The sequence below is a fragment of the Acanthochromis polyacanthus genome, chromosome 18, assembly GCF_021347895.1.
Source record: "Acanthochromis polyacanthus isolate Apoly-LR-REF ecotype Palm Island chromosome 18, KAUST_Apoly_ChrSc, whole genome shotgun sequence".
In the NCBI taxonomy this organism is placed as follows: Eukaryota; Metazoa; Chordata; class Actinopteri; family Pomacentridae; genus Acanthochromis; species Acanthochromis polyacanthus.
In genome coordinates, this window is record NC_067130.1 from 11,519,735 (window position 1) to 11,641,630 (window position 121,896).

At 40.4% G+C, this 121,896-nt stretch overlaps 7 protein-coding genes across 8 annotated transcripts in view; 2 read left to right on the forward strand and 5 right to left on the reverse strand.

Moving 5' to 3' along the window:
• Positions 1-14,241, reverse strand: part of smad7 (SMAD family member 7) — a 17,917-nt gene extending 3,676 nt beyond the window's left edge. Inside the window, exons 1-3 of the mRNA XM_022203618.2 lie at positions 12,742-14,241; positions 11,807-11,860; positions 8,239-8,310 (exon numbers count right to left, since the gene is read on the reverse strand). Coding sequence (XP_022059310.1) covers positions 8,239-8,310; positions 11,807-11,860; positions 12,742-13,207 — 592 coding nt within the window. The 5' untranslated portion in view covers positions 13,208-14,241. The remainder of the gene's footprint in view (positions 1-8,238; positions 8,311-11,806; positions 11,861-12,741) is intronic.
• Positions 14,242-25,654: 11,413 nt separating this feature from the next.
• dym (dymeclin) lies at positions 25,655-86,595 on the reverse strand. Its single transcript, XM_022203607.2, has 17 exons — positions 86,373-86,595; positions 85,262-85,459; positions 80,331-80,383; positions 80,036-80,129; positions 77,627-77,763; positions 76,748-76,820; positions 73,850-73,975; positions 71,544-71,680; positions 63,262-63,447; positions 62,953-63,131; positions 61,667-61,792; positions 61,409-61,522; positions 61,171-61,265; positions 56,887-56,986; positions 40,721-40,903; positions 38,338-38,451; positions 25,655-27,207 (listed from the first exon to the last, which is right to left on the reverse strand). Exons 2-17 carry the CDS (start codon positions 85,399-85,401, stop codon positions 27,058-27,060), a joined length of 2,007 nt encoding a protein of 668 aa, XP_022059299.1. The 5' UTR covers positions 85,402-85,459; positions 86,373-86,595; the 3' UTR covers positions 25,655-27,057.
• A 2,418-nt stretch (positions 86,596-89,013) lies between these two features.
• Positions 89,014-92,315, reverse strand: LOC110957539 (UPF0729 protein C18orf32 homolog). The gene is made up of 3 exons (XM_022203596.2): positions 92,186-92,315; positions 89,798-90,013; positions 89,014-89,372 (listed from the first exon to the last, which is right to left on the reverse strand). The coding sequence occupies exons 2-3, from the start codon at positions 89,975-89,977 to the stop codon at positions 89,307-89,309; spliced, it is 246 nt and encodes an 81-aa protein (XP_022059288.1). The 5' UTR covers positions 89,978-90,013; positions 92,186-92,315; the 3' UTR covers positions 89,014-89,306.
• rad1 (RAD1 homolog (S. pombe)) lies at positions 92,294-97,607 on the forward strand. Its single transcript, XM_022203585.2, has 7 exons — positions 92,294-92,385; positions 93,793-93,994; positions 94,134-94,239; positions 94,341-94,498; positions 94,774-94,874; positions 95,495-95,593; positions 96,740-97,607. Exons 2-7 carry the CDS (start codon positions 93,800-93,802, stop codon positions 96,915-96,917), a joined length of 837 nt encoding a protein of 278 aa, XP_022059277.2. The 5' UTR covers positions 92,294-92,385; positions 93,793-93,799; the 3' UTR covers positions 96,918-97,607.
• bxdc2 (brix domain containing 2) lies at positions 97,533-100,401 on the reverse strand. Its single transcript, XM_022203578.2, has 10 exons — positions 100,245-100,401; positions 99,772-99,883; positions 99,641-99,684; positions 99,480-99,550; positions 99,319-99,368; positions 99,156-99,229; positions 98,856-98,906; positions 98,528-98,629; positions 98,298-98,426; positions 97,533-98,182 (listed from the first exon to the last, which is right to left on the reverse strand). Exons 1-10 carry the CDS (start codon positions 100,392-100,394, stop codon positions 97,934-97,936), a joined length of 1,032 nt encoding a protein of 343 aa, XP_022059270.2. The 5' UTR covers positions 100,395-100,401; the 3' UTR covers positions 97,533-97,933.
• Positions 100,402-102,677: 2,276 nt separating this feature from the next.
• dnajc21 (DnaJ heat shock protein family (Hsp40) member C21) lies at positions 102,678-113,047 on the forward strand. 2 transcript variants are annotated; one of them, XM_051938595.1, is made up of 12 exons: positions 102,678-103,095; positions 104,328-104,421; positions 104,531-104,654; positions 106,451-106,582; positions 108,130-108,434; positions 108,521-108,684; positions 109,256-109,346; positions 110,204-110,389; positions 110,519-110,567; positions 110,660-110,793; positions 111,508-111,592; positions 112,502-113,047. In XM_051938595.1, the coding sequence occupies exons 1-12, from the start codon at positions 102,999-103,001 to the stop codon at positions 112,661-112,663; spliced, it is 1,623 nt and encodes a 540-aa protein (XP_051794555.1). In that variant the 5' UTR covers positions 102,678-102,998; the 3' UTR covers positions 112,664-113,047. The 2 variants fall into 2 exon arrangements, with proteins under 2 accessions (XP_051794555.1, XP_051794554.1); XM_051938594.1 differs by having other exon boundaries at positions 102,679-103,095; positions 111,505-111,592.
• Positions 113,048-113,782: 735 nt separating this feature from the next.
• On the reverse strand, positions 113,783-121,350 carry LOC110957501 (alanine--glyoxylate aminotransferase 2, mitochondrial-like). Its single transcript, XM_051938600.1, has 12 exons — positions 121,163-121,350; positions 120,941-121,064; positions 120,767-120,861; positions 120,452-120,545; positions 119,500-119,593; positions 118,942-119,042; positions 118,415-118,507; positions 117,208-117,340; positions 116,649-116,737; positions 116,183-116,332; positions 115,663-115,761; positions 113,783-114,215 (listed from the first exon to the last, which is right to left on the reverse strand). The coding sequence occupies exons 1-12, from the start codon at positions 121,348-121,350 to the stop codon at positions 114,114-114,116; spliced, it is 1,362 nt and encodes a 453-aa protein (XP_051794560.1). The 3' UTR covers positions 113,783-114,113.
• Between the last annotated feature and the right edge of the window lie 546 nt (positions 121,351-121,896).

Here is a 121,896-nt window from a genome sequence, read left to right on the forward strand (position 1 = left end):
ATCGAAGCATTAGCTATCTGTCTGCCTCCCCACCTGCTCGTCTGCACGGCGGCCTTTCAGCCCCCATGTCTCGGGCTTCTCCTCGCTGGAGATAAGCTGGCTAGCTGGCAGCCCGAGGCCATCTGTCACCCTGGCCCTTTTCTGTGCTGCTCCTGTCAGTCGTCTAGCTGCTGCTCTGTCCCATTCTGGTTTGTCCCATGGGGAGGGGGTCCACATGTGACCCCCATCCTTTCCCTCGTGTCCCTGCGGGTTCAACTACAAAGCAAAGCACTAAAATTTATGACAGATTTAAGATCTGCCGCTGAAAGCACAGTGCATGTGACAGTGGGGAATAACACAAATAAACAGGCCTCATTAATTTAAAAAAAAAAAGCAAGCAGTTTCTGCAACGTTAGAAATAAAGAATATTAACCATTAGTGGCCTCGTGAAAACAACAACAGGATCCTGTGTTTTCTTGGTATTAAACGGATGATCAGCTTATGTTTTGTATGGACAGTGAGGAAGGGGAAGGAGGGGGCTGTACTGCACCATAACCAGGAAATTGTAATTATCCGTTATTAAATAAAACCTCCAGAGCAATGCCTGAAAACCTTAACGCCGAGGACGGCAAATTTGGCAAATGGACAGGGTGTTAGCTCCCCTGTGGTTTTTAATGGGCCCCGGGCTCAGAGAGTGGACGCCACGCTAGCTGAGACAATTGGACTCGGTTTGAAGGGGAGGAGGGGTGAGGGTGAGGGAGGGGGTGGGACAGACTGGGTGCTTCTCTTAGGGCCAGAAACACAGTCTGGAAAGGTTAATCATTACCTCTGTCTGACTCCACACACACACACACCAGGTTGCTGCTATTCTTAGAAGTCAGCACAGTCACCGAGTAACACGCTTACACCGTCACGCACACGCAATCTTCAACCTTCAGTTCTGAACGCAACACTTTCAACATCGGTAAATAGTGAGGAGGCTCCTGAGAACCGTCTGGCATTGATCCCTGAGAGCTCTCTATATATGTATGTATGTATATGTGTGTGTGTGTGTGTGTGTGTGTGTGTGTGTGTGTGTGTGTGTGTGTGTGTGTGTGTGTGTGTGTGTGTCTCTGCTCAGACGTGTAATGGCCCTGTCGTCATCAGACACACACGGCGGCTGAAAGGAGGAATGAGGAAGACATGTAGAAAACAGCTCGAGGGGGGGGAGGGAGGGGGGGCTTTTCACGGTGCCTTATTTTCTAAGTCAACACCCTCTCTCGAGCCGGGGAAAGTCTATTCCAAAGGTCAAGGGTCACCCTGGAGGCATTCCTTTTGTTCTCTCTGCCATGCCGTATATGTATAGCCCTGTGTGTGTGCTTCTAGCTGGAAGCGCGGCGTTCCTCTCTTGTTGTACACAAATGAATTGTTTTTTCTCAGTTTTTAAGTTAAGAGTCCTCAGCAGTAATCCTCAAGGACTGTTTTCTGCCCTGGAGAAATTCAATGACAGGCAACCGATCGAGAGAAAAAAAAAGCATCAGCTGGTCTGTTGCAGTAAAGAATCGTCCTCGCCTCGCGTCAATACAACACCGCAGTCTTGTAAGCTTAAGCCATAAGCTGTACACAGTCTGGTTTGGGGTTTTTTGTGGCGCTGAAAGGTGTCTGCTCATGACTGTGACTGGTTCTCTTTGCAGAAGAATACGCAACGAGCAAAAAAATGCCAATAAATTTATCAATTGGGTTGCATTGTTTGTCTTACTGCTCAGAACCCCAAGCAGTCTCTAGGCATTTTGTTGCTTCTATTACTATGGATACAGCACAACCAAGGGCTCAAAAAAACTCTTCTGAATGCTAAAAACCTGGATTCAGTGTGCACACAGGGGTTACTAATACGGTGGAAGAACTGATAGCTCCCACACCATGGATATAATGCCCCTTACATTTTCATTTTTTGTTTGCCTCCTCTCAGCTGTGTGTAAACAAGCCTGCAGTTCAGCCAAGTTCATCTAAAAAAACTCCAGAATTTGTGTCGCATGACTGTTGGTTGCAGAGGGTACTGTCATGGCTTCACACTCGCTCCAAGCAGAGCAGAATTTTATAGCTTTTGAGACAATTATGCAAGTAGTTAACTTTTGAAGATTATTAAAAAATAATAATAAGACATGTAGATTAAAGCGATCCTGATGAAAGGTCACAGTTTTAAATTTAGATTTGTTTAAATTTCCAGATATGTTCAAGGACTGTCTGAAAACTGAAAATCTCTCAGCTTCAGCCTCTGATGAACAGTTTAATTTAGCTGAGTTTCTACTTATAACGTATCTTTCAAACCTACCGCCCGGTTTTGGGGTTCAGAGGGTTGAAGAGCACTGTGCATTGCAATCCTGTGACATTGTTTGACACATAAAAAACACACTACATTAATGCTCGAGAATCAGAGATCGCAACCTTTTCGGTCTCTGCATCATTCTTCTATTTACGTCACCTAAACGCAACTTGAGATAAGTCGGAGATTCAGGTAAGCAACAGAAGTCTGGTAAGCTCATGTTTTTTTTTCAAATTCCTCACCCAATTTTTTAGTTTTTCATTCATTGTTAAACCTGTAGTCTGCAGCCTGAACCTATTGTGGTGAAATCAGCCATTTATCAAGCTTTGTGCAGCTCCCTCTGGAACCACCAAAGGCTTTACTCAACCCTTTTCACATATGCAGGTGTACTCCACTAGACTTCGCCTTGAACCAGCAAATGTAGGCAGTTTTCATTGTTTATCAAGCATTAAAATGACGTAAAACGCGCACTTAGGAGGGATAATTTGCCATTGAAGCGCATCATTTGCGCAGCGGCAGCTCTAAAGCAGAAAACGCATATTTTTTAGCACTAATAGGCAGATTCAAAGACAGACGGATGGATGTTTAGACAGAAAGGAAGAGACGCTTTAGGGTGGCAGATTATGTAAGATGCAAGTCCTTCCTCTCCCCCCACCAACCCCCATTTCAGGAAACCTAAATAAGCCCTGATGGCAGGAAAACCACACAGGGGAGTGGCACGGTTTTGCTATCTACAGATCTGACTCCTTGCAGAAACACAGATAGAGAGAATGAGTTGCAGACACGCCATCTCTAACATGAACCATCCGGCCTCGGCGGTGGAGAAGATAAGGAGAAGAAATGGCGCATGTTTTCCTAATGCCTCCATCTACAGTATAATTTTCTCCGAGTGGATGTTTCTGCCATAATTACATGATCCACATGTCCTGATGTCACTCCGGCATGGTGTTTTCCTCAGCTTGAGATAAAACACAGGAATGTTTTTAGAATTAATCAGGCAGCATCTTCCATCTGGTTCCATATTACGACAAAAAAAAAATTGCAGCCGAGCACTTCAGCGCCGAGGGAGATTTTGTCCCCTGTAACACCTCCTTCCTACTCCTGCTGAGTTATTATTCCAACACTTCATCAGTCTGACCCTCACACACACATACACACACACACATATACACAACCACTCCCTGCAGCCCAGATTTCCCAGGGTGACAGGACAAATAAACACCAGCCAGTTGGATACAGGGTGCCAGGCAGGCTGTAATGATGTCATCAGCTCACTTTTGCAAACACACAAGTTAAAAGATTACCCGCAGGATCTGTATCTCTGAGCCCTTTATACACACATACACACACACACACGGTGCCACAGACGGATGGACAGACAAGCCGAACAATCGCCCACATTGTTGTGGCGCTAAAAACACCGTGGGAACTAAATAATACAGACACCGCAAACACCGAGGCAGACAACCAGCAGAGCCAGTTGTATGCGAGCTTTCTGTCGCGTCGTTACTCTGTTATTAATGATGATGTGTGATAGAGAGGTGGCTAGAGACGGGGTTGTCACCGAGATAAAAAATAAAAAAGGACATATTCCTCTCTGAAAAGACAAACTGCATGAATGAGCAGGCGGAGGGGTGGAGACGGCAGCACTGTGTGTCACACTAGAAACCCGACACACACTCACAAAGGTTTACAGGCATGTGTCTCCACTTATTTCCATTTCCGTTTTTATCGCGCTAAAAGCGGGGGATCTATCCCTCCCTTCCTCTCTTTTCCACTTCACACGTTCTCTTTCTGTCCTTCATATCTTCATACATTGAGGTAATGTCAAAATCCACTTCCACAGAGTGACTGCAAACCAAAACAATGTTCATGTCTGTAACATGTTCTGGGCTTCCCTCCAGCTCTGGCTCCTGGCCAAATCTACATAGCCCTCCTTTCAATCAGCAGGCTACGCTAAGGTAGGTGTCATTCTGTCTTGATGGTACAAGACAACAAAATGCATCTGAAGCCTGGGGGGGGGGAGAAAAACATATGCAAGCTAGGCACACTTTCCTCTATCTTTTTTCTTCTTCTCTCTCTCCATCCTCTGCTGTCTCTGTGTGCTGTTTTTTCGATTTGTGCAGCATAATGACACAGGGTGGGGAACAGAGGACGGCCAAAACCAAAATTAAGTCCCTTGCCAAGAGGCGGCTTGGCTGCCGTGCAAGGAGAGGAAGTGGGGAGTAATGAGAGATCCTGGCCCGGCACGGAGCGGCCCGGCTCTGCTCTGCTCAACTCGCTGGCTAACACACAGCCTCCAAATTACAGAGAACAGAGCAGAGCTGCCGGCCATCTCTCCCTCCACCCAAAGCCGCCATCTTCTCTCCCTACTTCATTCCTTCCTCTTGCTGTTCAAGCAAGAGGGGGAAAAAAATAACAAAAGGGAAAATCAAGATACCACCAAAACAGAGACTGTGTTATGGTGACCAAAGTGTTTTCGCTTTCTCTTTGAAGGGTCTCTGTGGAAAGTCGGCCATCCAAAACAGGCGACACACACGTTTCTTACTTTTGTAGACGCATGTTCAATTTCTTTCTCTCTTTTGCTTGTTTTACAGCCTCCCTTCTTGCTGGTTGGTGCGCTCCAGTGTTTTTTTCCGTCAAGATGAGGCCTCGGCTGCCTCCCTGTCCGCTCGCCTTTTCCTCAAAGACATGAGGTCATATCCTGCGCAGCCCTTTCCTCTCCCTGCTAACCCAAACAAGGCAGGAATGCCGATGGAGAGGAGGGAGACTGAGGGTGCTCTGTTTCGGAGTTGAGCCCTTAATTGCTGGAAGTTATTTTTTGAGGGAAAAAAAAAAAATCAAAGATAGTGTCTAAGGTATTACACTAAGTACTGCTGGATATGTATGCGCTTCTTGAAAATACGGCACGGCAAACAGGACGAAAACAGCACACGGGGCCTTTTCTCTCCCTGGGTTTGCACCAAAAATGGGCCGTTTCTTTGGGGCCGTCCATATGACAGCAGAACTAGTTTGATTTAATGAGCCGAAGTGCCAAGACTAAATTTAATCTCTGTCAGAGCCCCTGATGAAGGTTATACTTCCAGCCGATTCACCGGATGACTAATTGACTGACTGAAGGGCTGGCCGACTGTCTGTCGAGTGAGGTGACTGGCTGGTGGTATAAGAATACAACTCGGCCTAAATTTAACCTGCAGTGGGAGGAAGCGCCTGTGTGACAGTCGGCCGTGCGCCAGGGCTCGCACCAGGTCATTCTATCTGCCTGCCTGTGTGTATGTGTCAAAACGTGTGTGTGTGTGTGTGCGTACATGTCACCACAGCCCGACTGGATCCTCTTACACTCAGGCACTCCGGGTCAGTCCCCAATGGCACCAACAGGCATGCCACCGACACACACACACACATCAGGGCCGCACATCCCAGAGTTTGGCACAAACAGGAGTCTGAACTGGACTTTAAAGAAGGCCTATTGATCCACAATAGATCACCATCAGAAAAAAAAGTACAGAAAGTTACCACTAAATGCCTGGTTGGGTTTGTAATCCTGATTATTTGGACTAAGTTCTTCAGTGGCTGCTTGTGTTTAACATTTGGACTCTTTAATTACGAGGGAAAAGGCACTAAATTTGTCAATGTTTTGTTTTTTATCAGTACCAAAGCTCAGGTATCATAGCAGCAGAAGCGTGACAAAACTTCAAGACACCCACACACAGCCCAGACCTCTGTTTTTGTCAAACTCACAGCCCAGCCAGCAGCTATCTAAGGGTTTAAAAACTCTCAGAAAAACTTGTTCCAGGCCTCTTTAAGCTTGACAAAATGGATGACTGGCAACGAGCAGCTCATAAACTCCACCAAAGGCAAGATACAGTCTCCAACAACTGACTTAACGCGCCACAGACTCATAACCAGCAGTCCGCCGGCCTCTTAACCCCGACCTGATCTCCATTTCAAAATCTCCCTTTTGATCTCTCTCCTCAGTTCCTGGGTGAACCTAAACCCCTGAGCTAAGTCCTCACCCCAGCTCAAACCAAGATCAACACCCCAACACCCAGCTCCAGGCCTCCAGCCATCCACTCCCCCCCCCCCCCCCTCCTCCCTTTCTCTCCCTGCCTCCAATCCACTCCTCTTCCCTCCTCTCTGCTCTGTTCCAAGCTGATGACGTGAGCCAGCGAGAGGAGCTTTGGAGCTGGTAGCCTGGCAGGCAGCCTAGTTTGCATTTGCGCTTGTCGCTGTCGCAGCTCACTTAACTCCTTCCAGCCTGGATGGTCTGAGCCTTTTCCGAGATGGATAATCAGGGAAGAACCTCATCTCATCGGTTCTGTTTGAACCGTGTTTCTGGATGAATAGGGATTCCTTTTGGGCGATGCGCTCGCCTGTTCCCTACTAGTAGAGCTGCTAGCTTTTCTATCAAGCAAATTATTCTTCTACAGTGTATTTAAAAAAAGTAGCAGCACAAGTCTTGCTGACTTCAAGTCTTTGCAACTCTCCTTCCCTCAGAGCCACCCTCCTCTTTCTTCCTCCTTCCTCTCTGTAAATATGTCTGGAGAAGAACATAAAAAGGGCAGAGTGAGTGAATTAGAAGGTCAGCAGCGGGCCTCTGGGAGAGCCATGTTTCTTTTGTCAGGGCCCCAGAGGGAGGGAGCAAAAGGAGGGAAGCAGGGAGTGAGGGAGGGAGGCAGCGAGAGGAGGAATGGATTAGCCTTTTTTTTTCTTGCTTTGCCAGGGAAATCGTGAGGGCAGAATGCTTCGGCCATCCCGCCCCGGCCTCTCCACCTCTGCCGCTCCTTACTGAGGAGGCCCATTCACTGGAGCGCTGGCTGCCGCTGCCATGTCATCCTCGCCAGGAAGGAAAACAGGGGAGGAGGTGGAAGAGAAGGAGGAGGAGGAGGAGGAGGGGTGTAGGCCTTACCGAGGGAGGGAAAAAGTAAGGGAGGGAGCATTGGGGCGCCTGTTAAGACTCCACTTCTTGGGTTTCACAGTTTGAACCGGGTCTAAAATGTGTCTTTAGTTAATGCACATAGGGAGGACTTTAGTGTCCATCTGATGCTCTGGAGGAGGAGGAGAGGCTGATTCTGTCCGTGTAGCTCCGATCTCTTCCCCCATCTATGCACACACACACACACTAACTCCTCCACCCCCCTACCACCAAACAAAGGAGGGGGGAAATGGGCAGCGAACACCAACTGACATAAAACAGGCTTTAAAGGCCCAGTAATGAGAACCATCTGAGGCAAAGGAAAAGCAGAGAACAGCGCCGAGCAATCTCAAACTCTTTCTCTCGCGAACGGCATCTTATTCTGTAGCCTGCAGACAGGGCGCTGTGTAAGGAAGGCAACGCTGCCAAGGGGGATTATGGGAGAAAAGCTGAGGAAGCCCGAAACACGTCCTGCATGAGAGTTGGAAGAAAAGAAAGGCGCCTGTGTCTCACTCTTATCCACACAGAGCCCAGAGGAGAGTTAAGCGTCTACAAAGACATCCCCTGTACGCACAAACACACCCAAACAAACACTCAAATGTCAGTCGGAGCCTCTCTTTTTTTGTCAATTTTTTTCCTCTCCCCTCTATACCACACGCACAGAACATATTCTTCTCCAAACAACGGTTCGGCGTGTTTGTCTTCCATTACAACATGACACGGGAAAGGGATGAGAAGGAGCCGGAGAGAGGAGCAGAAGAGAGGAACGTTGTTCAAAGAGCCAGGAGGGAGGAATTTATGTGGAAGTGGGAGAAATACACCACCCTCCTTCACTGGCTGTTTTATTACAGAGGGGAAGCAGGGGCCCCCACAATCACTGCCTCATCATCACAAGTATGGAGGGGAGATGAATGTGTGTGTGTGTTGGGAGGAATGCATAGGAGAAGGAAATGAAAACAGAGGAGGAAAATAATACAGAGGAAAAGACAAGAAAATGAGGAATATGAGGAGGGAATCTGCTTGCAGGAATATATATATTTACCTGAAGGCCCCACAGGGGCCGAGTATGTCATTCCCCCAGTATCACTGGATGAAGGTCCAGAGTCTGGAGAATCTAACAGAGAGAGAGAGAGAGAGACTTCACATTAGTACTGTGTTCCTGGATGCGTGTGTTTGCATGTGTGTGAGGGGAGACGGCAAAGCAGCAGCTGTGAGGCCGTCAATCACCCCGGTGAAATCAATGCCTAATGAAGACGCTGACGACGGAGCTCACACTCTCTCACACACACACAGAAGACTTACAGCAGAGAGTTTCTTACACCCCCGATAATCCCCCATAATCCACTGCTTCAGGAGGAACGTTAGCCCTGCTTCCCTGCATAGAGGAGCTGCTGATCTGGAGAGAGCTGTATTCTTCCTGCTAATTACCGAGGCGAGGATTCGGGGCCGGACACTTTGATCCCCGCTCAATAACCAAATGCAGATCAAAAATTAGAAGACTGTTTCGGATCCTAATTGTCTGATAATTGTCCTCCTGATCCGCTCTAAAGACACACACTTTTTTTCAAAGTAATTTCACAGCCATTGTCAAGATGGGAAGGTCTAAACTTGATGCTAAACCTGAAATGTCAGGTTTAGCATCATGTACAAACCTCAAAATACATGTGGCTGCCTTGGAATTTAAACTTTCAGCAGGGTACAGTCCATCTCAGTAGAAACAATGAGACAGACAGAGCTGAGACAGGCCTTCAAAGCTGTTTACTGTAAATCTTCTTTATGGCGAACCAGCGGGCAGATGAGAGACAAAAACTAGCCAATCTCTCTCCTTCTCCCTCGTCGTTTTTACATTTGAATGCTAAACTCCCTCCAAGACTTGTAATGTCTACTAGTTTCAACAAGACACCTGAATGGAGCTTGAACAGAACTGCTGTGTGTGCTGAGCGGAGCAGCACACCGCTGGGAGCAGGCGAGCTCTGCTGCCGGGCTGCTGCTGGTAGTTTGGTATTCACTAATGATACATTCCTTTTGCTGCACGTCAACGCTGCGCTACACCTACTAGCCGTTGAACCACAGAATGCTGCGCCGGTCGCTTCCATTCTGAATGAGTTATGATGTTAATGTTGGGTTTTTCTGACAGTTCTACTGACTTCTTGATCACACAGAAGTCCCTAAAAAAGTGACTATTCATCTGATGGTTGAGGTGATTTAATCCACATATGATGCTGTGTCTGCTGAATGCTTCCATACTACTAGATTGGCCTCCTGTTTGGCCCCGATCAGAGCTTGCACCAGAGTGGTTTCGCTGCTCCCTTCCACCCTGCCCCGTGCCTGCTGTGGTCTCAGTAACGAGATGCACGGGCATAACCCAGCCTGCGTCGCTTTCATTGGCTGCCAGCAGCCTTGCCCTGGTCTCCCGGGCAACAGTTCACAGCTGACCACAGGACTGAGGGGGCATCAGAGAGAAAGAGCTAAACAGTGTGTGACTTATATTCCCCAGAGCAGAAACAAGGTAGCGTTTTATGTCTGGGCTGCTTTCATATTGACCGCTACTACTGGAGCGGACAGGCACTCTGACACATATAACCCCACTTCCTGCTCGCTGGAATCATAAAACCATCATCATAAAATCCATCACTCTTCAGCTTAATGCACATATTTACAGCGTCTGATTGCCTACTAAAAGTTAACTATGCAGATTTCACAAACGCAGTGATGATTTAATGCAATCTAATACAAAGCAAATACAGAGAGCAGCATAGAAGGTTGTAATAGCGTCCTGTATCAGGGATGAGTTGATGAGCTCCTTGAGGGAGTGGTAAAAACCCCCTACCCCTTTCTGCACGCTAAGCTCATCTGCCCTGTGTGTTTGCACCCTCCAGCTCGCTCCATTGTTCCAGTAACACGTCTTTCACCCTGCTCTGCCAATATCCAGATGCACAGACAGAAAATCCTTTGATTAACCACGACTGCAGCTGCATCGACTGAATGTGACCAAAAGAGGAAACGATGTAACAGGTGAGCTGCAGACTGCTGCATTTTTCACTTCATCACTGAGGAAGTACAACCTTCAAGAAAGGCAGGTTGAAACTTTTTTAAAAGCGTAAAAACTTTGCTTGTTAGACTCAATATTTTATGTGACTGTTTCGCATTTGTTTGCAACATTTAATTCCCACGCAAGTTTTTTCTCTTTGCTCTGAGATGGGAAACAGGGTGGTAACAGGAGTTGTATAATCACTTCCTTTGCCTGCATCCAGCTTGCATTTCCTATTTACCTTCTCGTTTCCTTTCATCACTGGATAGTCTCCAACTGAACTCATACTGAGACACTACAGTGACTCTACAATGACACAGACGTCACATCAGAGTGGAAAGTAAAGAGGATGTTACTGTCTGTTGCTTACTTTCCAACATTGTAGATCAGTTTTGTTTGTATTTAGCATTTTGCAAATGCTTCTCAAGTGCAACAATATTGCTGGAGCACGGTATATAAAGATGACAAAGATGACAGAGGGAAGAGAGGGCTTTGAAGAACCGCAGCTGCAGCTGCAATGACTTCCTATTGTTTCCACTCACTGAAAGCCACTTTCTCCTTCTCCTGACTAACTGGCGGCTGGTTGGCTGACTGGTCATTGTTTAACCCTGAGCTTTTTCTGCACTGACAGACAGCGAGACGGGTAAATGAACAAAACAGCAATATAGAGATGGAAAAAAATGAATAATCCAACACAGGCACCTATATCATTGTCACCTTCTCTGTGACATGTATAGAAATGACTGTATATTTCCTTCAGTCTCACACTTTTCTGGTTATAGCGTGAAATTTAACAGTTCAAAACTGATATAACAGGCGATGACATAACCTGATGCCATTTCCCTGCACTGAGGAATAAGATGACAACCACGGCAGCGTGTGGAGTTTGGCGCAGGTGGAGGGAGCAGGACCAAAACATGTAGGGCAGGAAAAACTGTCGCCATGTGTGGACAAAACATACATCCAGAAATGCAAAGACAAACACATCCAAACAGAGATGTGGGGCAGTGACACACCTCCTGCCACAGAAACCCTCAATCTGCTGATGAATTGAGCTGATATAAAGGCAGGCTGGCTCCAGAGACGCCGCCGTCGGTCTGTTTCTCTGTCTGCGCTGCGATTCACAATAGATAGACGGACACACAAACAAACCCTCCCTCCCCCATGCAGACACAGACACTGCCCCCAGTGATGTGCCAGTCAGTCTATAGCTGGTATCTCAACTTTGTACTGCCTTGCCCTGGCTGCCAGCCATGCTAGAACTGGCCAGCCAGCCAGGCGTGCCCCTCCACTGCTATCATAAATCACAACATAACATGGAGCCATTTCCTACACTCTCTCTCTCTCTCACACACACACACACACACACACACACACACACACACACACACACACACACACACACACACACACACACACACACACACACACACACACACACACACACACACACAAATCCACACTGCAGAGGGAGTGTGCAAGACTGTATGCAAACAGCATGTTGTTTAGATGTGAACACAATGTGGCCTGGACAGTAAAATACACATGCACTTGTGAGGATGCAAAAACCAAAGCTCACCTGGTGGTTTAAGATAGTCCATGGGGTAGCGCGAATATGGAGGAGGAGGCGACTCTGTGTGGAGAGAGGAAAGGGGAAAAAATAAGAGGCAGTGCATGAGGAAAAAAGGGAGAAAAACACAAGGCAGAGATCTAAACTTTATGATAAGAGTTGTCATTCTTCAGGGAGAAAGATTTGTGTCTGTCAGCTCCGCCTGGAGAGGCAGGCAGGGAGGCTGGCCGGGCGGCTATTGCCTTTCATTGGCAGGCAGATAAACAGGGGGCCGCCTGGCGCCAGAAGGGCCACTATCAGCGTCTAGGACAAACTGAGATACGGGCCTCTTTTGGCTGGGGACGCCAAGCAAGAGCGCGCGCGCGCGCGCGCGCGCACACACACACACACACACACACACACACACACACACACACACACACACACACACACAAAGATCCTGGAAACTTCACCGTGGAAAGACTGTAAAGCCCTGGCTGAGTCCCTGTGCACTTTTGGAAATGCCAATTACGAAATGTTGAAATAGCAGATAGGCTGTTTTTGTTTGAAAAAGTTGGAATAAACAGCTTTTACGCATTTAAAGTGCCAAAATAGCCACGTTCTTAAATCAGGGGTGCAGTCTAACTAACGGATTTAAAAGCATAAATAAAAGTGTTTCAATACCAACATGCCAAAATGAAATCTACTGACGCCAAGTCACGGGGAAAGAGGACCACTTGGCACGCTCGGGTCAAGTTTGACCTTATGGAAACTCAACACAAGTGTGCCAAGAGAGGTGATGTCACTTGAATTAGGCTAATTAGCCCTTTAGGAGTCTAGTAATTCTTTGACATAATGTCACGGTATCTGATTTTAAAAATGAGGCCCCGCCACCAGAGAATTCAAACGCAATTTCAGAACTTTTTGGGGTTGTAAAAAAAATTAAGAGAATAATTCCAGCTCACCGAGTTCACAAAGCCTGCTCATGTGGTGCGGGTTGCAGCAAACGAGCTCTGGGTTGATTTTCCCGTAGGATTCACAGCAAGACAGCCTCTTCAGCTCCGAGGAATGCCTGAGGTCCGGCCACCTGAACACTTTGTAGAGCAGCATGGGGAGAGAGTAAGACTGTTGACCCACTTTGGCGTCCACTTTGCTGGGCAGGAGCAAGCAGGGGCTGCGGGCACCCCCCTTGGACTCCACCGCCTGCAAAAGCACCTCTAATTGTTTCTCTTTGATCTTTTTCAGTATCGAGTGGGTCAACGCCTTCAATTCAGCCTCGGACCCTGCGTTGGACTTGGCCACCTTTGTCGCTTTGCCCATGCAGCAGCCCCCGGAGCCATGCGTCCCTCTATCCGCCTCCCCGTCGCCCTCCACGGGCGCACGGCTCCTCCAGAGTCGCCGGACGAGCCCCGATCGTTTGGTCCTAAACATGCGGGACGAAAAGAGGGTTTCCCGGCTAAAAAACGAGCATGGTGTCCGCAAATCATGAAGATTCCGGGATCCGAGTCCAGGCAATGACAAGCAGCCTGAGAAAATACGGTGGAAAAACTGGGAGCTGGATAAGCAGAGGAAATCTGTAGCATACGCCAGTCTCTGTTGCCTTCTCCTGCAGACTAGATCGCCGAAATAAGCAGTCCGGGTTCACGGGACAGTTAGATTCTCCTCCAGGGATACACAACCATAACATTCGGGGCTTTTAAAACTACAATACGCCTCTATATGGTCAGGGAAATCTGCTCCAGCCCGGCTGCATGTAGCCAGAATGTGTTGGTGATGTGCAACCTACAGCGCTGTGAACTGACCCCTTTAAAAAGCTGCTCCGTGGCGATTTTTACAGCAAATAAACACTGTCAAAAACCCGTCTCTCTGCGCAGTGGCTTTAGTGTAAATGAGAGGAAAACTGGGGCCTAATTAAGCCTAAACGCTATCGCAATTATCCCATGGAAAGCGAGACTCGTCGCTGTGTCTTCAAGAGCATTAATCCACAAAATCCTTGATCCGCCTGCACAGAGTAGGGCTCTCCACCGGGCTTGCGGAGGCTTTTTTATCCGTTATCGTCCACCAGTCGTCTGCAGATGGATGTGGTCTCCTGGAGGCAGGGAGCAAAAACCCAGGACTGGATCTCTAACCCGAGTTGAGTTGCGTTAGTGAAAAAAAGCCGGAGGAAAAAGCAAGAGACTCGTTTTTTTTTTTCCTTCTTGCGTCCACGCACCGAGCCTTGTAACCTATTTTAGCAGCCGAATCCCTTCAAAGATCAAATAATCCAAGCTCGTATCTCACACGAAGTTTCCGTGGCTGAGTGTGGAAGGAAGCGAGCCGACGAGTGATGTCGAGGGGGGTAAAAGGCTCTCTGTCTGTAAATGAGGCGGATGGTTTGGGTGCCCTTGCTCCGTCTCCAGTCTCCAGTGCGCATTGACGCGCCCGGTCACGTGTGTGTCTAGACACCCTGTCGCTTAAAAGAAATGTGATTGTGTTGCGCAAACAGATCAAGTAGAGCCCACAGCGCACACACACACGCTCTCACGCACACACACTGTGACACGCGCGCGCGCGCACGCAAGCAAGCAAACGTTTAAAAGAGGAAAGTTTTTACCCCCAAAAAAGTTGACAAAGTGTGAAGTTGAGAAAAGCAGGTTGGGAAACATTTTTGGCCACACTCACAGTTGAAGGTTTTTTATATTGTTAAAATAAAAACAATAATCATAAAGGATTTTAGTCCTTCTGTACCTTTTTAAAGCTGATTTCTGCCTTTTCCAGCAAATGTTTATGGCATGAAATGCGTCAAAAACCTACAAAATTACAGCTTCAAATAATTTAAAGTTACTCGTGCGCAAAACTTAAGGGGTTTAAGTGTTTAAACGGCAATCCTTTTTTATATCAAAGCAGGTCTTTACGCAGACAAGTGTGCGCAGCACTCCAAATTAGGCTTTTGATCACTGAAGGGAGTTTTGCTTGGTTTTATTTGGGGGATTTTACGCACACATTACGCACCACTTCCGAATATCTGCTGGGTTGTAGGTGGAGCTGCTTCACATTAAGGTATTGGGACTCTAGTTGGGGTCTTCCTACAAGCAGCATGAAAAAACATATATATGCCTGTGAGACTGGGCTCAGGGAGGAAAAGCCCAATTCTTTTTTTTCAACATGTCCGAAACGCAGATGGGAGCGCGCTGCTGCCGCCCTCTGGACGATTTTGTTCCCTCTCAGGTGGGACAAACACAATCGCATATGCGTCCTTTTCGAGTTTATCCGTCTTAATTACCCACACAACAGCTTTATTCATCCACCATAACGCTCTATCAGCCCGGGATCAATTTCCTCTCTGGCCTGACAGCAGATCTGTAACAGGATCTGCCCATTTTATTACTGTCTTTACAAGCGGAATCCATATTTATTATGACAGGCGCGGTGGCCTGATTTGATCAATTTGCTGTATTATGTGGGGTTTAAGAAACAAACAGACGCATTTAAGTGAGGCATTTTGTTCATATTTATACATAATCACGCATCCTGGCAGTGCAGCTCTTATATTCGACTTAAAAGAAAAAACTGGGGCTCAAATAAACCTAGCAAAATCTGCAGAGAGAATCTAATATTAAACAGCAACTGGAAGGAGACGCGCAACATCTGTGTCTGCAGCCCCGTCGGAGTCTCCCGGTCACATTGTAATGTATGAGCATGGATGCGGGATAAACACACTTCTTTTTCTCCAATATGCATGCGCGCACGCGTGTGCGTGTTTGTGTGTGTCCTCCAGAAGCCCAGCAGAGTTCCCTCGACAGACAGTAGTCCAGGGGGAGGAGGTGCAGGCAGCAGTATGTTAATGTGACAGTGAGCCAGTGTGGCTGCAGGGCAGGAGTAAGGGGAAGAGGATGGCTGATAATGATGATGATGGCAGAGACGTGCGGGGTTGAGAGAAGGGGAGGGGAGGGAGAAGCAGAGGTGTGTATTTATGTGTGTGTGGATGGGAGTAGTCAATAGTTCATCCCCGCATTGTCCCAAGATCCCCCACTGGCGCCGGGGCAGGAGCGCGACGCAACAGCCCCAAACTGTGGAGGGGACTGCGCCGTTTTTTTAAGGCAGTCTGGAACCAATCAGTCAGGGGAAAAGGTCTGTCAGAGGGATTGTGGAAGTGGCTGCAGACGCACATTGTCCCCTCCCCTTCAGCTCTCTCTCTCTCGCTTTCTCTCTCTCTCTCTCTACATCACCCTGCCCTTCCTTTTGTGTGTGTGACTATTCTCCAGACTCCAGGAAGTAGCCAATTTTATCTAACCGTTTTCCATTTCAGTCTGCTCCAAGAGTCTGTCTGCTTTCTAGCCGCATAAAGGTGCAGGACGGGGTTTTATTGCATAGTTTTTGCGCCACCACGTCTCATCCAGGGCACATTTACATCAAACCAAATCTCTGATCAATGAAAACCAACAATGAACGGTGTGTAGTGCACCTTCTGTGGGTAAATCCTAATACAAGAAACCTACATGTGTATTAGGGAGTGTTTGCAATTTACTAAGCTGGTGAGAGGAGCAGAATTTTACAGGTTTTTCATCTTGAAGCCTCCTCTTAACTATGAATAAAACTGCACCATTCCCCTCACAAATATTTCAAATGATGCTATATCTAGTGTAGTCAGTGTTTCCGAGTTCCAGTCAAATTATGTTCAACCAACTAACTATATTAACCCTCGTGTCGTCCTGCAGGTCAAATTGACCCGTTTTAAAGTTTTGAAATGTGTGTGTGTGTGTGTGTGTGTGTGTGTGTGTGTGGGGGGGGGGGGGGGGGGGGGAATCTATTTTCACAGTGAAACTTCTGATGTTCACATTTTCAACATTATTGGGGAATCTTTGAACATTTTTTTGGTGGAAAAAGGAAATGTTAAAAATTCCTTTAAGGACATTCACAAAAAATCAAACAAAATCCAGTGAATTTTGCTGGATTTTGGTTGATTTTTTTCTAATATTTCTCTTCAAGAAAATTGAAGTTTTACTGATATATATGTAATCACTGTAGATATTTTTAGGATTTTTGGACGATTTTTACTCATTTTTTGAAAATATTTGCAAGAATTTTCCTGCCAGATTAGCAGGTGGTTGTTATTCAATTCGGACAGTTGTTTAGTTGACATTTTAGTGATATCCAGTCATTTTTTGTTAAAAAAGTGATTGTTTCCATGCTAAACAATTATGGAATTTGTAAAGATATGATCATAATGAATATTAAAAAAACATTAGTTGTTCTTACTCTGAATAAAAATAGATGCAAGATATATCCCATGGACTTCAAAAGTCCCTTAAATATACATTAACCCATAAACTGGAGTCGTCTTGAAGTGTTCATCTAATTCTCAGTCAGTGGTGGAAAGTAGCTAAGTATATTTACTTGAGTACTGTATTTAAGCACACTTTTGATTTCCATTTTATGCTGCTTTATACATTTCAGAGGAAAATATACTTTCTAGTCCCCTACATTTATCTGACTGTCATGTTAGTTGCTTTTAATATAAACATTTTACACACTGGATAATATATCAACCGACACACACACGCACATTATTAGAGATTAAACCAGTAGTTTCTAATTTTGTGAGACCTACATTTCAGATGTCTATGAGTTAAGAGCTCAACCTAATTGTGACTTTTCCCCTTGAAAGTTTTGATTTCAATTTAATAAATGTTCAAATTATGCTGCTGACACACTGACATTTTTTTCATATATCATAATATATCAGTTAGAGGGATCAAATTTGTGCTTTTCCTTAATGATTTTAACTACACTGTGCTGCTAATACTCATGCACTGAAGTAGGATTATGCACGCAGGCTTTCCAGTTGTAATAGATCATCCTTACATCGTCGTATTGGCACTTTTATTTGAGTTAAGAATCTGAATACTTCTTCCACCTCTGCTCTCAGCCAGAAAGAGCATAAGTGCATTTGCAAAAAAAAAAAAAAAAAAAAAGCTCAACTATTGCTTTAAGAATCTTTTAAAGGTTTATTGGTTGACCCCTGGAGCTAATTCAAGAGAGGGCATGCAAGGGGGTAAAACAGCATTGCACAGGAAGAAGGATGATTAATATTCTAGATAGCAGTCCTGGCCTTTACTATAATTTATTGACATGGTGACTGCTTCCAGACAAGGGGTCATGCATATGCAATTACAGAAGCGTATTCTGTGTGAATCAGAGAGCTGAGAGCCGGGTGAAAACGGAACGCGTGGAGCTGGTCATTGCTGAGATAAGACTGATAAAAATAAGACAGCTTTAATTAAAAAGATGGAGCAGACTTTTTCTCACCACTTGCACATCAGATATCTTGTCAAGAGAGAGCAAAAGACGCCCACATTGGTAAATGTCACTGCATAATTAAAAATAATTCTAAAATCCTGCGGTTAACAGCAAGAAGCTGCATGTGCTTCTGTTCTCATCTTTTTTGTGCTGGGAAAAAAAAAAAAAACACCATTTGTCAGCCTCTCCAGTGGGGCTTCCACCATAATGAAGGAGGGACGAAGCTCCGGTGTGATGTCCTCAAACATGCTGCGTGACCCACATTTTATCCCAGAAGCCAAATGTTAGCTGTAGATCTACTTGTCCTCTTTTTACCCGGCTGAGTTGGAGGTCAAGTTAATTTATGGAATTATCTTTCTACGAAACATCATGAACAACCTGAAATGTATTAAGAGAAATAAGTTCAATTTCAAAAACTTTGTGCCTCAGTTTGTCATTTTCAGATTACAACTTCCAGATCGCAGTGTGCCTACAAAGGAACACAGCATTTAGCCACTAGTCTTCTAGAAGTGAACAACTATTTCACTTTATGACCAAAACAACAAAAATCAGACAAAAAAAAGACAAAACAACAACAAAAACGAGACAAAACATTACAAAAATGAGACACAAAGCGACAAAAATGGACAAACGAGACAAAAAAACAAAGAATAAAGCAAAACACAAAGCAACAAAAATAAGGCAAAAAACATGAGCGAGACAAAAAGGAAACACAAAACGACAAAAATATGAGACAAACAATAAAAGTCAGACAGAAAGGAAACACAAAATTACGAAAATGAGGCACAAAACGACAGAACAACAATGAGTAATTCAGTATCTTACTTTATGATGAAAACAATTTGTCAAGGTCTAGAAGTTATTTTAAATTTACAGTTTTACAAAATTATAATTTGCAGTGAATGTCTTCTCTGCAATTTCTACACTTTACAAAGTTGCCCCATGGGCCGGATTGGACCCTCTGCTGGGCCGCTTTTGGCCCACGGGCCGCATGTTTGACACGCCTGGTCTAAAAGCTCACCTCATGCATTCACGTTTAAAAATTAATAAATCAGTATATATCAGTGTTACGGGAAATAAGTCAAGCTTATTTGTAGTATTACTGTATTTCAGTGACAAAAGAGAATCACAAATTCTATGCACAACTGCTAAATAATGTAAGTGCTAGCTAAATGTATTCAAGTTACCGTATACGAATCGTCCCTTATGACAAAGAACATTAGGCAAATTTGTGTCATACTGTCGTATAAAAAGAAAACATGGCTGTGTGAATGTTTGTGTCCTAAGGCGGTGGTTCCCAGCAGGGGGTCATGATCCCCAGAGGGGGTCATATGATAAATACGAGGTGAGATATGGAATAATGTAAGATAAACAATTTGTTATGCAAATGATGCATTTCTGACTTCTCTTCACTTCAGTGAAACATTTCAAATGAAAAAACCCTGAGAGAGAAACATCAGCCTTGAGTTAATAAGCTCACGTCTCACAGACTAGTGGAACCTGTGCCAAGGACTCACAAGAAAGCAGGTTTTGAAAGAAGGCGTTACACATTTATTCTCCAACAAATAAAAAGTCGAATTCGCAGGTAGGTTTTTAGTGCAGCAGGAGATTTGCTGCTGTTTCCAGCTTTACCTGCTCTGGTATGATAGGTAGCTCAGTATAGTCAATATTAGAAAGATACTGTCATGGAACTGACATTACTGTATGACATTTATGACGTTAAGACTCATTTTTATTTTTTTCAAGTCACACAAAAAGATCTCTGTGGTTTTATAACACATACACTCACATAAAACAAGACGTAAACACAGCCTGTCTTACTAACAGATATGTTTGTTGATTATTTTTTTGAGAAAGGTGTTTCACGCATGAGAGGTGAGTTAGTTTAATCCAGCAGTAGATGTTTCTTACACTTTCAAGAGGGCACCATCTTTCCAAAGATTACTTCTGAGTCAGTATATGTGATACTTTCTAAATGTACAACAGCTGTACAGATGTTTAAAGTCGCGACAAAGAAAAGGTAATTGAATTTAAACAAGCTAATCCAAGTTAAAATAATAGTCCTGCACTAAATTCTGTCCTCATGAAGGTTGTAGTGCTGTTTTTTGTTGTTTGTTTACCACTGGTGTCCTACCCTACCCTCACCCCAGCTGGTTGAGGCAGATGGCTGCCCTCCCTAAGCCTGGTTCTGTCAGAGTTTTTCTTCCCACTGTTGCTAAAGTGCTTCTTCAAAGGGAGTTGTTTGGATTTGTGGAGGTTTTCTCTATAATATTATATCAAATTTTGGCTTGCTATTGACAAGTGTCCTGGGATGACTTGGAGTTGGCGCAGTAAAAATAAAAACTAAGTGTAAATTGAACTGAAGCTGGTGCAGAGAAGTATTGATTCAAACCGTCACCATCATTTTGGATGATGTCGACTGTTGGATTAGCCTGCTGTGGTTTAACTCTGGTGTAGCTAATAAACTGCCAGCTGAGCATGAGTTCAAAACTTTATCTTCAGTCAGCAGCAGCTCAGCATGAAGCTCACAGCCCACGGACAGTAGTCAGTCGATAAAAAGAAACACCTTAATACAATATTAATCACTTTTAATCGATCCAGACTTTTCGGATGGATCAAAGTCAGACTGATGGATCGTGATGCATCAGTATTTTTCTTACACCCTTACATATCCCCATATAGACATTTGTTAAAAATTAATATGTAGCCAACCATCGCGAGCAATTATAAAGGGCAGTGAAGCAGGAAGAGATGTGAAAACACTGAAACCTTATATCAGAATCGTCACTGAGGTCATTTGGTGGTTTCCTCATGTCTTGAAAGTATTTTCCATGTAAGAAGCATTTTATTCTCAATTGGAACATTTCTTTTCAGGTCTTGTCTGTGATATATGTTCTCATTCAAGGGGTTTTATTAAAACATGTTTTCAGTGTGGAATTCATGTCTACAAGCTGGTGTTTGATAAAAGTTCCACAGAGAGCATTGTACTTTTACATTTCCTTTAGTCTGGCTTCGTTCAGGGATTCATTTTGTGGCGTACTGTCAGAGTAGCTGGAGGCCTCAGTGACCCAGTTCTCTTTAAAGACCATTAGCGTGAAACAGTTTTGAAGATCTGCATAATTGTTCTACATGCAGGAGGCCAAGCAGTGACTCCGACGTCGGTCAGTGTGTTGGTCTATCCAAGATAAATGGAGCCTAACAGTGTGTCTGCTGTGAAATGATAGGAGTGATTTTAATGACATCCTGAACTTCTTCTGAACCATCGAGGAACTCCTAAATGAGCTGGAGTGTAACACGTCACTGTTGAAACTTTGCAAAATAAATGAACAAATTACAAATGTCAGCATGTTTTGTGCTTGGTTTTGAAAATACTTCAGCGGCTGTGGTACTATATTTTCACCACATTACATTTTGGGTCATTAAAACACTATAGTGCGCAGAAGAATGAGATGGTCCATTTACCATGTTCATCATTTCAGATTCGCAGATTAGCATGCAAACATTTGTACAAAACATGATATGAAAGTACTGTAAACAGTCTAAGGCCAGTATTACCTTTTCTACATGCGCTTTCTCCAATTCCACAAAAGTCCGTGTGGACCCCTTTGAGGACGCCATCGTGCAGCCCACAATTTGTGTCTGCAGTGTTCATGCACAGATTATATAGAGGACCTCCTATGAATGTCCAAATGGACTCGCGTGAACTAGAAAAAACAGAAGAAAGATACATAAATGTAAGAAAATGAAAACAACAATGCATCCATACTGTTCTTGTGTGTCCACGAGTGAGTACAATCAATGCCTTATGCAACTTTACAGGGGATCACACTTGCATCTTCCTCAGATCAGAGTTTTTTGAACAACTTACCATGGAAACCAACATGCTGACAAGCTCTGTGGTATCAGGAGAGTAAATAGTTTTACAAATATTACACAAATGAAAAATTAAACCTGATCAAGACACGAGATAAAACATCAAGAGATTGACAATGCTATTTCAAATTGATTCTGAGGGGAATTTGAGATGGGAGAGAAAAAGTCTGACGATCTCCAAAATTACTAGACTATATCATCTTCCATTCAATCTAGTGAGTACATGTTGAGGTATTTCACAAGTAAAGTGAAAACCTGCTGATGCTACTACATGTAAAGACAGCAGATCACCCAAGTCATTAGGATTCATCCTCTGGGGACCATGAATGCGCAAAAGTTTACAGCAAACTGCTCAATGGTCACTGAGATGTTTTCTTGACCAAAGAAGGTGGACCGACCGCCTAACTGACATTGCCAGATTAATAACGATCTCTTACCTGTTTGCTTCGCTCCGTTTCTTTTTATCTTGTCTTGAAAAGTTCCTATTTTGGAAAATGTTACATGGTTCTGCGTTCATACGTCAGTGACTGGTGATGTGTGGAAATTGTTTCAGTGGAAAGTATAAACATGAGAAAGCTGGAGTGGAAACATCTTTTGACTTAAATGTCAGTTTTGCACTAAAAATGATCACAGTTTAAGCTTTGCAAAATAATTTTGGCATGTTTCGTGTTCAGTTTCAAGAAATACTCCAGTGGCTACTGTGCCACATTTTCATCAGGGTACTTTCCACGTTTTAAAAAGTAAATGTCAACATGTTGAAATGCTCAGATGAAGAAACACTCGTTGAGGTGGTATAAGTTCACCATGTTTACCATCTCCGGTCACCCACACACTAAAGTCTTGATTATATCACCTTCCAGACGTCACGAACACACAATTTTCCACTTTCTTTGTCCACAAGTTCAAGTTGGCTCTGCTGGCTCTACCACCCCAGTCAATGGGGTTCATCCTCGGGCCACCATGAATGTCTGTACAAGATTTCACAACAAACCGCGTCACAGTTGTTGAGATATTTCCATCTGGTGTCCGCCTCTGTTTTGTAACAGAAAATTCCATGACTCCATGTAAATAGGTCAGTGGCCAGTGATTTGAGGAAATAGTTTCAGTGTAAAGTACAAACATGAGAAAAGCAGCTGTACGGGTGTTTCTTAAGGTGAGCTGACCAGGTTGTTCACGCCCTGTGATGCTCACTTCAGATAGGTTACCAAGTATTGTCCAGACATCAAGATCGTGATAGTCTGTCTGTCACATTGTTCTATCTCTTTGTGAAATTTCTTCTTCCATTGACGGTCCAACCCACTGAAACTCTGTTTTCATTCCAACCGAGATATGTGGGACTGAAGCGCAGTAGGTGGTTTGGTGTCTGTTTATTTTTATTTTTATATTCAGTGCCGTTCTCGTGCTGCGAGCGAGATCGTCTCTCGCTGTGACCTCATCCTAAAACCGCCGAGCCTAACGACCTCCTGCCGTTACCGTGGTAATCTGTGATATTAATGAGTTCAGCGTCACAAGGGGCAAACCGGTACTTCAGCGAGCTGGTCTCCAGCGTCCTACTTTCTGCATCACTCAGTACACACTGATTTGGGTGTGACCTCTGCCTCGGGAGTCACACCGCAATGGTAGTCAACGCAATCTCACCAAGACCTTGAGGAAAACGTACCGACATCCAGGAATAAAAAAACAAAAAACAGCCCATCCCAGAATCCCCTGCTCCATCCATCTTCTTGCTGTCACCTGAAATGGGAGCCGATGGTAAGGTGACCCTGGCACCATAAAGGAACAAGGAGAGCCATGTCACTTTGTGAAAACCTCCGCTCAACCATCTGGCACCACGATAATAGAGCTGGAAGCAGGTGAGAGTCAGCGCTTCAGTCTCCTCGAGCGTGCAATCCGACTGTAACCTACCAACGACCCCACGCTGAAAATGAGCCATTCTTTACATCCAATTGCATCTATTATACCGTCCTTGAGAAAAAGAGAATTTCAGGCATGAAAATTAATACAATAGAGACGAAAAGCATGAAATTCTCTCGGGAAGTGGGAGCTCCAGCAGTACAGTGGGTGCCATTGTGCTGTAAACTTTTCCCCCCAAAGTGGTTTTCCGCCTCTGTTTCTGCTGCCTCTGCAGTTATGACAAAAGCAGGCGACAATAAGACATGGGAGACGGATTCGGCGCTAAAATGTATTAACACTCTGTGATGTATAAACAGCCTGTGACAGTTGGGTTTTTATGCTGCTTTTTCATTTGTGTTTCGCAAGGCAACAGTGTGGTAGTGTGGCTAGAACGAGCCAAGAAAGCAGCGATGAAGTCCAAAAGGACATTTTTTTTATTTTTTTTCAAAAATCAGAGCTGTCGTCTTGGCCTGTAGATGTCAACCTCGAAATAAATAAAACGAACAAAAAGAAACCAGTTGCTACGGATCAGGCTACATCTGAGAAGTCTTGAGGTGATGACTTCATTTCTAATCCTCCTGTCTTCATTTTTGGAAAATTTCTAAAACCCATTCAAATCAAACAATCTGTGATGAAAGCATCAATCTGACTAAAATTCTCAGAATGTCTGTCGGTTGTACCAAGAACAGATTGCATCACATTAACAGAGTAGTTGTAAATAAATATATCTGTGTGGAGACAGATCAGATGATCTACCACATATCTGTCCAGTAAACATGAGGCTACAACCAGCAGCTACTTAGCTTAGCACAAAGACTAAGAGGAAACAGTCAGGATCCTACAAGCACCCTTAAAGCTCGATCATTCAATTTTTATATTTGTTTAAATTGTAGTTAATTAGTGTAAAAACCACTGTGTAGTTTAATAGTGACTGATTCTTGGCCAGTCACAGCTACTTCTTGGAGTCTTCACTGTTCATAGTCCAACATACAAACTCCTGCAAAACCACAGTGTTTTTTTTTACACTTAAGTGTTGAATAAAAACAAATGAGATACACACAGGTGATAAATTAAAGGAGAAACCTGAACCTCTTGGCCTCCTACAGTGAGGGGATCCGGTAGTTTTGTTACCGGCGTTTTGGTGGCATTATCAATAAAAAGTCATTGAGCGTGACTACTTTTATCCTAGAATGAAGCACTTCTATGTTGATTGTTAACATGTGACAGTTCCTCTCTCCACAGGGCACTGAATGGTTTGATAAGTATGAAAATGATGTGAGTTATGAAGCTATAGCCTTTGCCATCTCAACCTGAATGAACAAATATTGGAGATTTTGCTCTACACCACCATCATCAAAACACCAAATGTGAATGAGTATCTTTTGGAAAAATGGTGTTCATCCTTCCAGTACAGTTCCATACAGGCATCTAAGCAATACCGAAGCACACTGAAGCTGTTCTGGAGGCCCAACACCTTAAGACACGTTATGTTAGTTTTTCCTTTAATCTGTCACCCATTTGTATGCAAATTTGACTTTTAGAGTTGCTTGGTGAACTTTGCCAGGCTGTCTCCTGGCTAAAGCTTCATATTTAGGACACAAGATACAAAAATAGTATCGATCTTCTCATCAAACTCTCACCAAGGGAGCCAAAGCCATCGTATAACTATTCTTTTGTGAGGATCGTGTGCTACCTACATAAAGCCTCCTACTGCTGGACAGTGCAGGAGAGAAGGCGGCCTCAGTTTTGTAACAGCAGAGAACCTGCAAGAAACAATACAAAACACACACTTGGGAAAAAAAAAGAATGGCGACTGAGCTTCTGGCTGCCTGATATGGTTCTAAATAAGTGTTTTATTGCAATAAGTTATATAATCTTACAAGACACAAATCTCTGTTTCGAGTCTGCAATATTTCACTTTGCTTAATAACCATGCAACACTGCTGCTTTGATTTCATATTTTTATTTAAACTCCTATTTCCAAAGTAATCTTTGCCATAAAATGATAGCTGTTGTCATATTATATGTCTTAATATAAAGCCAGTTTCCCACCTGGGAAAAATCAAAGAACAGTACCGTCTTTTTTTTTTTTCATCTTTTCTTTCACTAGCAGTAGTCATTTCAGTGCTACCGCCGTTTTTATTTTTGGGAGCTGAATATATATATAAAAAACAATATACATGAAAATAAATAACTTAAGTCTCTAGTTAAACATGCAAATAAAGTAACAAATTAAAGAGACAACTGTAATTATGCACAATAGGACAGGAGGTTTAATGACTGTCCTAGTTTAAGTATTTGCCGTGGGTTATCATCAGGAAAAGAAATGCTCATGACACAGACGGGATAAAGTCAAATAAATGAGCTGGAAGCAACAATGAAATCGCGTGAATCAGAGTGATGCAGGAGGTTAATATTATCCAGGGACTGAAATTAAGCTTTAATTAAACTGTGCTCGAATGTTGTGCATTAAACAACCAGCAAAACTGTCTGTAGCTTCCGCATATCACAACAAAACAGAGGACTCTGTTCGTGATAAATTCCCTTTCTCCGGCTCTTTTCATTTCACAAACCGCTTAAACAAACCTGTCGTATTTAGAGAACAATGTGTGGCGAAAATAAAAACCTAATTTACGAGATAATCGCCCTTAAAACTCAGTATAATGAAGGATTTTTAATTAAATGTGTGTCTCTCAAGGCAAGTGGCCTGTCTTGAATATCAAGCTGGAGCTATTGTTAAGCATTCAGTGCAGTGAATGTTCACCAGAGCAGTGCAACACTTGAGTGCATATGTTTTAATTGACCTTTCCTTTGTAAGCAAGAGAGGAAAAATGCAGGATTATCCATCGCCAGTGTCCTGAGCTCCTCACAATAACAGCAGTCGGCATGTGCTGTGGAACCAGGTGAAGCTGCTCAAATGTTTAACAAGTATTCACTGGAGAACTGACTGTACATGAGTGGGAGCTACAGTCCGGATGAAGCTTCACAGTGTCGAAGCAGAGGAATTATTATGATATGAGGGGGGAAAAAGGTTGTGCTGCATAAAAAGAAACACCATCCTGTACAAGGTCGAGGCACTTTCAAAGCAGCGTGCACGTACTATAAAGGGTAATGCACACACACACTCACCCAAAACACACACACGGCATCAGTCCTTGTCTTTTTTTCTCCTCTTTTTTTTGTTTTGTTTACTGAATGGAGATGGAGACACAAAAATCTGCAGCGACAAGTTTAGTTCAGCCAGAGTCCATGCTGAACAGCTCGATGCCGTGAGGGCTCCAGTGGAGGCCGACTCCAGAGTTGAAGACCAGGGACCAGACGTAGGGGATGAAGAAGTCTTCCGGCTGGTCCTCCTCCACGTACTTAAACTTGAGCTCTGGAAACTTCTGTTAACACAGAAACACAAGAAAGTGAGAAAATCATTACAATGCACAAGGGATAAAAAAAAAAACTAAAATGACAGCAGATTTGGGTTTGAAACAACATAAAGCAAGACACCAAGAAAAACAGCAGTTATTGGATTTAACTCCAGTTCTATGAGCACGTAGGAAAAAGGACAAAGGACCTTTGTTGCGTTCACCAATATGACTAACTTTATCTGGTTGATGGTAGAGATCGACTGATTATCGTGGTTGATGTTTTATATTTTTCAGATTTCCAGTATCTGTACTATTATTGACTGATTATTAATAAATTAAATGTGATACTTTAGGTTTGATGCAGCCTCCTCCTTCTGTCTGTCAGAGTACATACAAACCTTTAATGTTAATGTTACTAACCAGCCTTTTTGTTATTTTATGTTGTTGTACATAAGCTGTTGAACATTTGAATTTCCATTGGTATCCATCTACCTACCTACCTATCATCTCAAGCAGAGACAAGCTGTTCCCACAAACCAGGAAATTAGCTACTCTCACAGTGGCTAAGGCTACGCTAACAGCTCGCGCAAGCAGCTAAATCAAAGACGGTCACAGATTAATCTGAAACAGAGCCTAAAAACACAAACAGTTAGTGACAGAACAGTGAAAGATTAAAAAATAATGAACAGCAGATGTTACTGCAGGATACAAACTGATCAATCTCAGCTTATCCAACATAAAGCGAGGAAACACCAGTTACAGTCACCCTTATTAGTGAAGTTCAGCTATAAATAACAGGTTCCTGCTATCACATGCTGGTAAAACATGAAATTTAATGTATATATTGTAGCACTAGCAAGTTTGGTGAGCTGACTTGTACAGTTTCTTTGTCAGTGGTAAGTTTGCTTTGGACATGGGAGTAGTCTTGCAGCTAGCATTAGCACTTAAAGGGTTATAGAGAGTTTATAAGTATGGTTTCTTTGTCATTTTTTAGCAGTTGGCACCAGGTATTCAGCATCTTGCACTAGCCAACTGGTAGCATCGGCACTGGTCACTACCTGGAGCATCTCCTAAACGGGCCTGGGTCTGTTGAACGTTTCAGTGCTGTTTGGATTGTGTAGGAGCAGTGTGAACTGGCACTAGGAGGGTGAATCTAGGAGTTCACCACCTAGCCTCTTGGAGGTGTAGTGGAACTAAATAGGTGAAACATCGTTGAAGGGAGGTTTCCACCTGATGACCCCCAGAGATGTGTTAGGAATCACTGCTCACTGGTGTGAACGGTGATGGGTCAGGGATCCTACATCCTTCATTGAGTGTGCATCCTTTTTGTTTGGAGCACAAGTGTCTTGTGTTTAAACTAACTGCTCCAATTATTGGTTATCGGCTTTTCTTCATTACCAATAATTGACACTGGCCCTAAAAGAAACCACACTGGTCGATCCCTAGTTGATGGCAATGTTGTAGAGCAGAAAACTCCAAGTTCCTGCAGTGGAAAACTGGTTAATGTTAATGCTACCCAGTATGTTGATATCTGTCAAAGCAGATACTTCAACTTGTCACATCAGCTGTTACTAAACATCAACAATGGCTCTGTTTTATTCATGTGATTGACAGCAAGCTGACATTCACAACACCACAACCCTGAAACTGAAGCTGCTAAATGGAATCAGCCACCATAAACTGTATTGTTTACACCTGAGCTGCATAGCCGACCTATATAATGACTTATTTTGTGTTGCACGGATGTGCACAGCCACCATGAAATAAGCTGGGATGCTGTTTTGGAAATTTAACTTACAGTTCTATCAACGTAACGCTTTTACTTGTGGTTAGCCACAAATGCCTACGTGACATAAGGTTCTGCTAAGACTATGAAATGGGAGGAAGGCCAGTTTGAAACACGTATGTGTTCGACAGCTTATCAGATGACTAAACACTTCACAGCAGTTTGTAAAACAATAGAGTTGTGAAGTGGGAAGACAAGCTATTTCGAGCGCTTCTTGTTCCAGGAGGAAAATTCCTGTTCATTTTTTCCCATAGAATGTGGTACGTGACTCACATCTGGAGCACCTCTACAGCCTGCATTGAGATCAAATACTCCTAATTAAATAATTCGCACAAAAGATTCAAATTGTGAGAAAATTGGAAAAGTAAATTGTCAAAGGCGTGAGTCTGTGCGGCTCCAGTTAACACATGCTGTTTATTCAATTTGTAGGATGCCTTTTCTAACATCTTGGACAACAGATGTTAAACACTGAGGGGTTTATATGTGAAATTAACCAAAATAAGTGAAACGATAAAGATGGATTTGAGATAAATGTAAATTCTAGAAGTACAATGCATTAGTTTTAGGGGTTAAGACTAACCCTCTTCCAAAGCTAAACAGATACAGATGAATAAATTCTGACATTTAATTCAGAGCCTTTATGCTAACTGGAGCAAGCCCGAAGTCATTTTCTTTGTCTGTTAATCTTGGTTGATCAGTTCTTTAATTTTGGTGTACAACAATGACTATAATACTGTAAAAAGGACAAGAAAGTAAAAGCAAATACAGCTAGCTGAGATGTATGTCAAACATTTACTGTAGAAAATTCAATATGTACATTACGTGAAGAATATATAAAATATTCTTCTTCGTCTTAGGTGTCATGCGTAATCACGTTGACAACCATGCCTTTCCACTTTTCTCTGTCATACGGTGTGTGTAGTACATATAAAATATGCCAGTTTTTAAAATGAAAGACATGTACAGTTTGTGCTGGAATATGCACCATAAAAGGTGCAAATGTTCACAGTCTAAAGCAGAGGTGTCAAACATGCGTCCTGCAGGTCAAAACCGGCCCATCAGAGGGTCCAATCCGGTCAAAATGGCAGAAAGGCAGTCAAAAGTTACTTCTTGTTTGGTTTGACCAGTAATCCAAAACCAAACAATGAACGAAAAGAAGATAGATACTTGATTCATTTTCTGGTGATCAGTTAATTGGAAAATTGTTGTAGCTCCAAATAGTCTGTTTTATACGATACTGAGCTCCTCTAATAAGAAACACTGGATAGTCTTTGTCCAAACACAAGCCCACCTTACAGACCAAACCGAGTGCCTGCCAGCCCACCTAACAGCAGGTAGGTAGCAGAAGAGGAGCATCAATAATACAACGCTGCCTCATTATATCCTCCTGTCTGCACATGCATGTATGTGCACACACGCAGCCAGTAATCAGTCTGCGGTGAAAGACAGACGCTACAGGCCTTTATGCGATGGTCCCAGTCCGGTCCATTGAGTCCTGACTGGCTCTATTCACAGCCACACTATCGGTATCATAATGACACGGACAGAAGGGCTATGGGGTCACAGGCCATATGCCAGGCTACTGAGGCTAGACCACACACACCACTGCCATTGTGATGGCTACACACAAAGCGGGACCTGTATTATCTGACTGGTATTTGTGTGTAGGTGACTGTCTCATTGCCTACCAACTCATCAAATGTTCATACGACACTGGTGGCGACAGCAACTCCGGCTCGTTTCGGTTTGACTGAGATACAGCATAGTTTGTATTTTTAATAGAAAATAGTGTTTATTTAGCAGTGTTGTTGACTCACAAACCACAAACAGAAGGCAGCTGAGCAGATTAATGTCCTGCTAAGATCATAGTGATATATGAAACATAATCAGTTATTCTAATTCAGTCGTTAAGATAATTAAGGCATTAATCAGTAAATACTACCATGTCAACATGTGTCCAAACAGCACATGTGGGGTTAACATATCTCTTTCTTAAAGCGCTGATAAATTATCCCTCATTAATGTGCAAGTATTTGTTAGCAGCACTCCAAAAACTAATCATTATCAAGTATATGAGGAACATGTGGTGTAAGCAGTAGCTGTCATGTACTGCTTTAAGCTGTTATTATAGAAACATCTATGGACAGATTTAGACAACAGAATAATGAGGCAGCACAGAGTTGAACAGAGCAGGTTTCCATAGCGGCAGGAACTTAACCCTCCTGTTGTCTTCATTTACAGGCACCAAAAAATATTGTTTCCTTATCTGAAAAAAAAAAATCCAAAAACTCAGCCAAAAAAATCTCCCAATTTCTGAAAATTTGCAAAACCTTCAGGAAGAAAATTCCAATAAAGTTTCCCTTAAAAGTTTTATTTTTTAAAAATCCCCCAAATTTGGCAAGTAAATTCTTGGAAATAATTTCAAAAAAATGAAGAAAAATCTTCCAAAAAATCCTAAAAATATCTACAGTGATTACATATATATAATATTTTCTTTCAGAACATTCACAAAAAAAAACAGCCAAAATCTAGCCAATTTCGCTGTTCTTAAGAAACATTTTTAACATTTCTTTTTTCCACCCAAAAATATTCAGAGATTTCCCAAAAAATGTTGAAAATGTGGACATCAGACGTTTCACTGTGAAAATATATATATTTTTTCCACATTTAAACTTTAAACCGGGTCAATTTTGACCCGCAGCAGGACACGAGGGTTCAAACAATATTTCAGGTTATAAGATTTTTCAAACAAATTCAATCTAAATGCAGTTTACAGGAAAAGATGAACACAATTTGTGCCCGCAAATGTTTTTTTTCTCAGCCAAAACTATGTATATTTGAGTGTTTTCCATCTTTGTAGACACATATAATTTGCCCAACATAACTATTAAACTCTGAAATATATAATAGAAAAATAGGATATCATTTTCTCTTTTAAAATGTACTTTCTATCAGGTGCCAGAACAGAAACATTAAGAATGATTAATTGCAACGCTGGCGTAAAAAAACAACCAAACTGATTAAACTTCCACAAGGTGCTGGTCTCATTCCCATTACTAACACAATGTTATACACAACTATGGTATAAAAACTGCTTTAAAGCTTAACAAAGCTGCCAACACAAGAAGAATATGCTCCTATAACTGGTCCACTGATGCAAAGAAAACTTTCTGTAATTACAGGAACAGGTTGGCATTTTGCGAAATATGCTTATTGACTTTCTCTCAGAGTTAGATGAGAACGTCGATACCACTCTCATGTCTGTACAGTAAACACAATATTTCCTTGAATAAAAACTGGTAGTCAATTAAAAGGCGGGTCCGGGATAATGGCCGAGGGCATGTCGGCACAACCGGATAAAGGCCAGCCCCTCGAACACAGAACGGAGAGAAGACAAAGGTGGGTGAACTCCTGGTGGATGTCATATAATGGAAATGCCACTTAAGCATAATGAGAGCATTTGTACCGCATGGATTTAATACATTGAAAGATATAAATATGCTATTGTCAACACTTTATCTGCTCTGCTTTAATTCACCGTGGGCTCATTTTTCATGTCAATATAGAGCTCACATGACCATTTTTATCAATCTCTATAACAAAAGGCCTTTATTGCACTACTCTGAACATAGAAAGATGTTTCACCATGCTGTATCTTCAAACAATTAGCTGACAATGTGCCCTTCTGTATATTAATTGCTTGCCATGTTGCATTTATTTTACTACTCAAGTATGTGTTATTTTTATCCTTCCAGCTAGTTTTCATACTTGTCCTTGATCTGCTTTGTGAAAACACAGCCTGCAGTTCAGCTGAAAAGCGGTGCTCTGCTTCATTTTTGTTGGATTTGTGAACGAGATTGGGCTTAATGTGAACTAAAATGAGTTTGACACTCCTTGTTTAGAGAGTGTTAAAATTGTGATGCAACAACTTTGAAGTAGATAAAAATGAGGCTTTGTTCTATGGAAAAGGTCTGACTGATTGTGGTATGAAGCTAGAAAGACACAAACACATCTCATGGTGTTCAAAGATGAAAAATCATCCTGCTGGCACGTCACTAATAAACACTTGTTTGTTTAATACTTAGAAATGGCAAGTTGTGGTTTTACGTGCATATCTGTGCCAGACTTGTTCTTAGCTGGAAGCAGCGACTTTCTTAACTCTCCCTAGTTGTTGCTTCACACATTGGCATCAAGAGTCTTGGAATTTGCTGCTTCCAGTCAAGAAACAACCCAGCACAAAGTTAGCGATAGAATCAAGATTTGCCATTATGCCAGCTGTCTCCTGGCTCCATCTTCACATTATGCATCAGCATTTTCAGCTAACTCTTAGCGAGTGAAACGCCATATTTCACAAAATTTTGAATTGCATCTTTAATGAAGTGGTTACTGTGGAGTTTCAGTCAAGCAGGCAGGCAGTACATAATCTCATAAGCTGAAAACTAGGTAAAGAAAAACAAACATCATTTATACAAATGAGTGTTTCTTGAGACAAGTGTCTACTGGAGGAAAAAGTGATGAACCTACATAGAAACAAACACCCTCGTGTGCTTCCGACCACTTTTACTAAACACAAGAGCACAAATTTAGAAAGCAGAAAAATTATCCTTGAATCATAGTGACCACCGTTTTTTTCTCTTATATCTATATTGTACAGAGTCACGAGGGAATTTGGTGCTATAGTAAGTCTTGGATATGCCTCACAGCAAGAATGTCCCCTTCAGGCTTCAGTGCTTTGTGGGGAACAAGAGAAGACCGCCACATCCCATTCATCCCTTATTCCGTCTATACTGTGATTTCCTCTCGGTGTATATCTCCTCTGGCTCTCTGTTCCTTCTCCCTCCCCTCCTCTGTTTTGTTCTCAGTCTGGCTGCTGTCTGGGCCCACTTGGCCTGGGCTCATATCAGTTAGTTATGGGTCCTGGCAGGTCAGGCCCTCGCCCCTGAACACAGACTGACTGGCTGGCCTCATATCTTCACTCAGGACTCTGTGTTCCCTTTCCTCCACTGCACATTGCTGTACTGTCAGCGCTCAGCCAGACAGAGAAGAATGCGGTGAGGGAGCAAATATGAACTTGATACACACAAACACACTCGCAAGCATGTACACACACGAGCATTAAAATGCTACATTTCAAATACTACCATCAACATACTAATCTTTGATTTGGTCTAAATTCTGTCATTATAAAATACTCCATCATCATAAACAGCAGTCGTAAACGCTTTGAGCCCATGTTTCGCACAGCGATGATGGAGAAAATCCATCCAAATATTTTCAGAAGGTTTTGTTTATGTTCCCTGTCCTAATTTCCTCCCCACACTTGAAGTTCAACTGAAGTGGTCACTGCAATATTTACACTGTCAATTCAACAGTGTGGATAAAGTGTTTTGTCTTTGTTTGTGTTGAAACAACACAAATGTAATGGTTAACAATTTAAATGATCCGTCTTGTGCGAAGCAAAAATGTCAAACATGAGCAGGTTCTAGCTTCTCAAACGCAAGGACATGTTTTTCTCTGCTCCCGGTTAATGTAACTTTAGGATCTTTTGGTTTGATGCCAGCATACACATTCAAGGTGTCCAGATAATGAATCCTGATTACACTGGGGATCCCCTGACTTCTTCTTTAATGCTAATATGAGGTTGACAATAATGATTTTGAGACAAAAGTCTTGGATGGATTGTTGGAATATTTAGCAAACACATAAAGTGCTGTAAAAACTTCGGAGATGTTATTTTATCTAGTATTTTGGTTTATAACCAAATGCCTGCAGAAGTAGTGACATATCGTTAGTCTGAAGGTAGTTTGTGTTAAGTTCTATTTAGGAAATACTAGCAACTTAACCCTCGTGTCGTCCTGCGGGTCAAAATTGACCCATTTTTAAGTTCGAAAATGTGGGGGAGAGGGAAACATTTTCACAGTGAAACTTCTGATGTCCTCATTTTCAACATTTTTGGGAAATCTCTGAACATTTTTTGGTGGAAAAAAGAAATGTTAAAAATGTTTCTTAAGAACGTTCACAAAAAAAAAATCTACCAAAATCCAGCGAAATTCATTGGATTTTGGTTGATTTTTTTGTGATTGTTCTTAGCGAACATATTAGAAGTTTAACTGATATATTTTATTTTAGATATTTTAGGACTTTTTTGGAAGATTTTTACTCATTTTTTGAAAATATTTACAAGAATTTTCTTGCCAAATTTGGGAGATTTTTTAAAATAAAACTTTTAAGGAATTATTGGAATTTTCTTCCTGAAGGTTTTGCAAATTTTCAGAAATTGGGGGAATTTTTTTGCTGAATTTTTGGATATTTTTCTGACAAGGAAACAATATTTTTTGGTGCCTGTAAATGAAGACAACAGGAGGGTTAATATGAAAAACTAAGAAGGTGAATATCCCAAACATTTTAAGTCTTAAATTCAACAAAATTAGCATTTGTGTCTAAATAGAGCCTCAGTTAGCTGCTAGCATGACTGTTGAGTCTTATTATATGGCTCTACTTTCAAACATTTCACAGAATAAAATCAACTGCGTGAACAATCAAGAAATAATTAGTAATAAATACAACTTTCCGGCCTATATTGATGGGATTATTTTCTCTAAGCAGCTAAATGTGGGGCTGAGAGAGCTACATGGTGCTATAAACTTGTATTACAGACCAACTGGCAGCATTTAGGGACAGTTAGTTACTAATGTAGTGAGCGGTTAGAGTGTGGGAAAGTAGTAGTGACCAGCCAACAGGCTGACAAAGGTCCAGGTACTGAGTAACAGCTGTTAATCCCCCCCCAACCCCCTCCATCCCTTCCTGAGGAGCCAGAGAGTCTGTAGGCTATCGCTGCTCAATAAGGCAGATTTCAGCTAGACAGGCTAAACAACACATTCCACAGGCGCTGCCCATGAGCACCACTCAACCTCACAGACCCTGAAACAACACACACACACACGAACGAGAGGGAGACAGTTGAGTGACAAGGTGGCGAGGGTCGTCCCTGGGGTATTTACCACCTTCTTTTAACCCTTTCTTTCAGTTTGGACCTAATTTGCATGTCTACATCTTTGCGTAAATGCCTTTTAAGTCCTTTAGGCAAACAGGATTCTCGTAGTCTTGTGTCTACAATGTTCTTGTCACCTAAAACAACACAGATCTGGTTTGTCTGTAAAGCCTAAACAAAATGGTTTAGTTGACTTGAATGTAACTGCCAGTTCCTCCCAACAAACAGAATTAAAGGGATCAAGTGTAAGCTTGTCTACGCCAAGGCTGATGAAAACAAAAATGATGATTAAATGTGAGAATAGCTGGGGTCTTGGGTCCACACGTGAACACAAACACAATAGGAAAATAGTAGAATGATTTATTAATTACATTTTAATTTGCATATGAAAAAATATAAGCAATTATTTATAGAAGTTGATGAAATAAAACTTAAGTGTCAATTAATATATGAAAAAACTATTTTTTTTTACAGTTGCTGCAGGTTTAGTATTCCCTTCTTTACAAAATATTTAATTTAATCTCAACCTTTTGGAACTAAAATGCGAAAACTTTAAGATTCAGTTGTGTTTTAGACAATATATGACGACCTGTTCAAAACAGTAAATGTTGCATTACTGCAATGATGCCGTCAGTTCCCTTTTATAAGCTTGTTAAATTGTCCGCAGCAACATAAGTACATGTCAGTGACCACGACTGTATTGTGCAATTAGCAACACTGACATTGAAACTAAATAATCACAAGGAAAGGCAGAGGTGACATCACTGCACGGTGACAACAATATTGAGTAATTTATTGACATGTTCGCAGGATATATAATATTGTTTGGATACAATGTGTTTATTTGATCGTATAGATTTATTTTAGCCAATAAATGTCACTGTTCACACACTTCTGCATAACGGTGGAGTAGCCAGACTTCCCTTACCTGGAAAAAGATCTTCACAATTAATGTGAAAATACACACAACAGAATTGAATAGCTTCACTGACAACTCACAAACTGAGCTGAATATCAGGCTCACTCGCTTGTGTTGTTGAGAGAAACAAACACCCGTACATCTTTACTGTCAGTCCTTTCTCTCCTCATGAACAACTGATTGAGACACCAATACTCCTTTTCCTGAGTAATTACCAACTTATCGATGATTCCACACAACATTCATCTAACCTATGGATTTTCACATTGAGAACTGAATAGCCGAATGAGCTCATAAGATGAAGGGAAGCGAGAGGTGGAGAGACAGCTGTTTGTTTGAGCGATGGCACCATCAAACGACGGGAACTTCTCCCGCGAGAGACATTGCCTGGGTTTTCTTTTCGCTTCACGTCACCCTGTGGAACTGGAAAGCACTCAGACGCTGGAGAGTCAATGTGAGACTCAACAACACTTTCTGCACAGAAACAAAGGCTGGCTGCACGCTCATGGACACGCACACACGGCCAAACTCGCCAATGAAGACACACAAACCCGAACGGTCATCTGCTAAACCCACACACATGCACATTCCAGCTGACTGCATGAGTGTGTGCTACAGGTACAGCACATACGCTGAAGGGCACAGCAGGGTTATCCACATGGCTCCATGTGTAATTCTACGGCTCTATGGTTGATCGCTACATTGGCGCTCTGAGGTGCTGACTGAGAGCAGGCACATGGACTCACGGCCACGCACCATCCCTCTTCCACATCGGGTAGCGAGACAAATGCCTTGCAGCCAGCCGCCAAGTATAGAACATGAAACACATGATGAAACATGCAATTAGGAGCTTCTGTGCTGGTGAGGAGCAGAGAGGAGTGTGGAGACCGCCGGTCATATATTTCCTCGCTGATTAATGGAGGAGCATTGGGAGGGGAGGGGTTAGTGAACCCGCCAGGAGTGTTGGGTAACGAGGTGCGGTGGCAGATTTATGTCTCCCTCCACCCCGCCCCCTCCACCCCCTCTTATGTGCCCATGACAAAGTGCCCCCTAACCCACCTCCCAACCATCCTATCTCCTTGAAACGTCATTACATGTTCGCGTGTAGCAGGGCAGCGCAGAAGGAATGAAGATGGGCTATAATGCTAATGAGAACTGGGCTTTAGCCTTTTGTCTCAAGTCCCAATGGCCCTTTCCATCTTTCCTTTGCCCCAGTCCATATCCTCGTCCCATACCTCTCCATTCTTTCACCTGTCCAGACAAACTAATTCCCTTTCCGACACTTTCCCAGCGCCAATCCCCAATACCTCGCGGTCTCTGACAACATATTGTGCCCTCTCCGCATGCATCTTGATGTACCACTTCTTTTTACTTCAGACAGCCTCATGTTTCACGACTCCTCGTCTCCACACTCTCCCGTTCCATCTGTCGTCCTGCTGGGCGTCTGTGTGTGTGAATTACCTTCAGTCTGTCTTTGGGCAGCGCCTGGGCTCCTTTCATGATGACCTCCTGAACCCTCTCAACTGACAAGTCGCTTCCAGCTTGCTCCAGACGCTGACTGAAGAAGCCAATCACCTAAAGGTCACACAAGAGGAAACCAATCACAAATTTGCCGAAAATACAGTCGATAACTTGTAAACCTGATTGTGTTATTAAGTAAATACCATGTTTGTACTGGATGAACTAAAATGGACAGCTGTGACAGGAACTGTTACCATTTTGAGGCTGTTAAACAGACGTCTTGAGAGCTATGTTTGTTTTTATGCTGAAAATTAGATGAGAAGATCAAACCAATTGTCATATCAGTCCGTTAAATACATAGCTACAGCGAGCAACGATGAGCTTAGCTTAGCATAAAGACTCGTAAAATGCTTGGCCATACTTGGTTTTTGATTTTAAGCAAATCATGGCCATTACTGCTAACCCCTTGACACCCGAATTTATTTACAATTAAATAAACATTTTTTGCATGTTTTTGCCTGCCAGCTGATGCTAAAATAAGAGGGGATTGCGAATTTATCTATTACACGTAGAACATAGATATGTAATAATAAAAGATATACAATACTCAGGTCCCACTCCGACCGGTCCTACGAGAAACCAGTGCTTGCAAAAGGTTCCGAGGTACATATTGAATATGCACAATCCGACATTGGGGGAATGGATACGTTATGTCGGCTGCAGCCTGAGAGAAAGTGGTATGTTGCAAATTCGTGACAATGGGTGTCAAGCGGTTAATATCGTTATTTTTTTTATTTTACTCTACTATTAAGCATCCATCAGTAATGTAAGTATTACCTTTTTAAATCTAGTCTTTACTGTTACTCTTTCTAAACACACACAAGTCCTTGATGTCACTGAGGATTAATATCAACTCCCAGTTCCATCATGAAGCTCTCCAAGTCTTCTAATCCCACTGTTTGGAGCTGTCACATGAATATTTCAGCAGCCACACCCTATATGATGACACTGGGTGCAATACGGATATCTAAGAACAAAATGGCATCATGCTACATGCTAAGACCTCGGGGACCTTAACTCTGTAAACATGTATGTTCCAAGCTGGTAAGAACTTTACATGTCAGAGAAATCACTGTGAAATCTGTGAAGCTAGCTTGTTTGGATGTGTTTGGTTTAAGACCAAATATTGCTGCCTGCATCAACAGCCAATTAAACGCATGTATAGGTTGCCATGTTTCCTAGCAACAGTAAGTTGCTATGAACCCTACAGGGATACAAAGCTGCATATAGTATTCTTATGTGTCGATTAAAGAATTGCAACGATAACTGATTGAGGATGGTTGCAAATAAGTAGTAATGATTCAAAACTGCACGAATTCTGCTTTTAGTCAGTGGAAACAGATTACAAATTCAACATAGGGTGTGAGCGTGTTTTATCCCACTTGAAATGAGCACTTCACTGGGGCTCAAATTATCTGATGCCTTCAACATGAAATCAAGGAAAGAGTATTTTGTGTTTGCACTGCTGTGCTAGGCCCTTCCCTGGAGAAATGTTTGATAATTAAAAAACTCTAGGTTTTACTGATTCTTTTTAATGCGCCCCTTTTTTTTTGTCAAATAAACAGTGAAAAATGCATCTACAGGCAATGTTTTCTCTGCTCATGCTCTGTGGTTACTTTAGAGATTTCAAACACACCAAAGCGCACATGAGCGTGTGTGTCTACATCTATCTAATACTAATCTCTTCATTAACTCTGAAGGCCTCCCATATGGGGTTAATTTAGAAGAGCAAAAAAGCAGCCTCTCATCCTCAATCTCATGCTCACACACACGGATTTGCAAGTGCAGGGAAGGCTTCGGAGAATAGCCTGAGGGACTGACTTAACCGAGGGATTCTAGCTAGCATACCTCCCTCATACTTATGGATAACAGCAAAGCCCAAGGCAATGTATGCAGCAACCCCTATCCCTCACACACACACACACCAAAGTTTCCATTCCTCCTCTACATAACTAATACAGCGATGAATGACAGCCGTCTGTGTCCCTTCCTCCCCTACACACCACCAACTCTCTACGAATATTTGAGTTACAGCCTCTTGACACAAGGGGACTGATAAATTCATTGATATTATTTAAGTTCACAGGGCCCAGCATGTCATACAGTCCAACTGCACGCTACGTTAACGACGCAGCTCGCATATGCTCCAGGTTTTTGAGCTTTTCCCGGCTGACACATAGGACATTGAGGGGGAAATCTGCATAGCCTTGATCTGTGTAATAATTACCACAAATCCACCAACATGATCTGGAGTGTGCCGAGGTTGAAACTTAATTCAACTCTGATGTTTTCTATGACTATCGTGGGGAAACAGCAGACTGACCGTGTCGAGGTTCTGCATGATGTCCTGGAAGGATGGGTGCGTCCTGAACTGCTCAAAGAGCTCTCGTTTGTAGAGCAGCGCATAAACCAGGTTGGGGTTGTGGTGTAGAGAGTTGCACAGGCAGGAGTTGATGATTTCCAGCATCATGCGTATCACCTCCTCAATAACATTCAGATCCTGGGCCTGGGGGAGAGGGAGGATGTAAAGGTTAATTGGTTTCCCACTACACTGGTTTCACTTATTATGGTGTTTTTAAATGATTGCTTCTGATAGCAGGATCAGCAGGGGGGGAAACAGGGATGGCTGAGGGAGAGAGAAAAGGATGAAAGGAAAGGAGGAGGAATGCCAGCCAAGGTCTTAGCTAGGAACAGAGGTGATCTTGTAAGCCACAGATCAGGTCATGTCGCAGTATGTTTCCTCTTGGGGCAAGGACAACTGTCACTAATGACATGTGACGATACTGGAAGAGAGGGGTGCGGGAAAGATAGAAAGATGCAGGGGGTTGAGTGGCAGACATGATGAGTTATTTACAAAGTTATTCAAACAAAGTAGGCTAACAACAGATCAAAATATAAAGCAGAAGAGCCAGTGAATAAGAATATCACAGCTTTGTGATGCTGTCTCTTACAGCATCACAAAGCTGTAAGAGACATGAACTTGTATGCAGGCATGTGTTGCAGCTACAAGAGCAGAGATAATGGTTTGAAATTCCAGGAAACACACACAGTTGCTCTTTGGTGAAGAAATAAACGGAAAGATTGATATACATATGATATCTTTAAGGTAAACATGACGCTACATCCAGCAGCTGCTTTGCTTAACGTAGCACGGAGACTGAAAATGGAGGAAAACAGCTCGAAAGGCTCTTTCCAGCAGTAAGAAAATCCCCCTACTGGCACATCCAAAGTTGACTCTTTAACATGATATATGTCATTTGTTTAATCTGTAAAAAAAGACCAGTGAAATGTACAATATACAAACAATAATTTGTTGTTTGACAAGAGGATATGTGCCAGACTATGTCTCAGCCAAGCATAATGATTTCCTGCAGTTTGAATAGTCTTGGTAAGAAATAATCCAACACACAATCCCCTGTACAATAGAGATGATATTTTTCTATTTTGTTTGTTGTACAGATCAAATAATAGATACAAAACACTAGGGCTGGAGACGAATATCTGAATATTGTTTACTTTGGCTCTAAGCAAAAAACCACACTCATACTCAGGTCTTTATGGACCTTACTGTGGAAAATGTGCTCGGCCTTGATGTTAATAAATTAAATTTCAATAACCGAAGGGACTAAATCCGCATAGACCTGAAGATAAATACACTGAGTTCAAAATTCCAACCTTAATGGAGCCAAACTGAGAAAGAAACAGGCAACACAGTAGATGATGCTCCACAAAGGAATAAGATTCATGTAAATCAAGTTCCCTTAAACATGAAAGCATTACTTGCTTCATTAATCTGTTAAAGTGAGAGAATTCTGTCATTCAGATGGAGGCCATTTTTATGTAAAGGTTTCTCACAACTTCATCCCCCCCTACAAACACAAAGTACGCTCACAAACTAGTTATCTATAAGAAAATAGACAAGACACCAAATTATGTATCATGTATTAACAAAGGAAACAACTAAAACTAATAGCAGCTTATTCACATTGCCCAAATGACTAATATCCTTGTTAATTTAGTACTGTGCTGTGTTTGTACATTCATGTGCACAACTCTCTTGCTTTGGAGATGCTCTTATGGATCCATGCTGCTGTTTTCACGCAGGAGGTATTTTTAAAAAATGAACATGAAAACAGCTTGAAGTGAAAAACAAACTGCGATTCTGTGTGTGACAGCTCACCTGTCTGATGTGAAGGAAAGTGCACAGTGTGACTTGCCATGGGATACTGACCTGTGCTTATCCTGGCCTGGACTGATTATCTTGACGGGATGATTTATAATTATAAGTACTGTAGTTAATGAAATTAGCGGCTATGTTGTTCCACATGTGCAAATGTGTACAGGTCTCCTGCTTTGGAGACACATATATGGATTCTGGTGCTGTCTGATGCTGCAGGTATTTGATAGAATACAAGTAACTGGAAAACTAAGTAAACTTCAGCTCAATCTTATGGGGAAAAAACAAAACATAAAAACCCTGGACTAGACTCATTATTGGTGAGCGTCATTAATTTAAGCTGTTACAGTCTGTTTTATCGTAGCAAAGTTTCTCCTCAAAGACATTTTCAATTTTTATCCTAACAGATTTTAATTGTGGGAGAAAAGTGGAGGACAGAGGTGTGTTATGTGTGCATGTTTGGCACACCAACTCTTAAAAAAAGGCTTTCTGTGATGCTTTACTACAATCATTGGTGCTGAAATGTGGAAGAAAAAAAAGTCTTCTCCCAATCATTTCACACACGTTGAAGTACCATTGCTTCTAAATGTCTATCCTGTAAAGTGACTGCATGCAGTTCAGACTTGTACAGTGTTGAAAGTGATATGGAATGTTTTCTAGTTTCAACTTCAGTCATCAGATGAATGGATAGTGAATATATCAATGATCAGTGGCAGCTCTTTTAAAAAAAAAAAAAAAAGTAACCTACCAGCAGGTTTAAATGGTTCTAAGTAATTCACTATCATTAATGGAAATCTATATAGTGACGTAGTTCATTTAATCATGCCGTCTGGTTTAAAGAGGAACCCTTGGTTGTAAAGAATAAAGATTCTATCATGTATTGTTCTTTGGTCACTGTGTTCACAACGTGTTCTACAAACAGACAGACAGACGCCACCATGACGAGATAACCTTCCCGATCTGACATGTTCCACAGTGACACACACACACACACACACAGAGAGAAAACAGCACAGACCGTGGGAAAAGGAATAATCTTTCAAGCGATAAAAACCAGGCGGCAATAACTTGGCAAAAAACAATTCAAGTGTAACAAAATCTACTAAGCACTGGTGGTATTACAGATAACATCGCTCCACCTCACCGAAACCAAACACTAAAGGGACAATGGTGTCTTTTTTTCTTAATTTGCCAGAAAAGAAATATCATAACTTCCTTACAATTTGGTCAAATTTAATGCAAAACTATTTAGAAAAGTGTCCTATTAACTGTGTAAAAGCTCAAGGTGCAACATTGGCTATGTTATATTAGTTTTAATCTATAAAAAGTACACAGTCTTTGCTGGGCTGAACAAAGCCAAAGGCCTGACTGAGCTTTTGGCTAAGAAGAAGCTGAGACAACAAAATGCAGACTAAGAGAACACAGGAGTCAAGAACATTCAAAGCAGCTTAGCTTAATGCCAATGGATTTATAATGAAATTCAGTCCAACGGTAGACTGACCACTACAGTAACACACCGCAAAGATTACCCGACGGGTTTCAGTGCTGATCCCGGATCTGCATCATTAGCAGAAGTAACACTGAATGCCTGGAAGAAAATACGAAGCCACATCTACACTGATCAAACCCTGTTTTCGCAGTAGACACTTTGACTTTAGCAACAAATGCATGGGTAACATCAGTAACAATGGCTCTGCTGAATAGGAAGCTATGATGGTGTGACAACATTATGCCCCTTAAACTGAAGCAGTTTAACTGAATTCAGCCATCATTTCTTTTATTATTCACACAGGTGTGCTTTCCCTTGATGTGGCATGCCAAAATATCTTCTTTAAAAAAAAAGCTGTGACCCTACAAAACACAACTTAACGACTGTCTGGCTTCTCAACGGTGAGAGTTCAATGCAGATATGACAGACATGCAAGTGTCTGGGTTGACTTTACATACAGACCACCATTCTTCAGTTTCCATAAATATGCAGCTTGAAATTGACTTAAAATCAACACGATAACAATTGAACATCATGGCAGCACACAATGTAATAAATGTAGGACTATAACACATAAGTTCATAACTTCAAATGCTCAGTTGACCGGTTCAAGCCGGTTGGTCTGAAACTTTAATCACATCTTTGCTTCACAGGAAGCCCCGCCTCAGCCTAGTAGCCTAGTACTCATCAGCAGCTTCCTCTGGGTTTACATCCTGCTACATTTTAGGCTTAAAACGAGCACAGCCCCTTTAAGTGTTGTAATTCCTGTAAAATACATTAGAATTAGGTGCTGAGCAAGACGTTTTAATATTTAATGTGTATTAAATTAGTAAAGCTTTATGATAAAAGGATTGTCTTCTCCACACTACAAAACCCATTTCTTAAACTATTGAAACTGAAATCAACATAAATCTGTTTCCTTTATGCGACAGAAAATAGGTCCTTATTTTCGTCATGGCCAGACTTGCGCTTAAATATTCATTTTCATGGACAAACATCATTGTTCTGATGATGACCTGTTTGACAAAGAATTTTAATACCGCATTCAAAACAGCAGCCCGACGAGACTGCAACCGCAAGCTGATTGGAAACCGAGATACCACCTCCAATCTGGGCTAACCATCTGTAACAGTACTGCATGTGGGAACATTTTATATTCCATCTTCAGTGCCCTGCTCAGAAACAAGTCTTATCTTATAAATAACTTTGCTTGCTGCGTGACTTTTTTTTTTTTTTATAAATCATTCACATGAACACACACAATCACCTCTGAAAGTAGCAGCTCAGGGGATTAGGATAATTGAAAATAACCGTATTCTGTTGTGCGCTGACCATGAATTAGGCTTGCAACACAGATGCAATAATGTATTACATTGATTTCCACAAGCCGACAGACGAAGGTGTGTGGAGCTTTAACAGGCAGACGTTAAGGGGCGAGGTGGAGGCAGGAGAGGCAGTTATATGAGGATGGATGGTGCGTCTGGAAGCAGAGGTGGCTCTCTGAGCTCAACTCCGCTGCCTAGCTAGACCTGCTCCTCTCTGTTCTGCTGTGGCAGGCCATAATTAAACAGAAAGCAGGGACAGATACGGGAGACAAGTGAGTGGGAGGAAGAGGAGGCAAGGCAAAGGAAGACGGCGATGAAAAATGAGAGCATAGAAGATGAGAGTGGGGGGAGTAAATGGAGAAAGCGAAACACGATGAAGAGGAGACAAAAGCAGGAGAGGAAGGCAGAGTAGGAGTGAGGATGCCTGTTTGTTCTCCAGCTCTGCACCCAGCTTAATGAGATTAGTCTGGCAGGGAAAAAATGCCACACTGGGGAATTCAGGTCACATGAAAATAGGCTAGCTAGACGTCTGCCTGGCCCTGTGTGTATGTTTGTCAAGTGGATGAGATTAAGAGGTCCATGGTCTACTTGAAACCCAGACAGGATTAAATATCTTGGTGGCTCCTCCTCCTTCTCTTCCACTTCCCACTCTGTTCTTTTGCACTTGTTTTCGCCCAGAAAGTATCTTCTAGCAGCCAGAAAGCACCTGACAAGTGCTTGCTTGACGGCATAAAACCATTACTGCCTCTTCCTTTCTTTCTCCCTTTTCCCCTTCTTCTTCTTGTCCTCCCCTCCTCTCCTCGTTTCTGTTCCTTCTCCCGCAGTCTTGTGCTATTTTCCAACCTTCCTGCATTGTCATTTAGTCACAACCACTCATACTGCTATTTAACGTTTTTCTCTCCACCAGGAAAACATAGGCCTCAGACATGAGCTGTATCATTAGTCTCAATGATGCCGTCCCATTTTACTTGGTTCACCATTACACAAACCTTTACTGGGAGCCTGTGAGAGGCTGTGTATGTTTGTAAGCTTTTCCATCTGCCCGATTCTGCTGCTAATTCTTCACCACGCTGAGCCCAAATGCATTCTGTCTGCAGGTAGGTTTCACCTCTGCTATCTATCTTAGAACTGGAAATGACAGATGCAATTTTTGACTGAGAAGGACAGTGAGTGTGTGTCTAGCCGTCCTATCATACCAATACATGTTTTTATGCAGCGTATGTGTGTGTGTGTGTGTGGACAGGGTGTTTAGAGACACAGACATGTAAATCCCTGTAAAGCAGGAGCTGGCATCATTAAACCAATAGCTTAGTGATTCCATGGCTGGCCCCACTGATCACTGCAGGCTGTTGCAGGGCAGAAAAACCAGACATATTAAGAAAGGACTACTGACAAAGGACAAGGGCATGAAGACACAAAAACAGATATGGAGAGAGACAAAAGGAAAGAATGAAAAGCCACACCTAATGAAACAGATCTGTCTGAAATCTGTTTTACAGTGCTACAATACAAACAATTTAACAGAAAACAAAGAGAAGACTTGCAAATAACAGATCGACACAAGCAAAAATGCAGTGCAGGAGAAAAATCGAGAAGCAGTTTCTGATAAAATGTGTAGATAAAATACAGAAAAAGAAAAAAGTTTGAATGAGAGCGATAGAAGAGGAAAAGCATAAAGAGAAGAAAAAACCACCACATGGACAGACAGAGAGGGTCAGACTGGCTGAGTAGCAGCAGCCTGTCCCGTCTTTTGGGAGTTTTTTTTAAATAGGTCATTGTCTGACCTGCATTATGGTACCATGGCCATGTCATAATCACACCATTTTGTAGAGCATTGTGACCAGGTCAGCCGCTCATTACTCCATAGCCTTACACATGTAAAAACATCTTTTGCTGCAAGCACATATAGAATGAGGCAAAGGGCAGTGTTTGACGCTCAGAACAGCAGCAGCATCAACACAGTCTGCTTTTGTAGGTGGAGTATCTGTTCAGAAAAGACAGTGTGGACAATCTCTGGATCACTCAGAGGGTCCAGCATATTTGTGCACATGTTATTACTTTAAAGAAGCACTCTACTTCTCTGAGACTTGGTGAGTGCGAACAGCAGGGGGCTTAGGTAGGGAGTGGAGGCAAAACAGCAGTAATGTTGGTAATTATGTGTGATAATGATAAAAAGAGATGATGCCAACAGCTGCAATTGCACTCAGATAGGTGGGCAGTGCTAATTGATTTGCTACGAGCTATGCCCTGCTTTGCTGAGCCTGGATCACAAAAAGACCAGGGCGCAGCAGGCCTGCCCTAATTACCACTTGGAAGCAGACAATCATTAGGACCCCAGAGCACCTGCTGCCTGCAGGGGTGGCACTCTTACTGCCTGAGAATAGACGCAAGAAAAGGCAGAGAGAAGATAAGAGGATGCATAAAGAGACAGGCTAACAAGTGAACTAACACCTAGGCCTATCATCGTCTTCACTGAGCAGGTAAGGAAAAAGAAAAAACGAAACATGAGAGACCAAAAGGATGGTAAGTTAGCTCTCCACTCTCAGCAGGATACCGACTTAATGAGAGGAAAGCAAGGAAACAGACTTACGAGAGCGAAAGGAGAACATAATGAGCTACTTAAAGAGAGTCAAAGAGGTTAAGAGGTTACTAATAATATGTGATAATTTTATTCCATGGTAAATTTCACTAGAGATTCAGCTATTTAAACTGAAAGTTCAGCTCATTTATGCAAGACAGAATCATGACTGTATTAAACTCATTTACTGAGGCCTTTTCAAACAACAGATTGGTGAGCGTTTAGACCAAAAACTGCGGCTGTTTAAAAAAAAATACAATCATTGACAAGGATCTGCTGCTGCCACATTTTTCTCCTCATATACATCAGCCGGATGACCGTCCACAGAGTCGCGGAGAGGCTAAAGAATGGTGAAGATCTTTCAGGACTTCACCATTCTTGATAGATCACTGAAAGATCTTCACCATTCTTGAGCCTCTCCGCGACTCTGTGGACGGTCATCCGGCTGATGTTCAGCTGCTTGGCTCTGTCAGACTTGTTGTGGCCAGCATGAAGGAGAGCAGATATCTCAACTCTTTTGACTTCCATCTTGATACAACTTCACCGGAGAAAAAAAAATTGTATTAAGGACACCTGCCTATAAGGTAGAACTTTCAGTTTATTTAATGGAATTTTTCACTCCGACATGTAAACATCTCTAAAGATCATGAAACCGTGTAACAGAACTTTTGCAAAGCCCGGTATTGGGAATTTAAACATCTATCGGACACTAAAACCCTGTACAGCATGAGGAGGTATTTGATACCCTGGAAAGTTATCAGCGGGTACGTTATCTGTTATTGGTGGTATCCAGGTTAGAAAATTATCTTCTAGGAATTTACACTTGTATTTAGTAAGCACACAAAAGATCTGCATAAAGCACCAATGGCCCCAATTGTCCACATTTGTGGAAAATCAGTGTTACATCGAAACATTGTGGGTAAATGAAACTTATTGTAGCCTACTAACAGCACACTCTGTGGCTCTTTTGTCATAACTGGCCAACCTCGCTGGATTACAATGGACTCCAACAAAAGTTTAGCAAGATTCAGGGATTTTTTTTGTTAGATAAACCACCCAGGAAAACAGTGTTTTTGCCCACAATCTATGTCAGTCCCATTAAAATAAAAGAATAAATAAAAAAATAAAAAAAACAAACAAAAAAAAGGCTAATGTCTCTCTGAACATTGTCTCAGCAACAGTCAGATACTTTGATGAAAGCTTCTACAGCAACGACTGACTAATGACCGAGCAAACAACAATAGCAACTTTGTTGGAAACTGAACCTCATTCATCTTTTTCCCCCTTTTTTCCAGGTGAAGCAGCATTGGAGTTAATGTGCTAATATCAAAAAAGTGAGAGAAATGATGATTTGCCAGGTGCAAGCTGCTGCTCATATTCCACCAAACAACCAGTTGAGAAGCACTTCACGACCCAACTAATCATCTTCATGTTGTAGTCCCAGAATAGGAACTGTGAGCCAAAATCTTCAACTGTATGCAAATCCATTAAAGGCATGAAGTGGTATGAAACTGTGAGATGTATAGGTGCCCTTTGCCTTCCTCGTTTCGCTTGCCATCTCTCCCCTCTGGTTATTTTCATTCAAAATGACAAGAAGCGCTCTGTGTGTGCACTGTAACCTCTGAGGGGTATGATAATGCACATCGGGCTGGTGGCAGGATTGGCTCTACATCAAAAGACCGTAAGAAATGTGACAGTATAATGCAACATTCACATTTCAATCAATCGGTTCCTACTTTCAGGTAAGCGATGTATGAAGGGAGACACTGATCTCTCCTTTGCACATGAGTCTCCATAAGCACCATGGAATTAAATGAAATGCACATGGGAGAAAGTCAGTGTAAGGCCAGGCAATAAAACTGCCACATTTTACCGTCTCAGAGACTGAGGAGTAGACATGAGATTCCCATTTGTGATTGAGGCATGAGGAGGCTACATTGAACAGACATTTCAAGTAATTTTATAGAAAATCTGCAACGGCAAGGAAACTCAGCAGAGAGGGACAGAAAAGTATGAGAAGTGAGAAACACTATTAGTGGTATATTTCCCAAGTAACCTTCCAGGGCGACATTTTAACATCAGTTCTCACATTACCTCTTTCAAAGACACCCAGCCTCCTTAAAACATAATTTTTTTTCTCTTAATTAAAAAAAAATGTTGAATACAGGTGGGAAGATTTTTGTTCTTTACTTGAAATAGTATTTGTAATGTTTTTAAGTATACAATAGCTAAATATTTTAAGGAGCAAGTGTCTATAAATAGTTTATTAGTAGTTTCGCGATAGTAAGCTTTATTTATTTAAGGGATTATCGAACCGATATTCAATGTTTTGTTGATTATTAACATATTAAAAAACATTTGAAATCAAATAAATTTATTATAAAATGTGCTGTGATGCAGTTGCCTCCATCTATATGTAGTCACTACTCTTTGGTTATATAGCTGATTTATAACATAACAGTATATCAACACTAATGGGTGAATTCTGAAAGATGTCTTTTAATCAATCATATGTTTAAAAAAGGCTTTTAAAATAAATTTTGTGCTGGCGTGGCTGTAGTGAATTCTAAATTTCAACAGAGAGGCTCATGTTTCCTGCAAATGTATATGCAAATGTTAAAAATCATCCATCTCCTTGAATAGTAATAATCTGTATTAGTCTCAGTCCTGAAAATAACATCAGCCGACCATTTGCATGTTGTGTATAACTACACTGTAGTGTGTTATTGTTTTGTAATTATATTTTATGTGCTGCTTATAAATGCAAAATATTACAGTTCTAACCAGTAAGACACTTATGCCTTATGACACTGCTGTGAGGGTAAACCATCCTGTTGAGATTTAAAATCTTGTTTCATGTACAAGCAACAAATGTCCTTGTAAAGTGTGTCTGAGTCAACTGACAAAATAAAACACACTTAAGCAGTGGAAAATCGTAAATAAGTACTGAAAAAAATTATGTGCAGGAAACTTCAAATGAACCAAACAACAGTGTGCTGGCTGACTGATGAAAACTACTCACCTACATACACATTGGAAACTGTTTCATAAACAACCTCAGAAACGCAATTTCAAGTTGGGCGACGGTAGCTTTAATGGATGACTGTGGATTTTAGAAAAATAATTTTGTAGCCTCATAAGAAAGTGGCAAATTCCTGAAAGCACCGATAATAAACAGAAGGCATAATGTTTATTATCTGTTGATATATCCTGGGGCTCTGCTTTCCCCCTAAACAAGAGGAATGGTGCTACAAAGCTAATGCATGTGTCTACTCCGGCTATTAAAAAGAGATCACAGATTGTGACTCAACCGGCACACATAAACACATAGACAGGGTGGTCCAACATGCTCCTGGCTCTGTGTGTGTTTGTGTGTATGCGCTTGTAGTCTCTTCCCAGAAATGTGCAACAGTAAACAGACTAAGAGGCAGAGAAGTAACATTACCATTACCGCTGGCTGGGAGCATAAACAGTGACACACAATGCAATGCAACACGGCGCTTACTTCCTTCTTTTTATGTTTGTTTGCATGTGCAGCCACATACTGCATGTCACTTCACATATCCCAACGGGCAAGAAAAAAAAAAAACATCTGTGATCAGGGGTGCAGAGGCTGCAAAGAGCAACTGTGGGGCCCCATGAGAGTTGCCCTGGTTGGACAGGGAGCCTCTGGATGTTCCCTGGGGGCTGGAGGGGCCCTCGCCCTTCACTCTTTCTTCCCTGACACTAACCAGACACAGCAGCACAAACACATTCAGGGACAGGGGGTGTGTTCCCAGTGTGTATATATGAAAGAGAGACAGCGACCGAGAGGCAGACATCAAGAGGGAGGGAGGAGGCAGAGCGAAAGAGAGAGACATTAACACATAAGCAGCATGCACCCAGCTTTAAGCCACAGTTTAGGGCCTTTGACGACATTTTTTCATATCCTCCTCTCAGTCTCCCCCTCGTAAAGAGAGCAATTACACGTCCAGGACAATCCCACATTAAACAAACATTAGTTCTCTCTCCAGAGCCAGACTCAGCCAAATTACATTGTTTCCAGATGCCTGTCACAAAAACACACTTAAACCCACCCCAACCCCCCTCTTCTCTCCTTTCCTTCTGCCTGCTTCTCCTCTTTCTATTGTTTCTCTTCACATTTGCTCGTCTGTATCTCTCCCTATAGTTCCCTAAACTTCCACACCTCCCAAGTTAAGACGAGGGGTTTGCGAGCAACACCAACGAGGGCTGTTTTCAATTACGCTGCCACATCCAGCACTACCGGAGGTGGAGAAGGGGGCCAGAGATGGAGGAAACAAAGGAGTCAGTCGGTATGAGATAGCAGCCCTTCCTTCAGATGTCACTCGTCTCAAACCAATGACAGAGTTCAGCCAGCAGGTCATTATAACTGGTCAAGATAAGAAATGCTATGCATGAGGTCTAATGGAAATTTCAGTTTAAGATTAAAACTAATGGAAGAGGGCTGAGATAAATGGCTAGTCAGCTTTGTAAATAATGTTTGCCACCATTAACTTCTCTATCGAGCCATCTTCCTCCCATATATGCCATTACGTTAAACATTTAACTGTTTATTTTCATCCGCAATCTCATTTCTCGGAGGATATTAAAAAATCAGCAGCACATCTACTTAAAATCTAGTATATATTCGGAGACAATGCAAGCTGTCATGATATACATTCAGAGCCACACCGCACTACCGTCAATGCTCTTTTTAAAACCTGCTAATATACACCATACTCGCTCAGTTCTGTTGCTTCAACTGCACTTGTTATTTCTGGATAAATTGCTATCATTGTATCACATATTGCTTTTTTTAAAAAAAAACAGCTATTTGAAGAGGTTCTGAGATTTTACACAACAAACAATAAGCCAGTTAAGTAACCATGTCAACTCCTTAAAACCAGCCAGCTAGTTTGAACAACATGTCATTAAAAGACAAAAAAAAAGTTACAAACTTACACTCTAAATCAGAATAAGGAATTGTAAAATAGAGGGAATTTTCAGATATTCAACTTTCTCACGTCTTGAGCTTATTAATGTGTGGTTTCCATCCAACCAAATCTCAGCTTAAAATCTCATGAAAACGAGTTTCTTTACATAATTGCCAACAATAAAGCATTTGTTCTAACCAGACTATTAAAAATATGGATTTTTCAGCAAGAATGGGTGGAACTGCAGGCTGTGTTTACATGGAGCAGATATTAGACATGTTGTACTTGTTGATTCCAGGTTCTTTCCATTTTTGAATTCAACTTTTGTTTTTCCTTTTGTATGATTTATAGCGGTGTCATGCTGCACTCGAGACTACTTTAGGTTTTGCTGTTTCCAAAGAGGTATAGAAATTTATATTATAGTGAAAAAAAGAGCCCACAGTGTGTAAAAATGCAACAGGAGCAAAAACCAACCAGAAACTGGTTGAGGTTCTGAGGGTTTAGGAAATAATTGACCAACAATGAAAATAATTGTTAGATAAGGTTTACCATTTAAACTCTATATCTAGGCCAACCACCAATTTAAATAATAAATACAAGAGTCTACAGCCTAAAGGTGTCTTCACATTATGGCACACCTCCTCATTACTGTATCTCTGCTGTGTACCATTGTAGTTAGAGACAGCAGTGCTTTGAGCTAAATGCTACCTTGAGCTAGCCTAGCCATGCTACACCCATGTTTCTGACAGCACAAGGGTCTAGGGAAGCGGGCTAAAAGGTTGTCTATCAAATCCCTCTGCAGCAATTGGGTAGGTATACAACCAATCAACGCAACGAATAGGCTGACGTAGTTCCGAGAGCACCGGCGGATTGTGGCTAAGTCCCATTAGCTTCCCAACCAGCGGAGCCGCGGAGCCAACTGGTATATTAAGGATTTGCCATATCCCGTCGGCATAAGTCCAAATACGTCTTTCTTCTCAATGAAACACTTAAGTGCTGTCCTTTGTTTATCTTTCAAGTTGAATTTTAGCTTCAAATCTTTAAGGGCTGTGGCCAAAGCCGAGTCGAAAGATAACTGTTTATTGTGCGCCGGTTGTTTCTGTCAGAATCGTCACGCCTCTGTTGTCACGTCGTTACGCCCGCCTTCTGACTCTACACTTCATGGTGATTGGTCCGGCCAGTTTTAGGAGAATCCAGCCTCGAGCCTTATGAAGGGTAACTAGACCCTCCCTGGCAGAGAATTAAATTCGTTGCCGTGGGTTGTCTAGCGCGGCTAGGCTAACCTTTGGCATGTTAGCAGGCTGATGTTTAGCAGGTATAATGTTTACCATGTACAACATCTTAGTTTAACATGTAAGCACACAGGCATCTGCTTTTTTGTACAAGCATAGACTAATGGGAATGCCAATAATATTGCAGTTTTTGATCATATACAACAAATAATACCGGTTTTATTGTAATTTTTCCACTTAGTTTCAATCAAAAACCACATATAATTATTGTCTCAGCACTATGAATATCTCAAAAACATGATCAAAAACATTCAAAACTAAGATATTTTCTAGAAAAGACATGAGAAAAGCCACTGGTACAGGTCTACTTGAATGCACATGAAACTCAACCGCTATCCAAGACATAATTAAACTCAATTCATGTCTCAACGTGTGCATGTACGTATGTGTGTGTGTGTGTACATGCTCAGAGGTCAAACAACACAGTATGTTCCCTTTCATCAAGAGATGTCAATAAAATTTGAAGTTGACTTCTAGATGCGGATGCCATGGGAACCAATGTCACATTGAGTTAGTATAGTCTAAGCTCAAGGATAACGGTATCAGAAAAGTTGACCAGCTCTGTCTTAAGAGTCTATGACCCAGACTGGATGCCAGACATTATTCAAGGAGAAAATCTTCGCAAAATTCCCGTGAAATAATCCTGCTGAAAATCTGCAAAGTGTCCTTGAGCAACACAATGAATCTCTATCAAAAGCAGCAGTGCCGTTATGCAGGTGACCTTTCACTTTGACCCCTCACTCTAAGTACATGTATTTATCATATTATATTTTTCATTAATTTTATATTCACTCTGAATACACTCTCCTATGGGAACAGCTGGCGAAACTGATCTCTTTTCCGTTTGCAGTCATACATAGTGTGTGATTACGCATGTATGCAAATAAAATAGAGCATTAAAATAGGCCCTGAAGGAAGAAGGCATCAAAACAAAGCTGGATAATTGCATTTTGTATGTTTTTATGAGTGTGTGTTTATGTGTGTGCAAAGATGTCCGTTTGAAAGGAGGCTCATCAGACAGACACTGCATGGTTGGAGGAGCACTCAAATACACTCATGTTACCCCAACACCTAAGGGCATCTGTGGGGACCTCCTCCAAACACATGCACACAAATATGGTTACGTACACACACTTATCTAAAGCCATGCAAATCTAATGAGACAGCCAGACTGAGAGGCAGACACAAGGACCTGAAGGCAGGGATGGCTGAACACAAATAATCTTATACAATATTTGTCAATAGTCAACAGAAGCTCCACCAACAGAAGATTTCAACATTAGATTGTCACAGTTTCTGAGAAATTTCATACTTGCTGCTCTGAAATAAAATAACTTTGATATAAAATTAAACATGCAACCCTCAATTTCATAAATGCTCAATGCTTCATCAAATATGAACTGGTTGACATAACAGGATTATAAAAATAGCTTTTCACTTTACAGCAGAGAATGAGAGTTATGAAAACATGATGAAAATGCTACAAAGCAGACCAAATCAAGTCCAGCAGAACATGATGTTCTTGTTAGTTGTGATACAACAATATTTGTATCAGTATTTTGCTGGTTACTGCTAAGAAATTAAATGTTTTGATTATTGCTCATTTTTCAGACTATTTTAAAATGTTAGTATGACATTATCACACAGCTGCATGTATTTGCTTTCTTGCTAAGAGTTTAATGACAAGGTCAAAACCAGTAACGTGTGCACCCTAAGTAAAGCTAAAGTCTTGTTTGAATGTAGTCTCCAGATCTGAAAATTGAAGCCTTTGTAGAGGTACCTAAATCCTGCATTCTTTCTAATGGCCAGCAGGGGGACCCTCCTCTGGTTGCAAAAAGAAGCCAGATTGTACTGAAGTCTATGAGAAAATGACCTTACATTTCACTTGATTTCTTATCTCAGTAAACATTTTAATTATTTTTATAGTGTCAATTGGTGGTTTAAACACTTTTTTGCATAATGCGGGATGACGTATAATTTGTAAATAAAGGTCTTTAGAAAAAAAAAAGATGATAAAGCAGGGTTTGTTTTAGTGCGTGGCAATCTTTTGATTAACTATTTGTGTTCTTAGATCCATCCCTTACTCTTTACATATGGTTTCAAAAGACTAAGATGCTGACTGAAGTAGTCTACAAGACACTGAATGGTGCCATGGTTGCTTCATACATCTCTAATACACAGTTTATGGGAAACGACTAACCTGGCTTCATCTAAAAGATAACAAAATCCACCAACCTACACCTCTAAATCTCACACATTATATCTTGTTTGTTTAATGGTAAAAAGTTTTGATTTCATGGGCATCATCCACATAGAGCAATTCCATGGTTGGGAAGTTATTGAAAGACTTCACACTAAGCTAACGGGCTAGTGAATACAGCTTTATATTTAATAGACACATGAGAGTAATAGCAATCAAACTGTCAGCAAGAAAGCAAATGTGAACATTTCTTCAGTCAATGAGAATTAATTACAAACAGTACAGATGAATTGATAGTCATTTTTAAACACATTTTTAATTGCTAAACTAAACAACTGCTTCAAATGCAATTACATGTAAGCTCACCCTTATTACACTGTCACAAATGCCCAAGTTTAATTACCGTTCCTTATCCATGTAGACATAATTTGGCAACCATCAACAAACTTGGTGCAAACTGAGATCGAGTGAGTGTGTGCGTCTGTTCTACTCACATAGTCTGGCAAGGCTGTGTTGTCTCCCTGTCTGCCTCGCAGAGACTGTGTTGCCTGCTCCAAAACCTTGTTGTGCTTTTTGGAAAGCAAAGCAAATAAGCTGCAGGGGAGACACAGAGAGGGAAAGGAATGAGAACCCCAGTGACAGATGAATGATGCACTTCAATGAAGACCAAAGAACTTAAAAACACAATCGACATACTGCACATGTTGTAATTAAATGTGCCACAAACACTTAAATAGCTTCCCTGACTTACCTCAACCAAAGTGAGAAGCCTCTATTTAGGACAGATTATTATTAAACACAGACCTATTTTGATTTCTAAATGAAGCTTGTAAAAAATAATGAATAATAATGAGTCCTGGAATAACAAAATAATCATGAAGCTGGCAGGAGACTGTTTTAGAAATGATGTGTCAAAATGAAACAAATTATGCTTCATTTAGCACCGATTTACAATCACAACATGCAGCTTTAATTTCCCAACTAGTATCTGGAAGTGACGCTTCCCATTTCAGTGTAACTTGTTTCACTTTTATTCTATGTGTTTGTGTGTACTGTTGCATGGGATGGAAATACACAATTTGCACCTGACGGCAGGACAAAGACATACATCAAGTGTCAGTGAGTCTGCTTGAGTGACCTTGTGTTGTAGCAATAGGGTGGGTCAATACACACACACACACACACACACACACACACACACACACACACACACACACACACACACACACACACACACACACACACACACACACACACACACACACACACACACACACACACACACACACACACACACACACACACACACACACACACACACACACACACACACACACACACACACACACACGGCATTAAAGCAGTGTTCATGTCACAGGAAACTGATTCACGTGTGCTCACACAACACACCTCAAAAGAGACACGTTTGAAAAATGTTTGCTACGTCTTTCCTGCTTGTAAAACAGTGTTATTAAAATTATTAGTAACCTTCTGCTTTAATTACAACTTTTTAATACACTCTTTCGGCACCCAGGGGTGTTCAATTTTTAATTTGCGTGTTAATCAAGAAGGGGAAAGAAAGCAGAATAAATTAAACCCAATAGCAGCGAAAAAAAAACACAAAGCACAAATGGAGCTCTGATAAGCCCCTTAGAGCTACACCTGTCCATCTGTCAGCACTGGAAACGCAAAATCCCTCAGCATTCTTTATCCAGGATAATTGGCCAAGTGAAGGTACCTGAGCAGCTACGTGGAGGCCCGCTTGTCATCTTCAGACCTAACGTCAAAGGCTCCATTAGCCGCGACTACTCAAGGAGCTGTTGTTCTGTGTATTCAGTTTTTTTTCCATTTCAAATGAGAGACCACCAACCGAGATCCACCTGGGATATATGCCCACAATAACGCACTGTGACTAGTTGGTCTGTCCCGTCCGCCATTTATGCCGAGGCACTGATGGACACAGTCGGGGAAACAGCGATACAAAAGATTTCCACAGTACTGGCATGATCCCAAAATCAGTTATCGGACTGATGTAATGACAGATGATGTTCACCCTGACACGCTGAAGACTCAAACTGTGCATTACTGTGTGCTGCTCACTCCGACTTCACATTTGTATGTATGAGATAACTTACATTTCACACAGTATCATTAAGGTTTGTGGTATTTTCTGTTCAAGGTTGTTTTTCTGCTTAAATGCTCCTTAAGCGTTAACAAAATTTGAATAATTTGGTGAATGTGTATCAGTGCACAGTTCCATCAGCTTCCTTTATTGGAATATATTCATGAAAATGTGATAAGATTACATAAGTTAGAAGCATGAACTGTGATACAGTGTGGCATTTTATTGCTGCAGTCTGCCAAAAATGAGATTTGTGTTTTTAAAATGAATTAATGCGTTTCCCATTGTCTGTGCATGCTTTGCTGTGTTTTAGGGTAAATAGAGGGGGTGACACATAAAATGATGGCTACTTTCTGATCTAGAACCTGGACTGTTGGAGCTACATACAAAAATACTTCTGTTTTTTTTTTAATTTAGCATTTTTAATCTTCATTTTTGGAGGAGTGGAGGTATGTATGGGGAGTGACAGCATAGCCCGAATACTTGCTGATGGTAGAAAAAGCCAAACCAGTTACAGCAAATTATGGTTTTATCAGTTTTGCATTTCATTAATTTTTTTTGGACGCCCATTTTCACATTTGCACTGATTAATTTGGCAGAGCAATGCTTAAACTTTTGTGCTGCACATAAGCATGAAACTTTTTCCAATATTTCGGTGCTTTTAAAAGATTTCTTCTGAGCATAAATCGCACTGAATTAGGTCAGTGGAAAAGGCTTGGTGAGTTAAAAGCGGACTAGGTAAAACTGCTGTGAAAGGGATGAAATGATGAATTGTGTATTTGACTGATAGAAAATTAATTATTCTGCTGCATTTTACATTTTTTAAGCAAAATTGCAAACATTTTGTGACTACAGCTTCTTAAATGTGAACATTTCTTCTGTGATAGTGGATACTGGATAGTCTATGCTGGCAACCATGCGGTCTCAGACCAAACAATGAATTGATTAATCTATAAAATAACTGTCAGAATGAAAGCGAAGATGACCATTAATCACAGGTCTAAACTGTGTCTGTTGAGTCTGGATACTGAATGAATAACCACACAATTATGTACGGAGTCAACAGCAGGACCAACAAGGCAGCCGATAGGAAATATTGATGCAGAGCAACGATGAACGTGAAATAATATGGAAAGATGTGCTGTGGTGGTGGTGAGGGTAAATCAACCCGCTGCTGCCTGTAAATAAACAGTACCAGCTACGATTCGCTCCAAGAGTAAATTATGAAGCACAGTTCAGTGTTGTTTGGCTGACATTTGGAAATTCCTGGCAGGAAATTCCCTTTATCTAGCAGCCAGCCAGCCAGCCAGCCAGCCGGTTTAGCCCAGCCCAGGCCATCATAGTCATCATCATTATCATTAGACATGGAGTCAGTTGCTCTACATCACTGTTGGACAGACTTGCACATTCACAGACAGTGTTCCTCTCCGACTCAAAACAACAGAGTCACAGATATGGAGAGAGACACAGGCGGCGAGATAAGAGGATCCTTGAATGTGCGTGAATGTGTGCACGTCTTCAGGGAAGGAAACATTTCTTCCCGTGTGCCTGAAACAGACATAAAAGACTCCATGTCCGTATGTGTGTGTGGTTTGGACCTTGTCCTTTTCTTCCGTCTTCTCATGAGCCAAACCCTTTCCCTCATGTTACATAATGTTCTTGTCTGCAGAGACACACTACACTCTCAGTACTTTTCTTAGTCTCCCCTGCTGAAGCTGTTGTCAGGTTCCCATAACAATAAATATTTTGTGCCGATTCAAGATGAATCATTAAAATGAATGAGTATGTTTGTGCATGAATTAGAATTTCCATCCTGTCCACACATTCTGGTTTCTCTTTCAGCCTCATATAGTCATTGTTCCAAGCTTTGTTGTTTACATGCAGCAGCAATTGAAAAATTTGAATACGTAGTCATACGCACTACCTACGCTATTGATTGTGATGCATGACAAAACAACAGTTTCACAAAACACACCACTTTGTATTCATTTCTTTAACTTTTGACAGACTTACTCACACTGTCAGACAGAGAGGTAGAAAAGTGGATCACAGTATAAGGTTGGCAGGAGTGAGCAATGTCACAATAGCAACAGACAACACTCTCTGCAATGCCATTTATATTGTTACAGTGCTGGTACTTATTTACTTAACATTGCTTGGTGTGCATTACTGAAGGCGCCGCAAAGCAAAGAGCAAAAGCAATGTTCTATTCCTCTTTGCCTTTTTGCATCATTGTGAAGAAATACTTTCATTTGTCTGGCATATATTTCATTGAATGAGCCAAATACACACATTTATGTGTTATTTTATCCCATCTCAGTTTGTTGTATCAACTAGGAGTCACTCACTCCTAGTTGGAATATATAATGTAAAGACAGTCAAAAATAAGGAAGGTCAAAGTCCAGATTTGAATTTAAAATGCTACAGATACCATTTTCAAATGTTGCACACAATAAAAACAGACTTGACCATTCAGCCTCGTATTTGACTTGACCCTCTCGTTGCCACAGAATACGTTTACAAGAACAAGATGAGTGCTGGGATACGTCACAGAGAATGAATGGATACAAAAACAGAAATGTCATTTAACATATTCTAGCACCCTTTGTTCTGCTCCATTTGCGTTGTCATTTCTACACCTACAGCACATCCTCACCTGATGATGCGCTGGGCAGCATACTGGTGGAGACATCGAAACTGGGCTGACATGTTGGCAAGTGCAGCGAGACAGTTGGTGTGTAGGTACTTGTCCTAGAGAGGATAGACAGAACAATGGTATTACTGTTTAACTGCAAATTACTGTTAATTTACTCTTGAAAGCTCGATCATGACGAATGCAGAAATTATCTTTCTTGGCAGAGCACAAATTGTGTGCATGATGGTGTTCATTTTACCCTTGTCCGGGTCATGTTGAACTGAATAGTGCGGATGACCACCAGGATGAGCAAACTGCCGAGTGAGATCTCCGTCAATGACCTCTCCGTATACCACGAGATGTTCTTCAATACCTGTGTAAAAGAGAGCGAGATGGGCAGAAATGTGAGATGTCTGTCAAAAACATCAGGAATACTTCAATTTATTCCAACGACTGCAAATAATGCACTAGCAATAGCAGAGATGTGAAGCGTGTAATAAAGTGTGTGACTACCTACCACCTCGTGAATGGAGCGATTGAAGGCATCATCCTCTGTGAGTATGAGGAGAATAATGAGGGCCATGTAGACATGATGAGAATTTCTTTCCTCTACGTGGTAAAGGATCTCAAGGATGGGCAACACCTAAAAAGCACAGCGGGAGAGCAGGAAAAAGGCCTGAGCATGTATGTAGGTTGAACACACTGAATCCTCGTTACAATACTTCTGATTTTATTTGGATTTTAGCATAACCACATTAGATATGTGTACACATTCCCCCACTACTGCAAAATCTCCTATTGTTTCTATTTGGGGAACCAAAACCAGGAGATGAGACAAACTGATGCGCGTCACTGGCAGTTTATCATCACAAATTAACCACTCTCTTTCTAAAAGCATGGTGAGAGAGGCGGCGCACGTGAAAACACAAAGGGACAGACTGCAGTTGTGCAATGGATGCCACTAAAGAGCTTTTTCTCTACAAAACCAATTTCAAAAAGGCATAATTTGTTCTATTTATGGACGGCGGAAAGTAGAACAGATGGTAAAAGTGATTGGGTAAAGACACAGCAACCAAAAGATCAAATTCTCAGCCTCATCATCAGGGTGAAAGCAGTTGGCATGGTGAGCAATGAATGCACACAGTTGCAGCGTTAGCTCATTATGCTGACGTGCAGTGATGCTTTATTGTTCAGCAGAGAAAGTGGCTAGACTCATTAGTTGCCCTCCCCCAACATAATAATCTCAGTCTAGATCTGTTAATGATGATATTTTATTGAAGCTTTAAATTGGGAGGAACACGGAAAGGTCAGAGAGAATTTAATAGCATGACAGTTTAGATTGTAAGCTAAGATTGTTTCTTGCACATGAATTGTCACAAGTCTATTTTGATTACTTTCATTGCTGTTCCCACTTCCATGTCCCTTCCAATAAGACTATGTTATGTGAAAGAATGTCTACCATTTTCATATGCAATTCCATCTGACATGCTGAGCTAAAGATTGATTTTCATTCACTAAATGCCTTAGTACATTCATTCTGCTGTAAGGAATAACTGGCACTGTCCCACATGGACAGAAAAGCCCCAGCTGCTACTGCATACATCTTGCCTGTTTACTGAGCCATGGCATTGGTCCGAGATGAAACAATTTCATGGCCGTGCATGGAAGAACTGCATAATGTGTTTTATTAAGCATTTCCCAAACACACTTTGATTGATTTTTAACACCGCTTTTCTTTGCTGAACATGTCAGAATCAGACAGGAAAAATGAAAGCTGAGTGTCGTCATTCCCGGCCTACCCACCAGATTGTCCATGTCAGTTCTCGACAGCACGTACGTCCTCATGTTGGCGTTCTGGTGAAGCAGGGTGTACAGTAGTAGCGTGGCTTGGTCAGAGCGTTGCTGCTCACACAGAGCTGTGTACAGACTGTTGAAATTGATCTGGAAAGTGTGAGGTTGCTCCACAGGCAGCGATGATGTGTCTAAATGGTCAAGGGTAAATATTAGCAGGGTTACTATCAACTTTCAACTTGACCTCTCATACACGTCAGACATATAAACAACTGTCTCAAATACGAATAGCACAAAAAATGAGCATTATATCGATTGTACCTTGTGTGTTTCTGAAACAAGTAATAGCCTGGCGGTAGGGGTTGGGCCAGTCAGGCCCATCTGTTAGATTGGCTAGTACCAGCAGTAACAGAAGGCTCTGATTGGACAAAGGTAAGGGGTCATGTTCTTGGTCTATCCCGGCTTTGCTGCCAGCTCCACCCAATGTAAAGACACTCCACAGACCACCTGCAGACAGAGACACACAAGTTGGACACATAAAAATACAAATACACAGGAAAAATCTTATGCTTCTTTCATCACTATTGTTTCTGTAGTTGATTAAAGTGTCTAATCTGTTTCTATATATTATGTGAAAATTTGAGGTTATTTCAAGAATTGCCAAAATTATTGGCCTGCGAAATGATTTTGGGACACCCTGCATTCGTACAGTTAATCAGTCATGAGATTCATGAGGCCATTTCACTGACATGAAACAAATTGGTATTTGATGCATAGAATAATATTATTGTTTTCAAACAAGAGATTTCCGCTATAAAAACAATCACTCAAGTTGTTACAAGAGAAAGGATGGATCGAAGCTCCGACAAATGTCACAAAAATGTAGACAATTTCAAAGGCTCAAACTTAGTGGAACCTGTCCGTCATTAATTTGGTGAACTGCACCTGCATTACTTTGACTGAAGGGTAGCTGACTGTACACATCCTATATAAATTATTTAGATTATTAAATTATTCATAAAAAGCAATGGCGAAAATGGCAAAGACAAGTGAAGTCAGCTCAGAAGAAAAAAATGGAGATCACTGTACTTGACAGCTCAGCAAAAACCTAAACCATCCATCCACAGCAGTTGGACTTTTAAATAGCCACATAGGCAAACCCAGAATTACCACAGCAGACTGGACTGCATAAAATAACCATAAAATTAAGAAAAACTGGTTTGAAGCAGAGGCAAGGATAGCTTCAGAGAAAATGATCAAACACCTCAGCTCACTGACCATTCGAAGTAGGATCAACGAGTGCAAGGACGGAGGGAAAAAGATACGGCAGAAACCGTTCATCAACCAGGATTAAAAGTACAAAAGAACATGCAGAGAAAGGCAGCAGCTCTCAGACATTTTCAGACAAATTCAACCTACAAGGATCTGATGGTAGAATTCTATGTGAAGAATGCCAGGAGAAGAATTTCAACCAGACAGCACTGAGAGTACAGTAAAGCATGGAGGTGGGAAAAGTCTGGGGGCTGCCAGCCGCCTGCTGAAATATTGTGCAGAGGAAAATCAAAGTCTTAGAATTGCCCTTCCAGAGAACTGACCTAAATCCCATACAGCGCCTATGGTATGCTACGGAGGAAGAAACATCAGCTTGTCAGTGTTCTATGTGGGTGAACTGAAACCTTTGCTGACTGAAACATGGTGGAAACTTTTACCGCAGCTGTTATAGAAACTGACTGATTCCATGCCCAGATGCTACCAAGCAGTTCTGTATTCTACAGAATAGCAAGCTAAATACCGAAGCATTGCAACTAAGATCTTTAATGAAGAGTCGTCCAAATATTTTCTACTCATTTTGAACTAGATGTGTTGTTTGATCATTTCCAGTCCAATATTTTGCTCCTGTGCTACCTCTCTTTAAAGAAGCCCTATTGGCTTTGTATTGATTACAATAAATACCTTCTGGTAAGACTGTAACATCACTTTTTAAGTTGCCATATGGAACCTGTTAGCAAACAGTTGCTTATTTACACACTAAGCAACTCACTGAATTCAGCTGACTTTACGTTTGTGTCACTCCGACAAATGCAAATCCAATATTTGCTCTCTTTCAGCTCCTTTTTTGGTCTCTATCAACTCCCAAAAGAAATCTGTGATTTTTTTCTCTGCTTTTCTCGCTACTTAGTCATGAACTTTATCTGCTTTTTGGTGCTAAACTGGTAGTTTACAATGGGTTTTAAGAGCTGTATTGCTAAACGCAGCTTCTATTTGGAGCTGAAATTGATGCGGTGAGAAGAGTAAGCATGAATGTGAACAGAAAGCTGCAAGGCAGAAAGCTAAACAATGATTTGAAACTGACTGTATAGCCCCATAAAGACAAGTTGTGAGAGACTCCTTTCACATTGTCATTTAAATACACCTGAGCACAGTGAAAAGTTTCAAGAATGGATTGAGAACTGCAGCTTTCTTAACAGAAGGGTAACTAAGGAGGCTTCCATTCAGAAGAACAGTTAGCTTATGTATGACAATATTTCTATAGAAGCACTGAAGTATTCTCAAAAATGACAGCTCTTAAGCCATATAACTGATTTACCCTTGACTAGGAAATGAGTTGCAAAAGAGTACGTGCAGTTAGACTAATGTAATCAAGACCAAAGTGTGCACAATGGAGTTACGCACAATTGTTTGCAGCACCTGAAATTTAAAACAACATAGACGGCGCCACAGAACAAAGAGAAACTGGAACTACTGGCCAACCGGAGCGGGGTTAGTTTTTTTTTTGTGAGAGACTGAGCGAGGTGAGAGAAGTTCTTACAGCGCCACTGAAGTGCTGGCGCTTTCAGGCATCACGAGAAACATTAACACCAAGGTACACAGATGACAGTCTCTGGCTCCTGCACGTCTAGCCAGACAAAACGCACAAACCAAGCACCAGAGAGAGGCTGTGTGCTGTAGGGCTACAAGCTACTGACTTCGTCGAGAAGACAAGTAGATATGTTGCCATCCAGAGGTGAAGGTTGGAAGAACAGAACAAGTCTCTGGCTGAATTTACATATTCTCTCCTTGATGGAAGAATAATGTTAAAAAGTCATTGTGATCCCCATGATGAAACCGGTTTATTTGGTTACTGACCCTGAAAGGATAACTGGAAGTGAACAGATGCTACTTTATGACATTAAAGTGGTGATTTGCTTCATGCACACCAGCATCCTATGTTATTAAAACTTTAATTCAGGGTGAAAATGACAGGTGACATTCTAGTGTTTCCTCCTTGCATGATGAAATAAAGGCTGTTTAAATGCTTTTTCTTCCTGTTCCTTTAATGTTTATATGTTGATTTGCCTCTAAATTCACGAATGGCTCGCAAAGGGCTACTCCGACATTTGTTTGTATGAATGTGTATGCAATTCCAGTGAGGAAGGGAAAGAATTTGTTTATATCTGGGAGAAAGGATATCAACAAAGAGCTTTCACAACAAAAAGAAAACCCCAAGAGAGAAATGACATAATCTGACTGGTCAGTCTGTCTCTCTCTCCACACACACAACAATCTTCTTTCTTTCTACAGAACAGAAAGAGAAGTCGAGTGTGAGAGAAAACAAGATCTGGTGAGAGAGGGCCAAGTTGTGACGAAGCCCCGTTCATCTCATCACTGGCACCACAGTGACTAGCCCGGCAGTGTCAGGGAGCCCGGTCTGGCAGCCACATTTCCTGCACTCTCTCACACACACACACACATTCACAGAGCCCTATTTTACCTTAGTGGGTGCTGTTTGTTATCCGTCTGGCTCGGTTCCCTGTGCCTGTCTGCCTGCCCACCACATAAACCCAATAATGCTACACTGCTTAGGCTGCTCCGGCCCTGGCCAGCTGCCCAGTGGAAAAAGAGGAGGAGGACACGACGAGGAGGAAGGGGAAAGTGAGGAAAAGAGAAGGTCACACACTGACACAGAGGCTGGCATGCTGAAATCAGAATGTGGGCTTCAGGCTTGAGAGGCTTTGAAGGCATCCTACTATGAGAGACAACACATCTGCACCTGAAATGTCTTACTTCACTTGTAGTACGAGTCTGGAAGTGATTTTTTTTTTTTAGTAGATGCATTTAAAAATGCATTCAATGTGCTCAAAAGCAGACTAAATAACAGCGAGTTTCTGCAGCAGAACATGAGCTATTAACTAAGCCTTGGCTTTAGGACAGAAAGACATGACGTCCAAATCGTAGTATTACATAATGACCATCACCATCCCAGACATTACTGCAGGCACAAAGTCAATTTCTGTATTCAAATGAAAATATGAAGCAGGTTGAAAACCGTCTCTTCTAAATCCACATCTGTTGGATGATATCTACTTGACAAAGCTCTGACCTCTTATCAAATCTCACTTCAAACATAAGGGCAGATCAGAGTATTGAAATCATAATATTTCCAAGTGCTATTACCAAATCATGGAATTGCATTGGTTTCAAAAGGTAAATTGTCACAATATAATCATAAATTAAGCACTGTGGTGTTACAGAGACACCCTGACAAATTAATCATATTCTCCAAGTGTAACACATCACATCATCATTTCTATATTTTTTCAGTGGTTGAGAAAATCATAAATTACCAATCCCACAAAAATCATGTTTCTTGAAATAATTGCAACATGATTTTTTAGACATATTGTTTAGCTCCAAAACATGGTCCAGCGCTGCACGTAATGCGCAGTTAGCAGACTAGTAGTTTAGTTTTTCATACTATTACTTAACTTTCTTTAAACAATGCTACAGCTCTTCTTATTCTGGTCTTAATTAAGCTGACATGTACCCCTTAATATTTCAACAAAGCACTTTTTCTGTTGCAGTACTTCCAATAATTTAACTGTGCTACTAACATGGCTGAAGCTGGAAATAATTTCACACAGTTTCAGCTGAGAACATTGCAGACAGAGATGGGGATGGCTGGTGAACAGAGACAGACACGATGTGCTACTTACTTGTTTAACTTGCATAACAGTGAATGAGATACAACATCGGGGCTTTAGGCCAACGCTTTGGACGAGCACGCAGATACATGCACGCACGCAGAGACGATTGCCAAAATTGTGATGATTATCCAAAAAAATTCAAGTCGAGAAACACGCTGTCCAGACAAATAAATAAACACACTGTTCTGATAAAGTCACACAAATATAAAAATGCTCCAAGCACTTTTATCCAAACCCACTCCAGAATCCTTCTAACATAAACACACACAGCATATGAGAACATTCCAAAGACTTCTTTTTGAGTTATTATATCCTAACAAGAAGTTACAAATCCTTTACCACCAACACCCAAATGACAGTAGTCCCCAGTGTAGACTGGAAATATAACATTTTATGGTAACTTTGCTATACTAATACATACATGTAGACACAAGACACTGTTTGTGGGGCTGTAATGAACTGATTATTAAGAGTGTAGACTGCAGTTAAGCAGAGTTCCTGCAGGACTTCTTCAGAGCTCCTCCCTACGTCAGATGTGGAACATGAGCACTGCACAGGAATGACCTTTATGCGTGTCTTTTGACACACATAAAACCTTGAAACCAACAGCTCAATTATTACTGTACGTGTGAGTGAGAGACACGGTTCAACATTTTCATTAGAGGCAGTTTGAAACTTTCTTTAGCCATGAGAGTGGCACTGCTCTAAAGATGGCAATGTTGGTCAGCTGTCACAGCACTTTGATCCAGACTGTTCGATTGATAGGCCATTATGACATTGGCATTTTTCTCTTTTAGTGAAATATCTCAGCCACTATTGATCGATTCCTTTGAAAGTCTGTGCATGTATGTCCACTAAAGATGTAATACTGTTGCTGATCCTGGGCTGCTCATGTGGCAAAACACAAAGTTCTGTTTTTGAATATGTTCAAATACCTGCTAAACTAATGATATTCCCATCAGCATCAGCACATTTTTACAGTCAAAATAAAAGTGATGAGGGATTAAGAACAGAGGAGAGAAACCAAAAACTTCTTTGTTGCTCGTCTGGCTGATAATCCTCCCTGAAGATGCTTTCAGAAGGAGACATCTGAGCACTCAGACATCAAAATGGTTGGGACAATTCAGCTGATCCACTGTACAAATGTGCAAGAATGAGTGTGTCTATATGCCGCTGGCATCAGGAAAAGTAATATCTTAATAAATTTATAAAGTAATGCAATGTCCTATCTTGTCCAGAGCCCTTTGTATGGATTTAATATGTGTATTGTGTTGGAACTGTACATTGTTTATACACCTTTTGACCATTTTAAATTCAGAAGAAATGTTAAATGTATCTAAGCCATATTTCTACAGTCCCACACAGACACTGATATCCATTCATTTCTCTCCAACACTGGAATAAATTACTGCACCAGTGTTGTTGAATTTCTCACAGTGAACATCAACTCTTTGTTACAGTCACATTTTCATTGTTTGGTAAAAGACTGTTCTTTTAAGTTTCCGCTGCATCACCCCACAACAGCGAAAGGCTGACAAAAGTCAATACAGACTTTACATGGAACAACACAGCTGACACAACTCAAACATGTTTTAAGAGCTTCTTAAACTGCTGGCAGTGCTCCAGTGACATAGTACTGCATTTTCATAAAGTTGGGAGACTCACAAAAGATAGAAAAGAAGAAAGGAATAATGCAAATTGAAGCAGAAGGTGGAATCCTGATTTTAATATCTCCAAAAATGCTGAAAGCTACATTTTTCATAGTAGCCGCTTTTCATCAGAATTGGTGATAAATCATCAATTTGGAACACTGACGGTTCAAAAAATACTTGTTTTAAACATTGTTTAGTGATATTCTGACTTTTCTTCAACAATATGGTTGTTTATTGGAGCTTTGAGTGAACTGTGTCAATATTTATCAGATGCATTGCCATGACATTTGTTGCAAACCTTCACAGCACCTGTGCCATCATCCAGTTATAATTAAAGTTTGTCTAGTAATTTGATTTATGACCAAATGAACAGCGTTCCCATCAGTCTCAGGAGTAATTTATGCACTTAGTGAAGTTTAACATGTTAACATGATAGAGAAAACATGTTCAACTTAAAGTACCATTATGGCTCAAGACTCTTAGTCTCCTTTAATCGTCATGGCCAAGCTTGATGACATCATCACTCGTTATTTTCACCGATTTGAAAAAGCTCCTCTATGGCAACTGAAGACATTATGCAAGTGCATTTAAAGGCTGAGCAGCACAAACCACAAGCAATAAACTGACTAAGTACGAAGCTGACGTAGTTCTACTTTAGCTCATGCTACAAAGTTGAAGGAATTCATCTGATATTTGCCGTTACGAGAGAACAACACCCATTTCTTGTGTTTTCTGTGAACCCCAAATGCCTGAATGCATTGGAGACAGAGAAAGAAAACAAGTGTTGTTTCTGAGCTCTGAGTATAAGAGAGCTTGTGTCTTTGTTGGTCTGCGCGTGTGTGTATAAGGGAGGCGGCTGCAGACAGACAGGCTCTAGGGGATTACAGAACAGGACAGGGCACCATAACTCATCGAGCCGATCACTGGCCACAGACAGACAGGCTGGGTTCAATGGTGATGGCTCACTGATAGGAATCTGCCACCAACAACCGACAAAGAGCATTTATCTGTGGGGGGAAACCCAGCCCTATTCTCTCACACAAACATGCATTCAACGCACACATGCACACAGCACATTACCAATGTAATACGCAAAATGTACTCTGTTCATTTTTGATTCATCATTTTCATCCGTGCTTCCATGGCTGCTAGCGTGGTTCACAAAGTCATTTCACAGATTAGTCATGTTTCTCTCATTTTTCAGCCAAAGAGAGAAACCAAAAGGCCTGACATTTTCATGTATACAACTTATTTCCGTGAGTTCAAGGTCATTCGTACAATGCATGAGAATATTTCAATTCACCAGTTTAATTTTGGCGTGAGCAACACGAGTGGTCACGATGACCAAGAAGTAAACAGCCTGTTTACGAGAAGTTAATAAAGAGCATATATTTATATGACGCAATGTGAGGTTGAATTTTTTTCCATCTTTTCACATTTTTCCCTTGGGAAATACTTGATTTCTCCATGTCTGCAGGGCACGAAAAAAAACATACAAATAAAACAATCTGATAAAGAAACAGATCACTCTTTGGATGAACTGCACACCAATTATGTCCACACCAAGGTTAAAAAATGTGGCACAGCATCTTGAGGAGGTGCCGTGCCTGCTTTGTTTTAGACAGTCACGAGTTTGGAAGGAAAACACGAATGTGACTGCATCAAAAATCTTCATTACAGCCATCAGATGCAATAACAAACTGATGAAAATTCAACCAGGATGGAATTTTGCAAAGTTTTCAAGAATGTAAAAGGTACTTACAGCAACCATTTAGATTTCAACTTTAACTTCAAAATTTCCACTAAAAAAAATAAAGCCAGAAATGAAGACTAGAGATCTGTCTACTTGTCTTTCTTGGTACAACTAGGCTGTTGAGCAAAATGTTATCTGAATCAAGAGTTGCCCAAAATTATGATTTAGCTTGCAACAAAAGAGGATTTTCATTTCTTTACTTTTGTTTTTATGTGTGAGTGTGCGTTCTCGTACTTGCCACCCCTGATGCCAGACCATAAAGCAAGCCACCTTCAGCTTTTGGCTCAAAAATGTGGGTTGCAGGTGGACACTTCTCCTGCCTGATGAAGTTGTAGAGTAGGGTCTTCACCAGCCGACTGGTTAAACACAAACTGGGGAAAAGAGAGGCAAATGGGTTTAAGAAGCAAGCTGGAAATATACTTCAATAAGTAATCATCACAATTTAGAAAAATATAGTATTTTTACATGCATATATAGTATATATAATCAGCTGCAAAGGGTTCAGGGTTAGCTTTTTCTCCCACATTCAGTGTTTTGCCTCTACGTTAACAGCATATCATACATCTGGCTTACAACTGTGCTGAATGGAGATGTAAATTCTTAGAAAACAGCCTTATAGTTGATTATTTGCATTCATAGTTTAAACTATTTACAATTAGGTCAGTCAATGTTACAGCTGCATCATCAGTATGATTTCTCTTTTGTGCAAAGCATTGACCCAAAAGGCTTTCATCAAAGTATGGGTTAAGGCTACTATCACTGCGTTCTTTAGTACACTTTTGTTTTGTTAGAGGTTTAAAATGCAAAGCCTTCCACATATCAACAATTATGTAGTCGTCTATAGAACGCACGCATAAGCTCAGCTGCAAAAGTTTTCAAAATAAAAGCACTGAGGTCATCTGGTCCTCTGAAATTACTCTGATTAAAATGTTTTAAAGGGTTCCTTGCCTGCTCAATAGAAGAATGAATGATATACACCTACATTAACCTTCAAAAGTTTGAGGTCACCCAGGCAATTTCATGTTTGCCATGAAAAGTCACATTTTTTTCATGTGCTAACATAACTGCACAATCATCAGTTAGTCTTTCAACACCATTAGCTAACACAGCGTAGCATTAGAACACAGGAATGATGGTTGCTGGAAATGTTCCTCTGCACTCCTATGTAGATATTCCATTAAAAATCAGTCGTTTCCAGCTAGAATAATTGTTTACTATAATAACAAATGTCTAATAAACTGTATTCCTGATTAATTTATTATCTTATTTATTATTTATGTTATTTTCTTTGAAAAAAAAACAGATTTTCTTTCAAAAATAAGGACATTTCTGAGCGGTAGTGTATATGAATACAATCTGTATAATTAACATCAGGAAAATAAAGTTCTTAGGCTAACTTGGCAGTGTTATCTGACCTTAAAGGTCCCATATGGTGAAAATTAATTTTTATTGTGTTTTGTGGCTGTTTGTGGTGAAATGCACCATCTTTGCAGTATTTTGAGCTAAAAAAAGAAGGAAAAAAAACACACTGGGGGGTGGCAAGTGAGACTGATTAATTTGCTGAAAAGGTGCACAATATGGGCCCTTTAATGTTGTCAGTGTGACTGATAACTGTAATATCCTCTTACTAATGTAATAAAAAGCAAAGCCATGACACGCAAAATTACATAGGCGTGCCTCCAGTCAGATGCATTTTGATTCTATTCTCAGTTCCACGTGTGTCTGTATCAGGTGTCAGTTTGATACTCTTTCATCATCAAAAAGCTGTAATATGCAATGTGCAATGCTGTGGTTTCTTGCTAGACAAAATAATTTTAGACAGCATACCAAGTTGCTTTGCCAACAACTGCTTTTTACCTCAGTGGAAATTAACTCAAAGTGCTCCCGTTTGCTTCAACGCTATGAGAGTCCTAAAAGAATATTACCTCTTTCCTCTGTCCACCCATCTAAAGTGTTACTACCTGACTTACACAAAACACCTTCACTGCTTCAGCATGTGTCTAAACTAACAGTATTCAAATGAATTCAGGTTCCAGCCATTTCACAGCACAGGTCAACATCATGCGTTGGTTTAATTTTACTTTCATTAGCATTTTTTAAGTTGTCCAACCAACACATTTACTTTTTGAAGTTTTTAGTTCCTACTGCATGCTTTCACTGACAATCACAGACTATAAAATAACAGTGGAGATGGAGACTGCAGTTAGCTACACTACAGTTGCCCGTTTTAGTTATTTTATTATTAAGAGAATGGCACATGAAGACAATGTTTGGGACATGAGGCTGTGTGAAAGCACAAAGACAGACTAACTGTATCAGAGTGGATCAGACAGTGTCACATTTGATTGGAGAAGAGCCCAAATTATCTGGGATTGCAGTCAAAAAAAAAGTCACTGACAGATTGTGGGCGACCCAATTCCTGAGGCGAGCAACAGTAACATTTTTATCTTTATGCAAACTTGATTGTATGGCTAAGCTGCGATTTTCAAGCTCGTAGCTCTTCAGTGGAGTATAAATGAGTTTGTTTTTTTCCCCCTCACCATCGTCCCTTCATGATGTGCTGGTAGATAATTCCATCACGGAGGATGTCTTTGTGGAAGAGCTGATATGAGAAGAATACCAGCAGCGTGGTCACTGCTTCAAACAGGATGCTATAGGTGATGTCACTAGAAGAACAGATAACAAGAGTTAATGTGAATATATGATAATCTCTCTTAACACAGCTTCATAGGCTCACATTTCTGCACAAGATAATGTTTACATATCATGTATGCTCATTAAGCCGTCAAAACTAACAGGATCTAATACTGTATCTCATTTGCAAATTTGTGTATATGCATTTATGAAGGGACACTAATACAATCTAATTCCCTGGAGGAAGGTGGCAACGCAAGACTGACTTTGCAATGCTCCATGTTTGTTAAGCTTAATGATTCCCTTCAGACATGCTTTAAGCATAAAAACACATTTTTCTGGGAACAGCAATTTGTGTCTTATGTAATGAAAAATCCAGATTCTATAAATATGGTAATATTTTTCATTTCAGGAGACACCTCTCACTTCACTGAAAAAGCAATTCTCTGCATTGGAGATGTGCAGAACTAGCAGAGATGCTAAGAAATGAAGCGACACACACACAAACATACACACACACGTTTAACTCAACCTTGATCCAAATTACTTGATAAGTTGTCAATTCCTAAATTAAGTGGCAAGTATATAATTGATTCATCGGTCTGAGTGGTTACGCAAGCAAAAAAGTCAAAATTCTCGGATTCCAGCCTCTTAAATTTGAGTATTTTCAGGAGTTTTTTTGGGGGTAGAGTTAGTGGCAGTAAACTAAATATCTTTGTACGACAGAATAACATGTTAGGGCATTGTCTTTGGGAAACATTCATCAATACATATGGCATTTTATAGACCAAAAACATAATCAATTAAACGAGAACATAATCATCAGATCAACTGAACGTTGAAAATAGTAATTAACAGCAGCTCTCGTAAAGAGCAAAAAACTTTCCCTTTCAGCAGATGAAAGCAAAAACACCCTTTCAGCATAAAACTCTCATCAAACAATGAAGGTTAAACATTCAACACGTCCTGACACATGAATACTCTATGTACTGTACTGGCTTTCACTCAAGTCTTTTCTTCAAGCTTTCATACATGTAATTCTGTCACACTGAAAGATAAGCAAATCAGATGTGTGTGGGTGTGTGTGCCATCCTGTATATTTCAATCAAGTGTAGTATAGGAGAGGAAAAATGTGTCCTCACACTAGAAAACCAAAATCAATAGGCAACATTTGTCCTTACTAGGTCTAGGAAATGTGAGAAAGAGTGAAACAAGCAACTTAGTCACCCATTTAGTTCCATCATGTTGTGACTACTGTGTTTATAATTCATGGGAAAACTCAATCGATCAAGACCAAAATATAAAAATCTTATTCAACAGTCCTCCAAAAATTTTGTACAGCATTGCCAACAAAATGTGTGTGGAAAAAAAAGAAAGGAAATGCTACCCAAAGCCCAAAGGAAAGCCTCGCAGTTGTTTGTGTTAACTTCATAATACATCACTTATAAAATTACTCTACTATCAAACATTTTTGTAATATTTTTGTCAGGTGGCAAATCAACTACTTGACAAATTGCTTCAGCTGTACAGCTAAGTGGAGCTGTTTATTTTAAAAAAAAAAAAATCTGTCTTTCTTCTGAAACAGAAGCACAAAGGGTGCATGAGTCTGTTTGGGATTTGGGAAAGCTATACCAAAAGAATGGTAAGATTCCCATCCAAATCGGGAGCACGTACAGAGGAAATGGGCTGACAGCCACAAAGTGGTGAAGGGAAGAAAAACAAGGAGAGTCTAAGCTTGGAACAATGAATAATGTTGGAATGTTGAATGCATTTACACAAGAGCCAGGGTTTGATGTCCAGAGACAACAGAAGAAAAGGAGAGAAATGGGGGGGGGCAGAGGAGTTTGGTTGGCAGGCGGTGAGAGGGGGATGTCAAGAATGACACACCATAGAGAAGAAAAACAGAAGAGAAGTCGAAGATGCTGTGTCAAGGAAAAAGCAAATGTCAGTCATATTTCTGTGATTTTGTTTTGACACTCTGGACAAGCGTGTGTGAAGTTCAGAGGAGATTTTCTGTACAGAGACGTACATACTGTGTGTTTGTATATCTCTCTCTGACAGACTGTCAGTCAAATAATTCACCCATTGATAAGTTAGCGCACTGAAATATTCATCATTCAGGGTGTGCTAGCATGCACGCAGCCCAGTTGGGATAAAGGCTGATACCATTTTTTCAAACATTATGTTCTCTACTCTCCCACTCATTGGAAACACTCCTAAACTCTCATTTCAAGCCTCTTCTCTTCCCCTAAACAACCAACACGTTCTGTCCTTCTTTAGTCGTTCCAGTTACATCGCTTCCAGTTCATCATGTTGCCAGCTCAGAGTTTCAGCATGCCAGTTTGGCATGTTCCATAATGGATTGTATCTTTTCTCAGTTAATGAATCAAGAAACGAATAGACAAGTACAGCACGCACACAGAGCTACTTTTTTTTTTTCCCACAAACTGCTTTTCATTAACTGATCAATGACAAACCTCCTGAAGCGCAACGCAAAGACATCCGCAAAAACAAACAACTCAGACTAAAAGACAAGCTGAGAAATTGAGCAAAATTGATGTTTACATGATGTTATGCTGATTCACGTCAAACAAGTGATCTTGGAGAATTAGTAGTTCAGTGTGTAGGGGCAGATCTAGGGGTAGTATGAACCAGCTGATGGAATTAAACATCTTTTCAGAGTGTATGAGAATCATTCCTGCATGAATGGTCTTTTAACGGAAGACACAGGAGGGTGTTTTAATTCAATCTCATCTGACACACACAGTTATACACACTTGTATGCAAACAAAGGAGATACTTACAGCAGGGGCACTTCAACAATCAGGTGAACAAGGTTGGACAACAGCTCCTCTAGGAGGTCTTCGCTCCCCGTTTCTACACAAGGGGTTGAGGGAGTTACTATTTGAGACATATATGGCAGCTCCCTGTTGATTAGTCAGTCTCTCTTTGCTTTTCCCATCTCCCACTGTACAAATCCCACTCTCTGCCCCCCCAACCCTCTTTATTTTCATGCTCACTGTAAAGAGGACTAATGAGAGAAGTTAGCTAATGAGGATGACAGGGTTTTAATGCCGTATATAATGAATTTCATATTTTCTTCACAATCATACCTGCAAAAGCACGATAGAAAACCAGTGGAAATAAAATGGTCTGCAAGTGTTTATCATTAAATCTGTTTATTTTTCCACGCAGTTCGTTCCAGCAGCTTAGATGACAATTTAAAACTATATAATCAATTAAATTACTGTGACCTGAATCCAAATAAGCAGCAGGAAATTGATGTATGGACAAAGCCATTTAAAATGATCTGAATTTGATTTAATTCAAGTTTATTCAATTATCATCAAATTTTCATCGTTCTTATGTTATAAACATGCAGCCCTTGTTTTTGTATTGCAAAAAACTCAGTTGGAGAAAAAAAACCTTCAAGATTGTTTCTTACGAGATTTTCAGGAGATGATGTGGATTTTTGTGCAAAGTTACAAAAAGATGCAAATTTTCTCAGAGCACATTCACTCCTGTATGGGAGGTAGTCTCTCAATAATTGTAAAGCAAAGAGTCCTCACTCCAAACCACTTCTTGAAACCTTTGAAGTTGACTACTATGTCCTGTTTGTGGCTCTGCTACAATCTCCCAGTGACACGCCTTCCTACTGAAAATCCATCTGTTATTGAGCTCACCTCCACAGAAGCCTGGTGCCCTCTCCTGGTAGGAGAACTGTAGGTGCAGCTCTTCCTCACTCATCTCCCTGATGAACACCTTGAGCAGGCAGCGGATCATGAACAGTGCATTGTGGGCCTGCCAGATGAACAGCTGACTGTAGAGGAGGAACAAAACAAAGACATCTCATTAAGGATCAGACAGAGCAGTGTCAGAAATAACAGATTTAAAGGGGCCTGCTGCTGGGTAGGGAAAAGCTGGCAAAGTGCCGTTTGTTTATTTACCAAAGACAGCTGGGTCGACCATGTATGCTCTTCAGTATATAATACGTTGTTCAAATGCAAACATTTACTCATATTCAGCTCATCGCTATCTAAGTGTGGCTTAGTATACTTTTGTGCAGTCCATAGAAGGTTAAAGTCTTTATTAGTCATTCTGTTTAATTCACTGAATGTCCTATGCCTGACCATCTTCAGTTTGACTGATTGTTTTTTGAATATTGTTCGAGTCGACCAATCAGTGGCGAGACATTCAAAGTGATATAACTTCAAAAATACTATAACTAAAGTCCTGAAATTTTGTAGACTCATTGATTTGTATGCATATGTTCTTCAATGGTACAACACAGTCATATGATGTTGTAAATTAGGTAAAAAAAAAAAATGCCAATATTTGTCTACTCTGATATTCCATCAACCACAAAACCTTAATTCTTCACCCTAAGGGGCAGATTTTTTCTTAGTGTGATTGGCACCAACAGAAGCTGTAAAAATGTAGAGTATGGTGCCAGTCAGAGACATGCTTCATGAGAAATGAAATTAATTTTGTTTGCATTCATGGCTAATATTTGGTATAATAGGTGAAACCCTCCAACAGTGGTCCCAACTGGAAGAGCGATATAATATTGGGCTAAAAGAAAAATCCTGGTTTTCCAACTCAGTGCTTCAAATAATTTTATGAAAAGTGGTACCATAAGCAATCACAAAAGCAATTTGTTTTCAAATTTGGTGAACTGAGTTGGAAAGACCTAATGGGTTTTTCTCAAAACAATACAGTAACTGTTCTAATATTTCTTTTACACTTGGCATTAACATTAGATCTGTAATTTGAGAAGTAAAAACAGACATTAATGCCAGGTATAAATGCATGTGAAATGCATTAGGCTCAACGAGACCACATTTGGAGGTGGCGAGGCTCACACTAATCAAATCTTGGGAAAACGTTAATACAATCTGTATGTGACAAAGATGCAAAAAGTCTGCCCAACAACTTGGGAGGTCACCTAACTCTGTCTCTTCTTGCTTTCTCAAGTAAGACCCCTCCTTGGCAATGAGAAAAAACTCGAGGTTCTACAGCAGTCTTGCGTCCCTTGACCTGGTATGTTTGTTAACAAGTCAGCCAAAAAGTGGAGTTCAGTGTCTGACCCAGAAATTCGACCCTCAGGGAAAGAAACCATGAAGAAGTTCATTTCCTCATGGCAATTAATGAAGCGTCCACTTATCACATTGTAATCATTATCTACCATCGATGGCTGCTGACGGAGCAGAATCAGTGGAGCGTACTTGGTTTGAGGGTCACGTATAAAGTAGTGTCCCTCTGTCCTCGTTAAAGTATAACGATTTTTTGCAGCTAGACAAGCTTTTTTTGAAATACGCTTCTCCCTCTTTACTACCAGCCAAAATATGAGAGGCACACAAACTCATGTAACAACACACTTGTCTCTCCTTATAAAACTGTAATGTTTAAAATAAAATGAGTGCTTTTCTTTAAATTCAATACAGCCTTCACTTTGACAACCAGGAGAATGATGAGATAAGCTTTGCATTCACTTTAGCAGATAATGATACTACACACAACTTACTGTATAATTATTTATGACAGAAAAAAATGGGGGGAAAGTTGGTGAGAAACAAATGTAGGAGAAAATAAAGAACTGGAACCATCCAGTTCGAAAACCACAATGTTTCAAAACCACTAAAGACCAACACAGGGGTGTCTAATCTCAGCCCCAAACTGAGTATTTGCACATGTCAATTATGCTGCACCAAGAAAATTTAGACTTGTGGGACAAAACGTGTCATGAAATGAAAGAAAAATAGAATGGAGTAGATGGGGAGCGATAACTTCAACCTCTAATAGTGTTTAATACTAGCTGAAGGGTTCCCACCCGAAGCATTTGGTGGCTTGGGCAGAGTCAGTCTCTGTGGAAATGGAGCTTGGCAGTGAGTGCAGAATATCACTGCATAGTTGATGGTTATACCTCAGCAGCTTTCTCATGGGAAAGTGCAACCACTTCAGTGTTTGTCTCCCTTTATAACACAAGGATTCCCTTCCTGTCTGCGATCAAACAATAACTGGCCTGCACACGGTCTATCATTACCAGCGCAGTTAGTTGAGTTCATTCTCCCCTCTGAGGTTCTCATACTCACTCTTGGCATTCTGTGGAGATTTTCAGCTCTTTGGTTCTTCCCAGGAAAATTCTCACAAGAGCACTGAAGTTTCCTGTTCTGGGATTGTTTTCAACTGGGAAAGAAATGGAGGAGAAAACTTAATTATCAACAGCAGTTCAAACTGCAGAAACCTCAAGAAGCGATTGTTTGGTATGACATTAATTAAAGATAAACATTTTAATCTGAACACCAGAGAAGTTAATTTTCTCTATTACAACTTGTCTACATTATAGTTCTATAAAAATGATTAAAAATGCACATATATCCAACGCACTGAGGGTCTTGGCCAAGGGAATGACAGCTTCTTCCAGCAACTTAGAGTCTCCACTGTGAAACAGAAACAAAGATGGAGAAGAGAACAGTTAGACAAATGAGTTAAAATAGACAGGGGCAGCTGATTGATTGAGTCATCTGTCCTTTTCTGCCCTGCTAAAAACTGCAAGATAGTATAATAATATCATGAAAGGAACTAGTTATTTGCACTTGTTAAAGGTCTGCAGGGACAAAAAGAGAACTTTCATGCTACAAAAATCTGAACAAAACAGGCAGGGACATGTTAAGACATATAGCATCAGTGTGGAGTTTGTTTCTTTTCTGATGGACAGCCATCATGTCAAGTGTGTGTGTTGCAGGGGAATGAGCGTTAGTCATTTTCAAGAATCTCTCCTCTTGGTTATTACTATGACCACAAGCAAAACATTCTTTCATTAGGTCCTACAAGCCAGAATAGGCTAAACTAGTTGGCTCACATTGAAAGTTTGAAGGAATAGTTTCACATTTTTGGAAAAACATACACTACCAGGGTTAGATCTTAACTTTTTTCTGCACTAGCCACCCGGGCTAGTAGCTTGCAAAATGCACTAGCCCGCAGAATGTTGCACTAGCCCGTTACTTGAAGCCCCTCCGTTGGACGTTATGGGGCAGAACGAATATTCAGATATTAGTCTTTAATAGGGCCCGACTATTCGGAGGCCAGAAACCACTATTCGGGCCAGCCCTACTATGCTCATAACTAACTGACACAGCACTAAGGAACACCTGTTTCAGAATCTGAAAGTCACATGTATTTCAATTCTAAAAAACTAACAGATTTTGAGACTTCTTGAATCTCCATACTCACCAGGTTATGCTCCCTGCGCTCAGAATAACTGGCCATCTGGATAAGCCCATTAAAAGCTATGCTATCTTGCAAATTCACTGCAAATCTCTTCACTCATATTTCAAACAAACTTTTCAAACATGGCTGACATCACCCCACCTTACTGCCCTGCCATCTACCCTAAGTTACAGATTCTGTTAAGCACTTATGGTGCAACACAGTTACCTGTGTCAATGAACAATGACAACAATACATTACAATAGAAATAGAGTGAAGTTAAAAAGTTTTGCACTAGCCAACACAGGCTAGTAGCAGAGATTTTGCACTAGCCCGTGGATATGTGTACTAGCCACGGGCTAGTAGGCTAGTGTTAAGATCTAACCTTGACTACCTTTTAAAAGTTTGGGGTCACTTAGAAATGTCCTTATTTTTGAAAGAAAAGCTGTTTTTTTTCAATGAAGATAAAATTAAATTAATCAGAAATACAGTCTAGACATTGTGAATGTGGTAAATGACTATTTTAGCTGGAAACAGCTGATTTTTAGTGGGATATCTACACGGAGGTACAGATTTCCAGCAACCATCACTCCTGTGTTCTAATGCTACATTGTGTTAGCTAATGGTGTTGAAAGGCTAATTGATGATTAGAAAACCCTTGTGAATTTATGTTAGCACATGAATAAAAGTGTGAGCTTTCATGGAGAACATGAAATTATCTGAGTGACCCCAAATTTTTGAACAGTAGTGTATATCTGCAAGATTTAGATGGGAAAACAACCACACCACACATATCTATGTGACAAATAAGCTGCGACAACACTCAGTTTGTGTAATTTAGCAAATGGACAAGAAAAAGGAGAAACTACTAGACTGGTTCGGTCCAAATATAAAGCCAATTCTGCACCTAATTGCTGGTGATAGTATTTACTACTCATATTGCTACAAAATGAAGTGAAAAAACATCAGCTCACTATTTTTCATAGTTTCAGTATTCAATTAATTCTGGACTGGATCCAACAGCTTGCTGGTTGCCTGGTATCTGCTCCTGCTCAAGAAATAGACTAGCACACAACCAGCTATGAAACTGTCTTTACACCTTGATTTTTGTGTGAATTAAATAAATGCAATGCAAGACATTACAGGGGCTGTTAATCACATTTTGCTACCTACGAACAGATATGGAAATCAGCCTATTTTCCAAATCTTTTCCTTATAAAATCAAATCTGATTACTGTCTGAATGCCCATACATTATATGCTGAAAATACTCATTGTGTAACAGTAAATATATTTATTTTTATTGTAGGGAAGACAAAATGCATGGGATTTGGTTTAGGAGTCCACTAATTATTGGCATGCGTGATGACTGGACCAGATACTCAGACATTTTTCCAATTATCATATTTTTTATAATCGATTCCTGATATTTAAATACATTAATTCAAAGATGTGCTACTTTGGCTCTGTTGTCTCTCAGGGTTGTAGTTTGTGGTATTCAAAATTTTGACATCAAAATGTTTTGTTTTTTTTCTGTAAATGCACCGTCTATCATTTGTTGGTAATTGGTTTACTTGATTACTAATAATTGACATCAGTATAGGCCTGAAAAAAAACATATCATTTAGCCATTAATTCGCTTCAAAACACGTAAAGTGACAATTTCTTTACGCTTCACAGTAAAACACAAAGCCACTGAACAGTAACAGAAGTGAAGCATTTCGTGATGGGAAAACTTATCAGGCTGTTGCAACAACAGGCAGAAAAATGACAGAATATGCTGTGGCACATTTATGCCTTAATCAAATGATTAATACAAGTATGAGTCCTATCACACATTACTATTCAGCCATTATTATATTATTATACATTCACCCAACTATTTCAGACAGACATCATCATTTTACTATTCAGCAAATCTGTTCTCATGCAGAGCGGCACTAATATATCACTGTACAATCATGGCACTGATTTAATTTTGATTTCAGAGGGAAAAAAAGGTGAAACAGAATAAAGAAATTGTGTAGTATAATATGATTATTTTGTTATTTCAGACATGATATGGATACAAAACTACCTGTTCCACTTTGACTTGTGATTTAGTGGATTATGTTAACAAATTTTTTAACTTCTTTTTCTGTTATTTTCAGTTCTCCAAGTTGTATTTTTACTCTGTAGCTATCTGATGTTGTCTTATACACCACTTAGGTGTTAAATCATCAGAGTTTGTTGGTTTTCCCTTAGTGTTTGTCCTCTGGATTGTCTAGTCTTATTGCAAGTATGGAGGCAAAATTTTAGGTACTTTCTGTTTCTATTGTTTTATAAATATATGTGAAATAGTCCATCTATATAAATATGCGCTACCAGCCGCAGTCCAGCTGTAAGAGGGAATCCTTTGTCTTTACATGTCAACACTACTTATAAAGGAACTTAAACTAATGGTTAACTTTTATATCCTTAAACATTCAGGGCAGTAATCCTGTTGAATCATTACTCAGGTGAGCTCTGCAAACATCCTGGTAACAGTTTAATGCTGGATCCTGGGTGGGAATCGTAAAGAACCCTCTCCCTGGAGAGACTGCACTTCAAACACCTGCTGTTATGACATGTTCTAAGTCTTGAGGTGATGCTTGAGGAAATATGTCAAAAAATCTGGTAATTTTCTGAAAGTCTTTGGAGGATGCCTTTAAACACACCTGGGGGTTGCACCATGAATCATAGCCGAGCTGTCTTTGTGTAAGTTGGCTCGACAAAACCGAAGACCAAAATCAATGATAATGGATATCGTGACTGTAGTTCTCAATTTTCTTTGTTACCCCAGGCTTACTCTGTGTCTGTTCACATAAAAGGAGTCATTTGATACATAATGGAATTCTTCTTGTGCACAAAATTGACTGCTTCTTTGCCACCTACAGGCTGTTATAACTGAGTCTACCAGGAATATAAACATTTATTGCAGCAAAAAAGAGGAATCCTGCTACATAACTGTTAACTTATTTAACATTCAGTAAACTCAATGCAGCTGCTTATTTCTAACAATGACTGGTGCACATTGAAGCTCTCAATTTTTTTTTAAATTAATTCAATTAAACATAATATTGAAAAGGTGCATTTAGATCTGACACTGTAACATAATTAAGGCCATGACTTCAGTTTTTGTCCAAATAAAAGTGAATTTAGTTTCTGCCTGAAAATTCTCTGGAATAATACTTCCAACAGCTAATCAATATTCTAATCTATGATCGATTAAGTGCAGTACCAGCAGTGTAAAACGGACTTGGCAGCAAATCAGGACTAAACACGTGAACATATTTACACAATTCCTCACCACTAAATAAATGCATGCATGTTCTTGTATACAGTGTGAGGAGACTGTCACTGCACTGCTTCAGTCACTGGTATTAGTGACATACAGGTATAATGCATTCCCTCAGCTGAGCATCTGTATTGTTCATAGAAAATTGATGAAAGGGAGACGTTTCTTACAGCCGACTGAACTCCAAAACTCTGAGCATAACCTCCTCCAGGGTAGCTACGCATTACAAGTTACCATGGTGATCAAGCAGAGTAAAAGCAAGCCACCTTCGTGACACTGAAAACTCAACATACACTGATTCAGTGTACCTCGCTGACCCATGCTTCATAGCACTCCCCAATGGTATACATCCTTAATGAGACATATTCCTTCTACTAATGCTTCCAAGGTCTACAATAGTGGAGAGTTTACTTATCTCACATAGAATGCCACCTCCAACTTGTTTTCCTTCATTGCTGGCCTTTTGTTTTGTCCTTGTTGGGCATAATAACATTTAACGTAAAGTACCAAATATGTTTTTTTTTTTATTATCAGTAGTGTGAAATTAATGACTGCCAAAGTTTTTTAACCTGGAAATGTGCCTACTTGTATTGTTTAATTAAACCAATAAATAACTTAATTGAAATAAGTGGATAACCCTGAATTAAAAGCTTTACTAATGGCTCTTCATCTGAACTCTAACTCCACAGACAGTAGAATGATTAACAGCGGGGTAGCTTGAGAGCACATCTGCAACATTATTGCACATGTTGTGACACACTAAACAGAACTGTTCCATGGGAGTGTTTGCTTACCTGCTGGTGGGACTGATGAAGGTGAAGGATATGAGCTGGTTCCAGAAAGGGTCATTCTCTGATATGGACTCGGTGCCCACCAGAGCCTTGAGACTGGGGTTATCAGACAGGTCACTAACTTGGCTGGTGTTGGCTCCCATTTTTACTGGCTGCACTCAGCCAGACTTCACAGCGTTTTCACCGGGCATATGCCAAATCCTGGGGAAAAGGAAATAGTTCAATATTAGGTCACACATAATGAATAAATACACAACAAACTAACTATGTAAACCTGAAGTCATTTCATAGGGGTCATCAGGCTTCACTGTGAGACGAGAAAGCAGCTTCTAATCTACACAAACTTCTATCCAAATTCAAATATGTGTAAAAGAGGGAACCTTTGTATCTTGGGTTTCAAGATGTTAAGTGACAAACACAGTTTCAGTGTCTGTGGTTTTCCCTGTCCATGCAGTGCAAAAGCAAATCCTCAATTTGTAGCAAAATAGTTCCAACACAATGAAGACTGGAAGGTGAAGGTAACTTCTGGATGACACACATTGAACCAGGACGTGTTTTGTTTTCTTCTACTGACACACCTTTGGCATACAGGAGTAGCCAGTTCAAGTGAACTTAAACACCGTACAAGAACATAGTGGTTTTTACCACAAGGGATAGTCTGCGCTCCTCCCCCAGTAATGATTGATGAATATGAAAGACACAGTGATGCTAATGTCAAGCTATAGAAGCTACCGAGTCATGCCATTCTACATTATATTCTATGGTTGTGGTAAATTTGCAAAAGAACCAAACAGTTTCTATATTTAGTGTACTGTTTAACGCACCTTTAGCTGTATCTGCTTACAACATGACTGCACATGTATCTGCTTCTTTAAAACACCAACTTGCATGACGGTTGCTAGCCCAAACTGAATTCAACTGCAGGAAATAGCCGGTGTCTCGGAAATTTTCTCAGTCAACACCGTACACTGAGAGTCCAAAATTAGCACGAAATCACAGCTCGGTAAATTACTGATAGAGGAATGTGTCAGGTCAGCCGTTAGTAAATATCTCACTATTCAAAAAGCAGCTAACGTTCACTGCTTGTCTGCCATCAGCTGACCGCTCGGCTTACCTGTCATAAATGCTTCTCGCAGTTTCTGAGGCGCTGTAGACTCGCAGGACCGTTAACAGGAGACAGTCTTGTTCCACTGAACTGCAGTTTTTTCCACAATTTTTAACGAATGTAATTTACAAAGGCAAATACTTGCAATTGTGGTGTATTTTTGACAGCTAAGTTTACTCTACAGACTCCTTTCCACCATGTTTTCCACGTCGCCACCCCTTGCGTGATGACGAAATGTGGGCGTTGTTACGTCTGTGACGTTCGGCGGAGACAAAATATGCATTTTTACCCAATGTCCAGCAGATGTCATTAAAGTATACAATGCTGTTTAATTCAATATTCAACTCGTAAATATAGAAATAAAGTAAATATTCCTATGAAATCAACAAATATGTCTGAAATAATCATGTGGTAAATAAATGCGACATTAGAGAATAAAAGCTCCCTGAAATAAATAAAAGAAGTCATCTGGAGAATGCTTCCTTTTTTGATGTATGTATTAAGTATTATATTTATTCATTTCACAATTTATTTCTAGCTTGTTTTTTATTTAATAGGAAAAAAACTGCATTCCAGAGCGGCCTATCCCACTACCGTCACATTCAATTTATCTAAATATTATTATATCAATATAGATTTATATGACACTTAAAGTGATGTGTAGGCACTTCAGTAAGATTCTTTTATTTGTCTGAAATCCAAGTCTGTCTGAAAACACAACACCTATAATATTAGGAATATATGCATACTGCTACACTGCCTCATGTCCAGTACATCAAATATTACCATCTAGTTTGAGTCATGATACTGGCAACTTAAGAGCATGGTGTGTTGTTTCACCTACACCGATCAGGCATAACATTATGACCACCTGCCTAATATTGTGTTGGTTCCCCTTCTGCTGCCAAAACAGCCCTGACTTGTAGAGGCATGGACTCCACCAGAGCCCTGAAAGCATGCTGTGGAACCTGGCCCCAAAATGCTAGCAGGAGATCCTTCAAGAACTGGAAGTTATGAGGTGGGCCTAGATGGATCAGACTTCTTTATCCAGCACATCCCACAGATGCTTGATTGGATTGAGATCTGGGAAATCTGGAGGCCAACTAAAGGCCTCAAACCTTTCCTGAACCATTTTTGCTTGGTATTACAGCGCGCTATCCTGCCGAAAGAGCCCACAGCCATCGGGGAATACCGTCTCCATGAAATAGTGTACATGATTTGCAACAATCCTTAAGCAGGTCGTACATGTCAAAGTAACATCCACATGGATGGCAGGACCCAAGGTTTCCAGCAGAACATTGCCCAACGCATCATACTTTCTTCCCATAGTGGATCCTGATGCCATGTGTTCCCCAGGTAAAGGATACGCACACGCATCCAGCCATCCACATAATGTAAAAGAAAATATGATTCATCAGACCAGCCCACCTTCCTCCATTGCTCTGTGGTCCAGTTCTGATGCTCACATGTCTGTTGTTGGTGCTCTCGGTGGTGCACAGGGGTCAGTATGGACATATGCAGCAAACTGCGATGCACTGTGTATTCTGACACCTTTCTACCGGAACCAGCATTAACTTCTTCAGCAATCTGAGCAACAGTAGCTCATCTGTTGGATCGGACCACACAGGCCAGACCTCGCTCCCCTCGTGCATCAGTGAGCCTTGGCCGTCCATGACCCTCTCACCAGTTCACCACTCTTCCTTCCTTGGACCATTTTTGATAGATACTGACCACTGCAGACCAAAAATACCCCACAAGAGCTGCCATTTTGGAGATGCTCTGACCCAGTCGTCTAGCCCAGCGGTTCTCAACCCTGTTCCTCAGGACCCCATGTCTTGCATGTTTTAGATGCTTCCCCGCTCCAACACACCTGATTCAAATGATCAGCTCGTCATCAAGCCTCTGCAGAAGCCTGATGACGAGCTGATCATCTGAGTCAGGTGTGTTGGAGCAGGGAAGCATCTAAAACATGCAGGACATGAGGTCCTGAGGAACAGGGTTGAGAACCACTGGTCTTGCCAGCACAATTTGGTCCTTGTCAAACTGGTTTAAATCCTTATGCTTGCCCATTTTTCCTGCTTCAAACACATCAAAATGTTCACTTGCTGCCTAACCTAGCCAACCCCCAACAGGTGCCATGATGAAAAGATAGTCAGTGTTATTCACTTCACCTGTCAGTGGTCAGAATGTTACACCTGATCAGTGTACATCATTTGTGTTTTATTCTTGTATTATGATCTTATGTGTTTTATTCCAAAAAGCTTATCCAAAATCTTTTTTCCCTCCTTCTAAATTCCACAAATGCATAATCCCTTTTGTAAGCCATGAATGCACAGCATTCAGCTGCTTTCAGCCATCAACTGTCCATTCATTTGTCCACAATCATATACGGTTGTAAAATATATTACAGTAGAAAGAGAAGAGTGATTATGAAAAGATGTACGAGTCTTTGTGTTGTTAAATTATTCACGAGTAACTGATACAATAAAATGTTGAATAAGGCTTTCAGTGAAAACCATTTTTGTTCTGAATATCTCAGATATTCAAAACATAAATGTAATATTCTACAGTTACTAATTACAGGTAGAGAGATTCTTATATGAATAGTGTAAGTGGTAGCACAATTCTGTATGGGAACAATAAATGAGCATTTATTATTTGAAGGTTTTCTTTTATTCATTCATTAAATTGCAAGTTTGACATAGAAAAATTATTTGAGACTCAATATTCAATACAGCAAATGAATGTGTCCATTATTGATTAATGAGTAAAATATATCAACATTATAAATGGAAAAAAAAACAAACACAAGCTTTAAACAACTTTGGATGGATATTAAAACCAATCCATTTGTCAAAGGTCGATAAGTTAATTTATAGCTTCTCTATACTATATGAATAGAATATTTACACTGTTTCTGTAGCTTTATAACATTTTGAGCTGTCAATCTGTCTTCTTGTCCGCTGCTATAGTTGATCCATTAGCAGTCGCCACACCGTTGCTCTCAGGCTGAAAAATATGAGAACAAAAATTTCCTTTAAAAAGCTGCAGGCAACAACAGTGTTAAAAATGAAAAAGTAGATCAACCGTCTCAGTGATTCCTGTGCAGGTTTTTTTTTTCCTTTAGATATTTTTAAGCCTTTATACCCAGCATTAGAGCAAGACAATAAGTGTGAATTTGATATAACAGCACTAATAATAATATGTAAGATACTATTATACAGTGTCACAAGTATAAAGAAGTTTACATCTAATACAGGGTTCCACTAGAAAGTATTCCATTCTGTACATGAATAAAACATAACACAGTAAGATCCTATCGTAACAGTGTGATTCCATTCATATTCAAAATAAGACATTAATTCTTTGTTAAGCCACATACAAATAAATGAATAAAATACTGTAATTCAATCTTTACTTTTTATTTAACTTACCTTGTATGTTCCATTACTCTTTTCACTGACTTTTTGGTCATTAGTCCCAGTCTCCTGGACTGCTTTTTTGGTCCAGAATGTATTAATAATGGGTGAAATGACAGGGTAGAGGATCGGCTCCAGGAACCTCTTGTAGACCCACAGCAGGACAGGAATCACAATGCAGGGAATGCACACCATGACTGTGGCTTGGACAGACTGTTTGATATGAAAAACCTGTAGGAGAGAAAGAAAATACAGATTCACCTCTTGTCAAAAACACAAAAACATGTCTTCCTCCCACTAATGACAGGCCTATAACTTCTACAGTCATATATTATGAAGTATTTTAACAGACAACACATGTGACTCAAATGTCATTCAACTTTAATTTTTCCTGAGAGAACTCAATTTTATTTCATTCTAATTTTAACTCTATTTTATGCTTTTATCTAGTAAATTGTATGCACACATGTATATATATTTTTAAAACGCATTTTTCCTAACCTACCTCATGTCCACTCAATATTCTTCTGTACAAAGTATCTATCTATCTCTCTGGTCACTGTTGGTTTATTGCTTGTTATTCTCTAGTGTTTTAGTAAGCTGCTGCTACTGTAGGTGGTTGCTCAGATATGTGTAGACCAGTAGTTCATAAATGAGCTCCACTGGGTTTTAAAGCAATACAGTGAGATGAGAAATGTATTGTGAAGTAATAATGTACTGCCAGTAACAATGGGAATATTGAAAGCACCCAATCGTTCTTAGAAGTAAACATAGGACGTTCACTTTACATAAAAGTTCTGCTAGTCTATGCTGTAGCAGCAACACAAAAAATTGTTAATTTGGATTTGGACTTGGATAAAAAGAAAAGTGGAAAAAAACTTTTAACTAAATTAAGTGTTAACTGTTTAAGGTTTGTAACAACATAAAAACTGATGAGATTCTAAAAAAAATTTAAACATCTTTTTTAACAACGAACAGTTGATACTGACTTTTGTAGTTGTGATTTATTAACCGGTTGTCTTTAAACCAGTTTCTTTGTGATAGAGCTGCAACAAAAATTATTTTTATTGTCAATTAATATGCCAGAGTTTTTTTTCTGTTTAGTTCATTAGATGCTGGGTCCATAAAAGACGGGGAAAAAAAATCCTGAAAATGTAGATCAGTCTTCTAAAATGTCTTATTTTGTTGTCAAGTGAAAGATATGAAATTTACAGTCATAGAGGGGGAAAGTATTAAGAATTAGATTTTTCTTTCTCAAATTGATTAATTTAATATGAGAGTAGTTGGCAATTAATTTATTAGTTAAACAATCATTTCATCATGAAACAAAGCAGCACCAATTCTTTCTTTAAAGGCAACATAAGAAGTTCACTTTACAAAACAAATCTATGAGCTGTAGCAGGAACACACACAAAAAACAAGGTGGAAGGTTTGTGTCAATATAAAATCACAATAAAATTATATTTTAAGAAATCTCTTAATAAAATATGAATTTTAAGAAATAGCATTTGATAACTGATTTTTTTTTCTGACGTATGAACTCTTTGTCTCCGAATCTATATCTTAAGGATGGTTCAGGGGTATTCCTAGTTTTTATTTATCAACTGTCTGATTCGGAACTGGCAGCTATTTTGAGTACTGACTGATAGCTAAAGTAATTTTTCAAGTAAAAACTATACATTTTCAATGGCAGCTTTTCAGGTATGATGACCTGCTGCTTTCCTTTGTTGTATTTGACAGTGAATTTATGTTAGATAGATAGATTAAACCTTTATTAATCCCACAGCGGGGAAATTTACTGTTAAAACAGTGCGTGCCATTTTTACAATGAATCGTTTCAGGAAAAGTTTCTGCCAATAGTATTTTTTGCTGCTGTTTCTACAGAGTAAGGTTAAAGTAAGTAATCGAGTAATTTACCAATAATCAGAGGGTTTTTCAATTCTGAAATTAGTAGCTGCAACACTATAACCTCACAATTCAGTCCACCTAACTGCAATGTAGAGCACAACAGGCAGAATTTATGAGCAAAGTAATGTAAAGTCGAGTTATATTTAATTAGGTTTGTTCTTGACAACAGTTTAGTAAACATGTAACTGTCATCGAGCTAACGTTGGCTGTCTCATGAGTGAAAGCTTCACGACCTTATTGTTCATTACATCCTAACATATGTAACCTCTTGAGGACATGTCTGGGAGGATTTTTGCGCTGTTAATTATTTCTCAGTTGTTATATATTTGTTACTCATTTTTCCTCCGACGCCATCAAGCTGCGCTAACGCTAGCTTCCTGCTAGCATCTACCGGGTGGCTCATGGGTGGCTTATATTAAGAACTCTAACAAACCAGCAGGCTAAACAACACTTGACTTAACAGCTACAGAATTTAAACGGAGTAAATGTTCTCACCTCTGCAGATCAGAAAACACCAGTACTGTCTCGTTCTGTCAATGTAGACAGGAGAAACCGTTCTCGTGTCTTTGGACTCTGCTGCGAAGTCTCTGGAATGTGATCTTCTATTTCCGCAGTAGAAGAAGACGAAACCGGAAGTTGTGACACACTGGGCGCCATTCTTCAAAACATTCGTCGACACACCGAAGTACAATTTTGTAAGTGACAGACACACAATAATAGTTGAGAGAAACATATATTTTTAAAAAATATTATGTACTGGGGATTCGAGACAACAAGAAACATGGCCTTGAAATTAGCTGCCTTTTATTTATTTACGTCGTTTTAACTGTGCTTGTGATCCGCTGCCAAACAGTTTAGCCTAGCTTAAAATACCAACAGCAAAATGAAAGTTCCCTGCGTGTTTTGTCTGTTATTACGCAAATGTTTTTGGCCAAAGGTTTGGTCTTTACTTGAATCTCGACATGATTTCCGAGCTGCACAGACGCAGACATGCTAGCTAAAGCTATTTGTACCATTTATACAGTGGCTCCCGAAGAGGTTTTTCATAGTGGTGTCCAGATGGAGCCACTGGGAATCTTGGAGTGACATAAAAGCGAAAAAAGAATTTAAGATATTCTGTTACACTGTTGTCATCCAAGTAGGGGCAAGACCGATTTGTGGCACTGGCAGCTAGCAGTGACACTTTTTGTGGTACCGCTGCCGTGCCACGGTTAATGCCACTGTGCAGCGACACTTTTTGTGGCACCGCCGCCGTGCCACGGTTAATGCCACTGTGCAGCGACACTTTTTGTGGCACCGCCGCCGTGCCACGGTTAATTCCACTGTGCAGCGACACTTTTTGTGGCACCGCTGCGGTGCCACGGTTAATGCCACTGTTGTCCCGAAGCCACATCTACTTGCCGACCCCTGCCCTAAACAGTGACATTAACCGTGTCATCTCTGCTGGCATCTCCAGAGGCCACTGGAAATGCCGCTGCGGCAGTGGCATCTCGCCTAAACAGTGGCATTAACCGTGGCACCGCGGCGGTGTCACAAAAAGTGTCACTGCACAGTGGCATTAACCGTGGCACCGCGGTGGTGCCACAAAAAGTGTCACTGCTCGCTGCCAGTGCCACAAATCGGACCTGCTGTCTCTCTGTCATCTTGAGGCTACTTGTAATCTGTGTCGGTGTAAGAGTAAAGGAATCACATACTGATGTACTTTGAGTTCTTATATTACAGTTAATGTTGCTTATTACCTGATGTGCATATGCTAATACAGTTAGCATTTTGATTATTGAGACCCATTTAGACATGCGTCACTCTTTGTTAATCTGACAGCAGTTGGATGTGTCACTTTTATGTCAACATTCTGTCCATATGTGATGATAATTTATCAACTTAAAGCAACTATGGTTCAATAAAATGTGTTTTCATTGCCGCTCAGGTACCTGTTGCTACAATTTGGTGGTTATTTTAATGATTATACAGGTGACATTCTAAAACAACGGTGCTTATGCATTTATCTTAAAGTATCTGTAATTAGAGCTGTTGTCTTCATGTTTCTGCAGTTACCTTGACCAGTCACAGGTTTTTGTAAATCTCTGTGGTTTCTATTTCAGCGCTACAATGCCTCTTTCCACCCAGTCTCAGGCCGATGATGAACAATATGTTTTAATAGCCAGTTTGGATAATGCCCGCCATCTCTCCAACATACTGAAGGCCATCACCTTTAAAGACCATGCCATCTTCACCGCCACACCTAATGGCCTGAAAGTCACTGTGGAGGACTCCAAATGTTTGCAAGCCAATGCCTTCATCCAGGTGGGTTTATTTTTTTAACTGACCAAATACAGAGGAGGTAAACCATTTCAATCAGCAGAATTTTAATTTCTTACACATTTAAACAGACCCCTTATATAGTGACACCTAAAAAACTAAAGGTATACTTTTTCCTTTCCAGGCTGAGATCTTCCAAGAGTACACTATAAAGGAAGATTTGGGTTTTCAGATCAACCTCACTGTTCTGCTGGACTGCCTCAATATCTTTGGAGGGAGCACAGTACCAGGTAAAAAAATCAATCCATATAATCTTTTAGCTGTAGTTGGAATAATACCGACCTCAGACATGACTCGGGATGTTTATTAATTCCCTCATATAATGTTGCAGGAGTATCAACAGCTTTGCGGATGTGCTACAGAGGGTACGGCTACCCTCTGACGCTGTTTCTGGAAGAGGCTGGTGTGGTGACCGTTTGCAAGATTAACACACAAGAACCAGATGAACCAATTGACTTTGAGTTCTGCAGCAACAATGTCACAAACAAGGTTTACAGTACTGTTTTATGTAATGAAACTGTAGTAATATACACACACACATACAAAAAAGTGACAAAAACAAATGAAAAAATTTATAATAATATATATACATATAAAATAATATGAGTCAGTCTCTTTGTGTTAATAGAAATACAAGTTTTTTTGGTTGTAATGGTTTCCTTCACAAATAGATCAGTAATGGACGTATATGACAATATATGCAGTTGTTATAACAACATTCATAAAAATCTTGACTGATCGTTTGTCTCTGGCTCTTTTCAAAGGTGATCCTACAGTCAGAGAGCCTGAAGGACGCCTTCTCTGAGCTGGACATGACCAGCGAGGTGCTACAGATCACCATGTCCCCCAGTCAGCCATACTTCAGGTATGCTGTCAAAACTACACTACCTGTTCTTACTACAGTGTTTGTTCATAATACCATTGCTGAAATTCCATTGAAGCCCATGAAGAAGGCAGTTACCCTCCTCTCTGGAGCTAAACTGCCAATTATTATCCCCCGCCTCCACGAAGTGGAAAAGGGGGATATAGGTTTGGCCTCCCTCCATCCGTCCGTGCGTCCGTCCGACATGAAGGGGACAGCTTTTCTCAGAAACTATTACAGCTAGGATTACGAAATTTAGTGTGTAGTTTCACACCATGGACACCTTGATCAAGTTCGAAAATGAGACCTGTGTGATAATATTTAACACAGTTATGGCCCTTGATCAGTACTTTGGATATAGACTCATAGACATCACATGTGGCGGGGGATATTGATGACCATGTCGTCTTGTTTCATATACACTTTCTTAAGCCTTTTTGTTTGATTATAAGTGACAGAAATGAGGCCCAACACAGCATCAGCATTTGCTAAATTTAATGCATAGCAGACGTTCAGTGCAGTGACCTTCTGGAGGATTAGTGAATTCCTGAACTTTAGAAATATTGTCCACAAGTAGGTCAAGCTGCTATTCAACTGTTCTTTGATTTGTTCTTACTCTTCAGGTTGTCTACGTTTGGAAACTCTGGAAATGCCCATTATGACTATTCAAAAGACTCAGACATGATGGAACTGTTCCGGTGCACCAAGACACAAACCAACAAGTAAGCATAAAATCACACAAAGAAGTGTGTTTTATTAAGATTAAAGAGAAATAGACTGCCACGTCCCTGAGGTGGACCAGGAGAACTAGATATGGTAACACGGTGACCTAAAGATCAGAGTGACAGACACAAAGTAGTGCATAAATTTGTGGTAGTTATATTCAAACACTTGCTTATAGCCTTCAGCTTGTGATGAACAGGTGGTAGATACACTCAACCTGCACTTGATGGGCTTTTTTCACAATACTGCTCTACAGTGCTCTTTGGAGCACTGGGAGCTGTATTTCACAGTTCCCAGCAGCGCACTTGTCCACCTGTAAAGCTCCTGTTCAGTTTTGAGTATTTTCCTCTTTTTTGTTACTTCTGTGTTTTTTTTTTTTAAATATTCTTTCGTACTTTTTTGGTCCGTTATCCAACCATGCACCATGAAGACCAAACATTTTCGAGTTTGCTCTAGTCTTTGTGTATTATATTGTGTGTGTGTGTGTGTGTATATATTTATATATATATTTATTATGTCTTTAATTTATAGAAGTGTTCTCTTGATTTTCCTTACTGTCACTTTACAAATTTCCCCTTTTGGGACTAATAAAGGATATTCTATTCTTACTGGGTTTAGCACTGACCATTAACAGACATGAAGTTTAGGACATGTTGGATTCTGTATGAATATTTTTTATTCCTTTTTAAAAGTTGTCCAAACTTATAATAAAACCTCTACATCTTCTTAAGGAGACTCATGAGATCAGTCTTCCAAATGTGGCCCAATCAACAAGTTCACTTGCAGTGTAGCCAAGAACTTTTTGCCTCCTTGAGCCTTGTTTCGTAAAAAAAAACTGTCAACAACTGATAATTATATTTTAAATGTTGTAGTGCTATACTGCCGCTACTTTTTGACAGAAGACATTTGATTTGTCCTGGCAGGAAAAGCCAAGATAACATGAACAGTCATTCTGTTCTATCAGCATGACTGGGAACTGGCAAATATCCACGACATGCAGCCATTAGTTATTTACACCTGTGTTTTCTGTAATTTCATGCCAACATGTCTGCTGCAGGAGACACACAGGAATGCTGTTACTATGTCTGTCATCAGTTCTATTAAAGCGCCACATTCTGATTGGTCCTCTCTGTAAACTTTGACAGATACAAGATGTCTCTACTGAAACCATCCACTAAAGCCTTGGCATTATCTTGCAAAGTCTCCGTAAGGACAGACAGCAGGGGTTTCCTCTCTCTGCAGTACCTTGTCAGAAACGATGATGGACAGATCTGCTTCGTAGAATATTACTGCTGTCCTGATGAGGAGGTGGAGGACGACTGAAGACAGGCAGTGAGATTGGACTTTAAATAAGCACCTTAACTTCAGTGATTTCGCAATAACAAGAAGACAAACTCTGCCAGAGGCACAGTGGTACCAGTGGATGGAAGCTGAAGAAAAACAGCTGGACTTGTGGGTAAGATGGACACAGTGGTAGCGGTTTTTGCAGAATCAACTGGTTGGTTATTTTCCAAGATAATGCAACGTTTTTGATCTTGTGCATTTGTGTGAAGTTAAGCTACTATCAGGCTTCTGAATTTCTTAGTTTCATTAACTTGGATATGGAAAATGTCTGCAGGGTTACAGTTGTTTGTTACTATGGATACCTGGTTATTTTAAGTCAATATATGAAAAGTTTTCAGTGACTTAAACTACAGAGTTAACAGCGTAATTGGCCATGATTTCTCTCTTCAGTGCATTTTTAGTCATCTTTTTGAGACCTGCAGTGAGCTGATTGACAGCAGATAAATAAGACATAACACACTAATACAGTTTACTCAAGGTGTCTAGTAAAGCTTGTTTGCAGTGTGTCTCCACTCCACAGTCCTTCATGTTGGAAAAGTATGCTGACACCTTTCAGCGCCGTTTGTTTGGAGCATATATCACATGATACTGACACCAAGTTCAAGTTGTTTTATTTCCATGGCATAGAAAACAACTGTACACACTAAAATTCAATAAAGAAGTTTTTTTATGGAATATTTGCTTTATAAAAAAGGATGGGCAACTTTTGTTTGCAGTATTGTAGCATCATAACTCTACAATCTGCACAATCCTCATGTTGAGGGAAAAGAATGTCTGTCCACAAATTACATCACAAAATGCAACACGTGCAGAATTCAGATTTTCTCTGGGACTAGTATGTTGTAGTTAAAATGACAGTCACACTGTAACCTAACAAAACTCATAATGTTGGACTTCCGACCGGACTGCACTGTTGCATTCCCACATTTTTGTACAGATACTATTGAATCATGGCAGCAGTAAGTCAGTCACGCAGCATATTCCAGTCCATCCAGTTACCTGCGTGCCATCTGCATCCTTTGTCTTTTGAAAGCTTTCTGTTTCTTCTTCTTCACCACTTTTGGCTCGGGTGCTTCTGTCTGGATGTGAATGGGCTTCTCCTCTGCTGGTGTGAGGAAGACGTCAGCTGTAACGTCTTTTACCAAATCCTCCTTCACTTCGGCCTTCTTCAGTTTGTGCATTTCCTTCACCATCTGCTTCTCACGCACTTTGGCTGCTGCTGCCAGTCGGATCTGTCGACGGTGCTGTAGACATAGAAACATGGCAGACATAAATATATAATGTCTCAGGCATATTAAATTTAAATTAAACCAATATCCCATGATTACAAATTTAAACTAGCAATCATTGGATTTTTACCATGTTAGGAGACTGGAAGTCTGGGTTTTCATAAAGTGTTGGCCCTCCAAAGCTTCCCTGGAAGATCTTGATGAGGTTGAGAACAAAACGAGGCCCGATCTCCACTATTGAGGCGTCCTCCTCAATTATCTGAACATGGAAATAGTAGCAAATATTACATTCCAGATCCTCAAAAACCAGGACAAACATGTTCTTCTCGGAACTCACATTGAACTATAGTGAAATCTTACCTGGTAGTTTCTAAACCATATTCTGTTGTCTGCAATGCTGAAAGTGAAGACGTGGTCCACAAAAGGCTGACTCTTTGGGTGGTAGCGTGGAGTGGAAAAGGTCTATAACAACAAAACTTAATGAATATTTCCTTGAAATTAAAAAGACATGTTCAAAATAAAGCCAAAGCTGTGTCTATACAATGACCACTCATACTAATATACTTAAGGTAACATTGGTCTTAACATTTTCCAGCTAAATTTGGACAGAAGATATCCTTTGTTAGGCTTCTGCAAAAGGTACCATCAGTATTTGTTTGCACCATGACCTTGTGTAATTAAAACACACCTGGATGAAGAGCTCTTTCAGTAAAGCATAGTGGGGCTCCTTGTCAAATTTCTGAGGGATGGAAAAAAATAGAAAAGTTTTAGGCCAGACAGTTTTGTTCTCTGCAAACAAAAAGCTAATCTGGTCATTACTCACATCACAGACTCATTATATGCATACTACTGCAAATATCTGGTCAAAACATTGCTGTGGCTCATAGCTGTTGGTTCTTCACAACAAAATCTGACGATACTTTTGTTAATGATATGATAAACTGACAGCAAATCTTTGCTAATTTCATTCATGGCCAGAGCTACTTACAGGATCAAATGAGAGCAGCGGTCTGGATCCTTTGAGGCAGTTTCCTGTCATTTTGAGCTCAGCCAGTGTATGAACTGTGGACGTAACAATAACATAAATTATTTTTTCCCCCACTGGAATAAATATGTCTCCTGCAGGAGACTATTGTAGAAAAATAGCTTACTGTTCTGAACCAGAAACTTCGCAGAAGGTCCATGAGGGGAGTTTGAAATCCTGAAAGGCAATAATATTGTTGAATTTAGAAGAAAATTTAAAAGACATTTGTTTTTCAACAATAACAGTCAGCTTAACATCCAGACAGCATTGGAGAGGCCAAATACTCACCACATATAGAGATCCTGCTTCTTCTTGGCCTCGAAGAAAAGACATTTGTTGCAGTTTTTGATTTCACACACCTGCAAAACAATGCTGATCTTAAGCTCTGCTATATTATATAATGCATGTGATTATATAAGAACAGAGTGTGCACAAAACAACAGACTCACCTCATTAACAACAAACAACTTGTCCTTTCTGTCCATTTTGGTATCTAAGTAGAGAATGGTACTGTTATCATTTCATCTCTCAGCTTAACAAACAAATATTTATTTGAAAGAATGAAGTGCATGACACAAACCTTCTTTTGAATGAGGCATCATTGTTTTTAGGTCTTTCATCAAGTGTCTCGTTCTGAAGTTGATCCCTCTGGAGGAAAAAATGAGAACCCTTTCCTTGTTGGTCCATTTGCCCTGTTCAAAAGAGTTTCTCATTAAGTTTCATGGCAACAAATCGAAACACACGCATTAGTAGTTATATGCATAGTTATAAGCATTTTCCGGTTCATCCAGATGGAATTCTTACTAACACCCAGTCAATTAAACTATATGTTGAATCTCAGTGATAATATCCTATTTAACAACTTTCTCTGTAATATACTGCACATTAAAAGGCAGCACTCGGTGTATTTGTTGTAGCTACATTGGGTGAAGCGTTTAGTATACCAATGACAATATTTAAAGTAAAGAAAAACTACCCCGGGTGTGTTTGGTAGCTGAGGTTAGCTACCTGGCTAACTAACTACACTGGTTGTTATTAGGACCAAACACTCACCTTGGACACTGGCGGCGGGATTGTAACTTCATTTTTATTCTCCTCTACAGCTTCGTCGGGTGAGTCGTCTGCGTTTACCACAAATTTGACCTTTTTTGCGTTTTGATCAGCAGGACGCTGTCCTCCACGTTTTCTCTTGAATGCCGACATGTTTGTACGCGGAAACACAAAATCTCGCGTGACCTGAAGTCAAACAACACACGTGCGGGCAGAGCGTAGACAGAGACCCCTGGCGGTGGGAGGTGGAACTGCAAAGCTGCACCAACAGGAGGATACCATTGATGGAGACGAACAGAACACACAACCACAACTGAAAATTTAAGCAAGTCAAAGTAAACTTCAAATGCACTGTGTGTACCTGGGATGTAAAGATAATTCATGATTTCATCCAACTCATAATCTGCCCCAGAGATTACATTTAGTTGTTTACATGAAGTGAATACCTTCCAATAGTATTTATAAAGATCCTCACTTATCTTTGCATTAAATCACTGGTTCACTTTTCAACATAATTCTTTACACAGATCTATAGTTGTCTATAGTATGTAAACACTTTCCTTTTTTAAACTTGTTACTCGTGTTTAAATACATGCATGTGTGCTTGTTTTGTGTAAGACATTACAGAAAAAAAAGAGTCAAAATTCTTTCCTGTGCACACATACTAGGCCAATAGAGCGGATTCTTTTTCTGATTCCAACTTAAATGTTGAGTCAAAAAACATCAACATTACATCTACTGATAAGTTACCTTATTTAGTTTAGACCCCACAAAGTGGGACACTGAGAAGCATGCTGGTGACAGTAGAGAGGACTCTGTTAACTGGAAGAGACCTCCAGCAGAACCAGGGTCTGGGAGGGCAGCCATCTGCCTTGTCTGGTTGGGAAACAGGTGCAAGAGAAAAGGGGAACACAAAAACTGGACAGGTTGGTGGGGCGAGTAGCCACAGATCAAACCTCTGCATTGAAAGAGCCAGAAAGATCAGGAATTAATAACTCTGATCAAAAGATGTTTAACTTAAGAATTGCAATTACTATTCCTAAACTGGATTTTGCTTCATGTATCTTTAGTGCTTTATCTGTTTTTATGTGCTTTGCAGTTGTCCCATGTCTGTTGTTTTCATGCTCAATTTTATGTTTGTAACTTTATGATGGTGCACCTTCTTGGACGAATCTCACTTAAAAATTAGATTTTTTTTAAAGTCTTAAAGTGCCATTTTGACAGAAGGCAGATATTGTAATGTGGGGGTGTACATTCCCAAACATATGTACTATTAATGAGCTTATGTAAAATCAGTTACAAGCTAATATAGATTCAACCTTCATTCACCTCACATCAGTTACTTCTGAACACAGATTTTATGGAGACATTTTTTAAATAAAGGACTTCAGCTTATTAAAAGTCCTCAAATGTTTTACATTTTTTCTGATGCAAGAAAGTATCCCTTACACATGCAAGAAGGTTCAGGTTTCTTGCCACCACTAGAGAGCATCGTGGTACAACTAATGGCTGTAATGTAGTGTACTATATGCAGTGAACAAAGATTCATTAGAATAGAAAATAAAGGAGAGATGTAGGGCAGTTAAGGTTTATTGCAACATCATCTTTATCATCACAGACAAAATGTCATATTGAAATTATTGTGGTCAGTGTTTATTGCCATACTACTAAAATGGACACGGAATTAGTCATTTAAAAGGACCTTGTCTTAGGATGTTTGATAAAATCAGGGGAAGGATATTAAGAAAACTGATACCAAATGTGAGGGAGTAATTAACATATTTTGTCATATTTTAAGTCCCTCTCCAGTTAACTTCTGAGTATTAAAGTTACACATTTTCCCCATTAAAATAACCTCCTTCTGCTTTGAAAGGGATTAGATGTAATCCTGGCCAATTGTTTCCTCTAAGATGTATGGATTTACGTAGTCCTGGTCCCTTTCTTCAATTGCTCATGATATGTCATATGAAAAAAAAACATCATATGGACATGTTGACAAGAGTAATTAATTGGATTGAAACCTGTGTTCTCAGTTAACCAATGGAAAAATTCATGAATGGGAATAACTTTCCTAAAGTGCATTAATTTGCTTTTGCTTGCTCTGTTGCAGCCTTGAGAGTTAAACCCAAATTAGACTTAAAATTTAAAGCACCGTGATTCAATAGATTGGTGCAGAGTGGGGGCAGCTGCAGCCATCAGCTCAGAAGAGTGAAGAAGAAGCAGATAAAACAGCAAAACTAGTGATCTCCAGGAGAAAAATGAAATGTGCATTAGAGTCCACAGTTGGTCTAGATTGTAGGATTACTGATGTGTCAATGTTTCTAAACAGAAATCTGTTTCTGAGAGAGCCTATTACTGAAAAATATCACTACATAAAATTTGAACTGTAGAGGGCAACAAGTAACACTCATAACTTCAAATTTGCTGAAATTTTAAAGAAAAGAAGAGCAAATCTCGCGAGATTTAGCGACATCACACCGGATAGTACCGCTCACAGTAACAAGAAGTGTTTTGAGTAACTTAAGGTATAGAAGCAGTTTGTCAGCGACAGAGAACAGTGTGTAGGTTTCAATATGTAAGGTCAAAACATTTAAACATTGTCGTTACCACTTAAGAAGTCTGTTTGTTTATAGAGATAGAGCAGGGATGCTTGCCGGTCGCTAGCATGCTGTAGCTAGCTAAATGCTAAATTTAGCCTAGCGTGGGACACCGTGAGCAATCTTTTCTGTTTACCTTTAGTATCAAGCTTTTCTAACAATGAAGTGTCACTATGAAGTGCTAGGTGTGAAACGGGACGCAGGAGACGATGATTTGAAGAAAGCGTATCGTAAATTAGCCCTGAAATGGCATCCAGGTACGTTGTGGTGGAAACCTTGTTGAGTGTTCAGGATGACAGTATCCCAGAGTTGTGTACTACGAAGCCAGATCAGTGGGTTAACGAGGTATGTTGAGGCCAAAGTCACAGTTTTCAGTATCACGAAGGTGGCTCTGTTTTTACCTGACTAGATCTTCATAGTAGCTGATGCTGTGGACCTAACCTGGTCAGGAGCATGTTATGTTCTCAGTTCAGGATTTAAATCAGTTGTAGGAATGGTTTCTTTTCAACAAAAATGTTTCCTGACGATTCTTTATGAGTGATGCAAAATCTTAACTGATAGAAAATGGGTTATCTGCAAACATGTAGAGCTGTACGTTAATAAAACCACTAAATGAAGCCGCGCAGTTACAGTATCACACACTGTATGGATCATGTTGCTGTGGGAATCTGACATGTATATAGTTGGTGATGCAGAAATAACACGTTTTTATGCTTGATCCTGATTTACTGCCAAGTCTGTTTACATGCTGGTACTGCAGCTGATCGATCACTTCAGTACAATATCATATTTGAATATATGAAGTTTAACAGGTCTAATGTGCAGCTGTCGGTGAGAAATAAGCGGCTGCAATTATTGGCTAAATAAAAATATTAAGACACATTTCTACCTGCATTGTTGTCTTGCGTCATTTGCAGTAGCAGCACTTTTTACCTTCATAACCTTGACAACCTGTTGACTGAAGCAGCTGCACATGATCATTTCATTTTGTGTGGAAGAAGAGTCACATGACTCATTAAATGCAAAACTTTTGTGTGAATGGCAGAAAACCCATCCCTCTACTACACACTCAGTCTCATAAAATAGATGTGTGAAGAATTACTTTGCTTTAATTTTAAATTCTAGAAAAAATAAAAATAGTATAACATTCTGTAAAGTACAGCAGGTACCTAATACACCGATTGGATAAATTCAGTGAGTGGATAAAAAATACACAATTTAGTTTAAAATTTGTCTTCAGGTGTGAATTTAAACTCAGCCACTGCAATGATACTTGCATGCAAAACTTCATCTCTCCCGCTTCATGCCTTATAGAAATGTAAGGATTCAGTGATGAGTCCTGTGTATTTGTTTATTCTTTACCTCTATTTTCTGTATATTTTAAAATTTTGCATCATCATGTAATGCCACTAACTTGGACCTTAAAAAGCCTTTATAAAAAATGTTCAGTTCAATAGAGCTGTGTTTTTTTTCTCACTGAAATGTCCAGATAAAAACTTGGACAATGCTGAGGAGGCGGCAGAGCAGTTCAAGCTGATCCAGGCAGCCTATGATGTCCTGAGTGATCCACAGGAGAGAGCGTGGTGCGTACTAATTTATCTCATCGCTATTTGTTCAAAAATGGTGACTGTCATGTACACACCATGTGGGTTACATCTGTCATTATTGTTTGTGTCTTTTCCTTTGTGGCAGGTACGACAATCACAGGGAGGCTCTGCTGAAAGGAGGGCTGAGTGGCGAATATGAAGACGACAGCATCGATCTGTTGCAGTATTTTACGGTCACCTGCTACTCTGGCTATGGAGATGACGAGAAGGTTCGTGTGTTTGTTTTTTGGTCAATTGTGCAAGAATACGTAATATAGCTTGATATGACAAGCATTTTATTGCAAACCTTCATGTAGATTAGATGTTTTCAGTCCTCTTCTTGAGACAAGGAAAAAGAAGCTTTGAATCTGTGATTGAAACATCATCTGATGAAGCCTGATTTTGTGGAGAATAATGTTCCTTCATCATATTTTGCTAAAGTAGCCCAAATTCTTCACGACTATGTCATATCCTGTTGAGCTGGGATGTCAAACTCATTTTAGTTCAGCGGCCACATTCTGCCCAATTTGAAGTGGGCTGGACCAGTAAAATCACAGCATAATAATCGATAAATAACGACAACTCCGTTTTTTTTCCTTTGTTTTAGTGCAACAAAGTATCTTCTGAAAATGTTCACATTCCAAGACTTACAAAAGAGACACAATGTCAAAAGTGAGAAACAAAATGACAAAAAATAAGACAACCAACACAAAGCAAATCAAAAAAGAGACAAAAAATGAGACAAAAAAAATTGCAAATTGAAAAAAAAGACAGCAAAAATGAGAAAAAAAATCCCGCAAATGACACAACAAAAAAAACAAAAGCGAGAAACAAAATGACAGAAATGGACAAACAACACAAGCGAGGAAGAAAACACAAAGCGACAAAAAAAGATACACAAAATGACAAAAATAACACAAGCGAGACATAAAGGAAACAAAATGACAAAAACAAGAAACAAAATGACAACGAGATCAAAGACAAAAGTCAGACAAAAAAAAACAAAAGCAGAACAAAATATTACAAAAATGAGACACAAAAGAACAGTGAACAATCTAGTATTTTATGATCAAATCAACTTGTCAAGGTCTGGAAATTATTTTACATTTACAGTTTTACAAATTTACAATTTGCAGTTAATGTCTTCTGATTTTTACACTTTACAAAGTCATCCCTGCTTGTAGAGGATATGAAAAGAATGAGTGTTAATGATGTTATTGTTCTTTCCCTGCAAAATTATTTGACAAATTTATTATATTATGTGTTAAAAGTGATTTACTAGTGGTCTGAGATAAGTATGTCTGACTAACGAATGGCTAAGAAATGGGTTTCAGAACACATACGAAGCAAGTTGATTGGATGTTTCCACATTCTAAAGAGTCAAAGTAGCCCGGTAACTGTGGCAGCTTTGTCACCACACACCTAAATGACAGGCCAGCCAGCCGGTCCTAGTTTAAAGTTAGTGGAGAAGTAATGAGATTATCACAAGGCTGATAAAAGGCAGTGGCAACATGTAGACCTGCTGCAGGACTGTGAGCAAACATTCAGTCTCCTCATCAGTATGCAGCAACACACATCCTAATAATTCTATCATAATTCTACAATAACTCAGACAGAACATTTTGGTCTTAAGTCCAAAAACTATGTTTGGCACAGAATCACTAATGGCAGCTGGATGTATCCGTTTAACATGCTGGTTTCTAAATGTAACAACTTGATGGGGCTATCGTGTCCATACTACTGTTAGAGCTGTGATTGGTCAGGGAGATGTTTACATTCGTATGCTATAAAACCTCTTAATATTCACTGGCCTCACACACCAGCTCATTTTCTACTCCTTAGAGACAGAAGACTAAGCCGTAATTTCTGACAAAGCAGACTAAACATAAGATAAGCTTTTATTAATCCCACAGTGGGGAAATTAGCAAACTCTCTTTCAATTCTGTGACTTGTTCTGTCAGGAATTCTACGTACCTCAACACAGGTTTTCTCATTTCCTCTGTCCTTCCATTCTCTCTCTCTGCAGGGCTTTTTCACAGTTTACAGGAATCTTTTTGAGTCCATTGTTAAGGAGGAGATGGAGCACAGCAAAGTGGAAGATGATGAAGAGGAGGAGGAGTTTCCTCCCTTTGGAGACTCTCAGAGTGATTACGATACGGTAAGTTCCACTTCCAACACCTGTCTCAACGTTGCACCACAGATTGTTGATGGGAGAGTTCTTTATACAGAGCAGCTACATGAATAAACAGTAAGCAGATTTTCTTTATCCTCTACTACATCAGTGTCAAACTCACTTTAGTTCAGGAGCCACTAGGGCTGGACCCAAATATCTGAATATTCGTTCGCTACGGCACTATCCGGATATTATTTTGGTATCTGAATATTCGCCCCCCCGCCCGCCATCGGACGTCACCGGGCGGAAAGAATATGCAGCGTTACTGTCTTCCCTCCGCCTTCGGCCCACATCGGCTCATCTCCTCCTGTGATCACATAAACATATACACATATGTCTATAACATATACACATATGTCGATGTGATCACCCCCTCCTCCCCCCAGACGAAAATATTCGGAGCTCGTCTCTTCCCTGTGCCTTCGGCCAATTTCGGCTCATTCCGCCGTGTTCTTCGGCTCATTTCGGCTCCTCCATTCTTGTTTGTAAACACCACCCAAATGGCCGAGTGGCTGCCGACTCTGAAGTTACGCTTCACTTCGTTGCATAAACACAAGACAAGATGCTGAAGACCGGTGTTTGGGAATTCTTCAGTTTAACTAAAGGCTAAACGAGGGCAAAATGTGGACCCTGGAGACCAGACGAACGGATCCGACTATTCGGGCTGTCTCCGCTGCCGCGCCGCCACACGAACCACACGAACCACACGAACAGATCCGAATATTCCCCCCCGGTCGGACGTTACGGGGCGGAACGAATATCCGGATATTCGTCTTAATAGGGCCCGAATATTCGGAGGCCAGAAACCACTATTTGGGCCAGCCCTAGGAGCCACATGCAGCCCAGTTTGATCTCAAGTGGGCCAGACCAGTAAAATCACAACATAACTGATACAAAACAACAACTCGAAATTTTTCTTTTTGTTTTAGTGCATAAAAAGTACATTTTGACAATTTTCCCATTTAATTAGCTGTCTTTTTGCAGAACATAATGAACAACCCGAACTTTCTGAAGCAAAAATAACCAAAATTTCAACAATATTAAGCCTTAGTTTATCATGTGCGCATCACAACTTAAAGATCACAGTGTCTGCAAAAGCATAAAACATTTAGTCTCAGGTGTCTGGAACTGAACAATGCAATGTTTTACATCTTGTCGAGATCTAGAAATTATTTTAAGTTCCTTTTCATTTCCACATCTGTGTAGTAATCCTGACACATCAGACAAACTAAAGTGGGAACTATTAAGGTAGAAGGTTAAGTTATCCCCCTGTCTTGTAAATGTAGAAAATTTATGCAGAAAAAATGCATAAAAGTTGTGGCAATGCATCAACAATAGGGTTCAACAAAGGCAAACTGTCATACTGAATCTGCTGACTCACATTATATTGCATAATGTTCAATGTATTTAAATATTTTCACCACTCTAATTTTTACACTTTGCAAAATCATCCCGTGGGCCGGATTAGACCCTCTGGTGAAGTCTCTCTGCCACATTGGTGTACTTAATCAGTCTCTGTTTCCATGTTGCAGGTAGTTCATGTGTTTTACGGCTACTGGCAGAGCTTCTGCACTCACAAAAACTTTGCGTGGAAGGAGGAATACGACACGAGGCAGGCCTCCAACCGCTGGGAGAAACGGGCCATGGAGAAGGAGAACAAGAAAACCAGAGAAAAGGCTCGAAAGGAGCGTAACGACCTGGTGCGACAGTTGGTGGCTTTTGTCCGTAAGCGTGACCGTCGTGTTCAGGCCCACAGGAAGCTGGTGGAGGAACAGAACGCTGAGAAGATTAAAAAGGTGGAGGAACTGAGACGGAAACAGAAGCTCAAACAGGCAAAGTGAGTAGAGAACGGATCGCCGTAAGAGATGTGCCTCATATTTTTATCTGTTTCTTCTACACACTCATATTCTATGTCCATCCAAGGCTGGCAGAAGAGTACAAGGAGCAGAGCTGGGCGGCCATGTCTGAACTTGAAAAGGAGCTGCAGCAGATGGAAGCTCAGTACGGAGAGGAGTTTGGAGATGCATCTGAGAGCGAGGAGGAAGAGTTGGATATGGACACGCAGGAGAAGAACGAGGTAGAAGGAGGTCAGTGAGAGTTTAGCTTTGTTTTCCCTCGAAGCACAGGAGTCAGATCAACTTGGATATGATGGTCAGCTCTAGCCAGCGTCCAGCTCTGCAAAAATGCAACCAGTAATAACGTATTTGATTGACAAAACATGGCCCAATCACAGCCTAGAACCATTGTAATCATCGCAAATGTAGCCTAGTTATTAATTTTTCTTTTATTAACCCAATTTTAAACAATCGGCCTTCCCTTAATGCTCTGGTGCCTCCATAACTTACATAAAACATCGGCAACAAATTACATTACTTTGCAAATAAGCAACTGATTGCTGTAATGTTCACACTCGTACATCCATAAACAGAAGCAGTTGGTCCCCCTACATCATTAGCTATAGTTTAAACAATGTGTAAGCTAACATTTTCATTTAGAATGTATTTATTATACAGAATTAAGCAGGATGCTGTAAGCCATTTTCGCTTAATTTGATTGACAAGTGATGCTAAAAATGAAATGGTCATTGTCATTTTACTAAACAACTACTTGTGTGTGTGTGTTACTTGTATGTTTTGGTGCATAAATATGCATTCACAGAATCAGACCAGCCAGATGGAGACGGCCTGATCGATGAATTTGATGATCTCTACTGCCCAGCCTGTGACAAATCCTTCAAATCAGATAAAGCGTGAGTGTCAAACACATTCCCTCCCTCTCTGTTTTCTGCACCTACAGGTTCATTCCACTTGCAAAGCTACGAATAATTAGAGAAAGATTTAATCAGTGCAGGGACCAGTGTTTAAGATCTCCAGATCTGGCGATGCAGTGATCACAACATTAAAAGTCACACCCAGCTTATTTTAATTCCAGTGTTATTCCAGGGAGTGTTTCTGTTGATGTAATGGAACTAAAATGTATGTATATTACTGTAAAGATATCAAGTAGTGAACAGACTGCTTAATCAATCTTTAGTTGATTATATTTTGACTGCACAGCGATTTTTTTTTCCTCTTTACTGGTGAACAGATTGTGGTTCCAAACAGTGTAAAAGAACAGTCGATCTTGAATGATAAAGTTGGTTATTGTTTGGAGTGACTTTTGAGCAGGATTCCGTTCTGATTCACCAACTTCTTTAGAGCAATTAAAGGTCTTTTGTTTGCTTTCTTATTCCTACCTCAGGAATACTGTGCAGTTTAAAACACATCGTACAGTTTGAATTTCTTAATGAAGTAAAATCCCTTATTTTTGCTTTTCCATGGAGAAATGTCAACACTTATTAAAACTTCATGACAATAATACCCTCTTTTATTCGCACATTTTTGAGTTTCTTTGCTTGTCTGTGTCAGTAAAGTGAATATCTTTGAATTGTGGACAAAACGAGAAATTTGAGGACGTCATCTTGGACTTTCAGAAACGCTTAAAAAATATTTTCTATAATTTCGTAGACCAAACAACTGATGGATTAATTAATCGTCAGCAATGCAGTCATCGGTCTAAATACATTTTTCTCACCTTTTTGCTGTTTGTTTTGTTTCCTCAATGCAGAATGAAAAACCATGAAAAATCCAAAAAGCATCGGGAGATGGTGGCGTTGCTACGGCAACAGCTTGAGGAAGAAGAGGATTCACTTGGTTTGAATGTTGATGGAAAGGAGGGAAGAGAGGATGACGAGGAGGAAGAAGAAGAAGAGGAGGAGGAGGAGGAGGAGGAGGAGGAAAAGCCAAGGCAGAAGTATGTCCGGTCATATCATGAGGAATGTGATTGTAGATTATTTTTTTTGTTTCACCTAGTTCTCAGGGAAGAAAGAGGATTATGAAACACGTGTTGTTTTTCCTGAGAACTTTCTCTCTGCCTCCACAGACTGTCCAAAAAACAAAAGAGGAAAAAGAAACAGCAGAAAGTGGCAAATGTGAGCATCATCTTGTCTTTTTTCTTCTATTCCTGTCAAGTGAACTCTTCATTTTTTGTTACACTTAAACTATTCATGCTCCTCCACCACAGCAAAGTGCTCAGGAGGAGGAGGATGGGGAGAAACCGACACAGACGACCACCTGTGATGAAGAAGCCCCAGAGAAGCCAGCAGAGCCAGCAGAGTCTGAGAAACAGGACGATCTCCCTGCCACAGAATTAAAGAGGTCAGTTCAGTTGGTTTGTCATCTCCTGCTTTGTTTTTTTTTTTTTTTTTTTTTTTTGTTGATACTCACTGTCTGGTTCTCTGGATTAGCTCCAAAGGGAACATTTCGCTGGATTTAGTGATGCCTTAAATAAAGCCTTATTAGATAAGACTGAAACCTGCTTTTGTTTCTGTAACAACTTTGGCAAAAGTCACTGATTACACACCGCTATGTTCTGTCCGTTTGATGCTCAGCAGGCAGCATTTAATAATCGCTGTGTCATGAAGCCAAAATCAGACATGAGACTGTAGAGTCAGGTGATATTTCTCAGCAACACCTTACATTAAATCATTTTGATTCATTGTTACGAAGATATTCTTGACTCATGCAACTTTAAATGCTCCCTCATTAGACTTGAGAGAACCTGTTGGGTTCCTGTTTGGCTCAGATTAGCTTCCTGTTTTTAGACAAACAAAGAAGGCCTCAGATTATTTTACCTGCACTGTTTTGGCAGGTTTTTTTAAACATAAGCAGAGGAAACCATCACTTTGGAGAATTGTTTTGTGAGCATCACAGAATGTGATTATGATTCACTGAGGAGTAACATGACTGCTCAAGGTGATGCGACACAGTTAATTCCTGCATTGAATCATGCAAGTTAGCATAGAGTTTTAAAATGTTTGCTGTTTGCATTTCGATCCTTATTTATCTGTCATGTGAATGTTTCCTCAGCAGCTCTGGGAAGACGAAGGGAAAGAAGGGAGGAGGAAAAGACAAACCAAAGAACGTCAAGTCACACACAGGAGAACAGCTTCCTGAGGTTTGTACAGTAAAACAAGAGTGTCTAATCAGCATCGTGATATGGCACACCTGTGAGGTGGGATGGATTATCTCAGCAAAGAAGAAGTGCTCACTGTCACAGATTTAGACAGATTTGTGAACAATATTTGAGAGAAATGGTGATATTGTGTATGTGGAAAAAGTTTTAGATCTTTGAGTTCATCTCATAAAAAATGGGAGCAAAAACAAAAGTGTTGCGTTTATATTTTTGTTGAGTGGAACATTAAATGAATCAGAAATACAGTCTAGGCATTAATGTGGTAAATGACTATTCTAGCTGGAGACGCTGATTTTTAATGGAATGTCTACATAAGGGTACAGAGGAACATTTCCAGCAACCGTCACTCCTCTGTTCTAATGCTACATTGTGTTAGCTAATGGTGTTGAAAGGCTGATTGATGATTAGAAAACCTTTGTGCAGTTATGTTAGCACATGAATAAAAGTTTGAGTTTTTATGGAAAACGTGAAATTGTCTTTGCGACCCCAAACTTTTGAACGGTACATGGAACTTTTAGGCTCAAATTATGAGAACAGAAACAGCCTTTAACTCCCTGCATGCAGGTTTTAAAGGCAGGTTGTCTTAAAAGAATTGCTGTAATGGCGCCATTTATTGGAGGCAGAAACAGGAGGAATTTTCTGACAGTCCTTGAGCTAGTCATCAGTGACTTGCTGCTCCTCCAAGAAACAACCAAACTTTGAGTTGTGGCATGTTCCTTGCTGATTTGGTGCAAATAATGTGGTTTTAGTTGAAGCTTTAATGTTTTTTGTCAGTTTCATAGCATCTTTTTTTTCCAGGGTACTACTACATTAGTAAAAAAATGGCACTTATTTTAGGAAAATCATCCATACTTGAATTTTCAAATCACATTTCCCCTTTTCCACCCACAGAAGGAATTAAACCTGCGCTGTGTTACCTGCAACTACGAGTTCCCCACGAGAAACAAGCTGTTTGACCATCTGAAGACCAGCGGCCATGCTACCGCGCTCTCTGCAAACGCTGCTCACAGCTCCATGAGCAAGAGCAAAAAAGACAAGAGGAAGAACAGATAATACATCTTCACCTGGGCTGATGAGCCTGAAGGAGTTTGGCTCGGCAGGAGACCCGTGAAACAACACTATGAGAAGTTTCAGGAGGCTCAAAAAAAGCCTTTTAAAGTGGACTAAAGTGGACTGAGAGAAGATAGCTTTTTTGAAATTGTACCATGAGCATGTTTGCTTGTGTGAGAGACTGAGTGCTCAGATTGGAATGATCAGTTTTTCAGTACATTTCTTCATAATTTATGAAAGTTATAAATCATGCATAGGATCAGTTTATCTCTACTGTCAGATCTCTTCTGTTTCAGGAACCATGTCTCCTTGTTTGTCATGAAGATCTGTGTAGTGGTATTACTAATAAAGGCAATACTGCGTGTCAGTATTTATACAACCCTGGAATCATTTGCATTATTGCCTCTTGGTACCAATTCTAAGTATAAACAATACACGCAACCGTATCTTACTAAAGCTGTTTTATTAATGTGTCAGAAAAGCAAAATGATGCAATTTTATTATCAAAACTGTAAAAACATGAAGTCATTTCATTGAACATATGTTGGCATGTGTGAGCTGACCACAAAATAATCACAATGCATATTCACTGCATCTAAACGGAGCGAAATGAAATCCAATTAGGTGAGAAATACACATGTATAAAATAAGTTTTCCTCATTAGAAAAGCAATGTTGGCTCAGACTCTTAACCCTTCTGTTGTCTTCATTTATGGGCACCAAAAAAATATTGTTTCCTTGTCTGGAAAAAAATCCAAAAATTGAGCAAAAAAAAATAAAAAATTCCCCAAATTTCAGAAAATTTGCAAAACCTTCAGGAAAAAAATTCCAATAATTCCTTAAAAGTTGTATTTAAAAGATAATCCCCCAAATGTGGCAAGAAAATTCTTGTAAATATTTTCAAAAAATGAGTAAAAATATTCCAAAAAAATCCTAAAAATATCTAAAATGATTCCATATGATTACATATATCAGTAAAATGTATAATATTTTCTTTAAGAACTTTCTTTTAAAAAAATCAACAGTGAATTTCAATGGATTTTCATTGATTTTTTTGTGAATGTTCTTAAAATTTTTTTAACATTTTTTATATTCCACAAAAAAAATGTAAAAAATTTCCCAAAAATGTTGAAAATATGGACATCAGAAGTTCCCTGTGAAAATATATATATTTTCTACATTTTCAAACTTTAAAACGGGTCAATTTTGACCCACAGGACGACACGAGGGTTAAATAACTGAGTCTGTAAAAGAAAAAAAAAGTTGAACTGATTGCAGTGTATATGTTTTCCATAAGTTATAACATGCAGAAAAAAAAGCCGTAAAGGAAACAACAGGGTGACTAAAGAATAGCTACATTTATAACATTCATAGAGATTCGCAAAAGTGATGTTGGCTACTTAGTGCGTTTCCAGCTTCAGTCCTCAGCACTGATTTTTCCTCCTCTGACCCGCTTACTGTCTGTCCATGTAGTTGTGGATGGCTTTGTCGAACACTGCCAGGAAGAAATCCACGTCTGCTGTCGTGATGCACATGGGCGGTTGGATGCGGAAAGTCTAAAGCGGTGACACAACAAAAGATAAGAGATTATGTAATACCAACAACACTGATTGTATCAGAGTATCATGCATATCCCGATCCTGGGTTTTATTCTGTCACATCCTGAAGGGGGAGCAACAATTCTACTGTTGTTGTTTCTCTAGCAGCTATAGTTCCAGCTGTTACATACTGTAAGTGCCTTGAATTCTGTACATTTAATGGATTGTGTTTTGCTAACTGACTCTTTTCTACGGAGCCCCTCTGGTGACATGGTAAAAAAAAACTAAAATAAAATTGTGGCCACAATATAGCTATAATGTGCGCGCAAAATAGGTATAACGTGCGCACAAAATACTAATACTATGAATATCATTCCTGGACAGCTGGGTAAGTAAATCAAGTGCACCATCTTCATAACCTGCCATAATGGCCCCGGACCTATGTGTTGTTCCTAAGGTGAGTGTCTTTTCTTAGCTGTTCTAGTCCATATCTTGTTATCCTGCAGTTAGGCAGTTATTTATTTAGGCCTATGTTTGATACTTTGTTGCAACAGGTAGCCTATCTGCTGACATGTCACACGATTTACAAACTTTTTATCCTCATCCTGTTACTACACGTTGTTTTGTTGTGCTGATATGTAGCCATAAACTCATTTGTGTCTGTAGGAGCTGCAGCCCTGCACACATATCAGAACACTTTTCAAGAACAATTGAGGGGTGTAGGCATATTATTAAGTGAGGTATGTTAAGCATAAAACCAGAGTTTTCTATGTCATGAAGGTGTCTCTGTTTTAGATTCTGATCACTGATAGGCAGTGGTGTTTTGATACAAGCTCCGAAGCTTCAAGAAGAGTGATAAAAGCTCCGAAGCTTCGAAACAGTGAAGCATCGAAACAGTGAAGCTTTGAAACAGCGAAGCTTCGAAACAGCGAAACTTCGAAGCAGCGAAGCTTCAAAACAGTGAACTTCGAAACGGTGAAGCTTCAAAGCTTCGAAACAGTGAACTTCAAAACAGCAAAGCTTTGAAACAGCGAAGCTTCGAAACAGCGAAGCTTCGAAACAGCAAAGCTTCAAAGCTCCGAAGCTTAAAAACAGTGACGCTTCGAAACAGCAAAACTTCGAAACAGTGAAGATTCGAAGCTCCGAAACTGTGAAGCTTCGAAAACTTCGAAACAGTGAATATTCGAAATAGTGAACTTCGAAACAGTGAAGCTTCATAGCTTCAAAACAGCGAAGCTCTGAAACAGTAAAGCTTTGAAGCTTTGAAACACTGAAGATTTGAAATACTGAAGCTTCGAAACATTAAAGCGCTGAAACTTCGAAACAGCGAAGCTTCGAAACAGTGAAGCTTTGAAGCTTCGAAACTGTGAAAATATTTGGACTTATTTTTCAAATCCCTAAAACTCTTTTAAGTATTTCTACTATTTGCTCGTGACCCTGAAAAATAAAAATTGAATGACATTACCTGTCCGTACAGTCCTCCCTTCCCAATCAGGACTCCCATGTCCTTCACGTCCTCAAAGATTTCCATCATTGCCTCAGGACCAAGCGGCTCTCTGCTGGCCTGTGGATGATACAGAGGAGATAAGAGGAGGGACAATGCTGCATATATAAGTTATATTCAATCCCATTATGAGATATCCCCGATCTCTGCTGTCATGTCCTACTGAAGAAATCAAATAAAACCATATTTTTGTCATGATCCCTGCTAACGCCCCTGTTCTTCTCCCTCCTTCTACCTCTTCTTCCCTCTTTGTCCCTCCTTGTCCCTAAAGGAATGTATTTTTGGCTTAGATTTGGTTAGTTGTCTCCAAGCTTGGTTGTACGTTGTGTGAGTTTCCCATTTTGCTTGGTTTAGTTTTATTCTGCAGTTTGCTAACAATTGATGGCATTTCAGTGATAACAGAAATAGACATCAGGACTTTAGCAGAGGTCCATAGTTTGCAAGCTGTTTGTTCTGTTCACTGTCACAGCTCTCTCAGTACCTTGTCTTTGACCATTTCCACTCCGATCTGCAGGCCTTTTCCACGGACATCACCAATGATTTCATGCTTGTCTCTGAGTTTAGCCAGCTCGGTCATCAGATAAGTGCCCACATGATGGCAGTTCTGCTGTAAGCCGTCCTCTCTGATAGCCTGGAAAGTACAATGCATTGAGTTGCAGTGACATGTATAATTCATGTGACATTTTGTTCACCATTTTATTCAGGGATGTTACTAAAGCAGTTGGTAAACTCGTTATCTTGGCTCAGCCAATAGTGAAACAGTTAGTTCACATATTTTATCTAAAAGCTTGTATATGAGGCCATTATGTGTGACTTTTAAATGTCTGTGACTGTTTATGGATATTTCAACCACCACTAAACATAATTCAAGACTTAGATTTTGATTAAATTAAGCTCCCCTGTGCAAAAGAACAGGACTGATGTAGAAAGACAAGATTAATTCTTACATTGAGCACGGCTGAACCAACAGCACAGGCCACAGAGTTTCCTCCAAAGGTGTTGAAGTGGTAGGCTTTAGCAAAGGAAGCAGCAATTTCTGGAAAACACAAGAATAATCAACCTCACAGCTAAACTCACACATTCCTCAGGCTGCATGTTTTACAAAGGCTGTCAGGTTGGTCTGAGCTACAAAAATGTTCATCAGGAGGATTTTAGAGGGACAGTGGGATTTTTTTTAAGACGGAACTGCATGTAAAGATGAATTAAAGTTATGGCAACTAGTAATAGAGATCAGATCAGTAAAAATGTATTTAAAAAAAGAAGTAGAGAGCCAGTATGCAGTTCATGCAGCAAAGTGAGTGAACACATGGAGTCACTATTGTTGGGTAAAATATACTGTAATGTGTTTAAATTACACATGTAAGGCATCTGGTCTCTATGTTTCTCTGTTTAATATTGGAAATAATGAAGACAACGATGTATCTTTCAGCCCCTTTTTGACTACAGTTGATGTACTGAAGAGTCACATTCTTGTAAAAGTCTTTAATCTTTACACTCTTAACTGACCTGGTGTTGTAACTACAGCTGCCATTGGGAATCCGTTACCGATGCCCTTGGCCATTGTCACAATATCAGGAAGAACTCCATAACCCTGGAATCCCCAGAAGTGGGTTCCTGTTCGTCCAAATCCAGTCTGGACCTGCCAGGTGCATAATAATATAATTACAATAAAAGAAAAATCTTGGTACATGATGTAGAAATGAGCACAAAAGAGATGGAAGCACACTTTACCCAAAGGAACTGCTCTGCTAAAAGCATCAGTAGCTCTACACTGAAATAATTCTGATTAGATATTCAACACTAAATAAAGGGTTATATTAAAATGAGTGTTTGCATGACCTAGAGCATTTAATCAGGATAGAACATTTTTGACAATCACAAAAGGTTCTTCCTGCTGTGAAGTTTTTCTAACTTTATTGGGAAAATTCACTTCATTCAATAGAAGGAAATGATCATATTGTGTCCTGGGAACATTTTTTACGTTTCTCCTGTTCTTTCAAACCAATCAGCAATCTCAGCGGAACAAAAGACCAGAACAGCAAACCCAGAACTAAGACTGAAGTCAGTTCAGCAAATAGTAGTGAAAATTTTTGATCAGGCTTTCAAAGAAAAAAATGTTGTTCTTAAAAGGAAGAAATGAGCTGTCTCTGTAGCTGTTTTGTGTCTCTTTGTGGTTGTTTTGTGTCTGTGTCTTTGTTTTGTTTCTTTGTGGTTGTTTTTGTTCTGTAGTTGTTTTGTGTCTCTGTGCGGTTATTTTGTATCTCTTTTTGGTTGTTATGTCTCTCTTTTTCCGGTTAAATCAGGGGTGTCAAACTCAGTTCCTGGAGTGCCACTATCCTGCATGTTTTAGATGTTTCCCTCTTCCAACACACCTGATTCAAATGATCAGCTTATCATCGAGCTCAGCAGAAGCCTGATAACGAGCCTGGCCCTCCAGGAACTGAGTTTGACACCCCTGTGTTAAACGGATGATCAAAAGGATTTATTCCACCCCTCTAAATGAAACTGCAAATTCCTTGCACTTGGGCCTGATCAGGCCTTTCTGTTCTGACAAAGGTGGAATCTTCATTCTGCTGAGCTGCTCATCTGAATATAGGTGTGATCTCAGGGTCAGTGTAAACACAGCTACGACTTTTGCCCTTAAAGCTCTGAAACAGAAGTCATTATGCACTTCACGTTGGAGCAAAACATAACAACTTTATGAATATCAAACCTCATCAGCGATGCAGACTCCTCCTTTCTCTCTGACAAGCTTGTAGGCTTCCTTGAAGTAGTTCTTAGGGTACTGCACTGCTCCTCCCATTCCCTGTACAAATGTAACACAACAACCCACCTTAAATAAGTCATGCACAGTCATACTAAGGTTCTTCCTGCATAGAAGAATTATTGTTGTCCCACAAAGAGGTTTTAAGAAAATGAATAGCGTCAAAATGATGAATTCAAGTCTCATTTATGCCAGCATTTTTGGCCTTTAGGTTTATGAAATGGTAAGAACAAATAGGAAAAGGCATAGATTTCTATCAGATAAGTCAACACACACTCTACCTTTACAATACACGACCCTCACCCCACAGAGGCCCATTTTTAGCTAGAAAACCCTTTCAATGGGGAAACAATAAATATGGATAGCCTGATAACACAAGATTCTAGTTAAATTACTCCATAAAATAATATTTTTTGTTGATGGTATCACATCAGTGATGTAAAATCAATCAAGTCCATCCTCCACAACAGATTTACCTGAATAGGCTCTCCAAAGAAACCAGCAACTCTGCTTGGGACACTCGCAGCAAATGTCTCTTTGAGCTGTCCGATGTAATGTTCATTTGCCATGCACTGACCTGTGGGATCAAAGAGAAGTGTTTTCTCTGGCAGTAGTAGTACAACTTTTAGCATGTATATTGCTGATATTCCTAAAATAATGCTTGTGGAGCTAAAGGGTGAGCAATTATTTTGCATATTGTTTACTGCAGACACTTATTTGGCCTATTTCACCCTGATCACTTTCAAGCATATTTAAGGGCAGAAACAGATTTAGTCTAAAGCCTAAAATCTTTAAGGTGTTGATGATGGAGTTCTATGCAGAATTATTAAGCAAAGTATGTGCTATAAATATCCGACTCACCTCAAACCACTTTACTTTCTCAAAGGTCAGGCATTCACTCTAACAACACAGGTAGTTATTCCATTAATATATTGCAGAAGGGACCGTGAAGCTCAGTGCAACAGACATTGGTGATGCCTAGTGCAACAATAGAGATCACTGCTGCTGTGTTTTGTTGAGTCATGGTTGTGTACCTTGAACACAGCTACACTGTCTGATGGTCTGCACAGGAGAGTCTCTGCAGTGGCTTCCTCCCCATGGGCCTCTGAACACATCAGGACACATGGTCTGTGGAGGGGGCAGAAATCAAATCGACTAGAAATCAACTGACAAGCTGAGAGCAACGGTCACTAACAACAACATTACAACATATATGATATACAACTTGTATATCATTTATAGTCCGGGGTTATACAGTCATGGTGAAACTGTTAGGATCTTGCTCTGGCCCCTGCCCTTCTTCCCCCTTTCTTCCTCTTTTTCCTCATCTGTTTCGGTTTTGTCCTGCCTTTTTGGTTCCCTGTCTGTCACCTCTCCCTCATGTCTCTCTCTCTCCCCGCTACTCGCCCTCCTGCTCTACCTGTACTCTGCTTGCTGATTACCCCAATGACTGTCAGCTGCAGTAATCAGTAAACTCAGCTCACCTGTCCATGAGCTCTCCTCACTATTTAAACCCTGCTCAGTCACTCAGTCGGATCATAGATAATCCTTCGGACTGCTTCTGCCTCATGGATTTTTCTGCTTTCCCCCTCTTGGACTCTGTTTGCTCCCGTCATTGGTTTTTGGATTTTCCCCAGCCCGTTTTCCCCTCAGTTGTCAGTTCCCCCATGTTGTACTTCCTTTAGTTTACTTGTTGCTTCAGTTTTGTACACTAGCTTTTTGTATTTCTTAGGGTTTTGCTTGTAGAGTTCTTGGTAGTTTGATTTAGTTTTGGCCCTCCATTTATGTATTAGTTGATTATTTGGTTAAATAGATCTCCTCCCGTTAGTCCCCTGTCAGCCTTTTTTACATGTCTGCGTTTGGATTCTCCTGCTCCCCCTGTAACTGTAATAAAAATAAATATTTGTAGTATTTTGAGCTGAAAAACACTGTACAGACTTTTGTTAATTAGCTGAAAAGATTATGGGACCTTTAACATATACATACATGTGTGCATCCTGAACTTGTGGCGATGGGGTATTTATAAGACGACTGGGAGGTGAGACCCATAGTCTGTTGGCTGCCTCCGTGGTACGACCCTCTGTAAGAGAAAGGAAATTGACAGTCTATTCTTTGTTGAAGTGGAATCTTGAATTAAAGGACAGATATTTGTAAAACTAATTAAAAATCCAGGCACATGCAGGCCCTGAAAAATGCTTGTACAGGATTAAAGCTTGTTTCAGAGTAGTTACCGTCAAGCACTAACAAAAGCGTTTGTTAATCTTACTGTACTTATGATTCACATGAATTAAAGACATGTACCTGAACGTGATGATGTCATAGTTGCCCGTGTGGATCCGAGCCATCAGCATCGCCAGATCGTTGGCCTCTGAGCCGCTGTTGGTCAGATAGATCACCTGCACAAGGAAGCAGATCAGCAGAGATTTTAGCCACAGGTAGCAGCATTTCTCCAGGTTCTTAAATGCAACGCAGCACCTTAAGAGGATCCGGTAAGTGGGAGGCCAGTTTCTCACAGTACTCATGGAGTGGAGCGTTGACGTAGATGTTAGTAGTGTGCCACAGTTTCTTCAGCTGCTTCTCTACTGCTGCCGTAACCTTCCTGTTGTGCCACACAAATGCACTCGTTTTGACTTGAAGATTTAAATCTGAATAAGACTTGCAATCAGTGAGTGACACAATGGAGAAAAGGGACCTTACGGGTGGCAGTGACCCACAGCCACAGTAGCGACACCAGCAAACAAATCCAGATATCTCCTTCCATCCATGTCCCACAGCCACTGCATGTGTCCCTGGTGGATGAACACTGGCTTCTTGTAGTAAGTAATCTTACTGGTCATCGGGTTGATGTTCTTGTTGCGGATTGCCATTATGTGCTCTTTGGACATACCCTGAATAGACAGACATACACAGGAGAGAAGATAGGACTGAGCAAAATGAGTTGACAACTGCTGCAGGTTCAGCTGGCACATGTTTTCCTGGATTTGGCGACTGTCAGTTTTTGTTACAATTTATTTGAATTTAAAATAACAGTTTTAAATGTTGGATCACAGGGCTGCACGATGGCTCGGTTGTTGGCACTGTTGCCTCCTGGCCTGGGATCTTTCTGTGTGGAGTTTGCATGCGTGGATTTTTACTTGGTTCTCCATCTTCCTCCCACAGTCCAAAAAAACATGCTGAGGTTAACTGGTGATTCCAAATTGTCCATAGGTGTGGGTGTGTTTTGTTGTCTGTCTCCGTGTAGCCCTGTGATAGACTGGTGACCTGTCAAAGGTGTCCCCTGCCTGCACTTTAAGTCAGCTGGGATAGACTCTAGCCCCCCCCCACAACCTTACAAAGGATCAAGCGGTGTGTAGATTATGGATGTTGGCTCACAGGTGTGCCATCCTCTGCACATTCTGCTGGTGACTGCATTGTTTGTGCGGCTGTAACAC

Bases quoted from the DNA above. Each gene is read 5' to 3' on its own strand.
- dym (XM_022203607.2), bottom strand. From the start codon at position 85,401: ATGGGAGCCAACACCAGCCAAGTTAGTGACCTGTCTGATAACCCCAGT. The intron at 61,266-61,408 runs GTAAAATGAACA...TATCCTCTCTAG, and splicing joins TCAACATGACCCGGACAAGG to GACAAGTACCTACACACCAA. The intron at 56,987-61,170 runs GTGAGGATGTGC...TCTCCCCTGCAG, and splicing joins GCTGCCCAGCGCATCATCAG to CTTATTTGCTTTGCTTTCCA.
- LOC110957539 (XM_022203596.2), bottom strand. From the start codon at position 89,977: ATGGTGTGCATTCCCTGCATTGTGATTCCTGTCCTGCTGTGGGTCTAC. The intron at 89,373-89,797 runs GTAAGTTAAATA...CATATTTTTCAG, and splicing joins AGAGTAATGGAACATACAAG to CCTGAGAGCAACGGTGTGGC.
- rad1 (XM_022203585.2), top strand. From the start codon at position 93,800: ATGCCTCTTTCCACCCAGTCTCAGGCCGATGATGAACAATATGTTTTA. The intron at 94,499-94,773 runs GTTTACAGTACT...CTCTTTTCAAAG, and splicing joins GCAACAATGTCACAAACAAG to GTGATCCTACAGTCAGAGAG. The intron at 94,875-95,494 runs GTATGCTGTCAA...CTTACTCTTCAG, and splicing joins CCCAGTCAGCCATACTTCAG to GTTGTCTACGTTTGGAAACT.
- bxdc2 (XM_022203578.2), bottom strand. From the start codon at position 100,394: ATGTCGGCATTCAAGAGAAAACGTGGAGGACAGCGTCCTGCTGATCAA. The intron at 99,685-99,771 runs GTTTGTGTCATG...TTCTCTACTTAG, and splicing joins GATGCCTCATTCAAAAGAAG to ATACCAAAATGGACAGAAAG. The intron at 98,183-98,297 runs GTAAAAATCCAA...CTATGTCTACAG, and splicing joins ACTTCCAGTCTCCTAACATG to CACCGTCGACAGATCCGACT.
- dnajc21 (XM_051938594.1), top strand. From the start codon at position 102,999: ATGAAGTGTCACTATGAAGTGCTAGGTGTGAAACGGGACGCAGGAGAC. The intron at 106,583-108,129 runs GTAAGTTCCACT...TCCATGTTGCAG, and splicing joins CTCAGAGTGATTACGATACG to GTAGTTCATGTGTTTTACGG. The intron at 110,390-110,518 runs GTATGTCCGGTC...CTGCCTCCACAG, and splicing joins GAGGAAAAGCCAAGGCAGAA to ACTGTCCAAAAAACAAAAGA.
- LOC110957501 (XM_051938600.1), bottom strand. From the start codon at position 121,350: ATGTCCAAAGAGCACATAATGGCAATCCGCAACAAGAACATCAACCCG. The intron at 119,594-120,451 runs GTATGTATATGT...CCCCCTCCACAG, and splicing joins CAAGTTCAGGATGCACACAT to ACCATGTGTCCTGATGTGTT. The intron at 114,216-115,662 runs GTAATGTCATTC...TCACCGCTTTAG, and splicing joins AGGGAGGACTGTACGGACAG to ACTTTCCGCATCCAACCGCC.